At 33.8% G+C, this 144,179-nt stretch overlaps 2 long non-coding RNA genes and 1 pseudogene across 2 annotated transcripts; 2 read left to right on the forward strand and 1 right to left on the reverse strand.

Annotated features, from left to right (window-relative positions):
* Nucleotides 1-11,767: 11,767 nt before the first annotated feature.
* On the forward strand, nt 11,768-63,929 carry LOC131278286 (uncharacterized). The gene is made up of 2 exons (XR_009185607.1): nt 11,768-12,205; nt 59,996-63,929. It is a non-coding gene; the product is annotated as an uncharacterized lncRNA (long non-coding RNA).
* LOC139438898 (uncharacterized) lies at nt 26,013-92,688 on the reverse strand. Its single transcript, XR_011648692.1, has 4 exons — nt 92,589-92,688; nt 49,194-49,230; nt 46,236-46,279; nt 26,013-26,651 (listed from the first exon to the last, which is right to left on the reverse strand). It is a non-coding gene; the product is annotated as an uncharacterized lncRNA (long non-coding RNA).
* A 13,140-nt stretch (nt 92,689-105,828) lies between these two features.
* On the forward strand, nt 105,829-107,130 carry LOC105746534 (GTP-binding nuclear protein Ran-like; annotated as a pseudogene).
* The last annotated feature ends 37,049 nt before the right edge of the window (nt 107,131-144,179 follow it).

The raw sequence follows: 144,179 nt of genomic DNA on the forward strand, positions 1-144,179 counted from the left end.
TTATTAGTATCTCTTATTTGTAATTAGTTTGCTTTTCTTCTGCTTTGCTAAATCAAATGCCATGCTCAAAGTCCACTTTCTGCCTTCGTGTTTTGTGGTTTAGCATTATAAAAATCTTTTAGTTTTAGCAAATAGTATGGCTTTGTATAGTAGGTTGATAATGGTTCCCAAAGATATGTTCATATTTTAATCTCCAGAATCTGTGAATATTACCTTATTCGAGAAAAGGGTCTTTGCAGATGGAATTAAATTACAAATTTTTAGATGAGAAGATTTTCCCGGATTATTTAGATGGGCCCTAAATGCCATCACAGTTGTCCTTACAAGAGTAAAGAAGGAAAAGAAGAAGGAGATTTGACACACAAAGGAGAAGATGATGTGAAGATGGAAGCAGAGATTGGAGTGATAGGGCCAAGGAATACTAAGGACTATCAGTAGCCACCAGAAGCTAGAAGAGGTAAGGAACAGCTTCTCTTGCTGAACCTCCAGAAGGAGTATGGCCCTGCGAACCTTTGATTTCAGCCTGTTGAGGCCATTGTTGAATTTCCAGCCTCCAGAACTGTGAGGGAATAAATTTCTGTTGTTTTAAGTCACCTCGTTTGTGGCAATTTGTTATGGCAACCACAGGAAACTAATAAAATTTATATTAGAGTTTATTTCTCCTGCCTTGGGATAATTTTTGGAATGGGTAGAAAGATTATTTCATCTTCTTGACATGTGCATCTTTTAATTCTTTGCTTTAATATTGTTTTTATTTCTCAGAATTTTTCCCTGACTTAAGGATTATGGCCACCTTCATAAGTATGAGTGCTTCCTCAAATATGGAATATTGCCAGTGTCTTCATTTATTCCTCTTTTATTACACTGTGTCTTCTAGCAAATCAATCTTAACATCTTTCCCTCTCACGCTCCCTCTCCTTCTCTCTCTCTTCCTCTTCTCTTTTTTCCCTTCATTTCTTTCTTTTCCTTTCCCAGTAATCTATTGAATACCTACTGAGTGTGAGGCATTGTGACAATTTTGGGGAATACAGGAAAACAGTTAAACCATTTCATTGCTCTCTATGAGCTCACCATCTACTGGTATAGAAAAGCAACAAAAATAAGGTTTATGTAGGGAAGGCATGAATTCCAAGATAGAAATAAAAGTCAATAACTGAAATAGAATATTGTAAGTGCTCAGTAAATGAACAAAATGCTGTGGTCTCACAGAACAAATAGTGAATAACTCTGCTTGTCAGAGATTGAAAGGATTTATTAAGTAGTGTTTGCGCAGGATCTCAGGGGAAGAATTTGAGTTTTATAAAGAACTAAATAGGAGAAAGGCATTATAGGGAAAGGAGCTAAGTCTGGGGAAGGCAAACACCTGATAAATGATATGAGTTGTTGAGGATGGCAAAAAATTTCAAAATGCTTGTAGCATAGATTAAATGTGGGGGAATTGTGGAGAAGTAAGACTGTAAAGATTGGAGTCAGATTGTGATGAATATTTTTTGATGTGTTAGTGAGTCTACATTTGTATTATTTTTTAAATGGGGAGAAAAATGAGACTTTAAACAGGAAAATTTTGTGATCATTTAGGAAGAAAACTCTGATAGCACTTTGACTATTTCACTGAAGTGAAGCTGGGAGATCAGTTTGGGGACTGTTGTAAGAGGTCAGATAAGCAGTAGATTATAGTGACCAGAGTCAAAACAGAGGTAATGGAAGAAAGATAGGAGAATGGAACCAAGAGATAATTCTGAAATAAAAATGGCAGAGAAATTGAATTTCTACCTTTAAATGGAAGTGATAAGTGCAATGCTAGAGGTTGCAGAGAGCAATGGGGCCTTAGCATAGAGTAGCCTAGGCAGAGGAGGTGATATCTAAGCTGAGTCTTAACGAGGAGATGGGACAAGCTATTTGAAAAACAATAGGAGCAGGGAAGCAGTGGCACCAGGGCTTTCCAAACACAGGAGACTATCCTAAAAGAGGCATGGTCATGAGAAACAAAATGGCTGGTGGAACAACTGTAAATGGTAAGCATTTGCTGATGTCAAAAGTCTAGTGGGGTCTAAAATGTGCAGGGTTCCTATTTGGAAAGATGGAAATGTTTTGGTAAAAGATGGTGGTGATGGAGATGGTAGCACAATACTGTGGACATAATTAACAGCACTGAAATATGTATCTGAATGACGTTCAAAGGGGAAATGTTAGGTTGCATATATGGTAACAGAATAAAAAATGTGAAATATCGCTGGAAGTACATTGCACACACAGTGAACTCTAAGTTAAACCATGAACTATAGTTAATAGTGTGATTATAAAAATATGCTTTCATCAATTGTAACAAATGTTCCACACCAATGAAAGGTGTTAATAATAGGGTGGTATATGGGAATCCTGTATTTTACACATGATTGTTCTGTAAGCCCACAACTTCTCAAATAAATTAAAGAAATGTTCTAATGGGAGGTGAGGCAGGAAAGAACCAGAAAATAGGGACCTCTGCTTTACTTCTCCCATCCTTTCTTTTCCTAAACATTCATCCTTATATTTATGCCAGTCCTTATGCCTAGAACAGCCTTTCTGTCAACTGCTAGGACTTTCTTTCATTTGAAATATACTCAGAGCGTCCATCATTCAGAACAGCCATTCCAATTTCATGTTCTTGGGAGAAATTTATATAAATTTGCACTCACTAAAAATGATATCTTCAACTGCTTTACCTCCCTGTAATCCACCTTTATTCATTCAATACATATTTAGCAAGTAAGAAGGAACCGCCAAGACTCTGTCTATGACTTCCATTGTTGGAATTCAAGCACATTAACAGTGTTCTCTTGCTTGACAGGTGTTAGAGAAAAAGACAACACTCTCATAGCAGGTCTTTAGAGTTCTCTGCTCTTACAAGTATCTTGTGATATTTGACTCTTTCGTCTTGAGCTTTGTTTCCTAAAAGGAAAAAGGGGAAGGAAAAGAATAAAACTTTGTAATGTGCGATTTGTGTAATATATTCAAAAGTGCTTTAGCTCAGATATTCCCATACCTTTTTCAGCATGTGATAGTTAGAATCAATTTCCTTTTCTTAAAAGCTTCAAAGTTAATTAATTTATCTAAGAATTGGGCACAAAATGGCAAAGCATGACAACAATTCCCTAATCTAATTAAATGGCACTTTAGGATTTGAAAAACATCTCTTTATCAAAAACTTTAGAACTATAATCACTGAATTTTATTTAGAATTATAATCACTGAACTTTATTTACTTTTTTTCCATGGCACCACTGTTCTTTCCACTGCCCTTCTGTGGATGTGAGCTCATTTGTAAAGAGGACAGTCAAAGATCACACGTGGATGAGGAAAAATTAATCCAGGCTTAAAATGTCTCAAGTCCTTATAAGCAGAGGAAATTTGGACATAATCAGTTAGGAGAAGCCAGAGAAGGAGAGATTGCCATGTGACAGAGGCAGAGATGCATCCACAAGCCAACGAGCCCCAAGGACTGCCAGCAAGCCAGCACCAGAATGCTACAGACTCTAGGAGAAAGCATGGCCTGGATATACCTTGATGTTGAACCTCTAGTCTCCAGAACTGTAAAACAATAAATTCCTTGTTTAAGCCAACTTGTTTGTGGTCTTTGTCATGGCCACCCTGACAAGCTAAGACAGTGGCCATACCCTCTTTTTTTAGATTTATTTATTTTATTCCGCCACCCGCCCCCCCCCCCCCCACACCCCCATTGTCTGTTCTCTGTGTCCATTCACCGTGTGTTTTCTGTGTCTGTTTGTATTCTCATTAGGCAGCTCCAGGAACCAATCCTGGGATCTTCCAGAGTGGGAGAGAGGTGATCATTCTCTTTCACCACCTCAGCTCCCTGGTCTGTTGTGTCTCTTATTGTCTCTCCTCTATGTCCCTTTGTGTTGCATTATCTTGCTGCATCAGCCCTCTGTGTGGGCCAGCACTCCTGCATCGGGCAGCACTCCTGAGCAGGGCAGCATTCCTGCGTGGGGCAGCACTCTGCATGGTCCAGTTCACCACACAGACAGATTGCTTTCACCAGGAGGCCCTGGGTATTGAACCCTGGACCTCCAAATGGTAGACAGGAGCCCAATTGCTTGAGTCACATCCACTTCCCCATATTCTCTTTTAATGGGAAGGTTAATTTTGGTCATTTAAATATAGGTTCAAGAAGCTCTGGAAAGAATATGTTGCCTAAGATAATCTCTTTAGAATTATCTGATTACATAGGCTATATTTTAATAGCAGCATGAGTAACTACAGTTTCAGACACAGTATAGGAAAGGCATTAAAACAGTGATGTAGGGCATTGGTTTGGATTCTGACAGTCAAGTGTGATGCCAGACTTCACCACATGTACAAGTGTATGACTTTGGTAGTATTAGTTAACTTTTCTGGATCTCAGTTTTTATTCATTTTTTTCTTTATAATGGAGGCAATAAGCAAAGCCTATCTCAAACAATTGTTTTGAGACGTAAGGAAAATTGCATATACAAGCATATCAGCATGTGCCCGAGACATAGTAAATAATAAATTGTTTTAGTAGTGCTAATAATAAAATAGCTACCAATTTTTAAGTGTTTATTATGTGGACTATACTGCTCTAATTTGACACTTGTTAGTCCTTTGATCCTCACAACAACCCAAACAAGTAGATCCCATGTCACCCCGATTTTACAGATGGAGAAACTGAGTAGAAGTAGTATTTAGTAATAGTAACCATTTATTGTGGATGTTAGTTTGGATTCTTGACTGGGCATCTATGAACCAAGTCTGATACAAAGCCAGGCTACTGATTAGGAGATGCATTTTGTATTTACCCTATCCTTTGTCAAGGATATAGATCATCATCTTTGACATCCTGATCCTGGCAGGTTTGGTGTCCTTGGCAATATCCTCTGCCCCAGACTTTCCACTGGATGGTCTCAAATACCCTAATATAAGGTTTGATAATAGTAGTGAAAAGGTGAATGTTATGTTTAGGCATAATGTACTTAATTTTTGCAGGAGTTTGCAGGCAGATTGTTTTACTCATGTAAGGATATGGGACACCATGGAAGTCTGGATAGATGTATAATTGCATAGGCTGGCTTTTCCACACTCATCAAGCTGTGGCATGGAGCATGTTCTTATACTACCTTCTCATGAAAGCCCTGATTTAGCTCACAACTATTCCTCTGTAAGTGCCAAATAGAGACGTAACTCTTATTCTTGGCTGGACTCTATTTCCCTATGAACTTTAATTTGCTGGAGGACATTTGCCTATTATCTCTAATTTCTTTCCTTTGATTGATCTTGTTACCACCCATCTTTCAGGGTCTGTTTCTGGGGCCCAGGTAGATTCAAGGTTACAACAGCAAGGGCACTGACTTGACTGGATGGTGTCTATGCACAATGAGGGAACAAACATAGGGTCCACACAGTACCCCATATGTGACCAAAGACGATCTGGATATTAATACACCAGCTTAGCCCTGACCTCACAAGATTGCTCCCAATGGAGCTCAGCACTTCCTCTTCTACAGCTTCTTACAGGATCGGACTTCAGCCTTTACGTTTCACCACAAGAGACACACACACAACCTGTTTCCTTTGCTTCGTCCTAATTTGTTACTTTCCTCCATTTGCTTGTGTTTTTTAAATTTTTAAAAATGTTCTTCTACCTCAATTAAACAAATACTTTCCAGGCATTCTAGCTTTCCGCTATCATCTCCAGTCCAATTAAACTATTTTCTATATTCTTCTTCAAAGCCTCTCCTAATGTGGATACAGCAACACGTTAGAACTATTTACATGTATGCATTTTATAGCATCTCTTCAGGAGCCATGCTTCCTTTTTCTTCTGTCATTCTAATCATTTACTTCTTTCAAATTATGCCAGCTCATCTAATCTTTCTTTTTCTTCTTTCCCTCCCTCCTTTCCTCCCTCCTTTTTTTACTTCCTTCTTTCCTTTTTTTCATTCCTAATCTCCATACTTAACTTGCTTTAAATATTTTTATTGTTTTTCATTTGTTTTAACAATGTTTTCAAAAGACAACACCCAGACTGTATTCTTTATATATTTACTAAAACAAGTTTATGAGCAGGGCACCATTGGCTAACCTGTTCTCTGATAACTCAGTATCATATTTTGCTTTTGCATTCCAATACCATTCTCTGCTTTCACTTTTTCTAATGACCCATTTGCGTAGTTTTCTATGTTTTTGTCCTTTCTCCTCCTCCCTCCCCCCTTTTTTAACCAATCTCATGTAACTCCTGCTTGCTTACCTCTTTAGCTACTCATGTCCTAAGATGTGGGAAGACATTTCCCTGCTGCTGCACCAGTCCTTTGGGACTCATGTAGACAAGGAGGGTCTCAGACATGAGCTATTTTAGATTGTCTGGGAAGATCTAATTAAAGGTCAAAGTAGTAGATATTGTGAGAGGGCATTTGTCACTGAGTGAAATGGATGACTCTTGCCATATGCTTGTAAAGGAGAAAACAAAGACTGTATATATACATGTACCTATAGATCTAAATAATAGGGAAAAGCAGTGACATGGAAGGGAAGGGGGAAATTTTGAAACGGTAATAAAAGAGGAATCACCCAGAGTTTTGATGGAGCAGATAGGAGGATAAGTCATCCAAAATAAGTCTAAAGCTTCAAGATCTGTGATAAAGAGAAGGCTGGAATTAATAATACAGTCATGTTGGAAATACTGACATTAATGTCTTTTCTTGATTCTGTTGATAATGTTTGTCTCTCCTTTTGTTTAACAATATTTCTTTAATAAAAGAAATACATTTAAATGATACAATTTAGAAAGAAAATCAGAAAGTAAAGTAATCTACAATCCTGCCATACAGAGGTGACCATTTTTATGAACACTTTTGTACTTGATCTTTTTACTATATTCAAAAACATTTGGGATCATATATTATATGGAGCTTATTTTTTCCTGCTTTTAGTAATCTGAAGTTCACATCCCATACCTCTTCAAAATTATGATTTTTCAATGGCTATAAAGTAAATAGCATAAGAATGGACATTTTCTATTTTCAACTTTACAGGTGATTATGAACAATGTGTACAAAAATGTTGGTGTTTCTCTGGTGACTGGTGACTTTCTTATTAAAAATCCTTGAAATAATATTACTGAGAATCACACCTAAGCTCAGCCTTTCATTAGTGCATCTCTCATGGATGTGTTTTTCTCTCATATGTGTTCATGTCTGACTCCCACATTTCACTCATAGTATTATCACCACACGAGAGAAACATTTCCCGAGCACTTATCTAAAATTTCATGCCCAGAATTTTGTCTGATTTTTAAATCTTTTATTCTCAGTGCCTTGAACAGTGCTGGCATGTAGTAAGTGATCAGTAAATATTTGTTCAAAAGAACAGATTAAAAAAAAAAAAGAAAACCTGCAGGAATTTTTGGTACATATAAATTAGTTTGCTTTCCAGAAAAGCTTGTTCCAATATATGTGCTCATAAGCAATATTTGAGGATAAAATTTCACCATAGAAATGCCAAATTTGAGGATTACTAAAAACCTTAATAAATTGGAAAAGTTTCACACTATATCTCAATATTGCTTTAGTTTTCATTTTCTTTTATATCTTTAAATCATGTTTCTTTTCTTTATCCATCTTCTAAGGTATCTTTTCAAATAATATGTAAGAAATTATATGCATCAAGCATGTTGAAAATTTTTACATTTTATAGGCATTTTTCCTCCTTTATAACATGCTTTTTAGTTTTCTTTATGTTTTGAGATATCTCCCAAGAGAATATGTGGAGTCAAATATTTAACATTTCTTCCATTGAGCTCTCCTACACTGTTGCTGTAGCTTCAAATATGTCTCCGTATTTCTTTAAAATAAGAAATGTGACTTTTTCAGAGTGTTTTATCCTTACTTCCTCTTACTTTTTTTTCTTTAAAGTTTATTTTTCCACTTTATCTTCTTTTTAAAAAGAATTCAGCCCATTTCCTTCTTGGGTCTTTTTGTCTGGTTTTATAGAGAGCCAAGTCTTCTGAATTCTATTGAAAATATCTATTTTCATCTGGTTTTTTTTAGCAGAAGATTATATTCAGTTATCACTCTTCTTTTGGTAATGCTCTTTTCCCATTTTCTCTGTAGTATTTTTATCTGGGTGCCATTTTATATTTCTTTTCCATTTGTTCAGCACCGAGTTAACCTAGATCTATCCAGTGTCATGTTTATGACCAGACAGCACCTGTTGTTTTCTTACCATGCACTTTGTGCTGGTTAAATCCCCTTCATGCTGGTTAAATCCCCTTCATATAGCTTCTTTTTGGTGACAGGTTGGTGTTTAGACCTCCCAGCTAGAGGCTAGGAAACATATATGCAGTCTAACTTTGCCCTCTGAAATACGATGAGCTCCTGTGTTCCAAACCTTGTGTCACAAACATGAAAAGCTACAATACAATTCCAAATGGGTGCCTCATTTTCTTTGTATCTCTGCTTCCATCTGTATTGCTTCAATTATTTTTTTTTATTAGAATGTGACTTGTCACTGCCCTTTTATCCCTTCCTTGTTTCAGGTAATAATATCAAAACAGGAAGGGATGGGGCTTTGCAGATACTACTTTATATATCCCAAGATACAGCACCTTCTATCCATCCCAATCTAATGATGGCAATCAAGACTTTTGGTATAACAGGCCCATGACTCTAAATGCAATAAATCAAGAGATGTTCAAATACTTTCTCATCTTTTCGGTGGATAGGATTAATTTTGTATTCATGACTAGACCTCCTGTTGTTTTTTCTCCTTAGTGCAATGCCATTAGCCATAGAAGAATGTAAATGTGATTTATATTCCAGCAAGAGATTGCCTCTATTAAAGTACATTTTAAGAATTGTTGTTGGATATATTTTTCAGTGCATGTGTTTTAACAGAATGTTGGCTGAGACCAACTTATGATGGTGGGCTGCTAGCCAGATGTCACCAAAAGCTAGAATTTATAGAGAATATTTTCCAAACCTTTTATTTTAGTTCACCACTAGCTCCATCCAGAAGTTGCTACTGCCCATAGCATTGCAGGTAATTAGAGAAAAACGTATTGCTATAGAATAAAATAAGTGTAGAAAATTTCATGCCCTAATATCAATATCAAATAATAAATGGCTAATATTTTGTTGTTATTATGTAATACTTAGAAATTATGCCTTCATACTTCCATATGGAGATAGTATCATAATTTTGAATGGATTTTAATTAATTTATAATTATTTTCATATTTATTCTAATCCAGCATCTCTAAATACATGACAGGTAAAATTACCTGAGTTAAAATTCTATTCCAAGTTATATAAATTTAGGAGAAAATTATCTGCAGTGTTTGACTAAATCACCATGGCTTTTAGAATACCATATCTTTTTCCCATAAAATTAAGATGGAAATTGAGTGGGGCAAAGTTGGCAATCTTTTTCCAATAGCATCCTGGTAGTGATCTTTTCAATGTTAAGATTCCTCACATCTGCAAAAGGGATTATTTTCATAACCCATGTATAATTCAGAAATATCTGTGATGTTTTAGTCAACTGACCATAAAAAATACATTATGGACTATGAAATCACCAAGGTCCTTTAAAGTGTTACTGTATGTTTTATATTTTATGTGGGTTATTAGCGACCTTTCTGCACTTATCAGAAAATTTTTTGTTTTGTGTGTGTGGAAGTTCTGTTACAAACAGATTTCTAACGTGTAAGGTCTGGTGTCCTTGATGATTCTTAGAAGTCATTAGTCTTGTACAGGGAAGCAAGAAAACAAAGTTTGCTCTTCATACAGTTGAAAATGGAGCATGGAAGTACAGAGTGGCATTGAATTGTAAAGCTTTCTAAAGACAAAGTAGTCCTCAAACAGTAATTAGAATTCTTTATTTTCTACATATCTTCTCACTAAAGAGCCCAAAGTGCTTTTGAATAATGTCGCTTTTCAATATATAAGACAACAATGACCAAATACTGACTAAAGACTATAAGTCTTTTTATTATTATTATTTAAATTGTATTTTCAAAAACTCAGAGTCAGTGCCAACTGCCTTTTCCAAACATGCCAAAGACTCTCTAATGCAGGGGTTCTAAACCAGGGGTCCACTGACCCCCATTTCAGAGGGTCTGTGAGATTGAATTGAAAAAAATCAACTTATTATCTTTATTTTCTCTGGTCTCTAACTGAAATCTAGCATTTCCTTCACTTATGAGTTATGTAATAAATTACAGTAGTATTCATTTTTCATATTCAAAGTTACTGTAGTTGTTAGGCCAGATGCTAATTGAGTGTCATAAAATTATCTGCTGCTACATACTGAGAAGAGGTACACGGTTTTCACCTGACTGGTAAAGGGGTCCATGGAACAAAAACACTTAAGAACCCCTGCTCTACTACATATTGGAAAAATGGAGACCTCTAATATCTGCCCTAACTTCTACCAGTAACAGATTTAACACGCTTATTATGTAATTCTCTATTACTGGAGTTTTCAGAATTTATTCTCTCCATCAGACATCATCTGGTCAGTGTTTCACCTGTCTTATTCATTCTTGATGTATATATATTTTTGGTTTGTTTTATTTAAGCCAAACAATTCCCAATTTAAAAACAATTCAGTTGGCCAAATAGAGGCAATGAGATGGAAGTGCTAATTATGGTTCCATATAGAATATCGGAATACTTGTAACAGATGATGCTTTGTGGCATCACCAAGTAAATAGGGTAAGGCAGTGTGGGCGTGGCAAAGCTATCTCTGAGTGATGGCAAGGTTTTTGGAGAGATCATCTAATCCTACCACTATAAAAGCACATGTTCCTTAATTGGGTTGTAGTATTAGAAAGCATACGTTTGTTTTGAAATAAAATCCCTTGATACGTGTGTGTAATTGATTTGTTGATAGTGGTGGTGGCTATTATTTTTTTAAAGTGCTTTCAGAGAACAGGCAAGTTGAATGTATAAAATTTGCATAAATTTGCAGTTTTAAAATATTTACTTTCTTGATAGTGTTTTGGTTATTTTCTCTTATTTTGAACTTTTGTTTTTTCAATATATTAAGGGGGAAAGCATTTGTCTAATCTAGAGAACAAAAGGAAATTCTAATTGAAGGAATTGATGAGAATAAGAGAAATCATGACTTTAAGAAAGTGTATAATCTTGAAAGAGTTTAAAATAGCTATTCCTACCCCCCAGATTATTTTTATTTCCTCAAGGATAAGGAACTTTGTCCATAGTAATTTAATTTTGTTATTTAAAATAAACTAATACAAACCCCATTAATATATATATAAACACATATAATAAGAAGCATATTATTCTTATAAGAAACCTATAACATAAACTTGCATATATAAAAACATTAGCTATTTTGTAATTTTTATATCCCCAGTTTGAAATTCAATGTAAAAGAAATACTTCAGTGCTTCATTCTAAATTCTCTCTGGTCCTGCATGGAAAAAATACATATGATTTTGAATTTCTTAGAAAAACACAACTTTGAATTTACCTTTGGTCTTCTACATGTCTTCAGCATAGTTTCTAATAAAAATATTTCCAAATTTTAGTGTGTGTTCTTAGTTTTGGTTATCTAAGCTGTAATAAGTAGCCTTGGGACCCCCGAAGGCACACCCCACACACTTATGCTGTGTGACCTAAGGTCACAAGTAATGGCTGCAAGCTAATTGATTGAGAAAGGCTTGTCTGGCTGGGCCCCTCTGCGTCCTCCCTTTACATTCCTAGGTCCTGTGAAAGGCACTAGCAGCAGAGCCTAGCAAGGAAGGAAAAAAAGAGAGGAAGTTTTCTCTGCGTTCTGGTTACACTCTGAATTCCCTTGTAGTGAGCTTGGTTCTCTCCACCCACTTCTTACCAGGAACTCCTTAACTTGAAGGTGAGCAACTTAAAGCTTGATTCCACAGAGGTGCCCGAAAATTGATTTGAGTATTTATTGAACTGAAAGAACAAATTACCTACTTCAGGCGGAGGGAAGCGTATGGAAATTATATTAGAACTTCAGCAAAGTGCACAGCTGCATAATACCGAAGCCGGGACTCAGATTGGCAGGCAAATAAGCCAGCTCCTGGAACGCGCCTCTGGGTGGCAGCTCTGGGCCATTGGGTATTGGACAACTATAGGCAAAACTGAAATGGAACAGGGGCAGAAAATAGCGCACTTTTCCTCTACGCAACCGTTGCTTTCACATGGTGAGTGCAGATTTAAGATATTACTTAAAATATACTTTCTATTTTGTCAAGTGAAGAAATCTGTTGTGCTTGAGGGAAATTTTAGCAAGAGCATTTAAAAATAAGTTTCTAGGTGATTCGGCTTTGTTTCTGCTTGATTTCACATTAAACTTGGCAATGTTAATAGAGAAATAGCATTCTCTATTATGCCTGGGATGTCCTTTTTTCTTAAAATCGTCCTTTTGTTTAAATCATACTTCTCTACAACCTGAATAAATATTGTTTTAGGGAAATCATGTGTGGAACAGATGATGAAGGAACAATGATGTGACAGAATATATGTAAACATTTCATTTAGTCTGACTTTGTGTCGCTTCTCCAGGGCTTCATGTTTTGCCGCCTTATCTGCAGAATATATAGCACAGTCTGTATAAAAAGAGCTTTGTGTGAGAATTCCTGGTGAGTTGAAGGGTCAGGGCCTGTGTGTTATCTGACTGCCAGCAAGACTCACTGGTATGTTCTCTTATTTTTTAACCTAAAATAGGACAGAAAGTGCATCTTTACATATTAAAAAGTAAGTGTGTTTTGATTCTAACAGTTCCCTACTTGTGTTTTATGTGTGTTATTCCTGGCACAGGATTGTTTAAACTTCTTTTGAGAAGCAGCATGCAAAGTTCTTTTGTTTCTTTTTTGTCTTGTTTGCTCACATTGCATTGTAGAAACTTGGAACACAGTGGTTTTTTAAAATTTAATTATCTTGAAACAATACTGAGTAGCTTTTATTTCAGAGCAAATATTATGGAAGTTAATAAGCTTACTTCTGGAAAAAAAATACTTCTGAGTATAAATTGTGCTTAATTCCTAGTTTAGCCATACTTATAACTTAAAATCCTATTTTGAAACTGTTTTTTTTGTTAAAAAAAAAATCAGAACCAACAGAGAATATCCCTGGGGGGAAAAAAGATTCTGTAAAAATTGCAAATTCAGTATCACAATGTTAATAAGTGCCAAAGTATTATTGCTGTCTTGACTTTGTTAAAATAAACAAACAAACAAAAAAGCAATTTTATTCACAAGGTGTCTGCATTAAACATTACCAAATCAGATGAATTGAAAAATGTGTTTTCCACCCAGCTGATCTGATAAAACACAGAGGTCTGCACTTTTTGTGTGTGTGCTTCACATTCATTTAAACTTCTTAAAGAGCAACTGTGTGATAGAAATTTTGTATAATCACTTTAAATATAAAATGTACTACTGTAGACTACTTGTATTTGAGATTGATAGCTTCTGTTTGCTAAAGTAAATTAATAAACTGAAAAAAACTATATTGCAGTAATTGTGAAGCTATAAAACTTCATGATAAAGAGAGAAAAGCTTTTATGGGAAGAATGAATGTGCTTTCTTTTATATAAGGCAATTTTGAGCCATTACTTAGCTCTTCCAACAATTTGCGGGAAACTATCAACTGTTGCAGAACTAATGGCCTTTACTTTAATACAAAAACTCTTTTTAAGAAGGATAATTATTTTCAAACTATTCCTATGATTTGTTACAAGTGTCTTTCATCAGTTGCAAAATGTGAGGGACAAATCCTTTTCTTAGAGAAAAGTTCATTATGTTCTTCACCTGTTACATTCTTCCTTTTTTGCCCACATACAGTTTCTAACTACTTATTAGTGCTGTAGGAAAGTGAAAACTTTTTTTATATTTTTAAGAGAGGAAATGTTCACATTTTCATTTGCGTGAACCTCTTAGCTTTTCTAAATTATGTTCTCATCAGAATCACCCAAGTGTTTTTATTGATTTTTTTTTTGTCTTTTATTATGTCTTTGATATTAACCATCAGGGAAGGAAATATAAGTTGTTTTGGTTTTTCTTTTAATATGTCTCGGAAAGAAAAGTTATAGCATGACTAAGGATTTATAAAAGGCTTTGCCAAGAGACCAGTCTTTTGAATGTTTCTCCCTTTGGTATCAAGATTGTAAAAAATGTTTAGCCTTTATCTATTCCTTCCAAACCAATCCAGAGTCCAGAAATTAAAAGGGAATTTCATTATTTTCCTTGGTTATATATAGTGTGGCCACAGTTCAGGAAGTTGATATGCTGTAGAGAGGTGCCACAAAAGATGGGTCCTTCTAATGGAAGTACATAACCTGTGACAAACAAAAGATAAAGCACCTGCTGCTTAAGTTTCCTAACATTTCATCTTAAACTATCTTCAGTCTTTTCTGTTCATATTTCCTTATGGATTGGTTGCTGAAGTGAGCACATTTATTAAAAACTAACACCAACCATAGTACCATGGTTTAAGAACACATATATTTTCTTATATAGTGATAATTGTCCATAGAATTATATATGATGTATCTGATTAATGAAGACAATGGAAATATGTTCATATAGTGATCTCTTATTTTTATTCATAAAGCATATACCCACCTAAGCATACATCTTATGCTTGTGTCTATAACATAATAAGGAAATTTCTTTCCCTCTTAGTTCCACAAATTTTTTTAAATATATGAATTGAGTGAAACAAAGGAAAAGGGTCTTCTCATCTGACAAGATTTCTAAATAAATAAGGGGGAAGAGGGCATCATCAATAATATACAGTGCAATATCAAGCACTCATCATGGAGTATATCATGAAGAGCAAAATCATCACGTTCCGTATGTATTTGTTTCCATATCTATTATGCATTAGCTTCCCCCTATATTACTATGCTACTCTTCTGGGCAAGATTAGTTTGGGGGCAGTGGTTAAAGGATGGGCCCATGTACTTAAGAACTTATAGAGAGGGTAGAATGGCCTGGACATACGTTAGGGTTATGGCACTCTTTGACTTACTTCTGTAATTCTTATGGTCAATAAATTTCAGGTTCTTTCTATACCCTTGTAGCAGTAGACATCTATTGCAGTGATTTGTACTTTCCCTTTTAAGGATGGATATCAGACAAGCTGTATTCTGATATTCTTGTTCCAACTACATTGATCAATCAGTTTAGAGATGATTAATCCCATCATATTATAGGGCCGAACCTATAGCATTAGATAGTATTATATTCCCAGGCAAATTTTGGATCCTTAAAAAACTTATCTAGAGCATGGCACTATGGTGGTTGTTAATCTTTGTATTGGAGGACAAGAGAGCTTATTGGAGCTTACTGGTGGTTTGTCTTTCTAGACACTTTGATCTGAGCACTTACAACTTTCTTAAATTAAGGAAAACACTCAGTCATTTTCTTTTAAAATATTGCTTCTTTGCCATTAACAGTAATCTCTTTTTCAGGAACTCCATATTAAATGTATGTGGAAACCTTACAATATGTCATCCATATTTCTTAAATGCTCATTTACACTTTTTAACGTATCTGTCTTTGCTGCATTTTAGGTGAATTACTCAATGATATCTTCCAATTTAAAAATTCTCTTTTTGGCCATATCCATTCAAGAACTTATTTTTTTAACTGTAATTTCTTTTCTGGGGATTCTATTTGGTTATTTTCTTTTTCTTATAGTCACTGTTAATGTTTTATTTCTACTTATTTTCTTGTTATTTTTTAGATACTATTTGTTACATTATTTATTTGAGGATTGTAAGATGCTTATGTTAAAGTCATTCTGAAATGGTTCTAATCTAGTATTTTCATGTATATGGAATGATGCCATCGACTATTTAATTAATAATTAATTAATTACTTTTGCTGATATTATATTATTCTCACTTGTCTTGGAATTTTGATTTTCAGGCTCAACTTCAGTGAAAAAAAAAAAAATTTCTCTCTTTGCTAGCCTGACCTAATCCTTTGATTTTAGAGTTAGCCCTGCACCCCTTTACCCTGAGCCTAGAGTCCTTGATAATAAGGATATCATAGATCTGGGCACCAAGTCAGATAACAGTTTGGGGCAAGTACTGAGTGCAAAATTATATCTGCTTACTTTGGCCTCCCTAAATAAGCAGCTCTATGTAGGGCATAGCTGCAGGCAATAGTCAGCTTCCTATTATCTCTACCCAGGTTTCATTCAGTAGACCTGGCCCTGGTTATCACCTCCTGGGGGGGGGGTAAGTGTGGTACTTCATTTACGTCACAGAGATAGAGACTTGCTTGCCTCTTATTCCAGAGGTCAAGGAGAGTACTGCACTTTACTTTGTGTTTCTAATTTATCTCTGGTCCCCTAAGGTGTTTATCTCGTTTTTGAGTATTGCTTTTCTTTCCTTTATCTCTTTTAATATTTTATCTATTATAATTGTCTATTGTGACCAAAAGCAAAGGGCTTAAAGCATATACTTGGAATGCCATCTTGTCCATTGTTCACAAAAATGGGCTTTAACACCAGAAAGCATGGGTTCAAAAATGAATCACTGATGAGCTGTGTTACTTTTCACAAAACCTTTACTCTCTTAAAACCTCCAGTTCTTCCTACGAAAAATGTTGATAGCACTGCTACATCAAGGGCTATTGTAAGCATTCTGTGGGACAATGTGTGGAAAACAGTGAGTTCTATGCTTAACCAAACTTAGTGCACAAATTTTAGGGAGAAAGCAACTGAAACAAACCTAAACCAGATACAAACAATTTTGTAATGAATAAATGGTAATCAGTGTGTAAAATTCAGTCTTCATTGTGTCTTATATTCTTAGGCAAATGAAACATCATTTTTAATATCTGAAGCAAATTTTATAAAGATGAATGGCTAAAGCAAAATAAACAAAAAAGATGAATGGCAAATACACTAGTTCTCATGTCTAATAGGTGAGTTGGTGTTTTGCTATACTTATCCACATACCCTGTTGTCTTAGTGAGTGTAACTAAATATAAATATAAATATAAAATATAAATGAGCAAAATGGAAACATTCTCTAAAACATTCCTTTAGTCATGTTTATTGTAACTCCATATAGTTTAAGAAGGAAAGAAGAGATAAATGACACAAGAAAATATTTCAGGGTTCATTAATGCAAACGTATATATAACACTTTCATCCAGAGATGGGTTTCTATACTAGGGAAATAAAAGTTGGGGCTGATGGCAGTTTTTTGTAAGTGTTTCAGATGGTCTTATTTGGATGTTAATTTGTAACATTAGTGTCTTTAAAAACATCTGTTTTCATGGCCCAGATTTAAAATTTACAGTATCAGCAGAGGATATGTTTGACTGGGTGGGAAATAAGATTTTGAAGATAAAAACATTTAAAAAGAAGACAAAGAAAGATGAGGATGAATATGAAGAAGAAACAGTAGCAACTTGAAATAGGTCTTAGAACCTGAAAACAATGAAATCAGAGATAGGTTTCTTAAGATGCTATTGGCCACTTGTGCCTGTATGGGACATTTACAAAATAAACACTTATTTTTCCTTTCTTACTACTGGTTTTCTCTCACCACATTAGCCTCTCTCAGTCTCCTTGTTGGGAGCTCTTCTGCTCATTCCTTAGGCATTCATGAGCTTCAGTGCTTGTCCTGACGGGCCTTTTCTTCTCCCACTACCCTCTTGCCTTTATTTACTCATTCATCCCCTTGAGCTTAGATACCAGTATAAGGCAAACTCTGGCCCATTTCTCTCTCCCAATCTTAAACAAGTATATCCAACTAGCTACAAGTACTTCATGCTCAACATGTCCAAATCCAAATTATGGTTTCTCTGCCAGAAACTTTCCTAATTTTAGTCCATTACCCATTTTGTTGTCCCAAAAAGAAACCAGGACATGGACTTGCCTTCTAACTCTCTCTCCTCTTATATATAATCTTTATGGAATATTGTAAGCATGTCTATTTATAAGAATTTCTCTGATTATTATATGATTTTTTTTTTTAACCATCCATCTGACATTGTTTTATTTCCTTTTGGAGTTAGAATGCTTGTGTTGGAACTTGGATTCTACTATTCACTGGCTGTGTGATTTTGGACAAGTTATTTAACTTCTCTGTGCTTCAGTCTTCTCTTCTTTAAAATGGACACAATTGTATCTAACTCACAGGGAGGTTGTAAAGGGTTAAATAAAATAATGTTATACATATATATAATTTTCAAATGTAGATACATGCAAATTTATACAGACACACCTAAATGTATATGTACACATGCACAAATGTATAAATAGACACAAATATATGCATATATGTATAAGATAGAATAATGTCTAGTCCACAGCAAGCACTATGTTATTATTATTACCACTTTTTATCTCTCAGATTATTGCAAAAACTTTTAAAGGTCCATTTGAAATGAAACATGAAGCCAAATATACAAGGGATAAATATGATACATATATGAAACTTGTTATATTATTTTAAGGAATTTAGATAGATTTTTACTGACAAATCAGAAAGCATAAGTAGCTTTTAACTAGTTAGGAGAGAGAGGTTGTGTTTACTTTGAATCAAAGCAAAGAATGTAAATGTCTTTAAATAATCTTTATATGCTCTTTGGTATTTGGCAAGACCGATTTCCAAATATGAATGATAACTATACGAGCAATCAGAGAAGATACAGAGTTATATCAAAACATCTTTGATTGCAATAGCACCATAATTGGAAAATCAGATTCTTATCATTATTGAAATGTCAGCTTGAAAATTCCCTTTATTTTCTAAGCATCTTCTGAGTTTTCACACTGTGTCATGGACATTATTGCCAAATTGGTAAAAAGTTGTATGTTAGAAATTTTAGGACTGGAAAGCATAATTTTCAAGCACAAAAGTATAAGCTCAGCTCATTGGGAAGGCTTGGGAGAACCAATAAATTGGAAATTAACAATTTTTAATACAAAGTTTAGATAACCAAAATGCCATGATATTTCCTTTAGGTTTAACATTTAATGCAAAATCAGCTAGTTTTTTTTTTCTTTAAGTAATTGGCCCACTTTTCATTCTAATTTTGAGAATTAAAATAAAAACATAGACCGTTATGAAGAATAATTTAACAAGCATCAATATTCCTTCCCCTAAGACCAAGGTTTGAATAAAAATACTTGATTTGGGAAATAATCCCAAGAAGCATTAATAAAAGCCTGGGGAAAAAAGGGAAGAAATCCAATATAAGGTGCACACTAATGAGCTGGTTCTGGGCAAAGGAGGTTCAGTCTTGTTGGGGATCTCTGGGAGATTATGGGGCTATTAACTCTAGAATTCCAGTCCGAGCTATGGTGGCCCAAGCACGTTCTTGGTGTGTAAGGGAACTCTGAGTGCCCAGCATATATGGACAGAACTCCATGAACATTGGTAGTGTGTATTTAAGTATTTAAGTTGTTTCTGGGTGTTTATTTAAAACAACATTGCAAAGAATATCATTGTATATGACCCCTTGTGAACATGTATTGAATTTTTGGGGGGTATATATTCCAAAGTAGAATTGCTATGGTAAGAGACAAATCTCCTCTCAATTTTACTAAAACTGTAAATTATTCTCTAAAGGTGCTCTATAAGTTTCTATTTCCTTCAGCAGTTACGACAGTATACTTTGACCCACATCCTTCCCAAGTCTTAATGTTGACCAAAGTCTTAACTTTGGGATATCTGTTGGGTACAATGGTTTTTACATTTTTAAAAATTTGTACCTTTTCAATTCATAATGAATCCAGAAAGACTCTCTAGTGGATCTCTGAAACTAGGTGAGCAATGGGGACCTTAGCTATAGATGGACCATAAAAAAGAAACCTTAGCTATATATTTTACAAAGACTGTAATATGCTACTTGTTATTTTTAGTATGACTACATTTTTATTAATCATTCAAATATCTTCTTCAATGAATTGCTTCATTATACCTTTGCCATTTTTTAAATTAGCTTTTCTTTTCTTATTGACATTTTGGCACTCTGTGTACATTCTGGATATTGATGCTTTATAATATTATAATTTAATAAAAATAAATTCATTATATGTTTCAAATAAGTTCTCCCAGTCTGTCCCTTATTTTAAAACTTTTGTTGTATTTTTCTTACAAAAAAAAGGTTTTGAACTTTTCAAAATTTTTGAATATATATTCATAATGCTGAAATTTATACAGGGAAAAAGTCTTTCCTTCATCCTTATTTCTCATCAACTCCACTCCCCTGACCACAAGTATCTTCCCAGAGTTTCTTCTTGAATTTAAAGCAAATAAAAACATAGATTTGCATTCCACCTTCCTTCATTATATATAGCACTTCACACCTTAGTTTTGTAATTTAATATACTATGAAGCTTTCTAATATGTTTGAAGCACTGTTACATATTATGAGGGATGAAAACATGAACATGTTATGTAGCTTTCCCAAAGGAAACTTAGTCTCACATATGATGTAGAAAGAATCCTTAAAAGAGCTATAAAACATTAAGCAAATTCAGAAAGAGAGACTTCTTTTTCCAACTTCAAGAATTAATGTTCTTCATAATAGCTGAGAATAATGCTCCAATGTGATACAATTTATTCCTAAACCAAAAAAATTTCCCCCTCCCTCATCACCTTAAATACTGAATTTTTGAGAATTGAGGATAGTTTAGCAAACTTATAATTAAAGAAAATGCTTATTAAGGATTTACTCCATGTTAGTCACTGTGACATATGTAATGGACATAAAAGCAAACAAGGCAGACAATCTCTGATTTCATGGGAGATACAGACTGAAAGTTAAACAGCAGTCAGGATAGAGTGGACTCAATGTGACAAATAAAGGCCATTACATATTGACAAGGTACCTTGGTTTCAGATAGAGGCATATAGAGAAGTGGAGTTAATCAGGGAAAGGTAGGGAACATTCCAGTCAGGGAAGGTCTATTATGTTAAAAACTGTAAAAGGAAGCTAACAAAATGTTGAGATCCCCCTCTTTGGGGTAGAATTTGCAGTTGAGTTACAGATCTAGAATATTCCTATTTGTCTAATATTCCCTTTTCCTTAAAAAAGAAAAAAACTTACTGATAGAAGGGAATTCAGAGTCAAAAGGCTATTTTTAGAAGTTTGAAGAAGTTAACCAAGTTTACCTGCTAGAGAAAAAGCATGCGAGTTGGTTTGTTGAAGGTACTAGGGTGGGAAGAAAGGAAGGCAATGGAGGGCACAGGTGTGGGGTTCATCTGATAATGTCAGTCTTCCTTAAGGAAGAAGTCAGAAGAGCTGCTGAGAGCAGCGGCCCTGTGGATTGGCTTGGGTACTTGGTGAGCACTCTGAAGGTTTGGAGTTGTTATCTGAGAATTATATTTCTGATTATATTTTTTGGAGCAGGTTCTTTTTTTTAATTTAATATTTGAAATTATGTATTTTAGTTAAGTTTAATTTCTTGTGGCTTTAATTGTACAGTTTGTTGTGTAGTATTATAAATTCACTGCCACAGTTATGAAGTTTGGAAAACAATCATAAAAATATTAAGAAATTAAAATCTTAAAAGAATCCCTATTGCATTCTGCCATTTTTTTTCTTACTTTTAACATCTACCCGTCTCTAGTGGATATATTGGATTCAGTTCTTATAATAACTAAGGAAGTTGGAATTTCTAAAAATAAATACAGTTTGGAAGGTATTTATTGATATAGTTCATTTACCACTCTCTGAGAAGACTCTGACATGACTCTTACATTTCATTCAGCTGTAAATGTTTGATGATGAAGCAGTCAAATCTTCTTGATAGAGTATAATTTTTTGATAACTTGACTCTAATTTTGCTCATTTTTTGAATATTTACATATTCCAGCCTCTACTGCCATTTTTTAAAATGATATCAGATGTAGAGCCACTATGGCCAGATCTGTAAGAAATTTTGCCTTATTTTTGAAGGAGGAGGTACCAGGAATTGAATCTGAGGCATCGTACATGGAAAGCAGGCGTTCAACCACTGAGCTACATCTACTCCCGAAATTTTGCCTTTTGACACCATGACATTTCTCATTCTTTCAAGCCTTTTAGTTTTTATCCTTTTATACAGAGTACAGTGCTTTGTTGATTTTTCTGGGTCTCACAATACTACAGGCATTTCTTTTATGAACTTGTTGAGGTGTTTGTTGTTGTTGTTGATTTCCAAGCAAGCTTATTCTCTCTGATTTTTTAAATAATATTGTTGTTTATTTACTAGTATGTCTTTCCTCCCAGAGCACAAACTTATCTTCGTGATCTCTCTCTGTACTTTCAGTTGCATAAACACATTTTGTCTAGCTTCTCCCACTTCTTTCTGGAAGGTGTAGCTGATTTCCACCTTCATATCTCGTAATTCATTGCTTTGTAGCAAAATTCCTGTTTGTCTTCAGACTTCTGCAAAATTTTTCTTCCTTTACTTGTATTGCCATTTCTTGGTGCCTTAAAGTTCTCAAGCATCATTCTCCACTGCTGGAACAGTCCTCCCTCAGCAGAAATATTACTTAATTTTCTGTGAAATATCTCTCTTAACAAGGAAGAGGTAAACACTTTAAATCTTGAAATTAAATATGGTAATCTTTGACATCAGTCTATTTTAAATTTTTATAGCTTATCGCCACTGATAATTGGCTTTCTTATTGTTTTGATCTTCTCAATCAATAGTTTCTTGTCAGTCAGATGCAAATTAGTAAGATTAGATTTCATATGTTCTTGAAGGCAATATATCACAACACAGTTTAGCAAGACTTTTCCTGTCAATATTCATTCATACTATCTATGCGCTAGAAATTACATCATGAAAAAAAAGCCACAGAGATGTGGCCAAAATTATCTATGTTTAGAGTTCTTTAATCAACATTTAGAATTCTTTTCTTCTGTGGATAGAAATAATGATCAATGCTCATGAAATGTTATTAACCTTTTAATCACTGTTATGCATTTGGCAAGTCAGTTCAGTTTTTCACTGGGTTGATTAGAAATGACTACTTAGAAATTCAGAAAGCAAAGTTGATGTTTGGTAGAAAAGATTTTATGCACACATCCACATTATGGAATGTTATATTTCATATGTTATTTGTAAATTACTTAATGGAATTAGATCAAGACAAAATGAATTATGTGACTTAAAAATTTTAGTATATACCTTCAGAAAGTGTGGCTATTATTTGTAGTGATCCTCTACCTCATTTGTTTTTAATTTTTCCTAGAATGACTATCAGTCTAGATTGACTTCTTTGGAATTAGACCTTGTTTAAATTTGCTATGTGTTGCCTCTCAGCACCCAGCCACTCTAACAGGTACTTTGGGATCTAAAGAAGCATATTTGGCACAACTCCTGCTCACCAATAGCTGAGCTGGCATTGGGGGAGACATAACTACAGACCTCCTTTAACTCTTTTTTACACTTGTGAAATAATTCAGAGTATGAAGGGTTACCAAATGAATATTACAGAAGTACAAAATAAAGATGAGAGCATGCTGAATGGATTTTTCAGTAAACAGCATGTCAGAGCAAAACACCTACTTGGCCTAACTTGAGGGAGGATCTGGACTATGGCTAGGAGGTAAAGTCTAGAGCAATAGATTCAGTGCCTGGAGACCAATTCCACACAGATGCAGCAAATCCCAGGAGAGAGTAATATTGTCCAAATAGAGAAACCTTAGATCCAAGCAGTAGCATAGGGATGTATCCAGCATTGAAGAAAAGATGAGCTGGCCATGTCATTCCAACAAATCCATCTAAAAATAAGACTAGGGAAAAAAAAGAAATAAGATCTAGTTCCAGGGGAAGAGATTAAGGAGTCAGTTGTGTCTCTAGTTAGTAAAAGTTTGGACCAAGGACCTTTCCAGTTCATAGGCATTCTTATCATATTGGTAAAAATACTATCTTAGAAACCTTAAGACTAGAAAAATTAATTTTCAAGCAGAAAGGCATAAATTCATTTATTTTATGAGAGGCTGGGCATAGAAATTCTAAGAATCCAAGAAAGCTGCATAGAATGGGATCAGGCCTGGCCAGCTAATAATCTTTACGGATTTACAGAGGGAGAAGAAAATGGTAACTTGGGAGTAAATGTTTTTATTTCTCCTGTTTCCAAATACTTTGCAAAGAGCTGCAGCTGACAGTTTTCCAGTCTTAACCAATATAAGGGGGAAAATAACTGTTGTGGAAACTCGCTAACTTTCCTTGTTTCCAGAGGAAAAACAAGACAATCTGTGAAGAAGGAGTTAATTTGGAATAGGAGAAAGTATTTGTCACAAGGACAGAAACCAACAGGTAACAGTTTCAGTTGAAGCAGAAGTTCAAAGGGTAATGGGCAACGTATGTTCACCTGACTCACAGAACAGTCTGCAATGAAATTTGGTTTTGAACTGACATTGTTGTCTTTTAAAAGATGAATTTAAAAAGAAAAATTTTAAGGGAAAAAAATTATCTTGGTGTTTCAATGCAAATGGTCATGACTCTAGAGAAACAGGGAAGTCAGGAAACGAGCTGGTACTAAAAAGGTGGGATGAGCTCAGTTTTGGAAATAATAAATTTGTGAGGTTAAGTAGGAAAACCAAGAGGGCAACTCCATCAGGCAGTTGAACACAATAAATGAGAGAAGTAAAGTCTGGATATTTCTCTTTTTAAAATAAGCATGACAGAAATGTAGTTCAAGGTGGTTTCTCTATCCCATGAAAATGTTAAGGAAATAATTTCATGTTTCTTTAAACCACAGAAAGGTTAAAGGATATTCTCTCTGGACCAATAAGTCACACAGCCTTCAAAACCAAAGTAAAGCAGGTTGATAGCTTCTGATAAGATACCTTTTGTAAGTTAATTAAATAGGTGTTATACCACCTACATTCCCTAAAGGATTCACTTAGCTCAAATACAACAGTGTGGTCAGGTGATAATTTGGCTGGGGACCTAAGCATAAAAACAGGTGAGAGGAGAAAACCATTAATGTGTGCAAAGTTTAGAGTGAATATAATCAATTTGGTACAGTAAACATATACTAACCTCAGAAGACTCAGTTATGTTTGTTCCCAAACCAGTTGTTTATGTGATTTCATGACATTTAATTAAAAGTTAGGTAAACGGATGAAGTAGGAAAACAAAAAGAGAGAGAGCTGTTATTTCTTTAAAAACTGAGTTGATTGTTTTGGAAGTGATAAAAAGTAAGGCCCAAAAAACATGTCTGTTGACCAGGTGTGGGAAAGACAAAGGTAAAAACTACAATATTTTTTTAATTTTAGAAGATATCTGTACTAAAAATTTTTTCTCAAGTGACTTTAAATTCCAGATTCGTTCTGAAGTATATTAAATTTGAAGCAATTAGTGGTATATTTTATTTGCAAAAAGTAATGAGGAATTAAGTTGATGGGCACATATGTAGACATATAGTTTACTAGCACTATATCAAAATATTACATAGATACATATACACACACATATATGCATGTAATATTTTTTTTCATTCTCCACTTTAATAACTGACCAACTAGTCAGCAGAACTGCTGTGTTAGTAAATTACATTAGCTGATGAAATAGATAAAACCCCAAATCTGCAATGCTTAGAATTTGTTCAGATAACAGTTAAATGCAGTATGGTGCAGGCAGCCTTCTGTTCACTGATTGAAAGCCTCAGGTTTTTGACATCTTGCAGCTCCACCAACTCCAACTCCCACAGCCTTGAAGTTCAAGTTCACCCATGGGAGGATTCTGTGGTCCTCACCTGTAAGTGGCATACGTTATTTCCACCCACTTTTCTGCTCTCTAGAATTTAGCCACACAGCCATACCTTGCTCAAAGGAAGCTGGGAAATGTAGGTTTATATGTATCCCCAAGAAGAGTTGCAACCACTTATTCAGATAACACACATCTGTTGTTTACACAAAGCTCTGGGCCAGGTTCTGTGGAGAATACGTCTATAACCAAGACACACTTCCAGCACTCAAAATTCTTAAGTAATACTTGAAAGAGCAGAGCAATACAAAAGTACATTTTGATGCATGCCAGATTTATTAGCACTAGAATGAGGAATAAAGAATCTCTTACACAGGGAGGGCTTCTTTAAAAAAGGTGATATTTGAGCAAAACTTGAAGCATACATAGGAACTTATCAGGCAGAGGTGGAGGGTATGGCATGAAAAGGGACATGACAACAGAAGGATATTAACTGGCAAGAGATGAGAGTCTATAATGGGTGCCGAGATAAAGATGTCTGAAAAAATTGGGGATCACTTCATGACAGGTCTTAAATGCCTTTTAATACCTGGAACCATTCCAAAATCTGTAGTTGAGCATGAGAAAGAAAGCAGTGTTCAGAACACATTAGGAATGGAAAGAAATTAGGAACCAAGGCATGGGCACTGGAAATGAGAGGACACTTAGGCAAAACATTTGAAAAAGTAGATTTGAAAAGACTTTCTATTGGTGACACATCCAGAGATTTTATATTGCTCTGACAGAACGTTCTCTCTTGTTATTTTGATGAGTTCGAAATTTTTTATTGATCTTGTTAATGTAAATACTATTGAAATCTACCAAGAGAAGGACTTTTTCAGGATTAGAGCAATGGTATCACTGGAAACTTTGAAACTGTGAGAAGCATAGCAGGTATCTTCTATTGTAGCCACAAATGATCATATTCTGAAAGATATGAACAAACAATAGCACAGGATGAATGCTCCCCCTTTCTTTGATGTTCTCACTAGAAAAATATACTTCTTTTATCCTCAAGTGCTTCTCTCTAACCAAAATTTTATGATGCTAATATTCACTCAACACTTTCTTCTAGACTCACTGTCATGGTATAGATATTTTGAATTTATGTGGAAGAATAAATAAATCTTAGCAATTTGAAGGCTCCATAAATCCTTTTAATCTTGCTAGATTTCAGTGAAGGAAAGAGTTAGATTGGAATGCTTCTCAAGTGACACATGTAACTCTCCTCTACACATTAGGGATATTTATGATATAAATTCACTCTAAGAATGAGGATTTTGAGGGCCACTTTCCCCCCTTATTATGATGCAGAAGAAATATTTAAGTGTTCAAGGAGGAAAACAGCCTCTTGTACTCCCATTAAACCTTCTAGTAACAATTTACCAGATGGAAAATATCAAATATTGTTGAAGACTGGTTTGCAGGTGTTTTGCCCTAAGAATATTTCGTTAGCTACTGAAAATGTAATTCCTTCAAGAAGATAGCCTCACTCTTATTAAGGCCAAAACAAAAGATCCTTATCATTTCCTTCAGAGAAGTGGTAACACTATCTAAATGACAACCATGTTATTATAATTAATATGTAAATTTTTATTGATGATATACTTAAAATGATTCCAAATTTCAGATAATAATCTCATTTCCATTAAAGAATTATATGCGAGTTTTAACTGTTAAGTTTACACAGCCAATTGAAAACACAGTAAGTAGCAGAATTCAAAAGAAAGCCTGTTAATTATAATAGAAATTTCCCTCTAATCATTTGGTTCCAAATGGATTTCCGTTACAATGGGTAGTGCTTATGTACTCATGAAGTGTTTTTATCTAGGCTGTAGCTTTTCTTTTCATAATGGTTATAGTCCACAAATATTAAAGACAGAGGGACAATATTCCTAAAAGTGTCAGGATTTTATTTATGAGTTCCTGTTCATTGCTTGTATTCAAAGAGTGAGATTTTTTAAAAAGTCCGAGGAATAAGGACTGAATGGGTGTCAGAAGATAAGAAATACTGCCTAGTTCCTCTAATGCTGGGGATATAGTAGATGTTTAACAAATGCATTTTAGTTAAATTGTATTGTAAAATTATGATAAAAAGGATATGTGTAGCTTTGTTAAAACCACTTGACCATAGCGCTAAGTCTTAAATATGTCTGACTTAAAATATAGAATATATCTTTAAATTGGTGGAAATGAGGAGGAGCATGGCAGGGTCAGGATGATGGGATGATAACTTAGATCTGATTATGGCAACACTGAGCTAAGCAGCTGTTGAAATTGGATAATGATATGTGAGTTTCTCATCAGGCCTGTAGCGTGTTTCCACTAATACAGATTAACAATGTCTGGATGAACTATAATTATCCCTGTGGCTTGTGCATAACATAATTAGGCCCTATCAATGCAAAGTACTTTTATTAACTATAAAATGACTTTTTAAAAGGTATAGAAGTGGCCATAAGAAAATTCAACTAAGGACAGAAACGCTGATACTTATAATAGCAATGTGAAGATATATTTCGCTCTTTTTATCATATAGAGTGTTCAAGATTTAAAGTCTTGTTTAAGTGGCAGACATATGAAGGATGATTTCAATTACATTGACCTTCTTGCTCAAGTTTGTGCACCAGGTGTCCAGACCACACATTGGAAAGTGTAACCATTGCCTGCCTTACGTAAATAGGCAGTATGAAGATATGCTTGTCTTTTAAGTATCTGATTGCTATTTAATTACAGAGAATTTCTTTGTAAACTGAGCAGTCCAAGGGAAAAAAAAAGCAATAAAGAACTCCTTTAGAACCTCCCGCCATCTTTCCTACCACATGGCAAGAATGAGCTATATCTAATAACTTTATATAAAAACCAGGTTTATTATGCCGTAGACATTATATGTTTTCTATACTACCTTAAACTATTTCCTGAAAATGTTTCTGTTGATTGATAAACTCTAAGTAGAATTATGTATTGAAGTCATTCATTTACATTCTCGTGACACTCTTAAAACCATTGTGATGTGTTAGAAAGGATGTTGGTTCTGGAGTTAACAAATGGGTATTCCAATACTAATTCTGAAATGTTGGGGCAGTTCAGATTCTTAATCTCTCTCACCCTTCATTTACTGTCAGTAAAGTGAGCCTAATAATTCCTACACTGTTGGAATTATCTTAATAGTCATTTTAGGAATATGTTTATTGAATCTGATTTTGAAAAATACTTTCCAAGGAATGTGTCAGAATAGATTTTCTCTCTTTCATCTCAAAGGAGAAATTAGGACATAATCTAAATAATATTTTTGAGCAAAGTGCCACATTTGAAACTATGCTTTGTTTATAAGGAAATTTATCTAATTAGAGAATATTTTTACCTCTTCTTTTGATCTTTAAGTGAATTATTTAGCCATGTCTTCGCTATTACTCTTTCTGGAAGGGGTATATATATCTTTAAATATATTTATATGCTTCTAAAAACATTTTTCTATTTTCTTTTCTTAAGCCAATTTATTTGAATATTTTTAAAAGTTTTTCTCTTTCAGTCTCAGATTTCACATGTAATATTTTTGGCTTCATCTTATTAATTGCATTTGAATAAACTGGCACATGGAGATAAATCCTGTAGTCTCAGGTAGTACAGTTCAGTCTTCATTCAGATGCATGACCTTACCTTATGGAGGGATTGACTTAAACTAGTAGGTGATGAACAGGGCCAAGACACTTCTATCAGTGTCTTTCTTTTCCTCTGTATTATTTAAAACAAGGAAGAATATGACCAGACCATTAGCAAATAGTCAGCACCATTATGTTCTCTCCTTCCTCATCAATCCCCCACCTGCATACCATGGAAAATATATTCTTAATATGGTAGCTGGAAAAAAAGTGTGAAAACCAAGGGGTAGCATACATTTTGCCACTGAAACTTCCTACCATAATCCCCTTAACCATTTTATTTCCTCTTGGAAAAGTGATGCGGCTATAACACCAAAATTTGTCTTTCATCATTCTGAATGTATTTGATATACTCTGTTATACGGGTAAGTTAGGTAAGATGATAAAAAAGAAGGCTCATGTCCTTTAAATGCACATTTTATTTTATAATCTGGCATTAAATTTAAAATATAGAAAAAATTGCAAAGCATTATCATAAATGATGAACTACTAGTATTTTAAATAAGGTTCTATCAGTAATTTGTCTATGAACATTAAACTCTTATTTTGAAGTAAATTATTTTATCTTCATTAGATATGTTAGAACTAAATAGAAAATTAAAATGAACTTAATATCTCTTAAAAAGAGACTTCTTTTTGTTTCCAAGATCGGTATTTATAACATAGTCTTGTTTAATAAATTATAATTTTTAAAGCATTTCCTTTTTTTTTTTAGATTTATTTATTTATTTATTTATTTATTTCTCCCCTTCCCCCAGTTGTCTGCTCTCTGTGTCCATTCGCTGTGTGTTCTTTTGTGACTGCTTCTATCTTTATCAGTGGCACTGGGAATCTGTGTAACTTTTTGTTGCGTCATCTTGCTGTGTCAGCTCTCCGTGTGTGCAGTGCCATTCCTGGGCAGGCTGCACTTTCTTTCGCGCTGGGTGGCTCTCCTTATGGGGCACACTCCTTGCACGTGGGACTCCCCTACACGGGGGACACCCCTGCGTGGCAGGGCACTCCTTGCCCGCATCAGTGCTGCATGTGGGCCAGCTCCACACGGATCAAGGAGGCCCGGGGTTTGAACCGCGGACCTCTCATGTGGTAGGCAGGTACCCTATCCATTGGGCCAAGTCCGCTTCCCTAAATTATTATCCTTAACCAAAGAAGTGTTGTTCTATTCACCAATTTTCCCTGCCTCATGTGTAAATTAAGTTGGCAGATACTAAAGCATGATACCATTCGAATTTAGTTGTGTTCAACAAAGAACTGCTGATTTTCATTATACTTAAAATTTTCATTATACTTAAAAAAATCATCTAATGAGCAGCTAAATATGGTTTCATATTTTATTATCATTTTTATTATCCCAATTTAGAGATTAAGAAACCAAGGCTGAGAAATTAATTTGCTTGAAATTAATTTCCAAGTCCATTGCTCTTTATAATTACATCTGAAGGAGAGGATATTTCTATGAAAACTAAAAATAAAACTTCTTATCCTTATTCAGCTCTGAAACCTACCAGCAACCCTTATTTTCTTAAAAAATTTTTTTCTCTGGCATTGAAGAACTTAAACTACTGATATTTTCACTAGGCCTTATTCTTGGGAAATATTAATTGCAAATGAAGCTGAATTAATATTTTCAGAGGAATAATATGAAACCATTTATAAATAAATAAGATCACTCCAGTTAGACCTGTCTCACTCATTTTCATAGCTATATGAAAATCCATTATATGGATATCTTATATCCATACATTTTCATTTTATTGGATGTTTATGTTGTTTCTCTTTTTCATTTTTAAAAATAGCCTTGTACTAAATAGAAATAGACTTAACTTGCTGGTTGAAAGTTGAATTTTAAAACTACCCTTCCACAATTTACATGAAAGTTTATACCTCTACCAAAGTGTTTCTAAATCTTACTCATACAAGAAAACACAAAGCCTAGAATGATATATATTTTTAATCAAATGTATATTAAAAACTATGTATGTAATTAAAAAAAACTACATATGTAGATGTGTAATGTAATGACTTAATGCATCCTAAATAGTTACTTTTGGGTAGGAGAATGACATTGAGGAAAAGAGAAGAGGGATACTTTTCTTACTTCAGATATGTGTGTTTTGTTTGAGTCTTTACAATGAAGATGGATTTATATAGGCTATGTATTTAAAAAGATAAAATAGAGACTCTAATGTGATTAACACTGAGGTTTCAAAGTAAGTGTGAAAACATCAAATCTAAATTTCATAACTGTAGTATGATGAAGTTCAGATTCAGATATGCTATGTTGTATTTTATGGTCTGAGACTCTTCTGCATTAGCATGGGAATTTATTTTTAGAGAAACATAAGTTATAAAATTTTTAATTTATAAAAATAAGATATTAATACTCTCTCAGTTTCCAGAACAAATCATTTCCATCTGTACCACTGGATAAGTGCGGTTCTGCCTCAATCACATGAATGGTATTACATATGTCCTAAAAAAATCACCATTTGCAGAAGACCTTAAGCAATCTGCTATTCACATGATTTGCCTATGGTTAATTTTGGCAATAAGAAACAAGAGAGCTAACCGAACTTTAAGCTGCACTCAAAAATAGTGCTGAATGAATTTAAGCAAATTATGCAATTTATTTTGGTTGCTTTTCCCTTCTCTCTAAATTCTGAAGTTCAAAGTTTAACTTAGAATTGTTTTCTCCAGGTTAGCTGTAGCCAAAGTCCATGAAATGGCTTATGTCTGTCAATAGTTGACTTAATAGATTTGTCCTGTGTTGATACATTGTTTTTTTCACACTATATTATTTATATGATATATGTATGTTATTTTCAGTAAGCTTTGCTAAAAACTGGGATTAGAAAGTCAAGGATAATTTTAACAATTATTTAGAAGTGTAAGCTTTTGTTTTTTAAGCATAGTTTTGGGATAACTCATTTATTAATTCTTTCACTATTTTTTATTCATTCTAGACTATTATTGATCATTTATTGAATACCAATCATATTACTAAGCTTATCAAGACAACATTTGTATAATGAGGGATGAGAGAGGAAAGCAATGTTACATAAAATGTTAGCATTGCTATCTGAGAACTTTGGCCACTGTGATTGAAATATTCAAGAAACACTACTACCAGGACCATTAAAAGAGGGTTCGTTTAAGTGGAGAAGCTTGAACAGAATCTGGATGGACAGGAATGGGATTCTGCTTGGGAAAGGATGGGGATTCTGCACAGGCAGGAATGAGGATATATTTCTGATACAAAACAGCTTGAAATGATGAAAAAGCATGAAACAGCATGTCTGGTACACACATTGGGATAGAATATGAGAGATGAAAGTGAAGATAAGGATGTAAAGCAAAGTTCAGATATTGGAAACCATCAGAATCATGTGAAAGCCTTTTCCCTTTAGGCAGTAGAGAACTTTTTGAGATTTTTCAGCAGGAGAGCAACTGAGATGTGCATTTTAGAAGGAGCTCTTTGGCAATGGTGCAGAGGACAAATGAGGCTAGCACAATAAGAGGAATCAGAAATATTCATTCAGGTAATTTTGAGTCATGTAATAGGCCAGAGGGATGGTGATGGCGAGGAAGGGCATGGATACAGAATATGTTAAGGAAATAGTGTTGACAAGACAGGGCCAATGATAAAATTTGGATGATGTGGAAAATGGAGTAGTATGGACTGATTCCCAGGCACCTACCTTTAGTTAATGGGTGGATGGTAATGTTGGTCACCAATAGGAATAGGAGGGGAGATTTGGGTGTAAAGGTAAAGAGTTCAGTGTTTAGCCATATTTTGTTTGCAGTTTGGATGGGCATCCAGGTGGAGATGGCAGATAAGCAGGTGGATATATGGGCCCATAGGTCAGAATACAGGTCTAGAGATATATTTTTGCTAAGTCATCAGCAGTTAATTAATGGCATGTTGATATTACCCAAGGAGAAAATGTTGAGTGGAGAAAGAATAAAATTAGGAACAACAATCTGTCAAAAAATAAGACTTAAAAGGGGGAGGAGCCAGTGAAAGAGTTCAAAGAAATAATATACAGGATGTAACAATTAGGAATTTATAGGGGCTCTTTGTGAGAAGTGTTTCATTAAACTGATGGAAAAAGAAGCTCCCACTCAGTGATATTGTGGAATAAAAAATAGAGAGGTTAAAATTAGCAGGTTCATTTTCTTTTTTGAGGAGCTTAGCTGTCAAAGGGAGATAACATTAACTAGAGGAGGTCTCAGGGCGGAAGGATATATTTCAGGACAAGACACTTAAGCATTATTTATTATTTGAGCAAATAAAGCTAGTAGAGAGAAACGTTGCGATTACAGAAGAGTTAGGAATTACTTGTGAGGCATAAGGCATATCAACTTTCAACAAGATGCAACAGAAATGGAGATAGGTGGTTTTATTATTATCAAGGAAATTGTGCCTGATTTAGTAGAAAGTGTGGTCTTTGGAAGGACATATTGTTAACCATGGCTTTTATATAGGAAGCATCTTTAAACCTACATAGGCAAAAAGGCCAAATCAGTAGTTTTCCCTCTCCCTCTTCTGCCCCACCAGGTACAAATATGATTCTCCCTAGATACACCATTTTAATAAATGACACAGCAGTCTACCTAGTTGCTCAAGCTAAAAACCTGGGTCATCCTTAATTCTTTAAATCTTTTTTCCACATTTCATTTCTCCAGACATTTCAACTTCATTTATTTCTGTGTTCTTGTTAAAAGTATGACTTAACTACAACAGTAGTATTTTAGTGTGTGTGCTGCCGAAGCGAGCACAACAGTAGTATTTTAACGGTATTCCCTTTTGTCTAGAACAACCCCACCTCTATCCTGTGCTTTTCTCTTCCATGTGACCACAATAATGTCAAAAAACATAAAATGGGAAGCAACTGTAGCTCAGGCAAAACTCTCATTCACCATATAGAGGACACGGTTCAATCCCTGAGACCTGCTGGTAAAAAAAAAAAAATGGTTTCCCAGATCTGTACAGCACAGTGCAGAGAGGTGCAGGCCCCTGCACAGCTAAACAATGCATCAAAAAGACAAAGATGCAATCAGATAGAAAAAAACAAAACAGCACAAAACCATGAAACAAGTCATGTCACCCCCTGACTTAAACTCTTCATTAAACTATAGTAAGCATGTGTCAAATGATGACTATTATCATTATTATTAAAAATTTCCTTCCCCTTTCTGAAATTATTTTTAGGAGGTACCAGGGATTGAATCCTGGGACCTTGTATGTGGGAAGTAGGTGCTCAGCCACTGAGTTACATCTGCTCCCTCTGAATTATTTTTCCATTTCCCTTCTTTCAACCCTACAATAATAAATATATTATTTAAAATAATTGGTCATGTGATATCAAATGTATAATAACTGGTAGATTTCTGGCAAATATGTCATCATTGTGGCTTGTTTCTCTCAAAAGCATTTGACCCCTTGCTAATGTCCTATTTGAAATGAATGAGAATAAAATAATAGGTTATATTGCTTGTGTTTAACTTGACCTCTAAATTCCTAGTAATAAGAAATATAATACTGTATTAATCAGCCAAAGGGGTGCTGATGCAAAATACCATAAACTGGTTGGTTTTTATAAAGGATATTTATTTGGGGTAGGAGCTTACAGATACCAGGCCATAAAGTGTAAGTTACTTCCCTCACCAAAGTCTATTTTCATGTGTTGGAGCAAGATGGCTGCCGATGCCTATGAGTGTTCAGGTTTCCTGGGTTCCTCCCTTCCAGGGTCTTGCTTCTGTTCAGGCTTAGGGTTTCTCTCTGTGAGCTTACTTCCCAGGACTCCAGCTTAAGGCTTCAGCATCAAACTCCAACATAAAAACTCCAACATCAAAAGCCCTCCAACTCTGTCCTTTGCCACACCTTTTATCTGTAAGTGCCCACACACCAAAGGTGGGGGCTCAACACCCTACTGGCACAAGAGGTTTACATAATTACTTACTCAGGTAAACCTATGAATCCAATATAATCTAATATGCCCAGAGGAAAAGATCAGTTTACAAACATAAACCAATATTTCTTTTCAGAATTCATCAATAATATCAAAATGCTACAAATGCTTAGAAAAGAGCCTACCTTTGATAATTCTCTTGCCAAATAACAGGCAATAACAACACATGAATCCTGTACTTCAAAGATAGAAATTAGAGAATATTTTATAAATAAAAGAAAAATGAAAAAGGTAACAAACTTATTTTTTATATGTTTGAAAATCTCAAATCTCACGACCCAGATTTAAGTAATATTAGTTATCAGAAATAAGGACAAAATGTAGCAAAATGAGCTCTGAGATTTTTCTTGGGAATGCATTAAGTTTGATTCTAGAAGTGAAGACACTTCAGAAAAACCTGTGGAGGATATTATATATCCTGTCATACCTACAGAATGGAGTGGGAAACTGCAATGTAAACTGCAATGTAAACAATAATCCATGCTGTGTGGCAATGCTCCAGAATGTGTTCATCCATTGCAATGAATGTGCCACACTAATGAAAGAAGTTGTTAATGTGGGAGAAGTAGGAAGTGTGGGGAGTGGGGCATATGGGAATCCTTGTATTTTTTTAATGTGACATTTTATGTAATCTATGTATCTTTTAAAAATAAATAAAAAACATATTAAAAAAAAGAAGAAAAACCTGTGGAGATCTTATCTACTGGACAAAGTTTATTCCAAAGACGGTTGGATGAAAGTTGGTCAAAGATAATTAGTATAGATCTTTGCAGGGCAGGTGATTATGATTTCTAAATGTGATAATTATGAAAAGGTAATACAGACAATATCCTCATATGACACAACTGGTGATATGACACAGTTGGTGACTAAAACTAGAAGACATGAATTTCAATTTTAAACTTTTCTAGTTCTCTATTTATTTATGTGTTTTTGTATATATATACAGACACACAAACACACACATACATATTAGACTTTTATTTTTATGATCTCTGCCATAAAATGCTCCTTATGTCCTAAATGCATGAGAGAAAAAAAGACAGCTCTTAGTTAGCCATGAAGTTGTGGAAAAGAGAGAATTACTAATTCAGGAGCATTAACCAGATTTCTGCTGTCGATCACCAAATGCATAATCTCAGTTTTCTCTTTTCTTTTCTTTTTTTTTTTTTTTAGTTTTCTCTTTTCTTAAATGATGGAGATGATTCTCCTCAAGCCTCCTCTGTCAGGTCCATTCTATAAGTTGATTATTTTTGGTGAAATGATTTGCTAATTCATTATATTTAATGTTTTATTAAGGGAGCTTATGAGGAATCTGAAGATAGTGCTAAAATAGATATATTCCTATGCAACCACCTTTATAGATGCTGGACTCTCACAAGGAAACCTAATCAATAATCACATTACACACTTAGAAAATATATGTATCTTTCTATTAATTGTTAAAATGTAAAGCAGAACTGTGATTTTATTCAGGACTTGGCAGCTTGGACTCATGATTAGTCCAATATTTCATGCTTTTTTCCCCAGATTTTAAATGAGGTTTTTAGAATGTCAAAACCTCCTAATTGCCTCATCTAAAAGTCATTCTAAAATAATTAATATTTCCAACATCATTAAGATAAGGCAAAAAGTCAGGAATGTAGTTACTTACACTCCATTGGTAGGAAGTATGAAAAAGGAGTAAGAAAGGTATTTTAGTTATCTAGAAATTCAGTCTTTTAAAAAATTCTTTCATTGTATTTCACAAATGCCTGCTATAAGCAGAACACTGAACTCAGTGCTAAATAAGAAATAGTAGTTAAATGGTTTGCAATATGGATCTCAAGGTCTTTATTTTGGTTTTCCATGTGGACTGTATTTACTCATTTGCACATGTGGAATGTTTAATCTCTACAGCATGTTTTTAAGCTTCACACTGAGTCTAGAAGTTGACACATTCAGATCAGTAAGCAAATAAAAGATTCCTTTCAAAACATCCAATGGAAAAAATATTTGTTCCTTTCCATTTTTGAAAGATTTATCTTTGCACAAAACGTCCATCTACATGTCAAAGATACTCAGATGTTTAGCTAATCACTGAATGTGCCAAATACATTTCAAAGATTAAAGAAAGAATACTTCACTGGAAACGAGACTTAACTCATAATAGAACTGCATACTGAAATCTTGGTATCTTGATTATATTTTCATTCTTTATTATTTATATGAATGGAAAATTATTTTCAATGCTTTAATGAACTAAGTCACTAGAATTAAGGCTCATAATGACAGTTACTTTATCAGTCTTGTTCATACCCAGTGGCCACTTTAATGCCTGACATATATCAGAATCTTAATAAATGTGTTTTAAAATTAATACCATGGAAAGAGCATGAGCTAAAGCTTTGAGACATAGTTTCTTGACATAGCACTGCCCCTAAAGAAATATCTTAACCGAACGATTTCACCTTCCCTGGTACTCACTTTCCTCATGTTTTAAAAATAAGGATTTTTTTATTGGTTAGAGTTACACTAAGTTTTAATAGTAGCCGTTATAGTGGACATGAAATAGTATCTCATTGTGATTTTGATTTGCATTGACTTGATTGCTCTGGTGTTGAGCATGTTTTCATGAGCTTTTTGGCCATGCAGATCTTCTTTGGAAAAATGTCTATTCAAGTCTTTCACTCATTTTTTAATTGGGTTGTTTGTCTTTTTGTTAAGTTGAAGGATTTCTTTATATTCTGGATATTAAAACCTTGTGAAATATGTGATTTCCAAATATTTTCTCCCATTGTGCAAGGTGTTTTAATTTCAGTTTAAAGTACTTCAAGGTATAAAAGTTTTAAAAAATTTTAATGATGTCCCATTTATGTATATTTTCTTTTGTTGGTTGTAAAGTGTTAGAAACCATTGCCTAACACAAGGTCATGAAGATGCTTCTCTATATTTTCTTCTAGGAGTTTGATAGTTCTGGTTCTTATATTTAGGTCATTGATTCATTTTGAGTTGATTTTGTATAAGGTGTGAGGTAGGGATTTTCCTTCATTATTCTGCAAATGGAGATACAGTTTTCCCAACACCATTTGATTCAGAGATGATTCTTTCCCAATTGAGTGGTCTTGCATCCTTGTCAAAACTCAGTTGGTCATAAATGTGAGGGCTAATTTCTGAGCTCTCAATTCAGTTTTATTGGTCTGTCTGTCCTTGTGCCAGTACCATGTTGTTTTGATTGCTGTATCTTTATAATAAGGTTTTTTTTAATTTTAATTTTTAAAAAATACTTAGGTCATACAAAAGTTACATAAAAAATATAGGAGATTCCCATGGGTCCTTCTCTCCACACACCCCACATTTTTCCATTAGGAATTGTAAGTCTTCCAACTTCTTTTTAAAGATGACTTTGATTGCTCGAGGTCCCTTATACTTTCATTTGATTTGATCATTGACTTTTCCATTTCTGTAAGGAAGGTTGTTGGAATTTTGATTGAGTTTGTATTGAATCTATACATTGCTGTGGGTAAAATTAACATCTTAATGATATTTAGTCTTCCAATCCATGATCACAGAATATCCCTCAATTTATTTACGTCTTCTTTGATTTCTTTTAGCAAAGTTTTGTAGTTTTCAGTATACAAGTCCTTTGCATCCTTGTTGTTTTAGTTTGCTAGACTGTTGAAATCAGATGCCATAAAATGGGTTGACTTTAATTATAGGAATTTATTAGCTTATGAGCTTAAAATTTTGAGGTTGTGAGAATGTTCAAATCAAGGTGGCATTAAAGTGATGCTTTCTTCCTGAGACTGGCTGCTGGCAATCCTTGGATTCTCTAGCACATGGCAAGACACCTAGTGGCATCCGCTGGTCTCTCCCTTCTCTTATGGGTTTCATTAATTTCATCTTCTTGCTTCTGTGACTTTATCTTTGTCTGAGTTTCATTCTCTTTCAAAAGACACTAGTAAGAGGAATAAGACCCACCCTGGGCCACACCTTAACTGAAGTAATCTCATCAAAAGGTCGTACTTTCAAAGATTTACACTTACAAAAATGGGTTAGCTTTAAGAACGCGATTTTCTGGGGATATATACAGTTCCAAATCACCACTCTTGGATAGTTGTTCCCCGATATTTTATTCTTTTATTTACTATTGTAAATGTATTTTTGCCCCTTGATTTCTTCTTCCAATTGTTCATTACTTATATATAGAAATGCTACCATTTTTGGGTGTTGATCTTATACCCCACAACTTTGCTGAATGTGTTTATTAGCTACAGGGGCTTTTTATGAATTTTCCAAGATTTCTGTATATAGAATCATGTCATCTGCATATAGGGAAAGATTTACTTCTTCCTTTCCAATTGGATGCTTTTTTTTTTTTTCTTGTCTAATTGCTGGGGCTAGAACTTCCAGTACATTGTCAAATAACAATGATGACAGTAAACATCCTTGTCTTATTCCTGGTCTTAGAGGAAAATCTTCCTGTCCTTTACTATTAACCATGGTGTTCGCTGTAGGTTTTTCATATATGCCCTTTATAATATTAAAGAAATTTCCTTCTAGTTCTAGTTTTTGAAGTGTTTTTATCAAAGTAGTGCTGGATTTCATCAAATGAATTTTCTGCATCACGAGATATGAACATGAAGTTTTCTATCCTTCATTCTGTTAATGTGGTGTATTATTATAATTGATTTTCTTATGTTGAACCACCCTTGCATACTGAAAATAAATCCTGCTCAATCATGGTATATAACTCTCTTAATGTGCTGTTGGATTCAGTTTGCTAGTATTTTACTCAGCATTTTTACATCTATATTTATAAGAGATATTGGTCTGTAGCATTTTTTTCTTTTAATATCTTTATCTGGCTTTGGTGTAAGGGTGGCAGTGGCCTCAGTGAGTGAATTAGAAAGTGTTCCCTTTTCTTCAATATTTTGGAAGAAGATTTTGGTGTTAATTCTTAGAATGTTTGGTAAAATTTCCCTGTGAAGCCATCTGGTCCTGGGCTTTTCTTCGTTGGTAGGTTTTTGATTACTATTTCAATCTCTTTACTAGCTATTGGTTTGTTGAGATCTTCTATTTCTCTTAGCTATTGGTTTGTTGAGATCTTCTATTTCTTCTTGAGTCAGAATAGGTTTGAGTGTTTCTAAGAATTTGCCCATTTCATTTAGGTTATCTAATTTGTTGGTATACAGTTCTTATAATATCATCTTATAGTACTTTTTTCTTTAGTGTGGTCAATTGTATTGTCCCCTTTTCATTTCCGATTGTAGTCATTTGTTTCCTCTTTCTTTTATTCTTCATCAGTCTAGCTACAGGTTTGTCAATTTTATTGCTCTTTTCAAAGAATCAACTTTTGGTTTTGTTGATTCTCTCAATTTTTAAATAATTCTCTATTTCACTTATTTCTGCTATAATCTTTTAATTTACTTCCTTGTGTTTGTCTTGGATTTAGTTTGCTTTTCTTTTTCTAGTTTGTTCAGTATTGAGGTTGGGTCTCTGGTTTGAAATCTCTATTTTTTTTCAATGAAAGCATTTACAACTATACATTTTATTCTCAGCACTGCCTTTAATGATCCCATAAGTTTTTGTATGTTGTGTTTTCATTTTAATTCATCTCAAGATCTTCCTAATTTCACAGTGAACCATGTGGTGGATGATGGAGTGTTGTTAACAGTGGAAATATGAGTGTTCAGTCATGAACTATTGCGGATGTACAATACTTATATATTGTGTTAATAATAGGGTGGTTTATGGAAAAATACATGAGATATAAGTTTTTGACTATAATTAGCAGTAATATTTTGATGATGTTCTTTCAAAATTTGTAGCAGATATTACACAACAATGCAAGTTATTGGTAGTGGGGTGGTGTATAGGAATTCTGCACATTATGCATGATTGTTTTGTAAACCCACAACTTCTCTAATAAAAATTTTTAAAAAGATATTCCTAATTTCCCTTGTGATTCCCTCTATAACTCTTTGGTTGTTTGAGTATGTTATTTAATTTTCACACATTTGTGAATTTTATGTTTCTCTCTATTACTGATTTCTAGCTTCATTCAATGGTTGTATGGCAGGTGAAGAATCATTGTATGATTTCAATATATTCGATACATTTATTGAGACTTGTATTGCCAGGATATGGTCTATCCTGGAGAATGATCCATGTGCACATAAGAAGAATAGTATTCAGTTGTTGTTGGGAATTTTTAAAAAAAATATTCTAAATATGCCTAGTAAGAGTTTCATTCACAACCTCTATTTCCTTACTGATCTTCTATCTAGATGTTCTGTCCAATATCGTTTGTGGTATATTGAAATCTCCTCCTGTTAATGTAGAGCCATCTATTTCTTCCTTTAAATCTGTCAGTATTTGCTTCATATATTTTGGGACTTTGAGTTTAGGTGCATATATATTTAAAATTTTTAGAGCTTCTGTTGAAGTGACCCTTTTATCAGTAAATAATGACTTTCTTTCTCACTTGTAACTGTTTTTGACTTAAAGTCTATTTTATCTAATATAGGTAAAGCTACCCTAGTTCTTCTTTGGTTACTACTTGCATTTTTTCTATCCTTTCATTTTTTATAAAAATATTATTTATGGGCTTCAGTAGACACATAAATAACTGCATCTTACAATTATGTCTAACTCAGTACCTCATACATTTTGACATCTTGATAAACTAGTGTTATTTGGGGGGAGGTGATGATAATTATTATGTGTTTATTTCCTGAGGTTTTGAAAGAAGAGAAATGAAGTCATTGTTTTTCTTATTAATAGTCAATTTTGTTAGAATTAAAGACAATCAGCTTTGAAACTTTCTATATAAGTTTGTGGCAATCATGGTGTCAAACTCTTTGGTATCTAGGTCCTGGAATGCTCTTGAATATGAGGGAAATATCTTAAATACAGAGAGTTGTACATTTGATCTCATGAGCCAAAGTGTTTGAAAATTGAATTTATTACATTTCTATTGCACATATTATGTTAAAACTGGTCAGATATTAATTGCATGTGAACACAAATAAGAATAAAATAACAATGTCCCCTTGGCCTAAACATAACCAGTTAACCTTTTGTATTAAGTGGTGAATGCTTTCAAGATATGAACACACAGTCCATTGTAAACATTCAAGAAGTGAGAGTGAAGGTAATGTAAAATTATGTCTCCTACCCATCCACCTTAACTCTTAATTCTGCAGCATGGGTTAGAACTTGGTTTCATTGCTTACTCTGTATGCACCTACATTTCCTCATCTGCGAAATGGAACTAATAATACACATTGTGTCCCAAAAGAAGATTAGTTTATTGAGATGTCAAAATGTGTGAGGTACTGAGTTTGACATAAGTTTACTTATGTATCTACGGGAGCCCATAAATAATATTTATAAGAAGTGAAAGTTTGGAAAAATATGTTAATACAAGCAAAGTACTTAGAACAATATCTAGCCCAATGGATATTACTAAATTATCCATTATATTTTCAGTGGTTTTGCAAGATCAGACTAATAATATTAATTCATGCATTTTTGTTTTGTATTCTGACACTTCATTTAGCTCTGAAATTAATTATATTTATTCTTCAGTTGATTCTTCTGTGGTTCCAGGTAGAAAATCATATTATTTGCAGATATTAACCATTTTACACTATTTTATCTTTTCTAATCTAAAACACTTTTCAATTTTGAGTTCATTACTTATTGCCTTGAGTTCATTACTTACAGCATTCAATTCAATGACAAATAATAGCAAATAACTTTATATTCCTTTTGATTTTATTGAGAATGCCTCTCATGATTACCATTTAAGTGTAAGGTTGACAGTGTAAGTTTTATTCCTTGTCACATTAAGTTGCTAGCATATTCCTAGTAAACTAAATTAGATCACCAGACATTTCTGTTGAAGTTCTTTAAAAATATAAATATGTAAATACATATGTTTTAATCTGTTGAGGGCTGATATGGCTTTTCTCTGTGGAGCAGTTGATTTGCTAATATTATGTCATCCTTGCATAGCTGTAACAGAAGTCAACTGGTTGTAGGGTCTTATTCTTTTATCAGTACTTAAGTTTAATTCCTTTGTATTTTCTTTAGAATTTTGCGGAATGCTCACAAGTGAGAATGGTCTTGTGTATTTTTTATTGCTTGCCATCTTTTTGGTCGTTTTTTGTTTATATCCACATTGGAACCATTTTAATATACTGACTAGAGAATATATATATAATGAACAATATTTTTTTAAAAAAACCTCACCAGTAAAATAATCTCACCATGGAATCTATTTTGTAGGTGATATTTGAAAATTTTTAAAAATTTTTTCATCAACTATTCTTTGAATTTTGTAGGAATTCTGCATTTTATTGTGTTAATTTTCAATCATTTCATTAAATCTTATATTTTAATATATATTTCTAAGTTATAGTCATGGTTTGCAAAATGTTTGCTTAATAAGTTTGATCATCTTCATCACTTCTAATTTTCATGAGCTTTTTCCTGTTTTTAATTACGTATATTAGCAGTTTGCCTATTTTATTGGATCTTTCAAAAAACCTAAAATGGAATTATTTACTATGTTGCTACTTTTATCCTTTCTAATTTATTTATTTCTATTGAATACTTAATCTATTTTTGTTCCATTTTTTAAATTACAAGTTTTATTTCTTGGAAAATGTCTCTAATTATATGTTGGGTGGTTTAAAATAGGGTTTGAAAATAATCAACTTTTAAAATTTTTAGGAATGTTGGAAATCAACTCGTAATTCATGTTTTTTGTTTTGTTGCATTTAGTTCTATCAATTTAGCAGATTATTTAAATTTTATATTCTTATATTCAGTCTACTGGATAGAGATGGTGCCAGTTTTTGCAAATTCTTACAAAGAATAAACCCAAATCCATTTGGGTTTATGCAGTAGGCAATGCAAAGCTAGCAAAATATAAGCTAGTGAATTATATAATTATATCTTGTTTAGGAAGATTAGTATCTGGGGAATATGGAGGATCAACTATAGTCGGTTTAGATTAGGGCCAGATATAACAATTAAGGATGTATATTAGATCTGTATTCTTATCATTAGGAATATGACCTTTAGAAATACCTTTCTTTCTTAGAGGGAAGACTTCACTGTTCATTTTCTTTCCTAAATTCGTTTTACCCCCATGTGGAGTCCTGATTCCTTCCACTTTTCCTTTATCTGGAACATTCACTCCATGAGATTTCTTTCTCAGTTCCTTTATGGGTCTATGTGACACTAACCTCTTAAATGTAAAAATATAATGACTGGTGAGTTACTACTGTTGCAGTTCCCTTTTCTCTGGAGCAACTTTTTTTTATAAGCACTTACAAAAGCCCAGATAAATCTCTGCCAGGATTTGAGTTTCAGTGTTCATACAGTCACCAATCAAACATTTACTGAAAGTCCACTAAGTGCTAGGTACTGTGTTAACACAATTAGAACCTTTAACCCCTTGCTAAAAAAGATCTTAATATCCTGTTTGAGTTCTCCAGAGTTCAGCATCTCCAATTAGTATTAGTGTGTCTCTGATCTGGTGACCCAAAGGCACCTAAAACTTTAATGAGCCCAGTCTTTTATATCTGTCCTGTACTTCCTATATTCCCTGGCCCGGTTGATAGTTGATAGTATTTGTGTTACACTCTCTTCACTGTGTCTTATCCTTCACCAACCCCTTCAAAATCTTATCGATTCTATCTTTACATCCACCCAAATTTTTACCTTCCCTTTATCAATTTATTGCTTTAGCTTCAGAACCAATAAAATTTCCCCTTAACCTTTTTTTGTAAGTTCCTCATTATCTCAGTCTTCTTCCCTCTTGTCCATTAACCACACTGCTACCAGACGCTTTCTAAAATTTGTATATGGTTGTGATAGTAACACCATTCAAAGATTTTGTTGACTCTTCATTGTTTAGAGGGCAAGCCCAAACTCCCCAGCATGTCTTTCAGTGTTCTTCAAAACCTGGTACCAACGTTCTCCATTTATTTGCTGTTCCCTGCTCACACACCCCTGAATCTGATCATATTTCATTACTGTGTATTATGACTTCTTCATATTTAGACTATTTCCTGACACATGGCAGATATTCAAGCAATGTTTGGTGATCATTATCTTAAAAAATAAACAGAGTTAGAATAAGTAGGAGCTTATGATCGAATGGGGGTGGATCAGTCTGAGGAGTTTTTGTTTACTTTGGTAACTTATGGAAGTCCTTGAAGCTTTGTATTAGGGGACTAACATAGAAATGAATACTATATACATGACTTACAAATGACTTAGTCTAAGCTCTGTCTTATGGATGCTAATTTGGGGCCTAAAGTATCAGGGAGATATCAGAATCATAGCTATAGCTGTTTAATACTCTGAAATAGAGTGCTCCCAAATCTGTGGAGGATAAAGTAAACAGTGATTTGAGTCCTAGATAAGAGTTTTAAGAGATGTGATAACTATAACCATTATATGATACATGTAGATTATTCCCATTTGATTACAAAATATCTGTCAAAATATATAGCCAAATAATTTACTTCTAAGTCTATATTAGTATGAATTTTCCTAATGTTCATATTGTAGTATTTATGAGCATGTAATTTTCAGTATTTTCTTTTGAATAGTGCAATTGGATATTTGGTCTTAACCTCAGAAATGAGGGCTGTGCTGATTATTAGAAATACCAGAGCCATGAGGATGTCATTGAAGCTCTGAATGGGAGAGAAAGACATGGAGTAAATGAATTTAGTAGCTACTGCACACCACTTGGTTCAAATAGAAGTTGTAGTCATTCTCCTCGTCTTTATTCTATGAAAAGCAGACAAGTTGAATTTTCCTTATGTTGTTGTTTAGTTAGACATTTTGAACCAAAGTTAAATCTTTGTACTTACCTGTTTTGAATTTCAATTTCTTGGTCATGGTCACTTCTTTCCAACTGTGAAAGTAATATTAGCGATTAAAAGTGTCATATATAGTATTCAGCACTTGTTGTCAGTGATAGAGGGGTTGAACTAAACAGTTGGAAGATTGTTTTGGCCATTCCAATAAATAATGAAATCAGATTGAATGTGCTATAGTTGATTTATCAGCTATTGACCAAGTAAAGATTTTTTTTTCAATTCATTTATCACTACAAAGACATTCTTTTTGTAAATCTTGAGTAAGAAAGGAAATATTCTACTTTGTAATTCTATCATTAGAGAGGGAATAATGAATTTTGTTTTGTAGATTTTTTCCTATTTTATACATTTCTTTTGATTTTATAGTTCAAAAGGGAGATACTCATTAAGAAATTACACAGCTTTAAATTTAAAATTTAGAAAAAAATCATTTAGGTCTATATTGAAGGTCTGCAAATATTGTTTTCTTGTAAATGAGTCATATTGTTTATTTGAAAAATACTACATGAGAGCTAATGACTTAAAATGGTCCTAGTTTTCCAAATTTTGAGAGAGGTCCTATTGTAAAAGTGATAGTTTCTGCATGTGGAATAATAAACTCATGTTGGATATATCTGGTAGTATTCTTTAAGAGATCTAACCTAATGCCCATATTACATAAGTGAATACATTACAAAAGAGGTTAAATGACTTATTCAAACTCAGTTAACTTGTCAGTGATAGATGGACCATGGGTATAATAATAAATACCTACATACAAGTTTAGAAAAGTTTATCATAAAAACTCCAAATTAATTATTTAAAAAAATAATTAGAGCAAATTAGATTATGTATGAAAATAGTTAAAATAATCTTTTTGCTATTAAAAGTAATATGAAATTTTGTTTGATGAGGGCTTCTGTGAATTTTTTAAAAAGTAAAATTCCAAAATAGCCTATAAAAAGTATTGCTTTATAGACAAGTAATTACAATTAACAGCAAAAAATTAATACTGGTTTATTTTCATTATAATATTTTGAATATTAAATATTGTTTTGAAATAGTTATTTTTATATGATTCTAGAGAAAGTAAGTTATTTTTAGTAAAAGAATATTTTTGAGAGAAATATTTCAAAATGTTATTTCAGAATAAAAATCATTTCAGTGCCATGAGTTTTTGGCTATATAACAATGTTGTAAAATATAAATGATTTTAAATATAAGTAAAAGTATTTCATTTACTTAATTGACTATGGTAACTTTAATGTGAAGTTTGGATTTCTCATTCTCTATAACTTTTTTCTTTAATATCTCTTTAAAACAAGGATAATGCTTGTTTCTGAATTTAGAGTTACTTTAGTCTCCTATGTATAGCAGAATTATCTAAGTAGAGAGAATCATGCCTAGTCAACTCTCAATCTCCTTCTAGCACCATCAGTCTCAACCTTAGCTACATATTAGCATCACAGGGGTGGTTAAAAGAAATGCTCAGGAAGATAAAAAGAAACTTCAGAGTGATGAATATATTCATTATTTTTATTGAAGTGTGATCGTTTTACGGGTGCCTATATATATATATATCAAAGCTTATCAAATACGTACGTTCTTTAAATAAGTGCAGTTTATTATATGTAAACTATACCCCCAATAAAGCTGGTTTTTTTTGTTGTTGTTGTCATCGTTGTTTTGGTTTCTTTTAAGTAAAACATATATTTACCATATGACTCATTAATCCCACTACTGTGGGGCTTAGAGATACTCAGGTGCCACTTGCAGAAATTTTTATTTAATTGGTTTTGGATGGGGTTCAGGCTGTATTAAAACCTCTCAAGCGGTGCCAACGTAGATCCAGAGTTGAGACCCTCTGTTCCAGCATTCATTCGTCAAAGTACCATGTATATGTAAGTTTTCCACAAATATTTGTTATTATTGTTCAAGCAAATGTATTTTTTTCTCTGATCAAAACTGATGAAGTTTATATACATTGAGAAACCTAAAGATGCTAATTATGCTAGAGTACCTTTACTAAAGGAAGTATTGCCCATAAAGTCTTGTGAAAAATACAGATATGCCATAGTACTCTAGTATTACATATTGACTAAATATACTTCTATGTGTTACTTTATACTCCATTTTGAACTTACACAAAAGCTGGTCAATTTAATCTAATGTAAGGGATTTAAGTTACAGTTGTCATTTTATTAATGGTTAAAAGACCAATTTTTCCAGAAATTTCAATTTTATTTTATATGGTATGTCACAGTTTACAAAACAGTTAAAAAAATGGCATATGGTCATTTAACTAATGTCTATCTTTTAAACATAGATTTTAATGCTTACCTCACCAGACTTCCTATTCTATGTCAAATCCACTCCTTTAAACATCAGTATATGAATGAAAATGTCATATAACTGGACAACATTTTTGCTTTAAGACAAGTTGTTTTGGCAGTGTCAACATTTTTGTCTGTGTAGCAATATTTTTACAATTAATTTACCACTCAATTTAATGTTTTATTATAAAAAAGAGTGGTAACAGAAAATATTAGAGTGCTGACTTGGTGGTTAGAATCATAGGGCTCAAAAATGGTGTGTTATTGAGATGAAGATGTCCTAGTTTGTGTCTAAAAGGCAAAGTGTAGGTAAGAGGGAATTTATAATTATTTTTAGTCCTTTGGACATATTACTAGCCTTTTGAAACTTATATTTTGTTTAATCAGAATATTCTAGGTTGTGCTTCAGTAATAAACCATCACCATATTTCATTGGTTTATCTCAACAAAGGTTTACTTTCATCAATCCTATATATATATGTGTCTTAGGTCATGGATGATGGTGGCATCATCTTGATGCATGTGGCAAGAAAAGGGACATCAGTGAACGACTCACTGACTGAAAGCTTAAGCCTAGGTATGACACTTGTCACATCTTCTTACATTTCATTGACCATTACAAGTCACAAGGGCATACCTGATTCAAAAGAGGCAAGAAAGTTCATCCCATGTACCTGGGAAGAGAGAAGAATTGGAGTATTAGTAAACAAATCCTAATGGATGCCATAGACTTCTCCTAAATGAGCTAACATCCAAGAATGATGATGCTGGATGACTGTATCTCTTCCCTGTCAAGATAAGCCTATATTTGAAAGTAGAGTGTTATTATTTCTTAGACAGAGAGGATGAAAATCAGAATGACTGGGCAGTGTCACTATGCACATACACCTAGTGAGAAGAGGAATCAGGCTTATTCTATCTGTACAGTATAATTGTTTCTCCAAATATGTCAACCTGTACTAGATTCTGCTACTTTATACTCTATGGTCCTTTTACATAATTGGTACCTTACTGATAGTCAAATAAAAAGACAGTTTTTATATGCATATATTCTTTGGTTTAAAAGTATAATTTTAGCTTTCGCTATCATTATGTCTCCATCATTGTCCTTTAGAAAATTGTTTTAATGTTAAAAATTATTAAGGGTTTCAGTATATCTTTAGATTTTCCACTTGAAAATTATCTTCTGTTCAGTAGGAAAACAAAACAATTGCTCTTCTAGAACAGAATTTATTAATTTGTTAAACTTTTTCTTCTTTAGGATTTTAAAAAATAATAATATAAAATTTTCTAATACTGATTGTAATTGAGAATAAAACCAATAGTTTTTACACAAAGATGAGTGTGAACTGATTTATTACATGTTTCTTCAGATATGTAAATGTATTTTCCAAATAGAGATCTGTCATTTTCTTATGTAATAGCCAAGCATTTACCAGACATGTGAATAACCAATTGTGCAGCTCATTATATAGGAAAATAAAATGTTGCTAGCAGTTAAACATAATTTCTGGTATAATTTTTCAGGACTATGCGATGGATGGTTGAAGTCCCTGTGAGCTCTTATGTAGTATTCAGTGCACAGTCTATCAAGATAAGTCAGCACTTAGAAATTGCTTTGTAGCATTTAATGAATCTAAAAGAAATTGAGAGTGTCATTCTTGCAGAATAATAAAATTTCAGGGTTTTTGCTTGTGATTTGATTTCTAAAAATCTACAAACGTCCTAGGCCTAGGTTATTTTACATATTTTTGAATAATAATAATTACATAAACTGTTTACATCCTAAGAATAGAAGGCGAAGCCTTCATGGCCTTACTGATGCTTTACAAATAATTGGATCACTTAGTTATTCTTTCATTTTTGGTCAAGTTCCAGCAGTAAATTTAATACTCAGGGAGGGACTTTAGTTCTTATAGGCCACCAGGGTACTACTGTTATATATTGGGGAAAATGTTGTTGTTTCTTGCAATATTTAGTTTTTACTGAACTCCCAATGTTTCAACTGATGATATGAAGAAAGAAGAACAACTCAGGAACGGACAGTTCCTGATGGGACAGAAGGGAGGTTTTCAATATGTGAAATTCTGCTGATGGATGGGGAGAGTCATTAAATGAAATTATCTCCCATTGGAATAATTTTCTTGCTTTCTTTATTAAATGTAATTTTAAATAGGAATGTCAGACTACCTAATGAATCAAATGCGATTTGCAAGTATTTCTTCCATTTAAAGCCATGGACATGGACTTACAAATTCAGAGATTATATATACAACCCTTGTAGAAGCAAATATTGTTTGATAGATTCATAATGTATCAGTTTCTTCAAGCTTATATCCTATAAGATTGCAAAGACGCTGTCAAGTAAGGGATGAGTCAGGTTTTCTCTAAGAATATCATTGTAATTTCATGAGAAAAGCCTGACTCAAGCTACAATTTGGCTGGCAGATTTTTTCTACCAAATGCTTGACATTTTTGGAACGTGTAAATCCATTGTGTTTCCTTCATTAAAGAACTCCTTTAAATAGTGTGCCTTAATGTAATAATTTAGTGTTTGAAATTCAATGGAAAAAGTTTTTCATAAATTTGAATATATAACAAGGCATAATATTCAACTTTCAGTCCCAAAAGTAGGCTATTGATACATGATTTTACTCGTAACATAGTAGGACTATTAGGAAGTTTAATGTGTTGTTGTTTTTTCTCCCTCTTTCAGAGGTTTGACAGTTAAGATTTCTGAAATATGAAACCCCTGTGTTCAGGAACCTAACTCCATCGTGACACAACAGTTGAAGTTAGCCCAGTTGAATGGATTAGGTCCATTTCCTCTTCCTTCTCAATGTGCCCATGATTCTCATATCTGTGTCCCTTTCTGGGACTTATCTCTGAAGTCTGTGGGAGATAACTTCCTCCGCATTTCTAACCAGCAGGGGGGCCCATGTTTCCTTGTTTTGAAGCAGCAGGGTATTTGTTCTACCCTGTTTACAGCCAGTGGGGGGCCCCCTTTCTTCCTTGCAGCTTGTCTTTCCCTCCGCACAGAGGGAGATTCAAAATCGGAAATGATCTTAATTAAATGTTTTCTGTACAGAAACACCCAGTCCACAGCCGTGGTCTCTTAACCCCTCTTGGAGGTGCCCCTCCTCACCTTCTGCCTGAGCTGAGACTGTGGGCAATAGACCTTATCACAAAAGACAAGGATAAATATTTATCAGGGCACAAAAAAATGTTTAGAAGAGCTGCAATTATTTACATTTATTATTGTGAACAAGTTTAATCATGTGAGGTGTAATCAGGAACCCTGACAGAAATATTTTTCTCTCTAATATTTTCAAATAAAATTGTGTCCCCACAAGCAAATGACAAAGTTGCTTTAAATATACAGAGTAAGTGTTCAAGGGAGTATTTTAGAGTTTGGGTCCTAAAAATGTACTTGCAAAAATATTAAAGATATTTTAGGTTTATAATGTAATGTTTGCAGATATGATTAATTTTCTACTTAGTGGTGTACAAATAGTGTAAGGAATGGGAATGTAACCAGATTTTGATTGGCTTAAGTAAAAATTTCATTATTAGAGATTAAGATAAAACTTCTGAATGTCTAATATTCTGTTTCTAAAATTACACAATTAATCCTCTCCAATTCAAATGTAAACACTACAATGTCAGTTTATAAAAATATAAATAGACCAAAAGTTTATTTCTGCTTAGTTGTGAAATAATAATTTTATTCTTCTATTATGTAAAAAGCAGAAATAATTAGAGAGATAATGCCTAATTAGTAGATTATTCACAAGGTGTAGTTGAATAGATCTTTAAAAAGGAAATTAATAAAATTTCAAGGCATTTGAAATATTTTTACTAGGTAGGTATGAAAATTAGAAGTAATGGATATGTCATTATTTAAAAATCATATTTTTAAGAGATGATTAAAGAAATTAAAGATTTGATATGGAAAGTTTTAAAATTATTTATTGTTTTAAGCAGAATTTTAAAATTACCGCAGTGAAATGGAAATATCTACCATAAGAGAAATGTTATTATATATTTAAAAGAAATACAACTTATTTTCAAACAAAGATTATTTTAAATGATTAGTATACGTTTGTCATCATTTTAATGTTTTATTATTCATTGATTAAGTAATGACAATTAAATTAGAAGACTATTTTGAAGTAGAATTTTACAACAAATGTATATTTTTCAATGAAATCAAGTTGAATTGTGGGTATATTGTGCGTGATTTTTTCTTACAGTTTTCTCCTTTGTTAAGCTTTTTTTTTACAAAATAAAAATTATTCAATAATGATTTGCTAAGTCATTATAAACCTCTAGGTGTGGATAAAGTAAGTTAGCAAAATTCTGATTTTTTAATAATGATTTAGTCTTTGTGTGGCAAATAAGATGAAAGCATCATATTAGGTACGGTATATGATGCTGTGGTTGGCATTTGTGTTTTTTCAAAAGGCATTGTTCTTTGTGTATGTTCTTAAACATGCTGATTTAATATTTTAAGCCAATGTCTATGAAGTTTAGCATTGTTTAAGTCTCTACGTTCTGCGGTTTCCTCAAAGGGAGACAAATAGAAAGTAACTTCTTTAAAAGAGAAACTTTCTTAAAAATTAAAACATCTTTTGAAATGATAGTGAGATAATGGTATTTTAATGCCTCCTTTTTTGTTTGTTTAAAGACATTTTAATGAAAGAACCCTGTTATTTTCTCTCCTATCTCAAAAGCAGCCATTTCAAATTAAAATTAAATGTATTTGAATCTACACTTTGTATTATTACAAAAGGAAAGAATTATCATTGCCCCTTGTGGAGATTTTTAAAAATTTTAAATATAGTTTCTTATTTAAAAACTTATTTCTAAACACAAGAAGTTGGTTATTCTGTGTGCCTTTATCAGATAGGCCTCATATAATTTCTTGTATCTGTTAAGGAAGTCTATGTATAGAATAGATAAAACATCCAAGAACACAAACCTAATGAAAACCATGCTTTTGTTGAGATGGTTTCACTCCAGTAACCTCAGGCAAGTGTTGGAAAGTAATTGGAGTTTCAGTGATAAGGTTGTGCTGCTGTCTATGATGGATTTGGCTATTTGATAGGCTGTTTGTATTTTTACAAAAACAATTTACTGTGTTTATAGATAGCTTGGGTCTTAGGAAATGTTCCCAAATCCCCCACTCCCAGTTTAGGTTCTCTGTGCTCATTAATAAAACAGTCTAGTTCTGTTTTTGAAGACAAACAATTTTTTTAAGATAAGTTTAAAAATGTGAATTTTTAAAGAAAGATCCTGTTTAGTCTTCTAAATTATATCTTTTATATCATTTGGTATTGCTGAATAGCTAAAATTTGTTTTCTCTTTTTTTTGTTGGAAATTGGTAATTTTCTTAACAAATACATTTTCTGCTCTGAATATAAAACTAGTATCATTAAAATATGGTGCTCCCAAAATAAAGTTTTTGAAAAGGTTCAGCTTTTAAGTGTTTCAGGTACATGCAAGCATTTCCATTTATGAACTTACTTTTTTATTACTGCTGCTATTGTATGAAATAATTCATAGCTAAAATATATATTTAGTTGAATAAAGGAATTAGTTGGATAATAAAATGAGAATAGCCACAAAATGAAGACTGGTATAGCTAAGTTCCATTGCCCAGTTAGGTATGTGTCGGCCACTTGCTAGTTACATGAATTGTACACATCATTTAAAACTTTCTGATTTTGGATTTAGCTTCTGAAAATAAGGGATTGCATTAAAAATAACTCAGTTGGCTCTACCTTCCAAATCACAAGATATACTGAGGCTCACAAAATTACTCACAAAATTATTATAGAAGATTTCAAAATCATTACTGCTAACTAAATTTGATATAAGCGTATATGCTAAACATTTGATTTTTCTAATTTGGAAATAAAAAAACTGGAGGATGATTCACTTTGTTCATCTCATAATTTAAAAAGCTTTGTATTTTGAGTGGTAAGCAAAATGAATATGAATGTTCCCATTTTATTAATTCTGTCAAGGTAATATGAGTTTAAATGCCACGGCAATCCATGTCTAGATTTGGACAAATTATTTTTAACTACATTCTAAGTGTTTCAGAAGAAAGAAACAATCATAATTAAATTTGAAGGCTAAAACTTTGTTGCTATTTTCAAGGAGAAAATAATTTTACAAGAGATTAATGCCTTTTCCTGGAATGTAGACAATAATTTGAGTTAAAATTAAATAAACATATGTCTGCTTTAAAAATATTGTAATTCTTTTCCTAAAGGTATATGATCTTGTGCCAACTCTCAGAACGAAGACATGAATAATTGTATGTGTAATGTATTAAGATACAGTTTCAAAACTGACTTAAAAACAAAAATTATGTACCAGGAAACTTCATATTCTTTCTTATTGATGCTCAAAATCAGTTGGTGATGACTTAAGATACAATTTAATTATTATTAGCAATTTAGAGTTATACTCCCAAATTCAGAACTGCATTTGAGGTAATATATATTACACAGTATAATTTTCTTAGTGTCATTTGTCATATTGTGGAAATTCATTTAGAAGATAATGTTTTTACCGAAAGCTAAGATGTTTTCATTTGTATGATAAGCATGTAAAAATGGATAGCAAATAAATGGCAAAAATGTGATTTTTAAAATTTCCTAATTCATATCACCAACAATATATCTGGTATTATTATTTCATTACTTGTCAAAATTCACTTATTTTCTTGCTGGCACTTTGGAAAGCTATTCATCATTAATATGCTACAATAAATCTTAATCTACTAAGTCTGTCCTTATAATTCCATTCTGCAATAAGTTTTCCAAGACAAATGTCTTTCCAAAAACTTTTAGAGCTTACATTCCTTCCAATTTCTTTTCATATTGCCTTTTAGCATAAAATTTTAGTATCACAATTTCAATATCACTTTTCAACACAGAGTTCTGATTCATCTTTGTTCACTGTATCACTCTACCGAGATGAAAGCTCTATAATCAATAATGTCAATATGTTGTCTGACAATAAAGTCCCTCCATTGTGTGAAAGTCATACTATATAAATCTGAAAGTAGAATGGATCTATATCTCATCTAAATAGTAATTCTTAACAAATAATATTTAAGTATATGAACTGATGCATTGAATATCAATATATTTCTTGGAGAGTTCAGTTGACTATGCCGCTAGTTGTGACAGAAACTTGTTTGAAATCCATGGATTCTTATAAAAATAGTTTTCTAGTAATCTGGTAATAAAATATGTATCATCACTTTTGACACAACTAAATTTAAACATTTTTTCAGTGATTTTTAGTATGCATGTTGTCACAAACTTTGCTCCCTGTTCGCTTTGCTCTTTTTTTTAGTTTTATCAATCTTATCATCTTCTTAATGATTATATGTACAATCCACAGCAACATTTGGAATGAAATCTCTTAGCTTTGCTTTCTGTATTTAAGATGCTTTATCTCAAGTAAACTCTCCGTTACTAATGATATTAAAATTCAGTAAGTGGACAAATTCTGTGGCCCACTATATATATTTTTTTCATTTTACCAGACATCTCATTTTGCACTTATTATTTTTCTGGCCATTATAGTAACACTATTGGATTAGATCAGATATAATTTCATATATATATATATATATTTAAACTATGCTTTAAAAGAGGATTTTCATAAGGATCTAGTCTCATTGTGCTTTCAGCATATCATGGGTAAAAATATCTAAGATATGATAATACATTTAGATTCTTGTTTCCTACCAATAATATCAATATTCAGTATGGAAGAACTTGATTTCAACAGAGTGTGATATGAGACCCAAGATTTATATAGAACACTTACATATATTTCTAAAAGCCAACTGTAAACTGAAAATTAAAAATTGTGCTAACTCTCAATTAAAATATATATATATAAAGAAAATAAGACCAAAAAACACCAAAAAACAAACCAACCCCCCCAAAAAAACAACAAAAACACGAAAAAATGAAAACAAAAAAAAAAGACAGAAATATACATAGAGAGAGAGAGAGTGTGTCTTCTGAATTTATATTTCTTTATAGGAACCCTAAGTGATTTTGATACTGTCAATATACAAAACGCATTTTAAAAATACTGTTTAGATCACAAATTTTTAGGCATGTCTCTTTTTTATTACAAATTCATGTCTTTTGCTTAGCAAAAAATCATTTACAATAATTCCATACACTCACAGAATCACATACTATTTCTTAATGAATAGTATCTTCAAAAATAAAGAATAAAGGATTGCTATGTTCTTAATCCTGTCTACCAGTCTTACTGCAGGCTCTTTCAGTCATTCTCTGTTACTATATTCTATGTTCTGCTATCATAGATTTTCTGAGTTCATTCAGCTTTTAATTACTCTTTCCTGCTAATATCATAAAAAATAAGAATATCCCAGAAAGTTTAGGTTCTTCTAGCACTAGACTCTATCTCTCAGACTCTTACTCATACAAATATAAAGAAGCAAAAAATTTAGACGAATTGTCCCTTTTGGAGTTGTAGAATTACAATTGAAACAGCCAGAAGTAACCACTGAAGAAGCATAATATTTTAGAGCATAAAGATGCCTCAGAGAATGTTGGCAAACCCTGTCATATATATTCCTATAATACCATATATGTGTAATCTCCTCTTTAGCAAAGCACTGGGCATGCTTGGTGTTTTAAAATATTCCAAAGAGCTATATTGAGTCATTTAAAAACACACACACAAACAAAAAACAGTCAATCTATTAGTTAAGAATTTCTTTGCAGGTAATAGCAGACCCTACTACAGTAGCCTAAGCAGAGTCATACTTATTTGTCTCATATTACAGGAAGCCTGAGCTTAGGCCATACAGAGCTAAAGATGTGCAATAAAGATACGTATTCTTTCATGTTGCAGATGATCACTGCCCTTCCAGGCACCATGTCCTCATTTTAGCTCTCCAGGAAGGAAGAAAAGTGAAGGGCCAAATAGGCAAAAAGCAAGTCACTGTCTTTTTATTTGGGAAGGCTCATCCACTTCAGAGACATCTGTCTATGTCTGATTGGCCAGAACTTTGTCACTTTGCCTGCCCTGGCTATTTGAGCAGTTAAGAAATTGAGTAATTTTACCTGGGCACTCAAAATAAATCATGTATGGGAAGCAGGTGTGGCTCAAGCAGTTGGGCTCCTGTCTACCATGTGGGAGGTCTAGGGTTCAATACTAGGGATTCCTGGTGAAGGCAAGCTGGCCTGTGTGATGAGGCCCACACAGAGTGCTGGCCCATGTGCCCCCTGTGCAGGAGTGCCACCACATGCAGGAGTGCTGGCCAACACGGAGAGCTGACACAGCAAGATGGTGCTACAAAAAAGGGACACAGAGGAGAGACAATAGGAGTCATACCAGAACAGAGAGCTGAGGTGGCGCAAGAGAATGATTGCCTCTCTCCCGCTCTGGAAGTTCCCAGAATGGGTCCAGGAGCCGCCTAATGAGAATACGAGCAGACACAGAAGAGCACACAGCAAATGGACACAGAGAGCAGGTAATGGAGGAAGGGAGGGAAATAAATAAATAAATACATACATCTTTTAATAAATAAATAAAGTAGGAAATCTGGTACCAAAAAAAAAGTGGTAATATATAGGTATTTGGAAATGTCTGCTACACATGCTGTATGTATAAAGGAAAATGTGGAAAAGACTCAGGACAATGATATATACAAAAAAGCATACTTCATTATTTGTTGTGTGTATCATTAACTCTTTTGTAGACTATTCATTAAAAGGTATAGTCATGAGTCTTCATGGTGCCTTTCTCACCCACATTTGAAGACAAAGTGTGTGCTAGATGCTAACAGTTGGGTAAAGTCTAAAGTAATGGGAAAAGTGAAATCCTTGAGCAGATAATGGTGGGTGACAAACCCATACAAACTGCTAAGGCTTTAATGGTGGGCTCGTCTGGTGTGGTAGCAGTCAGCGAGAAGATAATGTTGTGCACAGTTTTTAGTAGTTTACTTTTATGACTGACACTGAGGAAGTCCTGAAGTTGTAACTGCTCTACTTCTGACCCTGATATTTTATCCCTTGTTTCAACAGCAGACAGGTATTAAAATGCTGAAATAACTGGAACCCTCAACTGTTTTTTCCTACTTAGAACTCTAGTCACTGTTGGAATATCCAAAATTTAACTTTTCCTGTAACGGACTGTTTAGGGGGTCAAGAGTGGTGCAATGGAAAAGGAAGTCCCATGGCATGAGAAAGGAAGCAGAGGTCCGAGTTTCCTGTGGCAAGCCTGGAGGGTTTGGGTAAGGGTTAGAGATAAACCTCTTACTGGCGGCACATTGGAATTCACATTATCTTTTAACCAGTTCAGAATTAATCCTGGTTATTATTTTTACCGTAGTGTTTTTTTGTGACTAATCCTAGAGAGAAGCCCACCATGTATTACGGTGATAACATGCATTTATTCTGAGGAGCGTAACTAGCAAATCTCTCAAGAGAGATTTTCCAGTAAAAAATGTAAAAGTAATTTTGCATGATACAGAGATTATGATTCCTCAATAAATGTATTACCCAGTAGCCTCAAATATGTGTTATTAATACTTTGGTATATAGAAAATTGTGTCTCTTTTCATTCCGATTCTTATTCTACAGAAAAAATGAAGGAAAAAAAAGAAAGTGTTCACAGGAAGATACAATTGAAATATACATACAGGGTATTCAAAGAAGACGAACACAATAATTGTGGAAAATACAACAGAGCATTAGAAACATTTTAAAAAACCTCCTGTCTATATTAAACATCAAATCCATTTCCAAGTCACATATTTGCATTAGCAAATGGAACAGATGAGATTATTTTTTCCACTGTTTTGAGTAATTTCTTTTTACTTAATTGCTTTTTCTTTTATCTTTACTATCGGTTTGCCAGATAATATGCAGTTTATTATTTTTATAGTACTCAGATTTTCCAACACAAGACTTGAAATTATTTTCCACAATTTTATGTCATCTTATTTCAGATATACACATGCCGAGAGATACATATTTATACCAGTGTATCTTTATATTTCCTACAAAATGAGGCAAATTTTATATAATAACTTTATATATTCTATAGTTATCATTTGGGCTGGGTATGGGAAGCATTTTCATTAGAACATATTTTTTAAAAAATCATTTTCCAAATAGATTTGCTGATCGCAGAGTTCCCAGACATTTTCCCATGGGGTCTATATAATATTATCAGGGAGACAAGAGTCATGTCACGCCTCAGCTAGACAGCTTTTATTATGTATTTTGATCCGCAATTTGAAACAAGCTCATTGGAGGCTAATTTTTGAACTCTAATTTTTGAACTCTCTTATCATTGTAGTAGAGCAGCCCTAGAAATTTTTCTTCATCTAATTGTCAGTACTAATGCTAAGACTTTCCCTAGATCGATATGCCGTCATTGGGAGTTGGATTAACTCTTGCAGCTCTATGAGGTATCAAGAGTCATCAGCCTGATGAATTAAGAGCAACAACTAAGGGCACTGGGACCAAGTGTGGAATATCCTCCCGTCAATTCCAGAGTTTATGAAGAGTGTTGAAGCTTTCACTCTATTGTGGTGTGTATTGTAGAAGGACAGCATTGTCTTGAAGACCTATAGGACTTTTCAATGACTATGGATAACCTGGGAATCCTTCTCTCACCAGGCATCTGACTGATCTCTGAAGGGATAGCAGGAGGGGCTGCGATAAAGCTGTCCTCATTAACCCCCGATACCACAGTGGCAGTTCTAATGTCAGAGTGATCATATGGGGATGAACTGACTCCTTGTCACCCTTGTGAAGGTCTGGTAAAACTCCAGCTACACATTCACAAGCACTAAAATAGCTTCAAGCAAATATGACTTATTTATCTAATTGCCTATGTACCATAACAAGAAAAACAAAGCAATGCTGCCCTGAAGAACGTGTCATTCCAAAATGTAATTAACATCTATGAAACTATGCAGAAACACCACAGTCACATTGATGTTCTTTCTAGTTATTTTTCCTATGTACTGATTTTACCTAGTTGGAATCATAGTGTACAAATAATTTTGTTCATTTTTCATAAGACAGGGCTATTTTCCCTTGTTTTCACTCAAGTTTGGTCATTGGCTCCCACTTTATTATTGTTATATAGGTCATGTTTAGATGACTGTGGTATTTATTTATGTATGAGATAGAGAAAAGAAATGCATATTTCTACAAACTTGTGTCAGAGATTAGCCTAAATGGAATCTTTACTCCATAACATTTGACCCTCAGAATTTTTGAAATCAGATTTCTGCCTTCTTTTGTGGTGATTTTACACTTAGTATGAAAATAACTATTAGAAGTGTCCAAAATATTCTATTTGACCCAATGTACCCCATAAAAAATTGTGTTTTGAAGCTACTGAAAGTTCTAGCATGACAAATACTGCAATATATTACTCTAAATAATACTGTCTCATATTTGTATCTAATAACATATGTATGTAATTATATATATAACTACTAAACAAAATAATAGGAAACCATGCTTCTGCAAATAACTAATTCTGTCATTACCTTCCATTAAAATAATAGATTTTATTAACATGATGAATATTGTGTTTAACTTTTTTTAGAATAGATGGTTGCAACATATAATAGACTACATAAATTATCTTTTACTGAAGTTTAGTTATTAGTTAAAATTTTTAGAGAAGTATCCAAGGAGATTCAAAATTTGCCTACCTCATTTAAATTATTTAAATTATGAAATATTGTATGAAATTTGAAAGACATTTATATTTACTAGATTCAAGCACTGAAATTTTTTGACAGCTCTGGTGCATTTGTAGATCTAATGTGAATTGTTAAACTGACTTAATTAAAAGAAAAAGTCAATTTAGTCCCCTGTACCAGGGAACTGGATTCACATTATTATAATACTTTATACTATTTAAAATTAAGCAAGGGTATATTCTTTTATGAGAAATATTAATTAAATTGCCTGAGACTTTTTCTGAGTCTCCAACAAAACTACACATCCTTTTGTTTTGTTTACAAAATGTAAAATAATACTGAAAATGTCAATATTTCAAGCTAAATTCTAATCATTCTAACTACACAGTATTTATTATATGTTAGTAGCTATTTAGTTTAAACATATTTTTCTTAAATGTGGCATTTGTATTCGAACTTCACAAATATTCATCTTCCAAGGATAAATTAATAAAAACAAATTTAAGTTATTGATTTGTCTTTTGAAATATAGCCCTCATTGGGAGGCATGATTTATCATGTAACTTTGAGATATAGCTAGCATTTGAGTGAGTTTTTGTTAAAGCTTCTGTAAAATATTTTAATCACCTCTGCTAAATATAAGATGTTAGGTACCAATATGTAAATCTCCTTGGGGAAAATGTATTTTCGAGGGTAGATAAGAGAAACCTTTTCTCTTCCATTTCATCTTAAATTCTCATTGGAGAATGATAGACTCCTTGGTAATCTTTCTTTAAGTCTTATCTCTGTTTTTTTGTTTTCTTGGGTTTTTTTTTAAGCAAAGACAAAGTTGCTAGGACTGTTACCCCCAGCTGTTGGTCCTGTAGGAGAGCTTTGGGTATGCATTCTACTAATATCCTGTGTTCACTGAGAGGTACTCTGCACCTTTCCAAAGATTTCAATATTTTTCCTTGTTTTTTTCTACAAGTTGTTATCAGTTTAGTCTCCACAACGAAAAAGTATTCGTAAGTGCATCAGACATGGCACATTATTTTCACTTTTTCCTTTCTATTGTATAAATTCATCAAAGTTCATTTTGAAGAAGTGAATTCACTGAATTTATGTGTGTGCACATCTGAATATCATGAAATGTAATTTTTGATCTTATTAATTTTTACTAAAATGGGGGAATATCGCTATCTCATCAGTAATTTGGAGATGCATAAGAAATTCAAGGTTTTCCCTCCCATATTTTAGTGTTGGTAGCCCTCTTTATGAATTTTTTTAAAGCCAGATCAATCCAAGCAAAAATAAGACCTTTGACGTTTCTATTCTCTGTTATTTTTGTTACTGTTAGTGGAAGAACAGTTTCTCAATCCTTCCATTTATTTTTATAAACATGGATAAATTCCTTATTTTGTTTTTTTCCCTAGGCTTTTGTTCCTATTTTTTAGTACTACCATGTAATTTATTTTGCATGTGAGAGTTGCCAGAATAAATACTTCAAATGGATTAGCTGTTAGCAAGTATGTCTGCCCTATCATCTTCATTAAATAATATCTTAAAAAGTCAACTCTTCAGAGCAGATGTGGTTCAAGCAGTTGAGCACCTGCTTTCCATATGGGAGGTCCCAGGTTAGGTTCCTGGAGCCTCCTAAAAACAAAAAAATAAACAAGCAATAAGCAAACAAATGAAAAGACCAATTCAGGGAGCCAATGTGACTCAGTGGTTGAGTGATGGCTTCCCACATATGAGGTCCCAGTACAAAAAGGTCACACACACACACAAAAAAGTCAACTCTTATCAAATTGTATTTGCTACTCAGTCATCTTTATACATTTACTGCCACTGACATCTAAGTTCCGTGTTCTTCATTTAACATCTATCTGGGGGGTTCTGAATGGCAATTAATGGCTTCAAAATGGAAATCATTTTGTGATTCAAACTAAGGATATCACAGACTTGGTATGCACCACTGATAACTTGTCATAAATGATTTCTCTTAAAATTTCAGATTTATTAATATCATTGAATCAAAGGTTTCGAACTAGCTCTAGAAAAGAAAGTAAGCCAATTACAATTTACTGCAAATGTAATCATTTATCCATCCAGAATAAACAGAATTTGTTTCACTTGGTTTGAAGATTTAGTGGGGCCTGGGATTCATTCAATATGCCCTGCCTTGATCTTGGGCTCTAAACTGCCTTAAAGGCAGAAAGCTTCTAGAAACTACTTGACTTCAACATTTGATGTTTGGATTCTTTAAAAATGGTTCCATATGAATGGTTGTTTGGCCCTATTAATTTAAATATTGGCATTCTCATAAGATATCTTTTTTAAAAAGAAATGAAATTGTTACAAAAATATTCTAGTAGAGGTAAAAAGAAAATAATTTTAGAGCACAGCAAGTACTTATTAAAATATTCTGCCAGTGTTTCTTCTTTAATAGTTACAATTAAGCATTATCAAATATAACTTTGGGAAAAATACTCAGGAAATGTTATATTTAGATGTTGCAAATATTTGTTTTGATGATTTGTGTCAACATATTGCAGTGATTTAAGGAGAATGTATAGACTAAAACAGGAAAATTACCTAGTATTGCTGGATATTGCTTAGTATGTGCTATTAAATAAAACATCTTTGAATTTCCTAAGTAGTTTGTTGAAGTATGTTGGTACATACTCGTACTATGTCATCTTATCGCAACTACTCATTACAAAAGAGGTATATTGTTCCCTTTGTCTTATGGAGAATAGAAAAATAGAAATTCATGTAGAAATAAGGATATCAAATAATCCAGAATTAAAATGGAAAATAAGACCGATTCTATCAATGTGTCTCTATTGCTCACTGATAATGCTCAGGCATTTGACCTCTTCTTCCCAACTCACCTGCCTGATGCCGCATATGAGCCTATTCTCAGCTAGTTTCCCAAAGGGAAAGAAATAGCAAGCATTCATTTAAATTAAGGGAAAGAAATCTCACACATTCACTTAAATTAAGGCAGCAATTCTCTCTGGAGAATGGATTGTGTGGGTTATAGTAGCGATGGTGTGAGAATATCTGTTATGAAGAACCACTGTAATGATGGAAGTGTGTTATGACTCAGGTTTGTGGGGTGATTGTTGTATTTGATTGGAAATTAGTGAACTATGGTATTAGCACTGGTAGTAGTTTATAATGTTATTTTTCAGGATTTTTGTGTTTATTAGGGAATTATAAATAGCAAAACTCTAACAATGACCTAATGAAGTAAACTCTAATAAAGGAGTTCCAGGACCATGGCTTACTGATGAAGGGAGGCATTTTGAAGCTGATATAAGGTTATTTTGGCCCTTAGCACCAGTGACCCAGGACCATTTGACTCCTGAGCTCAGTCTCTGCTCTAACACATACAGTAGAGTATGCAGGCGAGACACATATATAACAGACTTAGGAGTGACTCTACCTCTGTCTCTACTTTTTCAATTCATAATGTTGGTCCTGGGAAGCAAAGGTTTTGATTATCCATGTTTTCCGATTAGGTACCAAAAATCTTTCTTTCTATCTGATCTCAGGTGAAAAATTGCTTAGCAATAAACCTGGACTATCCAATGGCAGTGATTTTAGATCTAATATTATATAGTAATTGTTGAACTGTTGAGCAGTGGTTGCGGTAATTCTACCCCCATGTTTACTGTTTCTATTTCTTTTCTCTAAAATCATATATTTATGTTTGTGCCTACTATGGCATATTTAATAAGTTCTCTTTTATATGTTTAGCACAAACACATATTTAAATACATCAGTTCCAAGAGCCTGAATTTTAGTAGTGTCAGTAGTAGCATTGTATAGTTGATATTGATTTTTTAAAATACACTTGCCTCAGAAACATTCCTTTTTGATCCTCTGGAATATTTTAAACTATTTTCTTTACATGGAAAATTGAAGAAATTCAAAGTCATTAGAAAGTAATTTCCATTTAACTGCATCTTCTTCAAATTACAATCATGTTCCCTAAAAACAGTTAATAGGTACTTTCACATTTCTATGCAATGGGCTAATTTCATAAAAGAAGACAGCTAGAACTTTTTTCTCCATGATTTGGCTTCATTTGTTACAAAAGATTGCAAAGTAATTGAAGGAAAATGAAAACTAAATGAAATAATTAAATAAGCAATGTAATTTCTAGGTGTTAATTCAATTCTATTTCTCATCAATTTTCTGTATTTTAAACTTCATTTGCTTTCTATCTACTTCTTGCCTGAAGGCTTATGTCTCAAATTATGGAATATATTCATCCCTGAGTACTTAGCATGATGACATAAGGGAAAATGCCACTCAGAGAGCTAGACTAATACATTTAACAGTCATTCTGTTATTTGGTGGTTTCAAACTCCAGATGGCCAAGTCTAGTTGATTTGATTGTCTTTGTCCGTAAGTTAGAAATCTGTACTGTGAAATTGTATGACCAGAAAGGAATAAATCTTGATTTACTAAAGATGATTTTATTGCTTCTGATATATTTATAAGAGAAGGCTCTAGTATACCAAAATGGAAACTTTAAGAAAAGTAAGTGAAAACCTTTTAAATATATCTTGGCCAGTAAATTAGACCAAATTTACAAATACGGAATATATTGACTTTTATATTGATTTAGTCACCAAGTTTCCAGGTCTCCTACCAACACATTTTTACAAATCTGGGGGAAAAAAAAACAACCTGAGGAATTCACTGAACTGGCATGTAAAAGCTTTTTCTATAAACCTTGGGGTCAATTGTCAAACCCTTCTTGAGTGATTACTTATCTCTAAAGCTAACAGAGCTGCTTTTGAAGTTGAATACATTCTTTAAAGGCAGGAGAGATAAGTAAAAGTACATGAGAGGCTGCCTGTTCACATAATAACAAATAGTCGAGCATAAGTGATCAGCATGTTAAATTGATGGTAATTGACTCTAACAGTTTTTGTCAGAAAACTGTTTTCACGTATGAATAAGTAACTTTTTAACCAACTGGTCATCTTTGGCAAGTGCTTATATTTGAATAAAAATTAAAAGTTTTGTTTATTTTTCTTCTAAATTTGCTCTTAGGGTACTGTTTAAAAGCAAAAGGACAAACCTCAGTGTGGGAAAATGCCAGAGTCAATATGCTTCCTACTAGAAGACAAAACCCTCCATAAAAATGCCACAGTACCTTTTTGCAACCTGGAATTCGAATGCAGTTAATAATTAAATTAATCTTGACCACCTTTTATTGTTCCTTCTGAAAAATTAGATACTTATAAATAATTAATTAAAATTTCAACTCTTTAGTTCTCAATATTTCTACTGGCCAAGTCTATCGGGACCCAGGGTCCATTACAAAGGATTTTCACTGACAGTTCCTAGATCCCTCCTTACTACAGTTGCTTTATAATAATACTGACATTCACAGTTAAATAATATTAATGTGCTCTCACCTTTTATCTCTTAACTCAATTGCATTAAAACATGTGTGAAATGGCAGATCTACCTGTGATTTGAAATATGCAGAATAGGTTGAGTAATTGTTAATTAGTGACCTGGTTAACCATAGTAAATTTAGGACATTAAATCAAGCTTTTATAAATTCTTTGTGAATTATCACTGCACCAGGTTCCCAATAGCACTGTCCAAAGATCTAACTCATTATATTTCTTCTGCCCTTGGAATTTTTTGTGCATACCTTTGTGTCTCTGTGGTTTAGCCCACACCCCTAAATTACACAATTGCATGTGGCAGCAATCTCCCTTATCAACATCTTGAAGAGAGATTAAGTAAAACTAGATTTGTGGATTTTGCCTTGCCAGACACCAATGCCTTCTCTCCTCTGGGAACTCAGGAGAGAAGCCAAGAACCCTCGAGTGTCCCCAACCCCATTTGCTATCCTTAGTGATGAGAATAAAGGGTTTTCAATTATTTAGTGTCTCATCTTTTCAGAAATAGGCAAATTCCACATTTCTCCACTATCTTGAAAACTTCCAAAACCCCTTACTTTCACATGATGTTTACATGCTTATGCACTTTGAAAGAGCCTAGTTTGTAATGCTACCATATCTGACAGTAAGCGTTTGCTTTTAATTCCAACAGACCTAAAGAAAGCTTATTCTGAAAGCTGCTTCCAGTGAAATCTAATTATTCTTGATTGGGAATACTCTTATAGTGATACCACCAGCCTCCTGGGTACTAAGCATGTCTGATGACAGGTGATTCATAAGCACAATGTGACATTTTCCAATGAGTTGTTTTGTCACAGGTTATCCATTTTGTCAGACGTGTTATTTTATCCTGAGCTTTAATGTGACTTTCATGTTCCTGGGCAAGTAGCTGAGTGTGTCATTTAGGTTGTCAAAGCCATAACACCATTAGAATCAGAATATATAATTTTCAAATCAGAGCATGAAAATTTTAAATGAAGATCCCACTAAGTCACGGTTGGTTTCTTCCTATTTACTTAGTAATCTGGAAGCCAATGTATGATTATCAGGCTGCTATAATCGGCTTTTACAAATAAGTTAAATCAATTAAAGGACATAATTTATTGCTGGGAAGGCTCTGTTACCTGTTTTTGGGTTAAGTTATTGTAGTATGTGTTAGAAGAAAGCAGCCTATTTGTTCAGATGACAAGCTGCTTGAATCATCTATAACAAACTCAGAGAGCTTCTGCTTTTTTGGTATAGTTTTCCAGTGTTCATGCCTCTAGTCTTACTTTTCTTGCCCTTCTACTTTGCAAGTTATTTCATCTATTCGAAGGTGAATCTGTAACTTAAGTATAATTCATTTTGATATGGTAATTTAATTGCCTGTGTTCCATAAATTTAGAGGAGTTGAAAATTAAAAACAAAGTCCTATTATCAATACAATATTGGTATCAAGCCCATTCTCAAAATTAACCTACTAAAAACTATTTTTAAATAAACAAATATGGGGGGCGGGGGCGGTGGGGTTGAATGGGACCTCATATATATTTTTTAATGTAATTAAAAATAATAATAATAAATAAATATTTTTAAAAAAATAAATAAATAAATAAACAAATAAAGCCAGAAATATCTTGTGAGGATAGAATTCATTGAATTATTTTGAAATTAACTAGTAAAAGAACATTTATGGAATTTGGAAGTTTGTGGAAAGATGACAGAATTTGAATTAGTTGAAAGCACATTTTTAATATATTGCCTCATGTTAGTATTTGAAGTTTAGGCTTTTTCCTTTAAAGTGGTTTTAAAAAGACACATTTTAAGATATTTTTCAAAATTTTTTCCTAATATTTGAGAATTTATGACATGAAAATATCCACCTACGATAAAATAATAAAACATTAATTATTTAGAAAGTTTTGTAACCTTTAAAAGGAGCATTAAATACAAAAATATATATATATGGTTCAAAACTACTCCATACTATGGAAATGTAGACATTTGTAAAAAGAAAGTAAGTATCTTGATATGACTTTCTAGTTTGGTCATTTTCATTAAACCAAATGAAAGAAAACACTAACCTCACTAAAATTATTATCTTTATTATACCATTATCATTTTCTGAACATTTTATTAACATCTTGCAAGCTTATGTGATTTATGTAAAATGATTTTTCTTTTAAAAATACTATTAACAAATATGCTAAGACATTATCAGTTGTTAATTCTGGGTGGTAAGGGTATGGGTGATATGGATGGCTGGTTTAATTTTTGTACATTTTCAGTAACTTACTTTTAGAAAATATAAACTTTTTAAAAATTGAGATAAATCATTGTGAAACCTTCTATTGGTAAGGAATAGTATTTCTAAGGAAAAAAAAAAACAATTGCACATGTTATTTTCATAATGAGGGGCTTTGTTCTCCCTGATAGTCAATAACTCCAATAAAATTTCCAATCTTTTAGGGAACATATTTTAACCCATATAAAGTATGGTAGAATTTTCCATTAGGATGGAACTCATTAGTTCAATATTTGCACTAGCTGAAAATAACTGGTGACTTGGGCCATACTGTTTTATGTTCACTTAATTTTCTGCCCAAAAAATGAGGCTGAGTTTTAAGAATAATCCACAGATTTTTCTGTCCATAGAGTTTTGGCCAGTAAAAGTATGTTTACATTAATGGATAAAACATGTTGCATTATAATTAAGACAGTTTTATAAACTGTTCTGAAACATGCATTTTTTTTTTATTTTGAAAATAAATTCCACTCATCTTAGAATAGGCAGCTCCATTTGATCTTATGAACAAAGCCCCAAAAGGATTCTATATATTGGTACTTGAGAAGAAAGAGGAATAGTGACATAGATGAAAAATATTTTTAGAAATAATTATCTTCAGAGTTTGAACGAAGTACTCTTTTCTATGGTTTGCTAATTTCCATAAATATTAAAGTGTGGATATGCCTAATTTCGAATCAATAGACTGTTACTCAATGAAATTTTTCTATCTTTTTGTCCCAGTACTTTGCAGTTCCTGACATGTGGTTGGATGTCATTGCATGTGACATAAGTGTTTGTTGAAGTTTTAACAGAGATGAGGACAATTTCTCATTACTCTCTTGAACGTTTAATAGATTTCTTGAACCCTTTATTACTACACACTGTAAAGTGAAAATAATGGTTAATTTTTCATTTGCCAGCACTAACTCTCCTTCCTCTTTTTGACATTAGACTAAGTTGATGGGATAGTATTTTATTTGGAAAGGGTACTTGACTTTAAGTAGCAATTATGGATTTGAAGATCTCTGTCCATTTGTAACATTGTACAGAGTGAGGGGAAATTTTGAACTTCTGGGGGCTCATTTCTATGTTATAAAATGGGAATGATGTTATCTACCATTTGCAACTCTGAAGGTTGTTATGAAAATTAGAAGAAATAGTGAATTGAATGTGAAAAATCACAATCACAGTGTATAGTCACAGTGTTAGACATTTTGACTATCAACAGATTTGGTTAGAGACTAATTCTTCTAGTTTTCATGGTGTTGTTTTACTAGTCAAAACCAGTTATACTTTCTTTTTCCTCCGCATTTGGTCTGGTTCTGCTTATTTGCAGTGGGGCCCCTGGTGAATTCCTTTAGTCAAATATATTTTTGGTTTGGGAACTCCTCACATGCACTTTGAGGTTAAAGATATTTCTATTGGAGCATGCATATATTTTTAGATAAAATTTCTTAAGTTGTGGAAATCACTGGATGGAAACTGGTGAGTAAGCCCTAAAAGGAGTTTTATGAATGAGCAATACAATTCCTTTCCTCTAATAAAAGCACTGTACAACTTATATTTAGTTTATATTGATTATTTTCCAACACAGAAATAAACCAATCTTTATATTATGCACTAGTTTCCTGTTAGTGGGAATATCAAGAATATCAATCTTCCCTTGTGCCTTCTATTTCTGTGCTTTTCTCCAACCTGGTGTAACCCTAAACAGATTTTTAATTATAGTAATATGAGCCACTGAGAGTGTCACACTTTTATGCATGATCAGGTTACCATAACTTAAATATATTCCAGTTCTCTTATAAACTTTAAATTTATGGCTGGGTTGTAAAATCCTTTGCAAAGTTTGCAATTTTATTTCCACCACCAAAACAAAAACAAAAAAGTATAGTCTTATAAAAAATGCTTATATTAAAAATGTGTGAAGTGTGAGGCATTCACATAAAGATATACTAGATTAGAATTACAAATGCAGTCTTTTAAGCCACTTTTACTTATTGAGACTGTTTAGAAAATGAAATAATACCAGTTTTTTCTACAGACTTATATTTGGTAGCATTTATGGGTGTTTTATTTATGTAATTTGAAACATAAGACTAAATTGTGAAGGAGATCAGCAGAAATAGTTTAGATTTTAATCAATGTCTCATTGTGTATAGCATTTATAAACCTCAATTTTTGGTTGAAAGAAAGGTAGGAATATTGATTTACATTAGTACTATCAAATATTAGCCCTAAAATATGCATGTTACGACATGTAAGGAAGGATGATAATATAAGATAGGACTTCAGAGTGTGGTCTTTGGGAGATAGACCAACCTTCAACATTAACTAGCTTTATGGCCTTGACCTTTCTAATTCTGAGTTTATTTATCTGTAAAAGTGAGAATAATTCTATTACTACCACTTAGGTTTGAGAAGATTAGATATAATGCAATTGATGCAGTACTTGACACAAAGGAAGCCTTCTAAAATGTTAACTACTTTTTATAAGGATGCATTCATAATTCAAAGTACTAAAAACTCTCCTTTGGCTCAGTACTAAATAGGAGGCCTGAAATGTTTTAGAAGTTGATCTATGAGATTTGTATAGGGCATAATATATTAATCAAAGCCTTATCTATGCTCTTAACACTAATTAAGGACTCTTTAATGGCACTAGCATTTTCTTTTTGTTTTGCCATATGAGATTATTATTTTTACTTGCTTTTCTCTCTCCATCTTTTTTTTATAACATTCAAAAGTTTTGCTGAAAGGAAATTACCCAATAATGATTGAGATCATATTAATACCTTTAAATACTTTCCTCACAGTATTTTAAAATATCTTAAGTAAAGGCATATCTATCTATCTATCTATCTATCTATCTATCTATCTATCTATCTATCTCTCTATCTCTCTATCTACCTACCTACCTATCTATCTAATCTGGCATCCTTCATTACCAACTTTAGACATCAGCTGATTTTAAACAAGGAACTGAATTTTAGAAGCAACTTTGTTAAGAACTGATTTTTTTTTTAAAGCAGCCATTCTTAGACCTCTGTGATACAGGATTAAATTTACCCATTTTTAAGTATGGATACTGAGTGAAGTAGAGGGGATAATATTGCTTGTCTTGGAGACAGAATTCTTGCACTTTAAACAGATTTACCATTTAAAATCTGGTGAATCTGTTCTTTCATTAATTTACTCATTCTTCACCTTTTGGAAAGGACATAAGGAAGCAGCAGAAACTCAAGATAGAATGAAAAAGGAAAGAAAATCAGCCATGAAAACAAACAAACAGTGCCAGGAATGAGTCCAAAAATATGTATCATAATGATAGATATATACCCTTGCCGTGAGTAGGTTACAGTTTTTTGTTTCCAGCTGCCAATGCCATAATGAAAATCTGGTAAATGTACAGATTAGAGTGTCTGTGAGATGAAGATTCAACCAACAGCAGATGAATGCCTTTTCTTGATGCTAGGATGAGAAATGAATTTCTTGTGTGGGTCTTAATATAAAGAATATGGGAGAAAGTAAAGGTTAACATCAATTGCCGTATCTTAAAAATGCAGTGTTGAGTTTCATAGGAAAGTCACTGCTTCTCTCGACCTCAGTTCCCACAGCATGAAGGAGCTGTCGGGCATCATGTAAGGTTTCTTTCAGTGTCAACATCATATAACTCTAAACTGGAACCTGCTGAGCTCAACAGGTTGTTAAAATGTGGACATGTTCATAACCAAGTAGGCTATTATTAAGGCATTAGATTTCATCCCCAGATTTATGACCTTATTAACATCTTTTCATTTCTCTGGTTTCAATTCTAACAAAGAGCAAAATTTAAAAAAAAATACTAAAAAGATAAAAACAGCGTCATGGCTACTATTGTTTTTACTTTATGCATATTTTCTATTCCTAAAGACAATCATTTATGATAAAGGCATGACTTTTTTCTCATTTTGTTCTTTTAGCTTTACCTCCTTTGTTTATATTTAACTTTCTTTGATGTTGGGACTAATCATGTATTTATGTATAACATAATCCATAAACTTCACAAGTGACATTCCTTCTTAACTTAGAACTATTTAGTTTTTTTCATTAAGATTCTTTGGCTTTATGAGATAGTCTCATAAGTGTAAATGTCCACTCAATGAGTAATTATATGACAAATAAGCTTTTCATTTTGTTTACTATTTTATTTTCTAGATAAATCTGGTTGTATTTCATTTACATAGAATACTTCAGCTTATATGTGTCATAATAGCAAGTTAAATTAAAGAGCAAGTAAAAAAAACTAGTACAACCATGAATATTATTTTCGTTTATTTTTATTAAGACATTCTTGTTTTTCCTAAAGCGCAGTATCGCCCTTAATTATGTAGTCAAACAAAATTCTCTTTTCTCAAGCTTTCTAAAACTATGTCCCCTAAAGTTGTATTTATTACGGGATTTTTTATCCAGTAATTGGTTCTCAGGTAGCTCAGCAGATAGAGTGATATATTTGAGCATGGAGTAGGAATTTTCCAGCAGAAGAAAGACAAAATGCCATTATAGCCGTGAAGACTCTGTGTTTTTGCTGGGAACTGGAATTGGAGATTAAAATCCTGTCAGATGGAGAGTTTTCAGCCATATGTATTAGAAGGTGCAATTCAGACTGCCTTAAATAATAATAACAAAGACACCCACATATAGTAACCCAAAATGGTAGGAATTTCCTTCTGTTCACATAAATGCCTGGAGGTGGGTAGGTTGTCCAGAGCAGGTAGATGACTCTGCTCCATGAAGACATCCAAGGTGTCAGATTTTCCTTATCTTGTTTTGCACTATTTTCCCACACTGCACATAGCTTCCTGAACTGTCTGTATGTTACAGAAGTAATAGAATATAAGCAGGAAATAACTATTCTTTGGTTGTTCCCCCCCCCCACACACACACACACAAATCCAATTTTGTAAACAACTTTTATGTTTCTTGTGGTATATATGGTTCTAGTAACTGAAAAATGCTACATTTGATTATGGTTTATCCATTAGTTTCCAACCCTTTAGGGTCATGAAAATACCTTTGGTGTGTTACAGCACTTCTGCCATATAGAAGGTTCTCAAAAAATGTATATTAAATAAGAAGAAAAGAAAAGGAATGCAAGGGATATTGAAGATTTTTATGCAGATTTGGAGTTATAACTTTATCAGCCTTATGGGGAAAAGGATAATACAAAAAGAAACATCTCACGAATATGGCACCAAGTGCTTAGTATTCATTATCTGGACTAGAATAAAAGAGATAAAGTGAAAAACAATGTGTTCTAATCATTGTCCAAGACTGGGCTAAAATAAAAGGGATTAAGTGAAAAAATTGTTATAGTCATTGTCTAAAAACATCTAAACCAATACAGTTATTTCTTCATTTGAAACCCAGTGTAGTGCAGTGGTTGAGTCCCTGCTTCCCATGTATGAGGTCCCAGGGTCAAACCCTGGTACCTTCTTAAAATAAAATAAAATAAAATATTTATTACTATTGGGATGGGGTCGGACTTTATGCACTAGATGCATCGGAGAGCAATTCACAGGATCTTACTTAATTTTTAGACTATGACAGAGATAGTGCCTGAGTCCTAACAAATGAAATTAGAAAAAGCAAGCGACATTGGTGTTTGAGCTTTCCTAAGTGAAACCTAGTTGGAAATCTAACAGTAGAGTGAACTACTTTAATCGTCAAATTCACAATGCAATGCAAGGCATAAACTTTTGCACTGAGGAGGGTGTAAATGGATTAGGACTTTTCTAACAGCAAGAAAAGTTATAACGTCATAATCTGATTGTTGTCTTCAAATCATTACTATCATTATATTGTTGTTTGGAGTGGAATGTTTGCTTACTAGTGCTCTGTGTCAGTAAAGGACCAATAAGGGGATTTTAGATAAAAGGAAATAATTTTTGAACTAGGAAAAGATAGCCATGGAATATGTCTATTTGCATGATTCCAAGCAGAAAGGAATTTATTTCTATAGCAGCTTTAAAGTATTGCCTATTTACATACCTGGAAATGGATTGAATAAATTTCCAAAATCTATCTCAGATTGTTTATTCTGTTGAAACATTGAATTTTGTGCTGATTTTCTCAGCTATTTCAGTTGCAAATCTTAAATGCCAGATGTCTCTAAAATAGTGATGTGGATAGATAAGATAATACTGTGGAGAAGAAGGTAAATGGCTTTCATAAATATATGTATTATATAGTTGAATCCTGCTAGCAACTCTCTGAGGAAAGTTAATTGTCACCTCTTTGCAGGTGACATATTTAGACCCAGAGCAGGAATTTGAACCCAAATCTATGAAAATCATGATCTCCCATTCTCCACTATATCACAAAGTTGTAGAAATCTGAGTAATGTGAGAAATAGTTTAAACTGGTTGTTTATGTGCATATACCAATTATTACTTCACAGTTCAAGAGGTTAGTGATAAAATTATTAAAAATAAGGTCATTCAGTCAATGATTTATTTTATTTATTTATTTTTTAAAGATTTGTTTTCTTTTAATTTCTCTCCCCTCCCCTCCCCCTCCGGTTGTCTGCTCTCTGTGTCTTCGCTGTATGTTCTTCTGTGACCACTTCTATCCTTATCAGCGGCACCGGGAATCTGTGTTACTTTTTGTTGCGTCATCTTGTCGTGTCAGCTCTCCGTGTGTGCAGCGCCATTCCTGGGCAGTCTGCACTTTCTTTCGTGCTGGGTGGCTCTCCTTATGGGACGCACTCCTTGTGCAGGGGGCTCCCCTATGTGGGGGACACCCCTGCATGGCACGGCACTCCTTGTGTGCATCAGCACTGCACATGGGCCAGCTCCACACGGGTCAAGGAGGCCCTGGGTTTGAACCACAGACCTCCCATATAGTAGGCAGATGCCCTGTCCATTGGGCCAAGTCCACTTCCCAATTTATTTTAAATATATTAATAGCATATTTATTATAATGCCATTAGAGAGTCCTTTTAGTTGCTGGGGATACAGTAGTGACTGAAACAGTTGCAATTTTTTCCTCTGCTGCATAAATGTCATTTGGGGAGACATTTGTTAGTAGAGCATCTAAAGCAACAAGTCAAAGTGGATGATATTTTATTTTATTATTTTTTCGAATGCAAACAAGTATATCTTCAAAAGTAGAACTGAAATGGTTCCAAGAAATGTGCACTTTCACCAAAAAAACCCCACATGCCTTGCTTCTCTTAGGCTCAAAAAAATCTATCCTGTGATAAAAAGAGGTTTTATCTGCAATCCCTCCACTTTGACTCCCTGAACAAGTGCGCATGAGCACAGATACAAGCAGATGCTTAAACAATCATAAACCTAAATGTGAAAGGTCCAAATTGTGCCTCTTGATTAGGCTTTTTGAAAGTTCATTGCTATCATTAAGTTGAGTAACATAATTATGTTCTATGTTTTATTTTCTTACATTTGGTAATTTTCAAATTGTGATATTGTGCCTATGGTATATCATCACATTTTTACTTATCGAGTGTCTTATAACAGTTATTCCTGGAAAATTCTGTGAATATGTGAGAACCAGAGCCCCTTTATAAGGTTTATGTGCCAGTTTTTCTTTCCATTTAAAAACTGTGTAACATTTTGTATTTTCATTGCAAAACACAAGCCTCTTAAACAAGTATATGCTATCATATGACAAGTAAAATATCTTCTCACAGTAGCAGAAGGCCAATGTAGAGGACATTTAGTCTTTAGTGCTAATTTCACTATAAGATACTCAGAGCATTTCATTTATTTATATGTCTTGCCAGAAATGTGTAACAGAATTAATATCATGTATCTTGTATCTTTACAGATGTTATGATTCAGAATCACATTAAAAAAATCTCTTTTCAAATTAGGAAATCATAATTCAGTTGTTGAAGAAATCAGTCATACATATGAAACAAACTAATGTAAATTTGAGAGAAGGAAGCACTTAATAATTGTCATTCCATAGATAATAATCTACAAATAGAAATACTAAAGTACACAATAAATAGAAGTAGAGAAATTAGAAATGTAAAATATTGTTTTTGTGGTCAGACCATAAGCACAAAAAGAAAACAGCAGGAAGATGTCAGTTTGAGGTTAGAGTACACTTAGAAAAGATTGAGGAAACATTAAGGATTGAAAAATCACAAATTAAATTGTCTTTAATTTCTATGAAATACTACAATGTGTGTGATTTAAAACATTGCTAATGTGACTTGTTTAAATTTATTTCTGCATCTCACCTGATGTCCTAGCCCTCCTGGGAGACTAGAAGATAACAATTATTTTTCTTCAGAATGTCTAATTGGAATAATGATTACTTGATGAAATTCAATTAATGTTTATTAATAGTGAGCCCAACACAGAATGCATTTTAGATGGGCACTGTATAAGTCAACCAAAGGGGTGCTGACGCAAAATACCAGAAATTGGTTGGTTTTTATTTGGTATAGATACCAGGCCATAAAGAATAAGTTACTTATTTCACCAAAGTCTATTTTCACGTGTTGGAGCAAGATGGCTTCCGACGCCTGCGAGAGTCCAGGCTTCCTGGTTTCCTCCCTTCCAGGATCTTGTTTCTCTCTGGGTTCAGGGTTCCTCTCTTCCCAGGGCTTGCTTCTTCCTGGGCTCAGGCTTCCTGTCTTCCTGGGGCTTGCTTCTTTTTCCTCTGTGTGCCTACTTCCTGGGGCTCCATCTTAAGGCTTTAGCATCAAACTCCAACATCAAAACTCCAACATCAAAAAACCCTCAGTTCTGTCCTTGACCATGCCTTTTATCTGGTGGGTGGGAATTCAACACCCTAATGACGTGGCCCAATCAAAGCCCTAATCATAACTTAATCACACCCAGGTACAGACCAGATTACAGACATAATCCAATATCTATTTTTGGAATTCATAACCATATCAAACTGCTACAGGCACCCAATTGTGTCATCTTTTCATGCACTAAATCATACATAGTGGGAAAAGAAGACAGGAAAATAGGATGATGGAACATAGTGTTGCCAGAAAAAGTAGGTTTTATTCCCTTTTGAGTTTATTGTACATTGAGCCTTCATGGACAGGGCTAATTTTGATAATTTATTGAACATTGATGGGGCTGAGAACTAACCATGGGAATCTCTTCAGAAACTTGCCCATTTTTTCTTATGGTGATGCCTGAGTTCAAGTCTACGAAGCTTTTAAACTCTCTAAGACAGGTTACTTTCTAATTGTTGCCAAGTATGAGATGTGACTCTACAGTAATGAGATTGGTTTGTTATTCAAACACATCTTAAAAATTTAAAGTTTTATAGATTGAATACTCTGTTCATGAGGCAAAATTATCCAGAGGACACTTGTTTGAATTGTCACCAATATGAGATGATAATTAAGTCAATATAGCTACTCTAATCTGGAGAATCATATATGTCACAGAAACCAGATAATCTGAAACTCATAACAAAAGAATACTAATATATTCATTATTTAGGTGCAAATTTCTGAAAATTAAGGGTCTATGCATAATTAGTCATTTTATCAAAGACTTAATAGAATGAAAGTAAGCTACAGAACAAAACATGTATATATGAAAGCTGACATCAAACACCACAAACATTGTACCAGTCATTGCTCTAAATGCTTTACATGTATTCTCATTTATTTAGCCTCAGAACTTTCCTATGGGATGGAGAGTATTTGTAGCCCTCTTCTACAGGCTTATAGAGTCCAGAAGGTAAGGTCTAAAAAAAAATCACATAGCTAGTGGTAAATAGAATTAAAATATGAACCTGGGCAAGCCTACTCCATGGTCTATATTCTTAATGTATTGCTAAGTAAACTGTGATTATCAATGGTTAAATTGAAATATATACCCCAATTTAAACATGTTCTTAATCATTGTATGCATTCCTGTAAGTGTGATCCCATTGTAAATAGGATCTCTTAAAGATGTTATTTTTAGTTAAGGTGTGGCCCAATTGAATGAAGTTGGGTTTTAATTGGATTACTGGAGGTCTTTATAGGCAGAAGAAAATTTAGACATTGTTGGAGAAAACCATGGGAGCAGGAAGCCAGAAGTCAAGGGAACCTAGAAGAGAAAGGAGAGGACATTGCCCTGTGATGTGAGGCAGAGATACAAGCCAAGGAATCCCAAGGACCATCAGCAGTTGGCATCAGAATGTTACGGACTTTGGGGAGAAATCATTGCCTTGCTAAGACCTCAATTTTGGACTTCTCTTAGCCTCATAAACTTGAGTTAACAAATTCTCATTGTTTAAGCCACTCTATCCTATAGTCTTTGTCATAGCAGCATGACAAACAAAACAATAGATTTTAATTACAATCCTTAGGTTTTTGGTGGTAGAAATGAGGAGTCGGGGTAAACACTTGGGTCCTTGTTGTACAGTGCAGTTACCACGTTCAGCTCTTTAGGATAATATGACAAGTTCTGGACCTCACATACAAGCTTGTATGGCAGTGATTATCAGCTGCTTCTCCCCTTACATCTGCTATGCCAGTACAGCCACCCTCAGGTACCATATCTAAACTCTGAATAGAAGCAAGCTTTGCCAGGTCACTAAAATTCTTATGTTCTATTAAGAGGTGTTTAAAACCAGTTCCTTTCATCTCTCATGCTTCAATAGAGGTCTGTTTTAAAATTGCTGAATGCATATGGACCTCCATGATTAGATGCTGGAATTTCAGGATATCTGATGCTTACCACTATCGTGACCATCCTTTGTCCTGGATATTGGCTCCAGTTGCTACTTTCAACCCAATTACGTGACACCTCATCTGTAAATTCTATGTGGAACTATGAATTGCCCATTTTGGAACCTCTGCCAAAAGTCATCATTTTCTCTCTGTGTTGCTTTCTTTGTCCAGGCTCCCTCTGCCCATGTGACTGATGTTCCAATTTGTTCTCATACAGCATGGTGTGCCAAAGTGCTATCACATAGCAAAATAACTTTTATAATAGGGATTCTTAACTTGGATCCTCTCTTGGAACTGCACAAGACCTTTGGAAACCTAACATTGTGTGCAGTATGCTATGCATATACATATATAATTTTTCTCTAAGAAAGTTCTATAACTTTGATTACATTTCTCAAAGTGGCCTGTAATCCAAAAATATTTACAAGCACTGCAACTAACAGTGCTTTTGCCAAGCAAAAAAGAATGGTGATTTGTTCAGACTCTCAAATTTAATTTTCTAAACCTGAATTTATGTGTTTCTAGAATTAATGAAGTAATATATACAAATTAATTGTAAAATCATTTGATAATCTCATTAATTGCAAAATCCAATGACTCCGTATCAAAATCATTTTGGAAGAAAAAATAACTTTGTGTAGAAGAAAATGTGCCTGAGGGAAACAAATCATTCTTAATAGTATAGTCCGCAGCATCATTTGTCCAATAGAAATATAGCATGAGCCACAAATGCAATACATATATGTAATTTAAATGTTTTAATAGCTCTATTAGAAAATTAAAAAGAAAAATTTAAATTAAATTTAATGATATATTTTAGTCAATGTCATATATCCAAAATATTTTTACTGTGTAATCAGCAAAATCAGTAAGATTAAAAATCAGACAACTTGCATTCTTTTTTCATGCTAATTCTCCCATAGGGTGTTGATTTTATATTTACCACACATCTCAGTTTGACCAGTTATATTTCATGCACCTGGTTCATGGGGCTAGTGGCTACTATATTAGACAGCACAAGTTTATAGCAATAAGTGACCTTTTACATGTTTAACATATGGTGACAAAGAGAAATATTTCACTTGGTTTTTGATCATTTCTGAGATGTTAGTATTAATGATCAGATTAACAAAAGTGGAATGTATTTTGAGAATGTACATTTAAACATTAATTTAGAGATCTGAGAATAAGACATTCAGGTGCATTTGACCCATATCAATGTTGAATGGGACATCTTTTAAAGGCATGCACTGAAAGTGATTTTAAGGTGGTTTTTAAATTGTATGTGCAGGGCACTTTTTTTTTTAATACAGTAAATTGTATAATTAGATCTAGTAGGAACTCATAATTTCTGAGAATGTGATAATATTCAGCATACCCTGAAGTAAATTATAAAATATCACACCCTAGATCAAATATACTAGAATCAGTAAATATTGTTATAAAGCCAGTAACAAAACATGGTAATTAATTGGTAAATATAGCTGTAAAGACAAATGCTAATATTATCTGTCATAATATTATCTGCTAGTAGCTGATAATAATATCCAATATATTTGAATGCATTCCTATAGACTACACTAGATAAAACAAGGATTTCAGTACAAATTGACAGAAATAACAAAATAAAATGAATTAGAATGAAGTTCTGTCATAGTATATGCATACAAGTATCTAAGAAACAACTGGTAGAAAGCAAAGGATAAAATAATAAATTAGAAAAAATAAAACACTTCCCTGGATACTAATAAATAAGGAGCACCAGGGAAAAAATAAAATAAGTGTTCATCAGACTGATATATCATTGGGTATCCCTATGAAGGTTGTATTTTTTACATCATGAGACTCTCAGCTCATCCTGTGTGTAAACAGCTTTATCATTTTGTGTGTGTTTTTTTGTTTTGTTTTGTTTTGTTTTTCTCCAAGTAGTGACCTCCTTCTAAGGTATTGTGCTCCATATTTCTTACCCATGACATTTCTAATGTGTACATTAAGCTTGAATCCCACATGGAATAATATCTCAATTGTGTTTGAGTCATAGATTATGTGGTAAGAAATTTTGGGTTTAATTTTTAGAGGAAAACACTACTTCTACTTCCAGTGAGCTGTGTAGGCTATGGATTTTCAAATTTGAAAGAAACCTAAAACCATACTGTGATGTGCTCTTTACTATGCTTTGCCACCAGGGGGTACCATAACTGCTATCGGCCCTATTAAAAGCTGCTTAAGTAGTAATTATGTTCTATAACGCCAAAATTTTTCACACTGAAATGCATTTTGGAAAAGGTCTCATCAAGATTGGTTGAAACTAATGTAATTCAAATTAAAGATTTCCTTCACCAAAACAAAATCATATATGGAGGGAAAAAATGTTGGATAACTAATTGCATTGATTCCTCCATGTTTGAGGGAATTTATCCTTATTTTATAGAATAATATCATGATTTCTTAAGACTCATGGTCTGTTTAGGACAATGTACCTGTAAAAGTTAACATTAAGAACTATTCCTCTACTATGCTTTAGAGAGAAAGGACTTTTCAAATAATTTTGCATTTTCACCAAATTCCTAAACCTTTTTGTCAAAGGAAATAAAATAACAGAGAGAGAGAGAGAGAGAAACAACCAACCAGGTTCTTGATGTAAGAAAGCTAAAGGAAGTTGAACTGATAATGCCAATCTGATCGCTCTGTCAGATTTATGGAAGCATTGGCTATGGGGTCAGGGAGAATGGATTAGTACCCATCTGTACTTCTTACTTGTGTGACATTTGGACATTTGACAATTCATTTAACCACCGCAGACCTCGGTTTTCACATCTTCTAAATATGGAGAAAATTATAATTCCTTCATGGTCTAGGGCAGAGATTTTGTCAGGTCTTACCTATCTTTACCTAGAGGTAAGCAATTTACCTAATACAAAATATATGTGTAATAAACAACAGTTAAATAAATGAATACATAATATATGTCACACAGCCAATGTAGTGCCCAGAATATTATAGGTGATTAATGTTATCTGCAATTATTTTAGGCTAATGATATTCAATTATATTTTGCTTACTAAATTTTTCTCATTAAATTAGGCTTCATTTAAATACCACTTTCTGTGAAATAGGTATATTCTATCATTTCTAAGATTCGACTTTAACTGGTTATCTTATATTTATATAATTGTAGTTCAGCTATACATGCTGTTAAGTTATACCAAAAACTTATAAACCTACATATATAGCACATTTTAGTAAATTTCATATTTCACAAAAGATATTAACACTTTCATTAAGTCATAAATTGTCCTCATCAGAATTAAGTATAGGAGAGTATGTTCTGCCAAAACTTTGAATAAGTTAGAACTGCCTGGACTCTGCATTTGAGCATGTGGTGATCTGACTCTCATTTATTCTTGGCACAGTGTACCAGGTCCATGTGTCTAGGGACTCTTTGGGAGAGCAAATATCCCCAGGATTAACTAAACTCAAATAAGAAACACTTATGTGATTGCATTTTATTCAACTATATGCATATTCAAATGGGTAGCATTCTTGGAAAAATACATGTTGGGATTTGCAACATCCAAAATATTTCTCAAATAATTTAAGAATTTTTTCTTAACTGAGAAACTAAAATCTTGTGAAAAATTAGTTTTGAGTTTTTTTGGTAAACCTTTGTATTTTATAATTTCTAACCTACTGATGGATTTTATATGGTATGTAATTTTTTATGTTACTTATAGCTTAGCCACACTTTGATTCTATTAGTAGATGCATTTATTTCTGAAAAGTCGGTGTTGGATGAAATCACATTAACAACATCACTATTACAATTTAGAGACAATAATTTCTTGTATAACTATAACAAGAATATATGCTATATAAAATTAAATAGTACTGGAAATGTTAAGTGCATTAATTAGGTACAATTCAAGTTATTTTGATTCCTTTTTAGCAGCTTCAATTTCTAAAAATCATAACTCATTTTTCCTTATAATATTTAGATCATCTCACAATCAAATTAGCTTCTAGAATTTCATTTGCAGTAACTTAATTATTTTACAGTATAGCAGAAGCATGAATATAAATAGAATAAGACTTTGTATGTTTTGTTTGACATTTTGTTTGACCTTTAACATATTAATTTCAGTGAGAATGGGGATCTATATTTAAATGAATAGCAGAGGTGATCCACACTTAAAAAAATCTTCACTATGACCTTTAAAGCAATGTATAGTAATAGGAAAGTCAGAAATCAGGCTAGAAATAGAATATTTTCCACTATATATCTCCATGGAATGTTTTAATGGCTTCAGAATATCTCACATGGCAACTGTGGAGGTGGTATGTTGTTGAAAATATTGTGAGCATTTCAATAACAGCAAAGTCTTTATAGCTAAAAAACTGCAAAGTGATAGTTTCTCAAATTTTCCTTAAAACATCCTTAAATTTCCTTAAACTTATACATTTAAGCAAAGAAGCATATTGTTCCCCACTGCCATGTTGATCTCACCAAAGGATCTGAAATAATCATTAACATAATCTCCTGTCTGAAGAGGTCACTCTATGAAATGTGTAAGCATAAATTTATGGTCTATATATTTCCTTAAGAAATTAATCATAGACTGACTTGCCAAAAATCTTTTCTAATTTTCCTTAGAATTTCTTTAATAGGTGGATTTAAATCCCCAATTAAATTTTAGTATTTAAGAGGAAACCCCATACTCTTGCATTTCCTTGTATCTGTCATTATCAATTAAGATGTTGCTGTTTTGATTTAGCTACACTTTTTCACATGTACAGTGCCTATTTTGACGTGGTATTAATAACAGCAGACATATATTGAGTGGTCAACATTTCCAGAGTACCCAACTGGTAAATGTGCATTAACTCATTTATTCCTTATCATAATCCTTAGAGTATGCCTCTTTTACAAATGGAGAAACCAAGGAAGAAGGGTGAGCAACTTGCCCAAAGTCATGCAGCTAGTAAGTGGCTATGCTTTCTTAGTATGGGGTCTATGGACCCTACAGCCTGGTCCTAGAATCTCATGACTTTTTAATTCTGCTTTCCTAAATATACAACTCCCTTCTCATATCTGAACTCTTCTGAAAGAGCAATACAAACAGAAATGAAAAAAGAAAATATTGAATAAAGGGAATAACTGTGGGAATATGCCATTCCTAGCAGTCATGCAGTGGTAGCATGTGGACTGCCAGAAGACAGCACTGAGATGCATGTGAGAGGAGGACTCATCCAGTTACTGGACCATTATAAATCTTGTTATAACTTACAAAACTGTGTGAAAGAGAAAGTGAACACTACAATGTAAACTATAATCCACGCTTAGTGGCCATGCTCCAAAATGTGTTCATCAGTTGTAACAAATGTACCACACTAAGGAAGGATGTTGTTAATTAGGGAAAGTGTGGGAGGGGTAGGGAGCAGGGCATATGGGAATCCCCTATATTTTTTATGTAACATTTATGTAATCTTAAGTATCTTTAAAAAAAAAAGTATATATTTTAAAAAGTCTATGTAATGGATAGAGTCCTCAGAAACAGCTTAGCATCAGTTCACATACTGATCTTTGGTGAAATGCACAGGGATTATATTAAAGTATGATTACATGAATACAAGTATATAGACTTCTAGTACCTTAATTAAACTGATATATAGAAATTTAGGGTGGCCTGAAAAGTGGGATGATGCTGATGATCATGATCAACGTCATCATCATGAAGAAAAGTACAACTTTACTAGGAGCACCTACAGTGTACAATATTTTGAGGTCAGTGATGTAACTTCCATTTCATAGGTCAGAAAACTGAGGCCAGGTAACTTTTAAAGTCACAGAGCTGGTACGTAACCGAAGCTTAACCTGTACCTAGACTTTTACGCCAAAATCCATGCCCTTTTTCATTACACTATAGACATTTTATCAAATAGGTGTTTTGATGGGAAATGATTATATGAGAAATTAACAAGTATACTTTCTAGTTGAGGTATGTAATCAGTCATGCTAGTTAAAGACAGATCTAGCAGGTAGATTGTTGGTTTAACATTTTACTACAGAACCAGGGATTCCGATTAAGATTCTCATCCAAGTGGATGAACATTTCACCTCCCTCTACAGAAAGAGACAAAATCCAAGAGATAGCAGAATGGTCCTAGATCTCTTCCAATATGCTACTGTTGTTCATTTCAATTTGGAAGCCTCAACTTGTCTCTAGTTTTATTAGGAGGCTTTCTGAAACCCTTGTTAAACCCTATATCATGAGGTCACATTGATATCTATTTCTCTGACTGTAAATACATGCCTCCAGATTAGAGTTTTCAATTACTTCAATTCTTTGTCTTTTTCACCTCCAGGCTATTTCTTGGGACCAGGTCTTTTCTCTTTGGCTCACAGGGTCTCTGGATAAAAAAGAAAGTACTACTGGTTGTCACCATCCAACCCACCTAGTAATATGAATGTTCAACTTTGCCTTGCTCTTCCTACCCTCTGTTAGGAATTGCAGGACCCCATGGAAATCAATGGGACCCATTCCTTATAAAAAGAATGGGGGGGGAGGCCTACATTAGGCCTATATTCAGATTTTGAAACATTTTTTCTTTTTTTAGGAGGTACCAGGATGACCTCATAAATGGGACACAGGTGCCCAATCACTTGAGCTACATCCACTCCCCAATTAGACTTGGATTTTTCATTCGTTTGTTTGTGTTGCTTTTAGGAGTTACCAGGGATTGAACCTGGAGTCTCGTACATGGGAAGCAGGTGCTCAACCACTTGAGCTATATCTGTTCCCCAAAACCTCATATTTTGAAAAGCAAACCTTTAGAGGGAATTAGCTAAATCATTGATTCCCGCTTCTCAGAAAACCCCCATATCAATAGCCACAAGTTCTGTGCTAAAATATTACTTTTCTTTTGACAATTAATGGAAAAACCCCCAACATATTAAACTCTTGCTGCAACACTATTCATAATAATCATTCTTATGAACCTAAATTATAGAATTTCACATAGTCCAACTTAAATATTAAACCCATTATTTAAAATTAGTTTATTAACTAATTACTCCATAAGGAAAGCAATATATATTTAAGGTTATATTCCACTTCCGATGGAACTATTATGTTGGTATAGTTTTACAGAAATGTCTTTAGTATTTGTTGATTTATATATATTAATGATTGATTTAGTTTAGATATGTTGTGAAGAATAGTTGGAATTTCTATGCTAACAGACACAGTATACTGCATATTAATTATAATGATATACATCAATGCTAAAGAAGAATACTAAACTTAATGTTGCAATTTTAGGAAAAATATGTATTTTATGAATTTCTAAAGCTTTAAAACCTAAATAAATTCCAGAAGACCCTGGGGTATGTAACAGAAAATGCATTTACTTCTGTTGTGAAAATCTATCAAACTTCTGTATCTTAAATTTTGTGGAAGAGAATTCTTTGCGCTATTGATTCCTATGAATCACATACTAAAATGATACCTATAGAACAAATGCATGTGATATTTATTAAAATATAGTAGTGACTTTTTAAGATAAATTGAGTGAGTTAATAGATGTATATGACTATATTATGTGACTGGTTAATGTCATATATTTTGTTCCTTTTATTTTTTTTAGGAAACTGGGTATGTGTTTTCATCTCATCAAATGTTACAGAATGACATTTCCAGATATAGGGTGATTACATTATGTCAGTCAGATCAGGTTTCTTTTTGGATACTTTAGAGAGATTTCTTTTTAAGTAGTTATTCAACTTGGCATACGCAGCTTCAAGAAAGAAAAGTTTAATAAGGTAAATCTTAGAACCATTTATGGGCAAAGAATTTTAAGTTAATATTACTCTATCAACCAAAATAAAATAAGAAAATAAATACTTAATAGGGCCAAAATGTTAATTAGTTGAAAATATAACTTTTGAAATCTTTTTATTCAGAAAATAGACAAGCCTGTGTTAAAACATCTGAAAATCTGAAGCACAAATGCAGGCAAAATTTCAAACATTCTTTATTTCTTATAAAATTATCAAGTTGAAATAAAAGTTAAATGTGTTTAGAGACGTTTTGAGTAGAAAACACAGATTTCCTTCAGAAACTACTGGGCAAATTTAAAAAAATTTTTAATAAACCAGATATTATTTTCATTCATGAGAAGGGTAGATAAAAAGGAAGCAGTTTAAAAAAAAAAAACTGCAAAGACTGTAACACATTCACTTTTTCTAATGTTCTTTTTTTCTTTTGTTCTGTAATTGATTGCGAGCACCCCCTTTAACCCACCTTAAAGAGCAAGCAGGAAATTCATGTTTTCGTTCATCAGCCCATCCCTCTGAAAAGCGTTCGATATTAAAACAGTTTGCAAGGAGCAAAAGCAGAGGAAAACAAGAGGCCCAGTTAAACTGTAGCAAGGTTAGAAGATACATGCGCGATTGCCTGCAACACGCACCGGGTCTTGTTCCTGTCCAGTATTTGCATGGAGATATCAAGTTAATTAGGGTATGACATTCTTCACTTTATATGTGACCTTTTATTATATCTGTGGCTCTCTAATTCATGTAGTGTCATAAAACTATGGGAAAGTCTCTCTAGCTGTTTGACACCAACTGGAAAAAATTAAGCATTGATATTTCCTTTTGATTGAAGGTTTTTAAAGCAGCAAAGTACTGCAAAGGCAAAGTGGTTGTTGTGGTAGATTTGCTGTGGGTGTCAGAATGTTTTGTTTTGTTTTTTTCCTTTTTCTTTTTTTCTTTTTTTGTCTATTTGTTCCCTGCTTTCACTGATGATCAGGTGCTATCAAGAGAGTTGCAGAAAGGGGTGGGGTATTAGGGGGGTTGGTTCAGAAGGAGGTTACATGGCAGAATTCCCACGAATGCTGGCGAAGGATGAAAAAAATAAAGAAATCTTGTTTTTCTGAACGAGAGGATTCTCTGCATGACTTCCCCACTGTTGGGGTGATGAGCTTTCAGGCAGAGATTTTATTAACAATTCATATGGAGATTGAGGGCAGCGGAGGAGCAGATTCTCACATAAACTTGATCTGTCCATGAATGCAGTTCTCTGTTTGTCCTGACCCTGCATGGCTTAAGACACTGCCTGTGAGGCTAGTATGCCAGACACAAAGAAAGAAATGAAAAGCAAGCACATTCCAGGAGTCTGCACAAAGGAGCCCAGCAGTTTCTAATGGTGTCCCCAGAGAGGATCTTATCTCTGCGTGTCCAAAAATGCCTAAAATGTTTATTTGTGCACCTAAAGTTTTAAAATCCATGTGGTTGTTCCTTCAGCAGTATTCTTTAATTTTTGTTTTTTGAGCTTGCTGGAACTAGAAAAATATCTGCACGGGTACGTTTCTGAAGTTTTGCGGTAGAAGTCATTGGACTTGAATTGTTTTACTTTGTCGATTGGTAGGGACCTTGCAAAATGAGTCCTTTCCAGCTTTAGAAGTCAGAACAACATTTTAAAGCTTGGTTTGACTTTGCAATGCATCATTCTGACACTGTAACTCTGAAAATTGTGACAGAGCTAATGCATGAGATGAAACTGACATGGGGTCACAACCAGGCTCGTGAGCACAGATAGCAATGCTAGATCAGAAAAACCAAGGAGAAGAAAGTGGAGGGAAAAGTTTGAATGAGCTAAAAGGACATGGGAGACTAGGTTCTTTAACACAATAACATATCTGTAATTGGTGGCTAGCTATATCTAACAGCATTACAAAAGGATAATAAAAGGCTATCACAAGATATTTCTCTGTAACTTAATCTCCTAGCTTTTATTGGTTAAGAAAAACTTGATATACATAATTGTGTTGCTAAGTGACGTTTTTATAGATGCTTAAAAATCAGAAAATTCAGATACTTGACAGACTCTTGAATTTTGCAGTTGTGTTTAGCTGTTTAAATTGCTCCAAAACTTAAATGTTCGTGAATTAAATAACCAGTAGAGGAATGCAGGGAAATGCCATTAATTACTATAGGTTTTGTTTCTTTAATTTTATAGTGAGCTTACTTCCATGAAATTAACTGTTGTATTTAGACTAATTGTCAGTAATTGGGGACAAAATCACATCCATTGTTTCCTATTGCTTGATACAAATTAGGATCTTTGCAATATTGACTCAGTAATGTCTTGTATTTTACCTTCTATGTTGAGTGAAAAGCAACTTAAAGAAAATCTATGTGATAAAATGTTTCCATTAATAATTAAACAAGTCTTTTAAGTAGTCTTTCATAAATTAATTTTAAAACTTCGAAATTGAAAGCAGCTTTGATTATATGTTTAGTTGGTTTCATCAACCATCAACTGATTTTTCTGATTTAAATTGAATTTTCTTGGAATCATCTTTAAAATATCACAATTATAAATGTCAACGACTTATCCACATGCATTTTCATTATTCTATTTGTGTCTGAAACATTGAAATTAGCATTGCTAAAAGAGCTTTTGTGAGGCATCACTGGGCTGAATGGATTGTCTTTCTTTTCATACCTGATGGTTAAATTGATTTGCGTAAGATAGAGCATATTATTTATTCTTGTTTTCTAACTAGTTTTTTTGTTCTCTTTTGTTATGCAACATGAGAGTGTTTGCGAAGCACTGTATTTCAAATGAAAATATATGTGGAGAATTGAGATTACCAAAGCTTGATTTTATGTATGTTTTTATGTATGATTTTATGTATGTAGAACACTGTATTCACATAGGTAATAGGTTGTAAAGAGAGCAAATAGGAGAGCCCTGTAGTTTTTAAAGTGAAGTTTCAGGCTGATGGGAGAAAATATTACACTACATATGCCATTAAAACAATAACAGTCAGTTTTAGCTTTGCACATTTTTTTCTTAAGAGTTCTCCTCGACTGTATTACCTCTGATTTTTATCAGTCTGTAAGTTACAGACGTTTTACACTACTTACGCAGTTTCCTTGCATCTTTTGCTTATTCTAAGGCCAATCAAAAGTTATTTTGCATTTTACAACCCACTCAGTTTGTTTCAAATGCATCCATTCCATTTAACTTAGATCTGAACATTTCACAGTTATCTTGAATAAAGTTTCTACTAAGCGATTAGAAAAATAATTGCCCATTAAAAGGTGAAGATTGGTTTGAGCAAAGAGAGAAAAAACTTAACTTTGAAATTGAAAGCATTCATTGTTAGCGCAACACATATGCACCAAATCTGAAATTAGAGTAAACTCCTGAAATAAGCATCTTGGCAAGAGGAATTGTTTAAATTTTCTAAGGCTGTCAGTCCATTTTCTCTATTTTTTCCTGTTAAAGAAAAACTTCAAATGGAAAGCTTCACCTTTTGTACAAAGTTGAAATGTTTTATTATTTCAGGATTGTTCTACACTGTAGAACTAGAACAATTCAATAGCTTCCAGGAGGGAAAAACACAAATGAGAATCTTTCTATCATTTTAGAATGTCCATAGCAAAGTGAAAATAACTACTTAAAAAATCTATGGTTGTTTCTTTAAAAAAAGAATCTTTTGATTTCAACACTTATTTGAATACCCATTCAGGCTCTTTTGTAACTTGTAATAAGTGCACATCTCTGAAATGAAGAATACTCACAAGGGGACAAAACTGAAACATAAGCTATGCTTAGATGCTGCATTTTAATAGGTTGTCCTATAGGATTAAGCAAAGGTTATTATTTTTCTTTTCTTTTCTTTCTTCTTTTTTTTTTCTCCAGAAAGTAAATTCCCCAAAGTAAAATCCAGTTTATTTATACCTTCTTGGTGTATATCCAATGATGATCTTTTGTTTCTTATCGGTTTCAGAATATGAAAAATAAACATGTTCAAGACTGACTTCAAATTTAGGAATGATAAAGGGTTATAAAAGTTACTTGGAGAAAGTAATATTTCTCTTTTCTTATCCTGCCATATCACAGGCCCTGGAGGATACAATAGGATGGAGTTTGCCTTGCTTGAGTATTCTGAATATTCAGGGAAGGGAATATGGGACTCTGGTAATGCTATGAGTCACATCCATTGGCATTTTAAGTGTATACGGAAAAAAAATAATAAATCAAGTTTATTTCTTGCATAATCATTCTTAACAACCATATAGATGGCAGTGTGGCTAGCACGGGTAACAGCACCAGTGACTGCCCTGGCCCCAGAATGCTTTTATAATTGTAATCAGTTTCTTCATCAATCCAAGTTGTGCCAACACCCCTAATTAGCCAGAGCCTCATTTAAAAAATTAAAAACAGCTCAAACCCAATAAAATCAACAACAATAACCACCCCACAGCATTGTTGTGTGAACTCAAACTATGTAGCAGTTGCAGTCAGCTCCTGGGCTCTGAACTACATGGCCTAAGTGGGTCAATCAACTTCCCCAGTGGGAGGTACGTGCACATCAAGTGGACCAGAGCCTTCTTTTGGTGCTATCAATCTCAAGGGTTACTATTATTTAAAAAAATTTTTTCCAGTGATGTCCTTGTTTATAGCAGACATATCCTCACTCTTTTACTGAAAAATGTACTGCCCACCAATTAAAGCAACATCCACAACAAATGGAATGAAAAATGATTAGTAAAAGAACATATTTATTCTATGCTGGTTTTAGTTTCTGTTGCTCAAGTAAGCAATGGCTACTTTAAAATGCATACTAAAACTGTCACAAGCCTTGGGGGTGTTTTAGAATTTACTCATTTTAGAAGGTACTGTGTAACATTTTTATATGTCTCACCATGTATGCATACATGTATAAAGACAAACACTACTCTTTCTATTATGTCAACAGTTTCTGGGACCTTTCTCTGTATTGGGCAAAATCATCATCTGTAACTTGGGGAAATTTTACATGACATCAAATGCAGGCTTCAGCGAGTAAAAGGCGGATTGAATAGATTCTTCAATAAATGTCATGTGTCTTACCTGGGAAGGCAGTCATCAACTCCTGCTTCAGGTGGCCAAGGTCTGCAGGTGAAGCCAAATTGTATACGCCATGCCCTTGGTGCCAAATGACTGGTTGTTTTCATTCCTAAATAGTAATGGGATTGCAAGCTCATTTGCTCTAGGATCCATGAGTAAACTTGCAAGTAATGATTATTTTGCAAATTAGCTAGCTATCTACCAACTGAGAAAATAATGTGCTCTTATTTTTAACAAGGGTAGGTTACTTAAGATTGTGTCTCCAAGTATGAAAATAGAAAAAATTCAAGCTATAAATCATCTTCGGTTATATTGACTAATTCTCTCTTTAACCTACTTGTGATATAAGATAGGACATTTCTTTTTGTCATATTATTCAATGTATCATTTTTGTCAATTTAAAAAAATAAAATCTAAAATTTAAAAATAACTTACACTCTAATTTGTACTATATTCATGCACTATGAAAAATAATGAAGGAGTAAAATTACATAGTGTGTTTCTGGGAAAACATATTCTTCCATGAAGGGTTATATGGCAATGTGATGTAGCTATGGAAAGAAAAGTCACCTGTATCTAATTAAGTTCCAGAATGATATAGAGAAAATGTATTAGAATGGAGGAAAAAAGTTCCCTTTAAAAATTATACCAAAGGCTTATTTTTCTTTTAAAATACAGATTTTTTCCCCCAGGGTTAACTTCTAACAAACTTAAGATGTGGCCTATTAAATGACTATTGCAACAGATAGCCTAGAGTATGGGCACATCATAAACTGTTGAAGGCATAAGAACACCAAAGCAGGCCATGTGATTTTAGTTAACACACTTCTTGCATGTAGGCAATTTTTAACCTCCTTGATTTTTACATGTGTAATTTTGCTCTTTGGTTTTCTTCCTCTGATCGATTCCCAGGCATAGCTAGAGCTCTCCAGGAGAAGGTTGAGCTTACAACAACGTCTGCCTTTGCTTTTAGCAATGTGATGATGTTATCAATAATGCATTGGAGATCTCGGGACCCTTGTATAGGCGGACATCACAGCTGCCCTGGGTTTATTGTAGGACTTGCAGATTTCAGCTGAGATGTCACCACATCTGCTTTTGAGCCAGCCACTGATGCAATCTCAAGAAATCTTGGGGGCATAGGGAGAGCTGGTGAGATTATCTAACTGAAACATTGCCTCTGAGGTTATTTAGGGGACAAGAACATATCTATGGAATTGCTTTTTTAAAGACGCCTATTCAATACTCCTTCAATAATCTTTTGTCTTCCCAGCTCTCTTCCAACGTTTGTAAGTTTTGTTGTTTCACTGACAAGTTTATTCATACCCTAATAGCTTGTCTGGCAGCAGGGTTCATGTTCTATACTTGGGCTTTCCGGTCACGGTGATGGCTGGGAGTAATAGAGAGGGGGAGTAAGTGAGTGTGGAAATGCAAAGCTGTCTCTTGTTACATTTTATTGATCTCATTCTGGTGTCATTCAATTAAGACAGAAATGTGATGGATAGTCCCTGCACAGATTTCTGGGTTGCTCTCCATCCATTGCAGATAAAGCTTTTGTGTTTTATTTTGGGGGATGGGGTGGGGAAAGTGCATGGGCGAGTGGGAGAAATCAAAGATGTTATGTGATCTGAATTACGAATCATTGTCTCTCTAAGGATGCTCCAAAATATCAGACATGCCATGTTTATACTTTCATCTATTTTCTCATACACAGAGTACTTCTGTTGATGTATGAGGGATGGTTACTAGAATTTGAGGTAAGGTTAGTTCTTATTTATTCTTTTCAAAGGCAGATGAACTATCATCATTCTCCTACAAGTCCAAGATAATTAAAAAGGAGCTGCATGGAAAAAAGGCTTGAGTCAAACTAAGACCATTTTTGAAGTTTGAGCAAATGAGAAATTCTCTTTTCATTTTTTTATGGGCCAGTAATTCTAGCTTGACTTTCTTTTTGCAAATATATTTTTTAGAGCAGATATAAGAAAATAGTAGGTAAAACTTCCCTAACATAAATAAATCGTTCTATATTATTGCACATGCTACCAAGAAATTTGCTATTGTAAGTAAAATATCAGAAATTAAATCTGATCCTTAGTCTTTGATGGCATATTTTTCCTTAACTATATCAACTACCTGCCTTTCTTGTCCATGTTAAATGAGAGTGGGAACAATTCATAAATATGAAAAACCATAAAACTAACAACTCACATAAGCAAAAGGATTTATTTTTAAAAACATTAAAATAATGAATGCAGAGATAGCATAAAAGCTACCTTTACCTTTAACATAAGCAGATAATGTTAAACAATTACCTTAGATCTTCCCAAAGCAATGCCAGATTCAAATTGAGTATTCAGGATTTTCTAATCAAGGCTATGGCTTTGATAATTAGTATAAACTGAAAGGCAATATGGAATAAAAACGTAAGCATGAGTATTACTCTCAGACCAATTTGTTAGTGTCCAGGCTCCTCTATGTCATTGGTATATGACCTTGGATAAGACATATAAATCCTCTCATCTAAATCTTAATTTCTTGATCTGAAAAATGGAGATAAACAGAATTACTGGGAGAATTATGAGATTAAGAACATAGCGATGCTTACACCGTACTTGTCCTATGTACCTAACACACGGGAGACATTAAATAAATGTTAATTCATCCTGATCTTCCTTTATAATTTTGACGCTGAGTAATTTAGTCCTATAAAAATCTGCTCAGTCATTTGGAAAAGGAACTTAAGAAAAAAAAAATAATATACTTCAGCTCTATCACTGTGACTCAAATTTTTTTCAGGTCCTAATCCATAGAAGCCAATTTACCAATCTGTGGGATATTTCACCAAAGAAATTTCCAATTGCTCACTAAAAGCTTGCACTAAAATTGGATTTTTGGAAATAATTCTGTGTATTAGGTTTTAATCCAAGTTGAATTTGTCAATGATGTTTTAACTATTATACTTTGATCTTGAAATTAAAGAGCAGCAGTTAGCTAAAACAGTTACTTACTAATTTTACGAAGGTTAAAGGGCACATGGAATTGATTTAGATGGAAATTTGATAGTTCACATTGCAACCCACTCAATAAGATAGAAGAACACAGAATCTTGTATTGCTCTTACATACATAGCCTTGTAGGCATTCTTTGAAGTTAAAAGTTAGGTGAGTTTGGTGTGATCTGGTTATTTTAATGTCAATCTGCTCTCTTTAGTGGTCAGGCATTTTTAAAAATACACTTTTTTATTTTTTAAAAGAAACTTATATTACATAAATGTTGCATAAGAAAATATAGGGGATTTCCAAATGCCCCGCTCCCTAGCCCTCCCACATTTTCCCACATCAGCAACATCCTTCATTAGTGTGGTACATTTGTCACAATTGAGGAACACATCTTGGAGAATTGCCGCTAAGCAATGATTATAGTTTATGGTATAGTTTATACTCCCTCCTGCACATTTTTGCAAGTTATTACATGAAATACAATGGCCTGTATCTGTCATTGAAATAGCATTCAGGATAATTCCCAAGTCCCAAAAATGCCCCCAAATTACACCCGTTTTTCCCGCTCCCTCCCCTCAGAAACTCCTGTGACCACTGCCTCCACATCCATGATAAAAGTTCTTCCATTGCTAGGATCACAACAAGTCTACAGTAGAACAACTGTAAATCTGCTATAGTCTATTGTCCATTCTCCAATCCTGAGGATTCTGGGATGGTGATGCCCTCTCTACCTCTAATTGAAAGGGGGCTTAGGTCCCATGGGGCAGATGGATGAGACTTCCTTTCTTGCAGTTGCAGACTCTTTGTACTCCTGGAGATGGTCGTTGTCAGTCATCTTCTCCTTGTTAGTTGTCTTGGGTGAGTCCAGTGAACTGGACAGTAGGTATTGCAAGCCTGTTGAGATTCAGGGCCCAATTGGTACATGGACAGCCCAAAGATTTAAGTCTCTTGGACATATAACTATCAGCTCTAATACTAACTATAAGTTCAAATAGAGGGGCATCAGAGACTTGTGCAGGGGAAACACAGCTGACTTCAACTATATCACACTAGGGAGCGTAAATTCCAAAGTAGGGCCCATTGGCAGGGCACCAAACTCCTGAGCTGTCTGCCCTGACTATAACGTCTGGATGTCTCCAGAGCCCTCAGGAGCTCCACTATTTGAGGTAATATTTACTTTGGCAGTCTATGAGTTCCTGCTGAGACATGCATAAGGGTAACTTCTGAAATAACCTCCTGACTCACTTTGAAGTCTCTTCACTATATAAACTCATTTGTCTTTACCCTTTTCCCCTTTTGGTCAAGGTCTTTTTCCAGTTGCATTGCTAATTGGTGCTTGGTAGTAGTCTCTTGATGCCAGGGAGGTTCATCCCTGGGAAGCAGTGTTCTTTGAGATGGAGGGAAGGTAATACATTTATACACTGAGTTTTGGCTTAGAGAGAAGCCACATTTGAGCAACAAGGAGGCTCTCAGGTGGTAATGATTAGGCACCCTATAATACTAAGCTAAGTTTCAATTTCAAAAGTAAATGTTCATAACATAGTCATCACAATCAAGGGCCTGTCAATGGACCATCCTCCTTCACTAATCTCTGCCCATGTACTCAGGGATACTTGCTGTTCCATTAGAGAATGTGGCAGAGCTCCCCAGGATGGGAATTCAATATTTCTTTGATTATCGAGTGGATCTCCTCCCACTGTGACAATGCCCCATGAACAAACACATTCACATGCCTTACAGGTATGCCCCAGGTGAGCCTTCTCCCATGATGATACATTTTTTAAATGAGGTGTTTAAAGAAATCCATCTTCATAGATCAAGACTTACTCAAATATATGTCATGCTATAATTGGTAACTATTTAAGGAAAATACCATGGTAATGGGTGACAGTAAGTTAAGGATTTTTCTCCATGATCAAAACATAAATTATTAGATTACTTCTAGTGAAAGAGGGATTTTAGCTTAAATTTTGCATTTGATCTCTTCAGTTACTACTATGTGTGTGCTAAGGCTGCTTAAGGTATCCTTTATGAAAACTACCAACACTTTGTTTGAAGATGTAAGTTAACAGATTCCTACAATTTCACACAATTATTGTGTAATCAATCACCATGGAAGATATATGTAGTACTCCTTGATGTTCTAGCATAATGTTCATTTTTTCTCAAGCATTCTGAAAGACTTGTAGCACATTAAATAAAAAGTATACAAAAGGAGCATGTATCTGGACAAGTTTGACAAGGGCATAGCTGTAAAGCAGAAATGGCACTGTTCTGTTTTCAACTTGTGATTCAGATAAAAGTAACTTAGGTATTTCTATCCATATTAGGAGAAAATATAAACATGAGCTTCTTGGCTCATTTCCTGTTATGTTTATGTGTTAATCTACAAGGTTCATAATGAGAAATGTTCACTATTTTACACCGAACCTCAAAAAGTGTCTGTAACTCAATTGGGTTCATGTCTTCCAGGCTTCTCCTGTGTTTGACCAGAAATCTTACTTGATAAAAGTCTTGAAGTTCACAAGAGACTCGCTGACAGAAAAGAGAAAATGGCCATGGATAAACTCACAAACTTATATCTGGTTAAGAGATTTTTCCCAGCAGAGTAGTTAATTTAAGGAACCATATTCATGTTTGTATGACCCTTGTGGATTGTAAAAATCAAAATAAATAGTGCACATTTATGTGAATGCCTATCACCAACCAGATAATTATCACCCCAAAATTCCAATCAAGGAGGCTAGGGTCCTCAATTCGGTTGTTATTCCAACTTCCCTCAAAGGTACTCTGCTACCTCTTCCCTTTTTAGCATTCCTGCAGACCATCAGCATTTACAGGTAAAATAAATCATAATATGCTGGTGTAGTTCAAAACACAAAATTAAATAAATAATCGAAGTAAAACTTCAAAAGAACAAACCAAACCAACATCAACAAACCAAAGCAATTTCCTGGCATGCACAGGTGTATGTTCTGGTCCTTTTTGTTTGTTCATCTGTTTTTAGCAAGTAGCAATTTACCTACAAAAGTTTGAAAGGCAAAATGGAGTTGAGTTGGACTATCTATTGTATTGCTTCCAGAGTTAGCCATTTATGTTTGTGCAAATATATAACAAAAGCCCCCAAACGTTTAAAATATTGTATATCCTTTATTAATTTTTGAAGGTAGTCCTTATGATATTTTTTTCTCTGAAATCAGCAAAAATTAATGCAAGACTTCCAGTATGTAAGTACTGTGCTCAGCACATGGTGATGTGAACGCACAAAAGGCAAGGCTTTTTACATTAAGCAATTTACAGTCCTGTTAAGTAGAAAGGACTTAGAAATAAAAGGATAATGAAAAAATAAGTCATTCTTAGTGCTAAAGAACTGATACAAACTATACCCACATCAGGACTTCAGAAGAGATTTGAGCTCCTTTCTACATGGCCTAGAGCAGTCAGAGAAGACTTTGTAGAAGAAATGTGTTTTGAGAATGCTTTTGAAAGTTAGAGGCAGAAAAACCAACCAAGAGAGAAATCTCAGCCAACCCTATAAATCTACTCCCAAACTCCACACAGTAGGAAAGCACACATTATAAATGGAGAAAATATACCCAGTAAAGGTTTTCCCTGGACATCACAGGGGTGATCTAGAGCACACACACATGTGCAAAGATTAATAACATTCATCACGTTTGTTCTTCAGTTGGATGCAATAACTGGTTTGAATTACCCAAATCAAGCAATGTCCCAATCAACAGATGTGTAGGTATAATCTAAAACAGTAGTGACACTTTTTGAATTTGTATGTTGGATAAATGGGTGATTGGGAAATGTGTAGGGAGAATCATTCGCTCCTAAAATCCTGCACCTTTCCAAGTTTCCCTGTCTCAGTGAATGCCATCAATATCCACCTAGAATCTCAAGTGCAAAACCTAAGTTTGATCTTGGATTTCTCACTTTCTCTAAAGGACCACATCCTTTCCAAGAGCAAGCCTTACCAGCTTGAGTTTCAAATCTGTTCCAGTAGAGCCTCGCACTTCCTCCAAGACTGCCACTCTTTCTGACATCACTGGCATCTCTTAGGGAGGCTAGTGCAATAGCCTTCTAACGGGTGTTTCTGTTTCCATTCTTCTCTTCCTAGAGTGATTTGTTCACCTAGAAGACATTAGATAAAGCCCTCCAATGGTTTTTTATTTGAAAAATATCCTGTCTCTTTGCCCTTTCCTGCTTGAACCTGCATTATGAGACTTCTGTTTATTTTTCTGACTTCATCTCCTATCACCCTCCCACTTGTTCTCCTCTGGCAATGCTGACCCTGTGAAGTTCCTCCTACATGCCCTGCTTCTTCTAGCGCCAAGAACGTTCCACATGTTTTCTCATCTGCCTGGGATATTCTTATAGTTTTCTCTTTATTTCATTAAGACCACTGCTAAAACATCATTTCCTCAGAAAAACCTTCTCTGATCTCCCAACCACTACTTCTAAAACATTACACTCTATTTTCTTATCCCATTTTTTTCCTTCATTATATTTATCAATACCTGGAATAAATATTTATATATTGGTTTATTGTCTCTTTCCATAATGTAAGTGCCTTATGAGGTAAAGTATTGTTTCTCTTGCTCATCTCTAGTTTCTAGAGAATGCAGGGAACATATGTATTTGTTGAATGCATTTATTAAAGTAAGTGGAACATATTTTGGGATGCTTCATCTAAAGGAATGAGTAATTGTTCTGTAGCCTGTAAGACCTGGATTTTAATCTCAATTTGGACATATACTCGACTCCTGGAATTGGGGAAATCACTAAATATCTGGGTTTCATGCCTTATAAAATGAGCTTAGCACTACTTTTCAGACTGGTCTGTAGAAAGGATTAGAAATAAAGGGTTTTATGAACACAATGACTATCCAAAAGGAGATGGTCAGTAATAATAATATAATAATAATAAATGATAATAATAGTAGTGAACAAGAATGATAAGAAAGTACTACGGATTCCAAGTAATCTATCTTACCAAAGGAACATAAAATGAAAAGAGCTGCCCTTTAATTTATTAGCAGTTACTTATATTAAACTCTTGAAAATGCATTTTTGGGAAATGGCATAAAATCTATAGCTTAAGTAGTTTAAACTCAAATGAGGCAAAACATTGAAAAATGCATGGAGGGAATAATCATGCATTGGAAAAGTAATCTGCCCAATGGCCTAATGTAGCTTTTCATTATTTCTGGGGACAGTGTGTATGTTTAATTAATAGAAATCTCCACTGCTTTTATGCTGAAATACTCTTTGATGAAAACACCCTCTTATCAACAGAATTAGATTTTAGAAATCATATCAAGGATATTAGTATTGAAATACATTCTATACAATGTATTAAAGTTTATTAATTCCCACTTGCTCTTTGTGCAAAATAATTTCCACTGTGTAGGTGACGTTGCACTCTTGCAGATGTAACTGAACTCATGCTTAGCGTGTGATAAGCAAGATATGGACTGGAATTCAGCTTTACTCACCTCCTGTCCTGCCTTTTACAGGGCACAACCCAAGCAACCATATTGCAAATATTGGAAAATGAACATGATGGCAAACTGCTACTCTGCATAGAGTGAGCTGAAGTTAGACCCATGGTTCCAGTTGTGTTGTGGCTTTCTTTAATTGGAAATTTTGAGTATTACTCCAAATAAAGGGGGAAGTATGGTTCACGAAACAGAAAAAATAAACTATTTTAACATGTCATAGATAAATGTGGCTCATGAAAGATTATTATTAACCCAAACTCTATAAAATTTCATTACCCTAGTATCATGCTTGTCACTTTTTGGCTGAAAATATACTTAGACAAAGTTGTCTAAGGAAGTTTGTAAGGAAGTTAAGGTGGGGTAGGGAAGAGTTGATCAGGAACTAGGTTTGAGGAATCAGTTTCTTAGTGTGTACAATTTGATTCTAATGATCTTGACTTAGCAGCCACTACTCTATTAGACATTTCAAGGTGTAAAAATATGAATAAACATTTTCAGAACTTATGAAAGCAACACCTAGAGGATAAAATCAGGGTATGAATCACTATACTACTGATCCAGTAATGTAAGTGCTGTATCAACAAAGAAGGCAGGTCAAAAGAAGGAAAGTCTACAGTCTGACAGGTGGATCAGAAAATTTTCACAGGAGAATGGGTATGCATCATTAGGAGCCCATGAAAGGCAGGGTTGCTCTGTAGTCTTTATGTTATCTCTCTGTTTGGGGCTTAAGGTGGATCCTTTGACTGCCTGTGAGAACAAAAATAGTTTTAAAACTGGAGGGGAACAGCAGTAACAAAGGCAGGGATGAAAGTATACGGTGCCTCTCCAGGTGACAGTAGACAATCGTCTTTGGCAGTAGTACAAGGAACACACATAGAAATGAGAGTGACTTGAAGTTGGGAAGATATGAAATAGTCATGATCTAGACTAGATTCTGGAGGACTTTGTTCTTTTTCTGTTTCTTTTTAAAAATAATATATGTATTTTTGGAGACTTTTGATCTGGTCTATAATTTATGAAGATTGACTTGCCTTATGGATGTAGAATGAATAACTTGAGTCAGGAAGAGTAAGGGTTGTATTTAGGAGGATATTCTTACATAGTACCTTTGGGAAGCAATAAGGACTTAAAATGAGATGAAAATGTAGATAACAGAGATGAAGACTTTGCATGATTTAAATAGAAACTGATTAAAACAGAAAGGTAGAAGGAAGAGTTAAAGAAGACTAACTTTTTTTTTTAATGTGAGTAAATAAGAGATTGTTGGTACCATTAACAGATTAAAGCTAAAAGTCATGCTTAGAATTCTTGTAATTTATAAAATTTGTTTTCATAAGAACAAACACAAGCTGGCCTATGATGTAAGCAAATTTGCATTCAGATATATGGTGGAATCTTAGCTCCTTTATCATTCTTTAAAATAAAAGCAATTCAGTTTGTGCTTATTAATCTAGCTCCGTAACATTTTCTGTAGTCATGTATTTATGCACATATTTCTGTTTTAATTTATTTTACGTATTTTAATCAGGCTTGATTTGCAAATGTAAATGAATATGTGCATTTGATCAAAAATAAATAAAGACATAATATGGAATAACAGCTTTTAATGCTGATATTTGAATACCTTTCTATTTCAGGTATTCTATCTACACATATCTCTTTTAACACTTCTCTCACAGTGCTAATTGATTTTTTAACTTTTTATTTGGGGATGATGTCAGAGCTACAGAAAATTTAGAACAAGAGTATATGGAAGTTGCATATACTCTTTACTCTTCTTCCCCTATTGCTAACATCATATATAACAATTATCAAAACCAAGAAATTAACTTTGCTATGCTGACTGATTTTAATGCAAGTAGTCTCTCAGTTGTTTTTCTAAAACAATTAAAAGATATATGGAGAATTAAAAATAATATACCCCACTATGCATATGAATGCTGTTTTAAGCTTTTAGACAATGAAAGCTGATCTGGATGGACTGTCCACACTGTTAGCCAATGACTGCTAACATCCCCTCTGGCAAAATGGTCCCATGATGTCATGGTCCCCTTTTTTGCTATCTATTTAGGGTTCCAACAAACAATTTTGACCTATTACAATTTATAGGAATGTCTGCAAGTAGTAATAGCAGTTAAAAAATAAACAACCTAGAGTATTGCTGGATGTAAATTTTGAAGTTTATAGGGGCTGGGAATACCATCAAGGAAATGGTTAAGAAGATAGTGGAAACTGATCAGTGGACAATAAGTATTGCTGAAAATTCTTTGGCATTACTAAGGAATTCCCTGGAGTCTGGGAGGAGTGGCCAATAAGTTTGTGAAGAACAGGGAATGAGATTTATATTTGATGAGTACTTTTTATGCCTATAATAGAAAGTTTCTGATGTGCTGAGTTTTGGGCCTAGGATCAACTCACTCCAGTTGGCCTTCCAGCCTTACTTCACCAACCAGCCTTGTTAAATACTCTCATCCACCCAAATTTTCAAGCCATTATCCCAGAAGTCATCCTTGATCTCTTTTGCTATAATTTCCAAAATCTGACTCATATACCAGTGCTGTTAATTGTACCTCATAAATATATTTTTAAACTATGCCATTCTGTTCTTCTCTCCTGCTACCCCTCCAAGAACATGGTTCTCTCCTCTCATTCGAATTATTATTATAGCACCCTAATGATTCTCTTGGACTTCATCCTTATTCTTCTCTAACTTATTCCTCATAGAGATGTCAGATTTATATTTTTAAATCATAAATATGATCCCAGATCATATTACTCTCAAGTTTAAACCTTCTAAAGTCTTTCCATTGCACATAGATTGAAAATTTACTTTTAAAAATCTCCAAAGCCTTACATTAACTGGCTGATGCCTATCACTTTAAATACATTTCTCCTTTCACCCACCTGGGATCTGCTGCAGGCAGATGCCCATGGCCCAGGAAGCAGAAAGGAGAACCTTCTTTCCTACCCTGCCTCTGGCTTCCATTCTTTTCCAGAATCTTTGCAAGTGTATTTCTACTGCACAATATCAAAGTGGTAGTAGGGAGAAGTAGGGGCACCAGGATGTTCTCATTTTACTGTTATTATTTTAAGTGGGCTTCCCACTCTCCAGACTTGGCAGTTGTCTAAAACTCTTTGGTGAGCTTTTGGGTGCCATTCAGAAATGTCCACTGGGAATATTTAGCTGCAGTTTCTGCATCTTGGCAATAGATCTTCTGCTCTCTGCTGTGCCATCCTTAGCTTGGGTCTTTCATGATTTACACCACACTCCCACTGATGGGATCCTTCCAGGTGCTTTCTTGGGCTGCATTTAGAATGGTTCCTGGCTCACTTTTCATGTTTGTTTCAAACTCTGGAAAATAAAGCAGATCCCAACATTGTAAGAAGTTCTCCTTTTACCTAATACTGGAGGAACTTTCTTGCCCACATCTCAGCTAAAGGCAAGTCCACTGTTTTCCAACTGCAGCTCTGGTCAAGTGGGACTCCTGAAACCCTTCTCCCTAAGATTTAGTGGAGGAGCAGTGTATTAGTCAGCCAAAGGGTGCTGATGCAAATACCAGAAATCAGTTGGTTTTTATCAAAGGTATTTACTTGGGGTAGAAGCTTACAGTTACCAGGCCATAAAGTGGAAGTTACTTTCTTCACCAAAGTCTGTTGCCAAATGTTGGAGCAAGATGCCTGTTGATATCTGCAATGGTTCAGGCTTCCTGGGTTGCTCTCTTCCTGGGGCTTGATTCTTTCCTGGTTAAGCTGCTCACCTCTCTCCACAAGGCCAGCTGTAGGCTATAAGGTAAATGACTCTCTTTTCCTGGGCCTCCTGCAGTGTCTAATCGAGCCTTTTCTCTGCTACTCTGTGTGCTTACTTCCTGGGATCCAGCATTAGAAGTCCCAACTTCCTTCTCTGCTGTGTGATTTCTCTGTGTATCTCTGCCTACCAGGGGAGCAGGGATGCACTGTCTTACTGATGTGTCCCAGTCAAAGCCCTAATATTATTTAATCAAGTAAAGTGAAATCTCTGAATCCATTATAATCTAATATACCTGGAGGGACAGACCAGTTTACAAACATAATCCAATATCTATTTTTTGGAATTCATAAACGATACCAAACTGCCAAAGGCAGGTACTACACTTTCCAAAGAAATCTTCTGCAGAAAATCTTCATTCTAAGCCTTTGATAGTCTCAATATGTTCAGAGCTAGCTACTCTGAAATTGCCACTAGGATGTCTGTTTCTAAACTTACTTTGAGATCCGATATGTCTTCTCTCTTACCCCAGTAAAAGCTTTTAATGTAATAAACTGATACATATATATAAGTGATAAGTTCTTAAATAGACTGACAAATTTAACTCTCTGGTTTTATTTAGAATTACTAAATTGAACATTTAAAGGGAATTCCAGTATATAAATATTGATATAGTAGACCCTTATTGCAAACTTTAAATAGAAACCAACATACTTAATATATTTATAAAAGTGCACTCTCAACATTAAGTAAAAAATTCTGCATTTAAGAATATGAAGTGTTCCCTGCAGCCTTATTTTTATCTTATACTTGGTTTCATCTTATGCACAAATCTCTGGAAGGCGTACGTCTGTACATTTTTCTTTCAAGAGGGGAAGGATATTTGTTTGGAGAGAAATTCAACTAAAGAGAAGCCCCAATTAAAAATGACAAATTTGCCGTCAGTCAGATGGGCCACGGAGATGCTTCTGGAAAAACCATCATGATGGTTATCCCAAGGAGAACCCCAAGTTCATTTTAAACTTGTATTGGTTGGCAACATTGGTACTGGAAAAATGACTTTTGTAAAACATCATTTGACTGGTGAATTTGAGAAGAATTACGAAGCTCCTTGGCTGTTGAGGTCTATCCCCTTATGTTCTATACCAACAGAGGACCTGTCAAATTCAATGTAGGGAATGCAGCTGGTCAGGAGAACTGCAGTGAATTGAAAGATGGCTATTATATCCAAGCCCAATGTGCCATTATAATGTTTGATGCAACACTGAGAGTTACTTACAGAATGTGCCTAATTGGCATAGAGATATGATATGAGTGTGTGAAAACATCCCTATCTTGTGTGCAAAAAAGTGGATATTAAGGATGGGAAAGTTAAGGCAAAATCCATTGTCTCCCACCAAAAGAAAAATCATTAGTACTATGACATTTCTGCCAAAAGTAATGTAGCAGTTTCATATTATTTATGAATTCCAAAAAAGATATTGTTTGCAAACTGGTCTGTTCCTCTGGGCATGATATCCTTTGATTGTATTAAGTTAAAAGGTTTTATGTTTATTTGATTAAATCAAGATTGGGGCTTTGATTCAACCACGTCAGTAGGGCATGACTCAGGATTGAGTTCTTGCCAACTTGGTGGGCTGATAGAAACAGACACACACGGAAGAAGGCACGGAAGAGGAGAGAATTTGGTCATTTCAGTCTTGCCATGTGACGGAAAGAAGAAGGCTCAAAGAGCTAAAGCCCCAGGAAGAGAGATGAGCCGTATGCCAGCCTACATCTGAGATCAGAAGAAGCTGGACCCATGGAGCCTTAAGAGAGAAAAGGAAGGAGAGACCAGGCAGAGGTTGCCCACCATCTTGCTTCAACATGTGGCAACAGGTATTGGTGAGAAAGTAACCTTGAGTTGGACTCTTTAGGGCCTTGTAACTGTAAGCTTCTATGCCAAATAAATAACTTTTATGAAAGCCAACAGATTCCTGGTACTTTGCATAAGCACCCCTTTTGGCTGACTAATACAAGTACCTACAATTCTAAGAAGCCCTTCCTTGGCTTACTGGAAGCTGATTGAAGACCCTACCTTGGAGTATGTTGCCATGCCTGCTCTTGCCCCACCAGAGGTTGTCATGGACCCAGCTTTGGGAGCACTGTATGAACATGACTTAGAGGTTTCTCAGACACGTGCTCTGCCAGATGAGGATGATGACCTGTGAGAAAATGACGATGGAGGTTAGTGTTAGAAGTCTAGTTTTATACTGCCCTGTGATGTCAGTGGTGCAACATGTTTGCCACTTTATTATGTAGCTAAGCAGAACATGTGCTTAAACTTCGGGATGCTGAAAGAGATGAATGGACTTCAGAGTGAATGTAGCAGTCAAAAAAAATATCTTCATTTTCACTCCTGCGTATTTAGATGTTTTGGAACACAATTGTTTCCTTTTTGAGTTTCAAATATAAGACTGCTACAGTTACATCACAATATTCAGCGGTAAAGTCTTGTTTGTGGTGGTTATTCCCATTCCTTTTTGTTTAGAATCAGAGTAAAGTTGTATTTTATAAAAAACCAACTTCAATACTTCTATGGTAAATTGAAAACATGTTGTTATTAATCATGTGCTTAATACCTAGAATATATAGTGCTATAAAGGTTTGTTTTTAAGGGGCTGAAAAAGTACAATGAAATTTATGATTAAGTATCTCAGTTAAAAACACCTTGTAATTTAGCTTAATGGTTGTGTTTTATTAATTTTCTTATTCTGAATTGGTCACAACTTGTTAATAATGACCCCAACTGCTGATCCAATCTTTAAAGTTTTGCTCTTATTGCTTTTTTTCCAAAAGATTTATTTTTTATTTATTTCTCTCCCTCCCCCCCCCCAGTTGTCTGTCCTCTGTGTCCATTCACTGTGTCCTTATCAGTGGCACCAGGAATCTGTGTTACTTTTTGTTGCGTCATCTTGCTGTGTCAGCTCTCCGTGTGTGCGGTGCCATTCCTGGGCAGGCTGCACTTTCTTTCGCGCTGGGCGGCTCTCCTTATGGCTCGTCTTATGGGGCGCTCTCCTTGCATGTGGGGCTCCCCTATGTGAGGGTCACCCCTGTATGGCACGGCACTCCTTGCATGCATCAACACTGCACATGGACCAGCTCCACACGGGTCAAGGAGGCCTGGGGTTTGAACTGCGGACATCCCATGTGGTAGGCGGATACCCTATCCATTGGGCCAAGTCCGCTTCCCTCTTATTGCTTTTAATAAATGTGTTTTATCTTCCCCAAATAGTTCTAAGGTAAGCAGTTAATTAAAAAAAAACTTAAAGACTTAGACCTTATTTTAATAGAATATTCATGATTATTATTAAATAGACAAGAGTATCACATTTATTTGTGGCATAAAGAAGCAACCTACATGTGTGCTGTTCAATTCATTCATTTGTTAATAAGTACTTGAGTTAATCTTGTAATATGCATTTATTGTCCCCTTAAATTTTTGAGTTGAATATTTTTTAAAAAGATATAATGAAGTAAAATGACCTAGTGGTGAATTATTTTATCAGGAAATAGGCAAATTCAGGGAATGTGCCTCTTCTGATTAGAGACCATTATATAAATTTGCTTCCAGAATCAAATATCTCACCTGGTAACCAAAGTAACTCAGGTTAGGATTGACTTTTAGGAAGGAATTTGTTTCATTTGTTCTGGAGAACAAAAACCGTAATGTCCCAAACATATAATATTCAATTAAACAGAATTAGAAGACCTGAATAATTTACCAAATAATGTAATGCCTTTTGATATTGTTAAAAAATATCACACTGCCTTCTGCATTGGGTTGCAAATGATGGTCCCAGAATCTAGGAAGATTAAAAGAAATTTCACATCTCATGCCTCATTCTTGAGAATCTCTACCAAATCTCTGTGTTTATTGTCCTGGGAATAGGATCTGAACTCTTCCCCATTGCCTGTAAGTCCGTGAATGGTAAGAGCTCCTTATCCATTCAAGTTGGGCTGAGGTCACTCCTGAGCTCCACGGCTGTGTTTCAGGACTCTAATAGCCTCTTACGGCTTCTGGCATGCTGAGCATGTTCCTATCTTAAGGCCTTCACACAAGCTCTTCCTTCAACAAGGGGAGAATTTGCTCACTGTCCTTCATGAGGTGGTTCTCATTTTTCAAATCACATTTCAAGTAATGTCTTCTGGAAACCTTTCCTTTCTGCCTTTTCTAACTACCCTATCTATGTGGCACCTTCTCTTTCTCACCCCTATTATTTTCTATCAAAACACATAATAAACCTTCACATTATTTTTTAAAGTCTGCCATTATATTTTAGCATATGACACATTGCTAAATAGATACTCAACAATATTTTTTGAATGAATGAATATCTTCACAACCTGGGAAAGCACAGAGGTAATTTAGAAAAAAAAATTAGTAGAATGAATAAGTGGATTTAAGACAAAAGGATTATTTGTTATTAAATATTGTCAATATCTATTTTAATGCTATTTCAGAAATATTTAAGAACAGATCTCTATTAAATTATTTAAATCCCCAAAGAAAAGTTTCCAGTTTTCTGCAAGTTTTCATGGTTCAGCATAATAATCTTTCAAACTATATATGATTTTTTGTTTGAATCTATGGAAAGAAACAATGCTCTCTAGAAATATTATCATGTTCCAAATTTTATTGAACATTTTTTCCCAATAAAATATGGGTTTGGAGATCTTTTTTTTTCCATTTTCAAAACAATGTTTCACAGTGAAATACATACAGCTGTTGGCTTTTTTTAAATTTAATTTTATTTCTCCCCCTCCACCTTGTTCTCCCTGTTGTCTGCTGTCTGTGTCCATTCGCTGTTGTGTTCTTCTTTGTCTGCTTGTATTCTCATTAGGCGGCTCCAGGAACCAATCCTGGGATCTTCCAGAGTGGGAGAGAGGCGATTACTCTCTTGTGCCACCTCAACTCCCTGTTCTGCTATGTCTTCTTATTTTCTCTCCTCTGTGTCTCTTGTTGCGTCATCTTGTTGCACTAGCTCTCTGTGTTGGCAGGCCCTCTCACGTGGGGCGACATTCCCGCATGGGCTGGCACTCTGTGTGGGCCAGCTGACCACATAGGCCAGCTTGCCTTCACCAGAAGGCCCTGTGCATCAAACCCTGGACCTCCTATATGGTAGATGGGAACCCAATTGGTTGAGCCACATCCATTTCCAAGCTGTTGGCTTTTAATAGCAAAGACTACAGAACTCCTAATGTCTAAATACTAATTTTAAAATTATTAAGTAGAAATTTAGAAGCATAAACCAGTATATTAGGCTTCTAAAAATGGATTTGAATTGAGGCTTTGCTTTGAGAAATAATGTATATATATATATTTACAAACCATAGTGACACATATTCTTTGATGAGAGAATAGTATAGCTGAGAGATAAGGATTCACTTACAATCAGATTAACAGTGAAAATACATAAAGTCTTCATAGCCCACTTAAGACAAATTATGAGCATATTTAGCAAAGACCAATGATTTTGTGACATATGAAATATTATTTATAAAGTTTTTCCATTTAAAAGATTTTTAAAATACTAACTTTTTGAAATTTGTTAATTTCATACTCATTCCTTTTGACAAAATGCAATGCACCCAATGGGGGAAAATAGTAAATTTTATTGATTATATTTCTTTTAAAATCCCTTCAATATAGAAAATTATTGTATATTCTATCAATTGCTGTATTAAAACTGAGCTTCCTTGAACAAATTTAATTTCAAAAAAGATGAGTGACATATTAGCCCTATTAGTTTTTTAAATGTTAGAGAAAAAGAAAGCAATTAAGAAAATATGGCAGATCATCCTTTAGGAAACCCTGACATTCCAGACAATCTCACATAGAGTGTGGAGGATGAGCCTATAACTGAATTTTCAGGAAATTTATCTCTCATTAACAAGAGTATATGATGGAGTTGAATATGAAAGCAAACTCAAAGCTAAAGTTAAATACTGTGTCAGGGTATAAAAATTTAAAAACCATAGTTGTAAAGACCTACTTGTGTAGCTTCAGGAAAATTTTAAAACATAAAAGTTAAAAATCCAAAATAATAAAACAAGTATGTTACAATAAGCACATATGGTTTTTTTGGTAAGCTTGCATGTGTTTCCATATCATAGTGATAGCCATCTCCCATTTAAGTTTGGCTCACCTACTTGAAATGACCTTTCTCCTTTTTAAGTGATTATATTGAGAATGGCCCAAGCTAATCCTTACTCTAAAATGTGTCTCTTTCTTGATCCACGCTCTGAGAATGATGTCCTCTGATTTCTAAGTCAATTGGCTTATCTATCTCTGATCTCCACATTCCAAATTTGCTCTAAATACATTTGTGCCCAGAGCACAATTTGTATAAGTAATCTCTGAGTTTGACATCTGTTTAGTCTGAAGAAAGTAGCCTGGCAAATAAATGGAAGAGAAACAGAATAGACAGGAGCTCTCAGCAATGGAAGGTATTAAAAACAAGGAAACACAATTGACCTGCAGCCCCATTCAAGGCCATTCAGGCTATCAGAAATTGGGTTCTGGAGGTGGTTTGGAGGAGAATGTCTTCTAGGCAGTGACATTCTGGAGGGTGTGACATCAGATTCATTCACCATTGCTTATGTAGGGGGGAGATAGAACAATAAGGAATCCCTTTCTGATAAGAAATTTTAGAGGACTTTACTATGTGCTGGAGTGCCATCATGGCTCAGCCCTTATTTATAGGCTGTTTTTGAGCAAGTTCAGTCCTTAGAACTAGAAAGAGAATTTTAACAATCGTTACAATAAAAATATTACTGAATAATGAGATAGAAGCATGCCCTCCTAATGTTTTATAGCAAGAATAAAAGATTGATATAGAATTTAGAATTGTATTTTTCTAATAGGAGAAAACTTACCCAAATTTGAAAATACAGGGCCATGTGATTTGCACTAAATAACATGTATTGTTTTCTATAAAACAGCCAAATGGTTTGATTAAAATTTGAATTATCCCATTTATATGGTAGGAACAGGAATGCATTTTGAATTCCAAATACAATTTTTTAAAATTGTTATCTGAGAGAATTAATCATGTGTGCTTCTTAAGGACATGCATTTGCTACATGTTTAAGAAAATCAGTAGACTGTTTAAACATAAATCCTAACAGTGATGTGAGAAAGGATAATGTCCTCCCTTATAAAATAAAGGGAAAAGAATTCATTCAGCCAACGTAAGTGCTGGTATACAGTGGTTTATCTTGTGCTATCACATAATTTAAAAATACGAAAATTGTCTTAGATTGGATATTTTAAAAAATTGAAATGATAGTTGCATTATGTAAATGGAGTACACAATGAGCATATTCCTATTTTTAACTGAGATATGTTTTATACAAGAGAAATCCCAGAATCAAAAATCTTGATAATTTTGAGGCAAGACAAGATTGGTCAGAATAAAGATATTTCTTGAGAGATGGGAGGAAGGTGGTATTTAAACAAAGGATTTATATACAAATTTTAAGGAGAATTTTTGCTGCTTGTAAATTTTTCTTGAGACACCAAAATAGCTATATAATAATACCTTGAATTTCATCAGAGTCAGTGTTGAACAATTCTTCCTTATAAGGTTTTCATTGTTTTAAAAAGAATTTTTAAAAAATGCAACTTTGACATAGATGGTACACTTAATTTTTGGTTGTAAGCTGTGTTGCAATATCAGTTTAAGTATATTTGCTTTGAATGTCCGTGTACACTAATTAGAAAGAAAACAATTCACTGGGAGCTACATCAAATACAGCCCTGCAAATGGTATGAGCATTTTTCAGGGATCCATATTGTCCTTGGACTTGGCTGTTGTATTATGCTTTAAATGGAATTGATTGTGTGGTTATAATGAAAGTAACAGATTGATTTCTATCCAGTGTTACAAAGAGTAAATAGAAAAATGTTCCTGTCTTGACCTGCATTCATAACCAATGGGATTTGCTGGCTTTAGACCCAATCTTTAATAAGAGATAAGATGCAAATGTAATAAAACTGGCTTCAAAGTTTAAGGATTTTTTCAACATTCATCAAGCCGTTTCTTGTTGCATTTAGACGCCTTGTATTGATTAGATCACAATCACCTAGGAAATGTTACTTTCTTTAAATGCTATTCATAATTTATCAAGTAATTAACATTCACAGAGTTGTACATTTATAAACATAGTAATATTATTGAAGTGGGGATTATGTTATGATGGTATACTTTTTAACTGTCCTTAAATTTGAGTTGCCTTTTGAAATTACCTCATGTATAGAAGCAAATGGTGATGGCCTAACTATATCTTTAACAAATATTTTGATTGTGGAGTAAGTTTTTACATTACAAAAATATTAGAACAGGTGTGATAATAGTGCATTGTAGAAGTATTTTTTTTTACAAAGGGTCATTCCTGCTGAATATTCACTCAGCGTGATCATTGCATTTTTTAAATTTAAGAAATGAAACGCTTATTTCCAATAGCTAACTCTGTTTTTGCTTTTTTCCTCTGTTCTTTGTGTGGTAATTCAGACGCTAATCAAAAAAACATGAGGACTATAATTATATTTTTTACTCTAATAGCCAGGATTTTATGAAGCACTTTTCTTATTCACCCTTTGGTATATAAAACTCAGGCCCACGAAACAGGAATTTAAAATGTACACTTGGTAACTTTACTTTGCTATAAATGAAGAATCCAGGAAAAAAAAAGCTAACAATTCATTTGTAAGCAACAGTTTCTTCACACATTATGTGACTTTTTTTGGATTTGTTTTATGTTTTTGGTAAAACAATTTAGTGTAATGATGCCTAGATGAGACAAAACAAAACAAAACAAAACAACATTAAAAAAAAAACTAACACATTTGACTGCCGATGTTTCTCAGTTGTAGCTTCCAAGAGCTCTCTATTCTTCCCAGCCCACTTGATACCCTGCAGCTTGTGGCAGACAATTCACAGGAAAAGCTTAGACATCGAGCTTGCACGCTTCTTGACTCCATTTTAAACCTTTTGTTCACACCAGGGTGGCATTTTTTCACACTGCATGTGGCAGTTTTGACTCCCATCCAGCTTGTCTTATAAAATCAAAGTCTGATTTTTTTACATTCCTAGGGCTGCTTCGTAAACTGCTACTGTTGCCTGTGTCTTTCTTAGTGATTGGTACAGAAGTTTATAGCAAAATGCATTTTGGGGAAGGGGAGAAAGAAGAAAGCAGCCAGATGAAAACTATTCTGGTGTGAAACATAGTGAATACATTTGGAATAAAGCAGAGGTTAATTCTGCAAAGATTATATATGAAAATAAAATACACTGACCTCTTCATAAAATTTTTTTCCCCAACACTATGCTTAATATACAGACTAAATATATATATATATAAAATGACATCTTTTCAAGTTGCATAATGTTATTTTTTTAAGTTGTCATTCAATTATAAAACAAAATTTCACCTCAGATTAAAAGGATATTTCCCATAATATTTTATCAGATACAATGAGTGTAAATGAATTTTGCTTTTAGATATGATCATTCAACAGGCCCCATTTGATTTTAAGTTCATCTATGAATAAAATAATACCTATTATTTTAAAAGATTATACTATGAAACACAATATTTAAACAACTTTTGTAACAGCTTCATTATTTTTAAAGTTTTCTCCTATTCCCCAACTATGTTTAACTAAAAATATGATTTCAGTTTTCATTAATTTCATTTTCTAATGACAAAGTATTTGGATAATTTAAAGAAATTGCATAAAGTAATAATTATGAAATAACAGCAGAAGTGGAAAAGTTTACCAAATGGAAGTGTATACATTGACTGTTTCTATAATTATTAAGAATTATAGGAAAACTATAAATAGGAAATCTCTGAAGATGATCTGGCAATAATTACCATATCTATACTTATATCTATGTCTTGATATTTAAATATAAAAAATATTTATAATTTTCTTTTGAAATTCTTACTTTGGTTTAAAGATTGTCTTTTATTTGTATTAACAAAAGCATAGAAAAGAATATTCTAAAAGAATACCCTACAAATACATTTTTAAGCTTTTAACATGAATTTTATGTGATTTAATCCAGTACTTTTTTGTAGGAAGGGCAGGGAAAGATTTCTATTTTAATTAACAAATAGATAATGATTACATGCTTTTTCTTCTTTCCTGAAGTTATGGAACAGTCACATTCTTTTACCTTTAAATTACTGCCTTTAGGACAATATCAATTCAATCACATCATAAAGAGAAGCAAAAAATCAATTGATAAAAGCAATTCTTTGATGAAGTAATACATATTTGTTAACAGTGTTAACAAAATTTAAGATGAAATCATCTTAAATCATATTTTATTGAAGGTATAGCTATAAAGCCAACATAAATAAGTGAAGTCATTTTAATGTGAGTTATAAAATTGATATATAAAAAAGAACTATATTATTGTGTTTTATGAAAAAGTATAAAAAGAAGTAGTTATATAGTATAATCTTCATGTCCTCTTCCAGAGAATAAATAAACACATTTAGTACAGTCTAAGCATTATTATGATATTTGAAATGTGAAATATATCAATTATCTTGAAAAAATACTTCAATTTAGAATGTAGATTTTTTTTTTCCTGGAATCATAAACAGTAATTGAAAAAATATAGCAGAGAAATAGCACTTTCTTTTTGGTTCTGTGGTAGTAGGTATGCAAGCAGACAACTTGAATACTTTTCCTTCTACAGACAGAAAACTACTTCAACTGCAAATTCTATAAAATGTTAGAAAATAAAACAACAAGAAAAGCGATTTCCAGGTATAATAACTAAATTCAAATGGCTGATTTAAAAATAAATCTATTTAAAACTAATGAAAAAAAGTGCATTTTCTAGTCTGAGGTTTTTCTTATGATGCAGAGAGAGGTATTTATCAAGTACATTTTTGTCTTTCAGTTAATTTAAAATCAGACCTCGTTAGAAAAAAAAAGGAGTGAAAGTTCTTGATATTTAAATGTAAACATTTTATGAAGATCAAATAAAAACTTAGTCATTAAAAACAAAGCAAATAAATGAAAACAAGTAAAATATCCAAATAAATACATACCTACTTAACTGAAGTTTGCTCTTAAAACTCTTTAAAGCCAACAAATAGCATTTTGAAATCTAACACACCATTTGAAATTATGACTAGAAAATAGACAAAAAATTTTATCTAAAGATATGTAAGTTAAGTTTATGAAATAAAATTTACCTCCTTTTGCAGCTCTTACATTTTGTTGGGAAAAAAAAGTATGACTTTATTTCATGTTCATGCCAAAGAATGTAGAAGTATATTTAATTCATCATTATCATTATCTAGTACAGAAAATCTCAAGTTTTATTGCTTAAAGTTTCTTATTTCCTACCCTCCCCATCTACTCCCTTCATTTCTTCAGATTCTCTTCTGATCACTGTAGCCTCTATCTGAGGTGGAACAAAATACAAACCCCAAACAAAATAGCCACCGCATAGCTTGAAGGGAAATAGGTTTTCTACCTTTGGCCTGTCCTTATATGTTAATAAAATCAGCTCATACATTCTGCTACAAAATTCAGCTTGGAAGTAATCCTCTGCTACTTAAGGCTAGATGAAAAGAGTTCTCCTCGTGAATTATGTTTCATCTGTCTCAATAACCGTCTTTATTCTTTCATGGACCTCCCCTTTGCCTGTGGCAATTAGAGAAAATAGGTATGCCTTGAAGTATGAGAGATGGTTTCTTAACACTAAACAAAACAAAACTGATGACACATACAGACAATGCTTGCTAAGCAGTTTCCTGAAGATAAGCGTTTTAGGCATTTTGAAGTCATCCTGATTATATGAGAACTCAGTAAAAAAATACGTTTTAGAATGAGCAGGTGGTAGAGCTGCCATCCATTATTGTTAACATCAGTTATTGATGTTAAGCCTTAAATTGTATTAAAAATGAAACATAAAGAACATGTTTTCATATTATATGCTTTCTAATTAAGTCATAACAGATATACCTAAAATATGTGATATTTGTTTAACATACCAAATCATAGTAATGAATGTATGTACTTTTAAGTATATTTCAATGCTCCAGAATAACATTTTTACACATTTTTAAAGGGGGAGAGGAAAGAAAAAGAATTTCCTTTAACAGAGCTTATCAAACAATTTTGTTTAACATTTTATTCTAGCAACTTAAAATCAATGTGATTATTTGGTTTACTTACTCTTACAAATCACTGAAATTACCTTCCAGCAGTTCAAGTTCACTTTTCTGGAATTAAACCTGTTAAATGTTAGGCATCATCTAATCATCTCATTAAAACGATACCTCACCTTTTTGGTTTAAAAAGGGTATAGTAAAAGTTATACCACTTCCAATTACAAATGAGTCACGCTAGAAGATCTTAAAAAGCAACAAAAGAAAACAAACATAGTTGACAGAAGAGAAAATGCTCCTTTCAACACCAGAAGAAAATCATTCCTTACGAAGTAACTGAAATGGTCATCAGAACAGTTGGATAAAAGCATTTAAATAATTTAAAGCTTGCAAGAAATTCATAAAGTCTGAAGAAAAAATTCTTGAGACTAGAAGGAAACCCTTTTGGCCCACTGCACAGGTTGGGCACAAAAGTGCTTGCTAAGCTATCTATTTCACACATGCAACGACAGAAGGTTCGATATTCATTCGATCGATGAGTGAAAAGGCACAATGGCAAAATCAGACAGACTTCTTTTCAAATACAGATCTCCAATGTCCCCCTCCAGTCTGCAGTTGCACGGCTGGTGGTGTGGCTCTGACGGAGCAAGGGTTACTTCAAGGCTGTTCTCTGGACCGTGCAAACAGTCTAGACCAATGACCTGCAGCATCATGCCCTTTGAAGAAGAGGCAAGTTCGGTCATGATGAAGAAAAATCAAGGCGTACCCCTTTTAACAATAGGGAGCAGCTCGAGGCTGCAAAGAGGTAAGCAGGGGCAAGAAGAAAACAGCATCTGCTTCCATGGTTACAGGCCAACTATGAGAACCTTGCTTTTCGAGGGAGTCTGTTCTCAGGCTCCCTCACGGGCTATGCCATTTATTATAAGCAAAGGCAGGTTGAGCTGAAATCCGCATGGTTATTTCAGAGTAAAATGATATCGAGCACATGGCTGGCAGAGGGAAAAAAAAAAAGTCACATGACTGTTAAGAACCAGACTTGAGCTATTTCAGAATAGAATTTTTCCCCCTTATATCAGTAGATAAAGACAGTAAGTTGTATAAAACAAACAGCGGTGATAAACATGATTTTCATTTCTCAGGCTCTTATGTGAGTAGAGGTCAAGGGTCAAAACACCCCCTTCTCATGGTGTGACCATACAGCCTATTGTTAATATTGCTTTATTGTGGATATCATTTAAAATATTTCCCCTTTTTCGGTGGGCTATGACAGAGAATCTATGCTTTTTTGAGTTTCTCTCCCAGACTGATTCTCTTTGGATTCCTGCTCTTCCAGTGTTTATATGCCTTTCTGTGGTTAGAGCTCAAGGAGGAGAGATAGGAGGTTTGGGGAGAAACTTCCTGAGTGTGCTGTTACTGTGCTGAGAAAGTACAGGTTTTCAACTGCTTATCAAAATATGCTAATAGTGAATTCACATCTGTGGCCTTTGACAACAGTTGATACTCATTCCTGCGTTTATATCTTGTTCTCTGCCTAATATGTCAGTAAGCCTGTTGATTCAAATATACGTTTTTTTTTCCTTTTATGCAGGATGTTTAAAGTTGAACCTGGTGATATGGTATACTAGCAGCTGATGTTGCTTGAATAAAAATTTGACTAATATGAAACGTAACATTTTCTGCATTATTGATGATAGATCTAATCTAATAACCCCCCAAATACAGATAAATGATTAGTTAATATAGATAAAATACTCCTCTATCAATGTGCCACAACTAACCAGTTGAAGAGTTCATTTTGGTAATCTTCTAACTACATGCAATTAAGTACAGATATCCCATGCAATTTATTCTTGGAGCAATTTTTTGTTTGCAAAAGTATTTTAAAGTTAGGGAAAGAAAAAGGAGAGAAAGTGCCAAAAGAAAAGGCATAAAACAACTTTCATTAAATTTATTTTCCAGAAGTTATGTATATTACTATAAATAAGTACCATATGGTCTTGTTTTATGTAGATGTCTTTTCAAATACTTAACTTGAAAGAAAATTTCCATGGAGTTTTAAAAAAGCATTAAGTTATGCTGGCTATGATAACATCACGTTATGTTCTCAATTGAGAAATTAGAAGATAATTTTCTGGTGTGATTTTCCATCCTGATTCCTGTTGTGAGCTTTGGTTTGTAGATAAACATATATTTTTTCCTTTAAATGTATTGGGATACATTAATTTGTGTTCTTGGAGGGCCAGAAAAATGTAAGGAATAAAAATGTACTATTGAAGTGTAATTATTTTCATGTAATAATTGTTCATACGTTATTATAAGTAATGAACATATTATCTTAAAGCAGTCATGTTCTAGGCTAGTTTTATTAAATAATTACATACTGCTTGCATAATTCAGCATCAGAGTTTCTTTGATGAAACAACAGATCACACTTCTGCCAGAGGTCAAATACCGGTTCTTTTTTTTTATTTGAATTTAAATTTATTATAATCAGGTCATACAAAATCTTCCTGTCAATTCTCTGAATGAAAACGAAAGCAAAAATAAATATACTAAAACTTATACATTGCATGATATTTTGTGAATTATTAAAGAAAAATGAGGCTATGACTTGAAATCTGTTGCAAAATAGATTCTTCTTCTTCTTTGGTAAACTTTTAACCATTAATCCTGTTCTTTTGTTTTGCAAACACATATTCTGTGTTATTAATCTTTATATGTCAAAATAAATTAAGATATCTTGCCAAGTGTGGTTATTTAGAAACACTTTGATGCACTCTCATAGAATTAGATTATTTACTAAATTATTAATTTAATACATCAATATGCAGATAAGGGTATTCAATATTGACTATTTAGGGGAGAGAATACCTTTTGTTAAGGTATTTCCTGAGGTATTAAGCAGCCAAGTAATAAATACATACTTCATATAGTTTGCAACAAAACTTCCACTCATATAACAAAATGTGTTAGATTTAAATATTCTTTAGAATTAAATTAACAGTAATTATCCTGTTTTGCCCAACCCCATGCAAAATCAAAAGTGGAAAACTAGAATTGAACTTGCCTATTGGAGCAATTACCTTGTTAAAGGAAATAAAAGGACTGAAATTTTACAGTTCTTTAGGCTCTGACAGTGGTTTGAATATAGTAGATGCTCAATAAATATCTCCCTAATAAATGAATGAGCCTATGGTTGTACCAGGGAAACAGTTATTTCATGAGAGAGAGAACAGAATCTCCTTTACTTACTTAGGTATCTTCTTTTAACTTTTTCTTATGGTCTTTCTACACAATGAATGCTTTTCATCAGTAATCTGTGTTTAATACATGCTTACACTGTATCCAGGGAGACTAGAAGAGTATAACTACTGTCACATTCCCCAAGTGGGATTCTATGAAAATTTATTATTCCAAAAGATATTTTATGTATTTTGTAAAATCACAAATCCAGGAATCAAATAAATATTAGAGGCAAGCTGTATAAAGCAATGTTAAATAGATTATTTCATGTGCAATAGTTTTCAGGACCTTCAAAAGAATAATGGAGTAGTATGTTCCCAAGAGGGGCATATAGTTGACACACTTTTCCAGAGTTATTTAATAAAATAAACTTTTTTCATTAAATACTTATTAATTTAGGCTTATATGACCAGATTTCAATGGTGTGCTAAGGCTGGCTTAAACTCTCTTGGATGAGTTGATTTTAAGTACCTCTTCCCATAAACTCCAGTTTCAGTGACATCACTTTCTTAGCTTGAAATTGGCCGAGTTGCTCTGTTTTGGTAGTATTTTCACCATGGAGATTACCATAAAATTAGGGCTTTTTTTTTTTAAAGAACCAGCACATCATGGCCTAAATTTCTCCCTGAATTCATCTTTGGAGTAAGCGATGACCACTGAAAAGTCAGTACCTTCAGAGATTTTCTACTCATCAACCTGTCTAAAGCCCACAACTATTTAAAATGACTATGAAGGTTAAACATAAATGAAAGGGACTGCCAGTTGTGGAAAATATTGGATGCCCTTATTTATCTCTAAAGATTTACCTGTTTTAGTCTACAACGTCATCTATTTTATTTTCCCGACTTCTCTCATTCACCCGTGTAAACATCTTTTTTATCCCTTCATTGAAGCCCTTATAATTTCAATGTAATTTTTCTGTAATCTAAAACCTCTTTAAAAATAAAGCTATTGTATTAAAAAAATTTTATACTCTGATATACAATGGTTTAACTATTTCTAAGTGAACTCCTGACAACAGGGTCCTGAAAATAGACAGAATATTTTAAGTGTCTCTCTAACTTAGCTCCACTTAGTTATCTTGAGTTTTTATCAAACTGAGATGAGGTACCTTTAAGCTATTAATATTTCTATAATGCACATTCATTTATTTCAGGCAATTTATTGGATACGTTATCCCTGTTAACCCCTTGGATACGTTTATTAGGAAGAAACAAAAACAACAACAAAAATCTATGGATGGAAAGTTAGAATATACATTTTTAACAGACATGCCTCTTAACTCACAATTGATCTTTTACCTACTAAATCATGGTGGGCAAGTTATAATTTAAATCTCCAAATAGGAGTGGATTATGAGTATAGATATTTGGCTAAATAATAAATTACTTAGAACCTTGAAGTTTTTTTGGCCTTATTGATTGAAGTAATGAGTTCTATGAGGACATGTTTTGAAGGTCTTTGGGATCTACTTCGTGATAATACGTAGGATGATTTATATTGTGTGTCTAATTTACCTTCCAAATATATGCACCCAGGACACTATCCACTTCAACCTGTATTGCCCTCAAATTAGTTAATTAATGAGTATCTACTTTGGGGCCAATAATTGTGTTATACACTGGGAATTCAAATGTGACTAAGACATATTCTCTGCCCTTGTTAAACCCAGAATCAAACGTCAGAAGAAATCAGCTTAAATGTGCTGGTATCCTGAGAGAAAATCATCTGGCTATGACTCTATCCCCTTTAAATCTAATCTACCTCTATATTATAAGTCCCAAAATTCTCTGAGTTTAATCCAAGAACCTCATATACTTTCTGTATTCTACTCTTATCACATAATAGGTCTGGTACAAAACAGGAGAGATCCGTATAAACCAAGATGGCCAAATGTTATTCTTAATAGAGTACTAGGCAGTAAGTGAAGATGGATACATTACAGAAACTAGCTGTAGCTCCTATTTATAAACACAAGGAAGGAATTCATGCAAGGTCAAGATTCTAAAGGATACTTCACCATTACGTAAGATAAACATAATCAGTTCTAAACTAATGGAAATTCTCGCAGGCGTTCAGCTTTGATGATATGTATGTGTGAGTGTTTATTAATGAAATATACATTTGGATAATCATTGAATAAGATGTTTCTGAAAGTTGAAAAAATCATTTGAACACACAAATATTATACATCTAAAAATCTTAAAGCCAATGAAAAGTTGTAAAAGGCTTTAGTTTGTCATCATAGCAAACATATTGCAAATGCATTCACAATTTTAACACTGGAAAATTCTCTTTCCTATGCTAACTGACTTGGTACTCTTCTTTCTTTCAAACAGTACTTCACAATTCTGAAAATATATTAATACAAAATATTTATATATTAAAGGTTTTCAAATGACTTATTTGATGTCAGTTATTTAATTAAAATACTGCTAATTTTTGATCATTTAAATTCATAGCACTATTGAATTTCAGTTTGACATAGAAATATAGTCCTTGTAATGTTGTTTTTAAGAACTTATATCTCCTTGATGTAATACGAAGTGTTTTATTTTCTAATTTCTTTTTAGAAAATATAATTCCAAACCTAGCTCAGCTAGCCTCCCTTTAGTAAGTTAATATTTCCTTTCTCAATGGAACTTCCCTCCTCCTTCCCTTCTTACCCTTTCATCATTTCTTCCCTTCAAATTTTTACTAAGGTTAAATAAAAGAAGATGGTATTATCCAGAAATCTGCACATTGGGAAGCTGTAGTAATTGAGTATAGAACTCCGCTCTCAACTTTCAAACACTTCTTAAAAAAATGTTTGTCTGAACCTTAATAAATGCAAAATAAAGACAATCTCTTATCCTTCTGAAAGGGGAAATAAACTTCCCACTCCTGGCTAGGCTTTTATCTGAAGATAAGGGGCATGTGTGTTTATAATAAAACATGGTTAGGCTCCATATTGTCTTGCTAGCCACAAATTATTGTTTATTATTACTAACATATGCAATTTCCTTTAATTAGCAGGTCACAACCTTCATATTTTTGTTGAGCATCAAATCAATTCTACTTATCTATTATGTGTGTGAATATACAGACCCCCAATATTAACAAGTGTTGAAATAAGCACCTCCCAATAGTTTGTATTTACAGGTGGATGTCAACCATTCTGCTTACCTTATTACTTTGTCTTCCCTTTTATATTCCTTTTTTTTTTCAGAGACATTATTGAATCCTTCTTATTACTCCAACCAGATTGCTCAGTTTTGCTTTAATTTTAAAAAGGCCTATTCTGTTAAATATTTTTTTTCTTTATGGGCCATATGCATGGACCCAAACTACTGTCCTTTCTAATTCATATTTATTGTCATATATCTTACAGAAATAATATAATTCATATTCATTTTTATTAACTACAGGTAACATTTCTATTTGTTGGTTCTTCCATTACCTTATAGGAAAGCAGGTAGACTTTTGTTTTGTTTTCTGTTAGTTAGACATTTAACTTTACGGTTCATACAAATCACCAGGGGATATTGTTAGTTAATATTCAGTTTCTGAGTCAAGTAGCTGGGATGGAGTCTGAGAACTTGAATTTCTAAAATGCCGTCAGTGGATGACAATTCTGCTCTGTGAATAACACTTACTATGCCAAGGATTTAGACAAACTGGGATCAAGTTTTGACATACCCTTATTATGACCTTGGCCTAGAGACTTAACCTGCTGGATCCTATACTTTATCTACATAAAATGGGTGGAATCATGTTTTTTTGTACCTGCTCACAGAATGTTCTGTGGCTCAAACACATTAGTTAGGAAAGTGCTTTATAAACAGAAGAGCACACGAGGATGGAATGTTGCCAGATAGTTGCTTCTGATGCAATTGGTTCCTTCTTTTACTTACACTTTTCTTCATTCTTTTATACATAATTTCAGTTATTGATTTTACTCTACATTCTATATCTTTATCTTTTCCTTCTGCCTCTAATACAGTGTCAAAATCACTAATCTGCAGTGATTTCTCTTTGAATCACTTGTACCTAAATCTTAAAATATTTATTGATAACCCATAATATGCCAAATTCTCTGCAAAACAAATGCATAAATAAAGGCCCAGAAAGTTAGAGTGGTTTTCTCAAATAGTTTATTTTCTATTTGGGAGATGGGAGATTGAGCAGCTCTTGGAATAGCTATAGCGTGATCCATGTTATAAGATGTGATCTGGGTTATAAGAAAGAGTTCGAAGAATGTTATGTAAAAGGAGAAATCATGATGGGTGTGAGGGCTTTGCAATAGACTTCTTTAAGATGGTGTAATTGTGACAGAAAGGGATGAAAGTAAGAAACAAGTAGATACTACAGGGGAAACAAATTGCACCTTTCCTGCTCTTTGCAATTTTTCATGTTGAATCACTTGGGTAAATGGTCTGGCCTGGTTGATATAAAGTTCTTACAGCTTTATGAGGTAAGGCTGGAAATTCTCATTGGAGTCACACTGTGGTGGTCACAACGCAGCAGTGACTGGAAACTGTACTTAATTTGGAGGGCTTAAGCTAGCTTTAAAAGTTAATGTTCGGGGAGCGGTTGTAGCTCAATGGTTGAGAGCCCAGTACATCCTGAAGAAAAAAAAAAGTTAATGTTACTTTTAGCCTTCTTGCCATGCATTCCAAATCAATGCTGATTTGAGTCTGTGGAATTTCAGTGTAAATTGACTGTCAGAGTCTGAACTTCATGCAGAGCAGAACGACAACCTCCAGGTAATTGTTTGCCAGTTTTCATCAGGGTAGCATAGCCTAATGGACTGTGTGAGGACATCTGGGTTCTAGACCTGGCTCACAAACTTGGTAGCCTTTTGATCTTAGAGAAGGCATTAACCTCTGTGAGTCTTTTGTTCTTTCTCTTAATGATGAGAGTAATAACCTCTTCTTATTCACAAAGTTTATTGTGAGAGATAAATATGATAAATAAATTTGAAAATACAAACTTAAAAATGCAAAATCCCTTATAAATATAAGGATATTATCTTCTTTCTTCCACTTTTTCTACACTCCTCCCTCTTTGGAGTTGAGGGGGGAAGGTTGGAGATGGTGATACTTTCTGCCTCCTTTTTCTTCTCCTTAAAATGAAATATCATAGGAATTGATCTGTTTTGCTTGTTTTCTTTAAAGCCCTAAACCCATCGAAAAAGATGCTGCTGCTTCTTTATTCTATAATGAATTTTTATTCATGTGCAGATCATACTAATTACATTCTCATTTTGGCCTTAGTTTACATATGACCTCTAGAGATTGCTCCCACCCACTTCCCACGGGATCATTCACCATCCTCCTTTATTTGCTTTATGGCACTTTTCATTATGTGAAATTGCCTTCTTCGGTTATTTGCTTATATATTATGTCTCTTTGTTCAATAAGATTTTATTAGTTCATTATGTGACAGATACTGTCTTAGGAACTAAAGATATAGCTGAGAGCCAACGTCCATGCCCTTGAGGAGACAGACAGCAATAAATATTGACAATAATAAAAACTATCTATATGTATAAATGCCAGGTGGTAAAAAGTGCTGTAAAGTAAAATAAAGCAAGCTAAAGAACTAGAGAATGAAGGTCATTATTCCACTTTAGGTAGGATGTTCAGGGCAAGGATCCCTGATGAGGTGATTATTATTTAAAGACCAAAAGAAAGTAAGGGAAGGAACCAAGTAAATATAGAGGGTCATCTGCAAGTGCAAACGCCCTGAGGGGAGGGAAGGTTTGGTATGTTCAAGGACTAGTAAGGAGCCTAGGATGGCTGGAGTGCAGTGAGCAGGTGAGAATAAAGAAGATAATGCCAGTTAGAGGGTGGGGACCAAGTACGATCACATAGACCTTTTAGTTCATGTTAAGATTGAGATTTTACTCTCAATGAGATGGTGCAATTCTGGGAGTGACATTGTCAGACTTCTCTTAGTGGCTGCTGTGTCATGAGTAAGCTGGGAAGGATGAAAGCAGGGCATGTGGAACACCCTCCTCCTACCTGACTAGAGAGGCTACTTGAGCATCGCTCCCCAGACCGCATTCAGTAATGTCATGTCACTTGGAATCAGCTGTGGTCGGAGTATTTACACCATGGAAATCTACAAAACCTATAAATCAGGGATTTCCTTCTTTCTCTCCTTCCTCTTTCCTACTTTCCTTCCTCCTTTTGCCCCTTCTTTTCTTCTTTCCTACCTTCTTTCCTTTTTCTTTCTTTCTATCATAACTGCTTATTGATTATTTATCATTACCTTTTGAGGAGATCATTAGAATGCTATTACAACAGTCTAAGTGAAATGTGATGGTGAGTTAGACCTGGGGTCAGTGATGGATATGACATCAAGTCATTAGATTCTGGAAAGAATCTTTAAAGGAAGTGCTTTGATGATGGTTTGGATATGTATTGTTGAGGTGTTTAGTCGGAGTAACTAGAAGGCTAGTTGCCATCTGTTGAGATTCAGGAGGACTGGCATTGGAAATGAGAATCAAGAATCTGGTTTTTGGACCTATAAAGACAGATATGCCTGTTAGGTGTATCCAAGTGGGGTTTTCAGTACAAAGTTGGACATATGAGCCTGTATCTCAGGAAATGGGGCTAGATGATACATACGAATTTCGGAAACATCAGTGTGGCAGTTTGATATTATTTATGAATCCCAAAAAAGAGAAAGATAATATTTGTGAATGGGTCTTTTCCTTTGGGTGTGATGCCCTTTGATTGTATTAGTTCAGTGGGGGGCCTCTGATTCATTTTACTTGATCAAATCAATGTAGGGCTTCTGATTGGGCTACTTCAGTAAGGTAGCTCAGCTTGAGTTCCCCCCTCCTTTGGCCTATACAAATGGACACTCATTCAAAAAAGACACACAGAAGAAGATACCCAGAAGTGGAGAGAACTTGGTCATTTCGGTACTGCGTGTGATAGAAAAGAGAAGGCTCAAACAGCTAAAGCCACCGGAAGAGAGATGAACCATTCTCCTGATAGTTTGCAGTTGAAGAGAACAGAACAGAAGAGCAGCTGAGAAGGCCTGGAAGGAAATGAACCCTATGTCAGCCCACAGCTGAGATTGGAAGAAGCTGGGACAACAGAGCCTTAAGTGAAAGAAGGAAGGAAAGACCAGGCAAAGGTGGCCTGCCATCTTGCTTCAATATGTGGCAACAAACTTTGGTGAGAAATCAGCCTTGAGCTGGACTCTTTAGGGCCTTGTAAACTGAAAACTTTTACCCCAAATAAATACCCTTTGTCAACAGATTTCTGGTACTTTGCATCAGCACCCCTTTGGCTGACTAATACAATCAGTAAAGAGAATAATATGCCCCAGATCTTAATTTACATGGGTACAAATTTCACATGAGATTTTCATACAGAGCAGAGAAGCAATGCCACTGCATAGTTATTATAAGTATTTGAGTCAGACGTTTTCTTAATTTCAATGACAAAGTAAAATTTGCCATAGATGGGTGAAGTCCTACTTACTTTCCCCCAATTCAGTTTCATAATTCTCCTTTTTGTTTCTTAGAACCATTCATCTAGAGCATCACTTGTCAAAAGGTGGTGCCTGGACCCAAGACTGCCTGCATCAGAATTAAATGGGTGCATTAGAATGTAGATTCGTGGACTCATATATTAGACCTACTAAATCAGAATATTAGTCAAGGGGTCTAGAAGCCTGCTGCATTTTAACAAGCACCATCATCATTACTATACACATAAAGTATTCCTGCTATAAGCTGTAAATATGAAATACAGTATCTTTTCTGTCCTTTTTTAAGAATCTCCCATTGTAAAGTTTTAAATGATTGTTTATAAAGTTTATACATTTAAACATGCGCATCTCATTCTAGACTGCGTAGGTAAGAGTGGATTAATTGCAGTCATATAAATTTAAATCATTAGTTAAGTAACTCAACAGCAAAACCAAATATAATCATCACTTTTTTTCCTTGCAAAAAGTGTGTTTTGAGGATATACTGCAAATTTAGGTTATACTACTCATAACGTAAAAACTCAGTTTTCATTTGTAATACTGAATTATGATGGCAATTTCAATTACTATGGTTATTAGTGTTGTTCACTGAATATTTCTGGGTTTTGTCCCCCTTCTGGGCTTCTCCCTCTTCTGGGCACATGACAGAATTGTACGACACTTCCTAGGTCCCTTGTGATTTGGCTGGAACCAGAAAATAGTTGTGGTCAATAAGTGTTGTGCTTGGGGCCAGAGCATTTAATTGCAGTGATCCTAAATCCATTTTGCGTGGTGATAGGCCACATCTGAAATGGAAGCTGCCTTTTTATCCTGCTTACCTAAATTACCATTATTAGTAATGGACATTTAGTATGAGCAAGAAATATACTTTCATGGTTTTATGCCTCTAGGATGGATGTTGGTTGTTACTGCAGCATTATCTAAAGTATCCTGACTAATATTTACTTTCTCTAACAAAACTGAATTACATGAACCTAAGTTATCTCCTGCGCAACATGCTGATATTGTAAATAGACCTAAACTAATTGTTCTTTCAACAATTGTCAGGGATTTTTATAAATATTTTAAACCTTTGACATTTAAGAGATAGATGGGAGCTCTATGCTTCATTCCCTACAACTTTAGTACCAGATGGTTTATTTTAAAAAATGAAGACAAACAAACATAAAAACAAGTTACAGACAATTTCTGCAAATGTATAAACTTTTATTTACAATCAGGGACAAAATAGATCAGTCTGTTCTAATAATCCTGGAATAGTCTCTGTTCTCTGCCTTTTTAGGCCTACCACCCAGCACCTTGAAGGAAAGGCTAACTGTTCAATAGATGCAACAGTATTCTGGTGGCAGAAGCAGCAAGTCGTCTGATAGTAATGGGTGAAGGAGACCTCTTTTTAAGTTGAGGGGGGTGAAAAGATCTAGGGTGCCACTTCAAAGGAGTGAACCTCCCTAGGATTATACCAGTATTCTAATACTCTGTTCATATAATGGGGAGGTGATTGCTCAGTATCTCTAGCCAACCACAGAACAGAAACACCACTTATTACCTCCAAGATTATTGGTAACAACCCTTTGTAAATTTCCAAGCCCTCCTGAGTGGTGTCATAGCCTACGATTGGAGAATTTGAAGTATTTATCATAGTATCCCCTATAGTTTAAGTACACTGATTAGGAAATTTTGAATCCTAACCAATTTAGAGAGTTGATCCCTGATTAGAATTCTTCAAATCTTAACTAACCTTTTTCTAGTGTATAGAGTAAAGGTAAATTATGAATTTATATTTGCATAATGAAGCATTTTATAATAAATTGTGGGCACTATCAGAAATAATTATGGATTTTTATTCCTCCCCCTCTTTTTTACTGTCACTAACATTTTTTAAGCATCTATGTACTAGTCATTGCTTAGCCTTTTCAAAATTCTGAATCATCTCCTGCTCAAATTCTTTCAATTACTCCTCTTCCCCCACAGAAGTAATTTTCAAACCTTTCAGTTCAGAATAATATCCAGGGAGTTAGTTAAAATGCAGAGATTCATATTCTGTTTATTTTGTTTTAATCCCTGCAATGTGTAATTTAAGAAGCACCATGCCCTTGCAAATAATTGATGTAAATTTGTCCATGTACACACTTTGAGTTCACTTTGTACTAGAAGTACAGAAAACTACAAAATTGACAAGAATTTTTTTAAAGATTTATTTATTTATTTCTCCCCCTCCCCCTCCACCCGGGTTGTCTGTTCTGTGTCTATTTGCTTTGTCTTCTTCTTTGTCTGCTTCTGTTGTCGTCAGCAGCACAGGAATCTGTGTTTCTTTTTGTTGCATCATCTTGTTGTGTCAGCTTTCTGTGTGTGCAGCACCATTCCTGGGCAGGCTGCACTTTCTTTCGCGCTGGGTGGCTCTCCTTACGGGGCGCAGTCCTTGCGCGTGGGGCTCCCCTACATGGGGGACACCCCTGCGTGGCAGGGCACTCCTTGCGCGCATCAGCACTGCACATGGGCCAGCTCCACACGGGTCAAGGAGGCCAGGGTTTGAACCACGGACCTCCCATGTGGTAGACGGACACCCTAACCACCGGGCCAAGTCCGCCACCAAAATTGACAAGAATTTTACATTTTTATTTAACAAATGCAGATGTCTTCATGCTCAGTTTTAATATATAATAATCTTTATTTTTAAAGAGGTTTTAGATTGCAGAAAAGTTACATTGAAAGTGTAAGAGATTCCCACATAACCCATCCCCTCCCCTCCCACATCTTCCTCTATTAATAATGTCTTTAAAAAATGTGGTACATTTGTTACAATTGATGAATGAATATCGAAGTTTTGCTACTAACTAACATCATGGTTTACATTGTGGTTTACACTTAATTCCAATGCTCTAAAAATACCCTGTTTCATCCCGTATACCGCCCCCCCCCCCCCCCCCCCCCGCCCAGAACCTCTGGTAACCACTCTCTTTATATCAATGCTACATGTTCTTCCATTACTACAATATTATTAGGTTTATTTTGTCCATGGTTGCGTTCCCCCCCTTATGTTTGTTCGTTTCTCAAGCTTGAGGATTTGGGGATGGTGATGCACACTCTGCCTTAGTTTGAGAGGGGTCTTAGATCTTATGGGGCAGATGGAAGGAACTGTTTGGTTTGCAGTTGTAGATACTCTGTTTTCCGGGAGATGGGGGTTTTCCATCATCATCATTTTGTTAGTAATCCTGGCAAGTCCGATGACCTGGAGAGTAGGTGCTGGCTGCAATTATTCTGAGATTCAGGGCTCAACTGGCATATGAGCAGACCACAGATGTAAGTCTCTGAGACATATTTAACAGTTACAGTGCTAAGTAGTAACACCTTACATGAGCTTGGTACATTTGTTACAATTGACGAAGAAATGTTGAAGCATTGCTACTAACCATGGTCAACAGTTTACATTATAGTTTATACTTTGCACTGTACAATTTTATAGGTTTTGACAAAAATGTGTAATGGTCTGTATTCATCATTGCAAAATCACGCACAATTCCAATGCCCTAACATTGCCCTATGTTTTCACTCCTCCTCCCCTCAGAATCAGTGATAACCATTAAATTTCGGTTTTTCAAGAATAAATTTCATATTACATGCCTTGATATTGAGGACTTGGCATATTGGTCTGTTTACTTTTATTTGGCACTGTATATGTGCTCTAGAAATTCTTGCCCCTCTATTTGAGAATGTAGCAGGACTCCCCAGGATGGGAGTTTAATATTTTGTTGTTTATTGTATAAGTTTCCACCCTCTGCGATAACACCCCATGACAAGATGAACACATTCATAGTCCATAGAGGCACGCCTCAAGTGCACCCTTTCCCTCACTCCTCAACATTGACACCATGTACCAGTGACCCTCCTCCCATGAATATTTGCCAAAAGAACATTCCCACAATTGTATTTTCAACCACAGACCGCCACCTCCCCAGAGTTCCCCTGTTCCTTCCTCCAGTCCTGCCTTCAGTTCTATGGAGAGCTCAACTACCCCCCCCCCACCCCACCCCCAGCACAGCTCACCTTGACATTCCAGCACTATGGACCCCACTCACCACCACCACCCTCATCCACTGCCAACCCACTTCCTTCCACTTTATCATAAGTTCTGCCCACATTGAGTGCTCAGTTTTTAACAGTTTATTTTAGACTTCTCAATTCTTCAGTAGCTCATTCACCATTAAATGGATCAAGAACTGTTTGTAGTTATTTAAACAAAAATATTTATAATTAAGTGGTTTTTTTATTTTGTAGGGTTTTCTAGACAAAAATTCACTACGTCAGCTCAAAATGAAAATCTTAAAAATTTGGGGTATAAGTTTAGATTCTGCTTTTCTCTTTTCTGCATATTCATGGTCTGGAAAGGAGACTAACCTTCTCTAATATTTTCGTTTCCAAATATTTTGCCAACTATGAATGAACTAGGTCAACAGAGGAAAACATTCTTTCTGCAGCCTACATTAATTTTCTGCTATTTAAAAAACTGAACTAACCCATCAGTCATTTTGTTAATATTTGTTCTTTCTCACAGAGTTAGAATCCCACTTGTAAAACCTCATCACTAAGCATATGTTTTCCAAAATCCTCACCTCATTTTAAATTCTTTTAGTTAGCAATTATGGCTAAATAATTTCTAGATGTCTATAACTGCAGAAATAAGATTTGTAAGGAAATTAATTGTAAATGGAACATACAAAATGACTTTTTTGTAAAACATTTCTAAAAACATTACTTGAAATATTGTCAAGTGTTATAATTTTAGACAGGTTTATTTTATGATATATTTTAACATTAACTTTTTAAATAAAGCTTTATTTTGAAAGTAGCAGTTTACCAATAACCCCAATGATGGAAAAAAAAAGATTTTATAAAGCTAAAGAGACTAAACAATTGTTGGTGTCTGTATCTTCATCCATGTAACAATTTTTGGTCTTAGAAATATTTTTTATATTATATAAACAACAACAATACCACAATTTGACTCAGTCAATTAATGTAAATGTAACTTTGGAAGGACCTGTTTTAATATTTTTATTAATTTTGACTTCTGTAAACTGAGTTTTGGAAGTTATATAATTCCAAACTTAGGAAATGAACACACAGTGAATTCCTAGCAAAGTACTTTACTGATATTTTTGAACTTATTGCTCAGTGGCTTTTAGGGACTCCAAGTGGACAACTTAAAAATTTTTTTTTTAATATAGGGAAGGTAGTTTTAACTAACAGAATTTAAAGTGAAATATTTAAATCATTAATTGAGATAGTCCATTTTAATAAAGATATTTGGTTTTAAGATTTTTTTTTTCTGAGACTATACATGAACTGGACACTCTGAATGTGTTAGTCCATAATCACTTTAAATGATATCCATATTTTGATTTATTTCTTTTCTTTTCAGGTTATTGATCATTAAAATGGCTTTGTGAAAGGGTGACTCAGAAATAAAAGTAAGTCTTATTTATTTGAAAAGCATATTATTTTGATATTGCATTACAACATACCATAATGTATTTGGTGAGCTTTCTCTTCTAATTTTATTTAAGGCATAGAATTTGAAGAACTCCTAGACCTAAAATTATATTTTTATATGAAGCCAAAATATTTTAACTCAACTATGCTAGTCAATAATTTTGGGATTTGGCAAGCTACAATACAGTCCTATTTTTGAGAAAAGTCAATAAAAACATTTCCCTTCTAATTCATTACCCTTTTTTCCCTTGAACAGTTGTTACTTTTGGATAAAATACTTAGGAATTTAGTGTTTTATAGTAACATTAAAATATTCTGTTTCTTTCGGCTATACTGAAATTAGTTAACATTTATGCTGAATTTAAAGTATAGTCAGTCAGAGGATCTACTTATTAAACCAACTAACACAGGTATGATAAGAACCTTCCTCTCCTGTAGAAATTAGATCATCCCTGTGAGTAAGAACTTACCTCTAATATTTATATAGTATCATTACTGTCTTAATATGCTTTATATTTATAATTAAATATTTTCATCAGCCATAGGTTTTCATCTTAAATGAACATATCCCATATGCAATGGACTGGAGGAAATGTTTGACTTTTTCTCATTACTGAGTAGAGTAATTTAAAATACATACTTCGTTTAAATTATTAAATTATTATTAATTATTAACCTATATTTTAATAAAATGTTATTTTGAGACAATAGATTTTCTCTTGAATTTAAAATATACTTCTTTTTATTTATAAAATTTCTTATCCAAAGTCAGATAATACAACAAAACTCTTAGTAAAGATAACCTCAGAAATAAAACAATGTAAAAACAATGTTAAATAAAAAACAACTGGTGAGTTAAAAAATATGTATGTACATATTTATATGTATATGCATGTTCTTATATAGAATTTGTATAAATACGAAGTAACATATCATTACATATTATATAGATATGTAATTACATATTATGTAGCTACATAATAATATATAATTATATTTAATTATATATGAATAAATGTCTAAATATGTCTAATTATAAAGGCATATAATTGTAATTGTAATGCTTTGTAAAACTCAAATTAAAACAGAAATGCCTAAAAAGAAAGTTGCTAATCCTTTCCTCCTCTCCTCTAGTCTTCTTCCCTTGAGGTAGCCAGTGTTAATATGTGGTATGAACTCTTTCACCTCATTCCTATGAGCTTCCCCGTGTTCAGAGAGCAACTATATACATTTTTACATCTCCTTTTCGGATAGGGAGGGTATTTTTCCTAAATGGTTTGTTTTTTAAAACAAATGACCAAACCAATTTGCTATTCAGTTTGTTTCTTTCATAGATAGTCCTTCAAGTCAATATATATATATATATAATATTCCATTTTTGACACACTAACTTTTGAATTCACTGAGTGTTCTCCTTTTATCATACAAACTAAAATGTACAAATGTTGTCATGAAATGTAAATCACAAGGATATTTTCACCCTAAGTGATATGAAAATTACTCTGATATCCTTTTATCTTTATTAAGATTTACAAAGTGAATTAAATTCATAAACAATGAATTTTTCCACAGATCTTGTGTGATCTAGTGTTAACCATCTTGAAAATCGTCTAATTCTCATTGCAGAATACATGCTGCTTTGCTAAATATAATGGTTGCATTCTTAAAACATCATGCTTGAAAAAATCACACTATAAAACCATGTGTTTCAGTAGAAGGAAGGGATTAGGAGATGGATTTGCTATTTTTACTAACCTTTCACCAATATTCAAAATCTTCAATAATCTCATGAGATTAAGATTGAGTATAATGAAGAGATCAAAAATAAATTTTGCCATGTACTTACAAGAATGAACATAGTCCCAGGAAAATCAATGTGGTAAAATCATATCTTTTGAAAATAACATATCTTATCATGAAGATATTGAGAGAAATAACCTTACTTAAAACGATTTTGTTTTAAGTCATCAGAAAGCTGTATATATATTCCATTCATAGTGATAGGTACATCTTTCTTTTGCTCCCTTAAATTTTGCACGGAAACCTTCTTTTATTTTCAAAAATTTAAAACTTAACACGATAGCTAGATTGTACTTTTGAGAAGTTTTCAAAAGTGCTTTTAAAAGTTTGTCTCTGGTGTGTGTGTGTGTGTATGTGTGTGTGTGTGATTAGCAGTGAGCCTAGATGTGGCTTTAACATTTGGATCAGGCAGATTTAGCCCAGCTGAAGTGTGAAGAGAAAATTGAGAAGAATGATTTTATTCAATTATTCGGTCTTTATTGAACATGTACTATGTGCCACAAGTATCTTTCTAGATGACAGGGGTGCAGTAGTTAACACAAGTCCTAGCAAACATGGTTCTAACATTCTATTGGGGTTGAGGGCAGACATTAAATAAACAACCAAATAAGTGAAAAATACCATGCCGTGTTTAAAAGTGTCAAAAGTGAAAGTGAAGAATAATGTTGAGTGGAAGAATAAACTGAGGAGACTAGGAGAGGACAGCTTCTCTCTAAGGTTGGGGATAGTCTTCTGAGTAGGAAGCATTTGAGAAGAGACCCTCAGAAAGAGTGAAGGATTGTGCCTGAATGCAGTTATCTGGGAAGGCGCTTTAGAGGCAGAGAGGAAAGGCAGGTCAAGTACCCAAGCAAAGAGCAATGTAGCAAATTTCAAAACCCCACGAAGGCCAGTGGGGTGGTGCAAGGCCATGTATAGCTTTTGTTGGCCTTAAGAATATTGGATTATGTATACAAAGTCAAATGGGAAGCCATCAGAAGGTTTTAATCAGGCATGTAAATTGATCTGATTTACTTTTTTTAAGAGTTCACTCTACTATATCAAGTGTAGCTTGGGACAAAGGTGGGAGATTAATCAGAAGAGTGACCTTGTATCTACAAGGGGCTTTTAAATAGGATGATATGAATATCATGATATTTGATTTATCATTTATTTAATCCTAGCAACAGAATAAAATAATGTGTAGAATCTTTATAACACCACTGGCATATACTAAGTTCTTTGTAGGTAACTATTATCTTCATCATTTTCATCATCTTCTTCTCATGAAAAGGCATAAAAGATGTCCTTACCAAACATGATGGTTCCTTCAACTGTTTTTACAAATATAACTCTTTTTGTCCTGGTAAAGTCAAATGTAAAGTGAAGGATTTGGGTTAAAAAATATATGCAAAACACCCAATACTTTATTTAATCTAATAATTCCTGCATAATTATAATTAAAACATAATGGTTAACAATAACAACTAAAATAAACCTATTTGCAAAATTTCTTTTTACATTTTTAGGATTAAGTTCTAATCAAGCTCTTTTTTTTCCATCACTTATACAAAAATTTAGTCTCTGTATATGTATATTCTTTTTTTTTTCCTAGGAAGTTCCTGGGATTGAACCCAGGACCTTGTAAATGGGAAGCAGGCGCTTATCCACTGAGCTACATCTACTGCCTTGTACATTCATTTTAAGTAGATTTTTCCCAGCACCAGTTATCCTTACATAGGACTGTCTATGTGTACTGGTGGTAGTGTAAAAAATTGCTTTTCAATGCTTATCCCAAATTGATGGAGATGGTACAGATATATGTAGAAACATTCATATATATTAACTGTACTCCTAAGTGTTTGTACATAGTTAGAAACATATTAAAATTTAAAATGTGGTAAATGTACTTGGTTAGGCTTTGAAAATAAAAAGGTTTTGAAAGAAATATATCTGACCATGCATTTGTGTGTGTATATATATACACACACGCATATAAAATAATGTGTTTCATTAAAAAATCACGTGGCCTATCATTTAATCATTAAATGTTAGTTTGGGGTGTAGAGTATCAGAAAATTGACAATAGTCTTTACATTAGCTCTTTTTAAACTAATTGCTCCTTTTGTTTCCTGAGGACTGCTTTCTTAACAAGGGTTTATATGGCACACTAATCAGTTCTGTGGGGTGATTTTTTTGTTTTGTTTTATAGACCCTTCTTGTTGTTTGTTTAGCCTGATAGAGTGAGGATTGGTGTTAATTTTAAGTAACATTTCAAATAGTGCCTGATTTTTAAACTACATATGTTTGATATGATAGCAAAGAAACATCCATCTCTCTGATTTATGTCTGGCAAATCGATTTAAGTCCTTTTGAAACAGCTATATTCATCTATCTGGTGGGTAAATAAACTGGAAAATTTCTACATATTCTACACTTTGTATGCTAGATTCAAAAAAAAGAAAACAAAAAACATGATTTAAATCATAAAAGATATTAGTGATGTACTGAAATATAAACTGTCTTCATGCTTACTTACCTTTAGTTAAATATGCCCAGTTTAATAATAAATGAATTTATATATCTAAATTTATTTCAAGTATGTATTTGAAATAGTGAAATGCTGAAATAATTCAGGCTGAATTCAGCTAAATATATATAATGAACTAATAGATGTTGACAATGAGCTCATTTTGGATTTTTGATGTAAGACATATAACAAAAGTTAGTTTGACATTATGTTAAACACCTTCAAAATGTATGTATCAATATTTATTTAATATATATTCATAAATACATCTTTATGGGACCATCTTGAAAGTAAATTACTGGTTTTTAGAAAATTGATAAGATGATAACAAAATAAATTTAAGAGCTTAGGCATGAAAACAAAAGTCCACGCTTATTTGCCATTTGCCTAGTACTAAAGTGACCTCTGAAAGATGTCACCATAGAAAACTGTTTGGTTGATCTATGTCCTGCTATTCAGTGGGCATATGTAACTCAGCTGATGTCTAGAAGTTGGAAAGAAGCCACAGGCTCTGCTTCCAAATATGTAAAATAAAGACCCTTCCAGTAGCTACAATCCTTTCTTTCTAACAGTGTGAGTTGCCACTATTTAACCTCTAGATCTGGCCCTGGAAGAGTGTGGCCATTGGTATAAACTCAGTGAAAAGAGACAGAGAGGAAAACAGAGAGAGGGAATTAAAATAGTGGTAAGAGAATGCCAAAGATAAAGGGAGAATTCTGAAATCTGCAAGAGATAAACAAGGGATTCTCCACAAGATTAAGTGCCAGTTTCTTGTTGGAAACCATGGAGGCAAGAGGACAGTAGAATAATATATTTAAAGTGGTAAGGCAAAAAATTGCCATTCAAGAATTCATTATTGGGCAAAACTGTCTTTCAAAAATAAGGAAGATATTAATACATTCTCAGATATACAAAAGCTAAGAGAGTTTGTCACCACTAGACCAGTCTTACAATAGTTGCTACAGGGGGTTCTGCAGGTTGAAAGAAAAGGCAATAGACAATAGATTAAAGCTGCATGAGGAAACAAAGGTCTTTAGTAAAGGTAACAACATGAGTAAACATGAACGCTATTGTATTTTTGGTTTGTAACTCCACTTTTTACTTCCAATAGAATCTAAGAGGCAAATGCATAAAGTGCGATGATAAATCAGTGGTTTGGGACTCATAATGTATAAACATGTGTTTTCTGAGAAGAACTACATAAAAGTGTGTGTGTGGGGGGCACAAAAGGGTATAGGAACATAGTTTGTGTATACTATTAAAGTTAAGTTGGTCTCTAGCATAATGAGATTGTTAATGATTTAGTATGTTAAAGTTAAGCCCCACAATAACTACAAAGAAAATAAGGGAGAATGTGCCAGCTCATAGAGACAGAAAGTAGAGTACAAGTTGCCAAGGACAGAAGGCAAAGGGAATGGGGAGTTAATGCATAATTGTTGTCTGTATGAGAGATGGGAAAATTTTAGTAATACAAGGTGCTTAAGTTACTGCAATATTGTGAATATGATTAATCCCATGGAATAAAATCCTTGGAAGTAGCTGAGAGGGGAAAGTTTATGTTGCATGTATGTTCCCACAATTAAAAAATAAAAAGAAAGCAAAAAAAAAAAAGTGGTCAGAGACACTGATCCCCTTCCAGGGGCACAGACCCAGACTGAGCCCCAGTTGGGAAACTGGGAGGCATGAATCAGCCTCTGTGCCTGGGATCATCATGCTGTGAGCACCCACCCATCCTGCCCTGGCTGTAAATCCAGCATTGAAACCTAAGTATTTTTCATACCATATGGCACTGACATGCAAAACAATCACTTCATTCTGGTTAGCCAAAAAATCCAAACTCAAAAAGAAGAGAAGAGTAGTGGAAAAGAAAAGAAAAGAAAAGAGAAAAGCCTTTGTTAGACTAATTGAGAAACCTAGATTATTCTTCAAATTGGTCCCTTGTATAGAGATTTTCAAGAGTAAATTTGACTAGACTTTGTTTATGCTTTTTGTGGTTACTTTAGAAACTAACTCACCAGCAATAGGCAGCTCCAAAGAGGTCCAGTGCAGTCGTAATTCATTTTTATTGTAATTTTAAAAGTACATCAATGATGATTTGGGGAAACAAACAAAAAAAAGGCAGGTCCTTTACCACAATTAGATCGGTATAGGACAACTCTGATTAGCAAGAAAATGTATTTCAGCATTGAAACATAGAGATTACAATAAGACTGCATAATATATCCCCAGAGGAAGTGATATTCTGGTAAATACTTCTTTTTGCTACTACGTCTTCTTTTCTTTAAAGAAATTATTAAATACTTACTTTCGAGCATATGAATGAATGCAGTAAGTCATATTTAAACCCTAAATAAAATGTCAATAGAATAGCATTTGTGTGTTAAAATCCTATCCTCATTCTACTATAAACGCTCTCATTCTCTTTTTACTGTTATTGCTTAACTTCTATAGGGGATTTGAGTTTGGTGCTCTTAAAATATTCATTAGGAAAATGCTTAATAAAATATGAATTTATCAACCCAAGATGTGATTTTTCATGAAAACCCAAATCCCTGCATTTGGAAATGAAAAATATATGGCCTTTTATGAAAGGAAATTGAAAAATTTACTTAAAAACTGGAATAATGAAATGATTTATTGGCAGTTATGCTAACAAAGTACCTTATTTTAGCAACCACCTGTCTATTCTCAAACTCTTACCAGTGAAAATTATTCATAATAGCTGATTCCTGTAGCTAGGGGTAAGAGATATAAAAGCAAGACTGCTTTTAATTTTGCAAAGCACGGAAAAGGAAATTTAAATGTAGGCATCAATAGAAAAAAAACCTGTTCTCTAATTTGTCACTAAGTCATTGCTCCCTTTATTAAAACCAGCAGTTCACGAAACCTTCACTCACAAAGAGTCATTGTTGTACATTTGGCAAGCTGGCGGTTGCTTTATGTGTATTATTAAGTTGTCGTTACTGCCATCTAGTGGGAAGAAATAACCATGTCGCTACATCTGAGACAGTATCTAAAGCTCTTAAATTTTAGGAGTAAAGGGAAATCCACAGTTTATGTTTATTGCTTAAAGTAACAGAGCAAATGGGAATGCACAATCTCATGGAAATAGAAAAAAATGGACATTTATTCACTGAATAAAGAGGTATGCGGGGAGAAAAAGGGTGGTGCAGGGAGGGAAAGCATGTATCTAATAAGATACATTTTATATAGAATCAAAATCACATATAAAATGTTATTTCTCACTGAACACGGTGAGGTTATGTGACCCAGGGCAACTTTATTACCTATACACTTATTTTCTCTTTGCCTATTTAAATGTAGATCAATTGTTTTGGATGTGCTCGTTCTTTTCAAACTTTACGGTGCATTGGAGTCACCTGGGGATCTTGTTGCACTGTAGGTCCAGACTCCTGGGTTTGGGTGGGGCTCAAGATCCTGCATTTCTAAACAGTCCCGGCTGTTGCTCTTCAACATCAAACCATACTCTGAGTAGAGAGGGCTGAGTTTATCAAAGAGAAGAGTCCAGGAGTGAAGCAAATCCCCCACCAAATACACTTCCCTGAGTATTATCTTACCCTACCACAGCAGTTAATTCAAGGCTCCCTGGAGGCAAATTGCCAGTTTCATCTCTTGACTTTGCTGCCTACCATGTGTGTAACTTTAGGCAAGACAACATCTCTGAGCCTCAGCTTCATCATATGTAAAACAAAATAACAATCTTACCTGCATCCTGTGGTTCTTATGAGGAACAAATGAGCTAAAAATCTCATGTTGAACCATATGAAATTGCCCTTTTTATAGGTCAAAAACAAGCACTCACAATTTCATATGGTTCAGCCTGAATGCATAAATCATTTAGCCTAATGTCTAGCACCTAGTGGTCATAAATGTTAGTATCAGCACCAAGTGTCACGGAATAAATTTTAGGACACATATGAATATATTTGTATCCTAAAACATTGTATTTAATGAAGACAGAATTCTGAAACTTCCATAAAAGAATCTATGAAAGGTGCTGTTACCTGCAAGTTTCATTGATGGAAAATAAATAAGAAAGTTGTAAACTATTTTGTAGACAAATTCAGTTGGGTGGGGGAGACAGAAAGAATTACGTAAAAATAAAGAAATATTGGCGTTTTTTACTTTTGCCTTTTGTATTGCTTCAAATGGAAAGGTCATGCATTCTTATTCAGTATCAAATTCACATCACATAACAGCACAGATGAAGTATGAGGATAGAAAAGGACAAAGATGCTGGATATATTCAATAATGTTATAAGCCTCTTGTGAGGAATTTGTGCCAAGAAAATATCTAGTTTTCTAAATTGCTAGAACACAGTATTTTATGTGTTTGAATTCTCGGTCATGTATTTCTTATGTAATATCTTTGCAATGAATTAATAAATTATGTTACATTCCCTCCTTCTGTGCCAAATTGGAAGGATTTGTGGTAAATTATTCATATTGATAAAATTTTGCTTCAAAATTAAGATTTTAATAATGTGATGGCATAAAAGGGTCATGACTGTCATCACTTGGATGGAAATCATCCTGCTTTCTTTTGAGTAAAGTTAATGACTTTTATATGGTTAGATCTTTCCTAATTTTGACCTTCAAGTTGTATTTCTTTGTTTTATTTGTTGTTTTTGACCCTCAGGTTTTAAGCTTTGCCTGAAGTATATTTGCTTTTTACTTTATAACGGTGGATTGATGAATGGCAGAGAAGCATGTGAAATACTACAAAACTATAAACTTTTAAATTATAGTTTAAAATCAGGCTGTGATGTCATTAACTTAAATTCGTATTAACTGGTATTTATATACACCATAACTGAAAGAATAGCAGATTTTAATTCTCTTAATGCACATTATTCTTTTCTCTAAAACCTAAGTAAGAACTTGAAATATTTCAACCTTTTGATGTATATGAATGATAAGTTATAAGCCTGTTTTATAAAGAATGTAATTTTTATTTCCTCCTATGTAGTTTAGTTCTAAGTTGCTAGGATAGTAATAAGAGGAATGTTAGCCAGTGTTCTCCATTCAGCTTGGGCAGAGTAATGTACTTAAGGAATAATATTTTTATACTATATTTATTAGATAATGAAATTCAAGCAGGTGTTATAAAAAGAGATCAAAGAGTTAACCCATTTTATTCACCAAAGATGCTATATCAATATTCTCTTGTAGCAAAAAAAAAAAAAAAAAAAAAAAAAGGCTAGCAAACAACCATTTATTATACAACATAAAGATGGGTTTTAGGGATCATAAAACTAAACGAACAAAAATCATTAGCCTATCCTCATACCTATAACCTAAATCCAATATTTGCCTTATAAGAAATAAAAAAAGAAAGTGATATATTGATAATGCCTTTAGTTTGATCTACAAAGTTCAAGGCCCTGTAGTCTGATACAATTAAAAAAATAAGACTGAATTTAATCATTTAAAAATGTGGAAAGCAAGGCAGAATAGCTATTATTTGCATCACCTCAGAAAAAGTTAGCTAGCCTTAATGCCTTAGTTTCCACTACTATATGCAAAAGAGGAAATTGTGATAATTAAAGGCACTTATCTTCATTCTTGACACATGGTAAGTTATTATTATTGTTTTTTTCTGTTGTCATTGCTTGACCTTTCAAGATGAAGGAGATATTCACTTGGTACAAATTATAAAAAGTTCAACTAAACACTGCCGTAAAGATGTGGAGTATAGTGTCACCAAAATGAGCATCAGGGTCAAAATATAAAGAGATTGAAACTAGACACACATGTGAATGCCAGATGGTTCCTCCTTCACTTTGTCCTCCTAATACTACCAGAGAAACAGATTAATAACAATACCGGCAAAGATACCAAAAAATGGCTCTTTAACTACTAACCACTTCCGTATGTGACTTCATTTCATCCTCACATCAACCTCCCCCACATTTATTTAAGAAAAAAGCTATTTCTTTAAATTCCCAAATTAAAGCAGAGATGGTGAATAGCCCATTTTCAAAAAGTTGGTGACACAGTAAGTACTCAACGACAGGTCTTCTGACTCTTAAATCCAACCTCTTCTTTACTCCTCTTTGTTCACTTGGGTATGACTATTGAAATTCTAGTGTTATCATTATGTTGGAAACTTAGTCCATGATTTTTTCAAGGAAAGAATTATGGCAAAAAATACATTAATTCATGCTTTCCAATGTTGTTAAGAGAGGAATTCGTGGACATAGATGCTCAAATCAGTCAAAAGTCATTCTTCTCTTTAGCAATTTCAATTTAGATAATCTTAAAGGGTAGATATTCTTCATTTCTGTAGATTGGACAGAATGAGCCTTACCCCTAAATCACAAAGTGTCGATAATGAAGCTGGAACCAAGAATTGAACTGGAAACCTCTCACAATGCCATCATGGAGAGATATAACTGTCAACATAATTTTGATTATCTCCTTTTTTAAGTGTTTTTCTATTTGTATCTGTTTTTCCTCATACAAATTTGCTTATGCAGTATAGTCATTGTCTGCATTCTTATTCCAGACTGCCTAAATTTTAGTAGATGTTCTTTGTTTCTATTCACCAAGATTTAAGCTTTAAAAAGACCCAGTCAGAATTTTACCATTACAGATCCTTCTAAA

This window comes from Dasypus novemcinctus, chromosome 4 (assembly GCF_030445035.2).
Source record: "Dasypus novemcinctus isolate mDasNov1 chromosome 4, mDasNov1.1.hap2, whole genome shotgun sequence".
NCBI lineage: Eukaryota > Metazoa > Chordata > Mammalia > Cingulata > Dasypodidae > Dasypus > Dasypus novemcinctus.